The 141,629-nt window shown below is 47.4% G+C and overlaps 5 protein-coding genes and 1 pseudogene across 15 annotated transcripts in view; 1 reads left to right on the forward strand and 5 right to left on the reverse strand.

Annotated features, from left to right (window-relative positions):
- Positions 1-1,357: 1,357 nt before the first annotated feature.
- On the reverse strand, positions 1,358-29,664 carry IFFO1 (intermediate filament family orphan 1). Of its 5 annotated transcripts, none has more exons than XM_080987161.1 (9): positions 28,783-29,664; positions 13,376-13,436; positions 13,189-13,284; positions 11,265-11,405; positions 10,175-10,335; positions 7,772-7,892; positions 4,474-4,566; positions 2,843-2,973; positions 1,358-2,161 (listed from the first exon to the last, which is right to left on the reverse strand). In XM_080987161.1, exons 1-9 carry the CDS (start codon positions 29,610-29,612, stop codon positions 2,059-2,061), a joined length of 1,737 nt encoding a protein of 578 aa, XP_080843287.1. In that variant the 5' UTR covers positions 29,613-29,664; the 3' UTR covers positions 1,358-2,058. The 5 variants fall into 5 exon arrangements, with proteins under 5 accessions (XP_080843287.1, XP_080843286.1, XP_080843285.1 ...); XM_080987160.1 differs by having other exon boundaries at positions 4,474-4,569; XM_080987159.1 differs by having other exon boundaries at positions 10,175-10,359.
- Positions 29,665-32,324: 2,660 nt separating this feature from the next.
- NOP2 (NOP2 nucleolar protein) lies at positions 32,325-55,087 on the reverse strand. Its single transcript, XM_080987128.1, has 16 exons — positions 54,914-55,087; positions 51,086-51,131; positions 49,490-49,557; positions 47,160-47,398; positions 45,494-45,537; positions 43,939-44,096; positions 42,284-42,483; positions 39,669-39,758; positions 39,495-39,582; positions 39,230-39,370; positions 37,615-37,754; positions 37,119-37,208; positions 35,393-35,515; positions 34,812-34,909; positions 34,577-34,707; positions 32,325-32,875 (listed from the first exon to the last, which is right to left on the reverse strand). Exons 1-16 carry the CDS (start codon positions 55,017-55,019, stop codon positions 32,550-32,552), a joined length of 2,088 nt encoding a protein of 695 aa, XP_080843254.1. The 5' UTR covers positions 55,020-55,087; the 3' UTR covers positions 32,325-32,549.
- Positions 55,088-58,069: 2,982 nt separating this feature from the next.
- CHD4 (chromodomain helicase DNA binding protein 4) lies at positions 58,070-85,584 on the reverse strand. 4 transcript variants are annotated; one of them, XM_080987376.1, is made up of 40 exons: positions 85,439-85,584; positions 83,935-84,114; positions 81,131-81,258; positions 80,780-80,974; positions 80,295-80,413; positions 79,382-79,623; positions 79,032-79,159; positions 78,730-78,865; positions 78,243-78,304; positions 77,776-78,015; positions 76,725-76,928; positions 76,426-76,631; positions 75,893-76,024; positions 75,561-75,657; positions 73,985-74,176; positions 73,689-73,889; positions 73,359-73,496; positions 72,651-72,772; positions 72,365-72,538; positions 71,931-72,072; positions 71,248-71,379; positions 71,017-71,134; positions 70,117-70,241; positions 68,827-69,091; positions 68,545-68,717; positions 68,139-68,322; positions 67,956-68,042; positions 67,483-67,571; positions 67,156-67,289; positions 66,736-66,880; positions 66,380-66,545; positions 65,970-66,094; positions 65,438-65,564; positions 65,176-65,253; positions 64,938-65,075; positions 64,733-64,841; positions 63,350-63,482; positions 62,211-62,406; positions 58,741-58,916; positions 58,070-58,583 (listed from the first exon to the last, which is right to left on the reverse strand). In XM_080987376.1, exons 2-40 carry the CDS (start codon positions 84,029-84,031, stop codon positions 58,566-58,568), a joined length of 5,673 nt encoding a protein of 1,890 aa, XP_080843502.1. In that variant the 5' UTR covers positions 84,032-84,114; positions 85,439-85,584; the 3' UTR covers positions 58,070-58,565. The 4 variants fall into 4 exon arrangements, with proteins under 4 accessions (XP_080843502.1, XP_080843500.1, XP_080843501.1 ...); XM_080987374.1 differs by having other exon boundaries at positions 68,142-68,322; positions 78,123-78,304; XM_080987375.1 differs by having other exon boundaries at positions 65,438-65,561; positions 78,123-78,304.
- A 12,000-nt stretch (positions 85,585-97,584) lies between these two features.
- LOC308467063 (large ribosomal subunit protein mL49 pseudogene) lies at positions 97,585-98,170 on the reverse strand (annotated as a pseudogene). The gene has a single exon. The product of its transcript is annotated as a large ribosomal subunit protein mL49 pseudogene (transcript).
- A 12,655-nt stretch (positions 98,171-110,825) lies between these two features.
- On the reverse strand, positions 110,826-135,943 carry LPAR5 (lysophosphatidic acid receptor 5). Of its 3 annotated transcripts, none has more exons than XM_080987216.1 (2): positions 135,782-135,943; positions 110,826-113,320 (listed from the first exon to the last, which is right to left on the reverse strand). In XM_080987216.1, the coding sequence occupies exon 2, from the start codon at positions 113,073-113,075 to the stop codon at positions 111,963-111,965; it is 1,113 nt and encodes a 370-aa protein (XP_080843342.1). In that variant the 5' UTR covers positions 113,076-113,320; positions 135,782-135,943; the 3' UTR covers positions 110,826-111,962. The 3 variants fall into 3 exon arrangements, with proteins under 3 accessions (XP_080843342.1, XP_080843344.1, XP_080843343.1); XM_080987218.1 differs by lacking the exon at positions 135,782-135,943 and adding an exon at positions 123,065-123,364; XM_080987217.1 differs by lacking the exon at positions 135,782-135,943 and adding an exon at positions 122,979-123,364.
- Positions 135,944-138,255: 2,312 nt separating this feature from the next.
- LOC308466561 (protein Wnt-4-like) overlaps positions 138,256-141,629 on the forward strand; it is a 9,905-nt gene continuing 6,531 nt past the window's right edge. Inside the window, exons 1-2 of the mRNA XM_080987381.1 lie at positions 138,256-138,785; positions 139,497-139,735. Of these exons, the coding sequence (XP_080843507.1) occupies positions 138,721-138,785; positions 139,497-139,735 (304 nt within the window). The 5' untranslated portion in view covers positions 138,256-138,720. The remainder of the gene's footprint in view (positions 138,786-139,496; positions 139,736-141,629) is intronic.

Here is a 141,629-nt window from a genome sequence, read left to right on the forward strand (position 1 = left end):
AGTTATAAAGGAGATGTGGGGGGGAAATGATAACATAAGGATCCACAAAAGGGGAAGGGAGGGAAATCAAAGGGGATATGTGTATTGCTTTTTTGTTTTTATTTGATGTATGTAAAACTGAATAATTCAAAAATGAAATTCTATATAAAGAAAGTACCACCCGCTCCCGCTGCAACCTGACCTAAATGCACATAGCGCTCGCCATAAATTCACATCATTGAGCAGCAACAAACATACATTATTTTAATATGAGAGGTCTTACACAAAGCTGTTTTTAAGAGGAGCAAATGGGGGCGGGGGGTGTGGCAGTAGAGACGACCCCCTCAAATGACACCACACATGTAAAAAACATGTTTCCAATGGGCTCATCCACACTTGCCCTGTGCCTGAGTCCAAGCAGTTTCCTACATGTCCTAGGCTTCCTAAGCACAGCTCCAAGAGGTTTAGCTTTTGTCCTGCTGTTTTTGCCTGGAAAATGCACTCTTTAGCTCTAAACGGGAACAAACAGCCATCTGCGGAAAACTTGATGGCTCTTTGTTCTGATTCAGAGCTAAACCATGGGTTTCCCCCAAGGAAAACAGTGGGGCAAACAAAGATGTGGGCAATCCCTTAGTTACATTGATCTGCAGTTACCATTTTTTTGCCTATTCACCCAGGGAGGAGCAATCCTTCAGGAGCGCTCCAAATCCCTCTTTGATTTTCGCCACTGAATAAATTTGGGGTGCTCTGAAAACTTGGCCATTCACTTAGCAGATGGGAGAAAGCTGCACACCATCTACAGCTGGGAGTTATTCTGGAGTACTTATGCCAAATATTGGAAATAACTGTATTCTATACAATGGGACGATGGAAGAGTGGAAGTACGTCTCTCTCTTTCTTTCTTATTTAGTTTTGGATCATTCTTTATTAATATTAAAATTACTTATAAATATATGAAGATACATACAGAGAAAAGATGGCTAGAAAACTATGTGAGAGACAGCATAGTGGTTCTTCTCAGAGCCTGAGAAAGATGGGAGCTGCCCCAGGTGGGAACTGGGAAGATGTGGATCACTGTTTGTGAATTGAAGATTAGGAGAGAAAATTGATAGAATATAAAAATTTGTGTTTGTGTAGGTTTCTTTCTTTTTTTCTTTCTTTCCCCCCTCTCTTTTCTTTTCCTTTTTATTATTATTTAGCTTTCTCTAGATATTAACTTTGTTATGTTTTTATTGCATTATATGTTGAAAACCTTTAATAAAATTGTTTGTTTTTTTAAAAGAACAGCTCGTGGCTTCCCATAATACCTGCACCAAGAGCTCCCGCGTCCGCAGCACCCGCCGCGCGGCTCACAAAATCTCACGCGCACAACAGCCCGTAGAAAAGGACGTCAAATCCATTTAATGTTCCTCGTTTCCAGACATAGCACATCGCAGACATTGTTTGCGCCGCGGAAGCGCGACTAAGCAGAACGCAAGGGCGGAGAGGTGGGGGCGAAGGAGACCGCGGCTCGTTCTTCATCCGCGCACGAGGAGAGGCTCTTGCTGTCGGGGGGCAACGTGGCCTTGGGGGGGGGGGCGCTGCCCAAATGCACTTCTGCCTGTTCAGAGAACAGAGTCCAGCCTTTAAGCCCACTTGGCACTGAGATGAGGTTCAAGTTTTGCAGAGAGGAACGGATCCAGTTCGGCTTGTGTGTGTGTATGTGTAGCATGGGGAGGCAAATCACATATACTAGGTGGCGAAGTGGGGGGGGGGGCCTTCCTGAGGCAGAACCCAGGAGTAGAGGATGCAATAAGGCGGGTGCTGCCCCACTAAAGCCCACATAAGTACAGAGGGGCAGAAGAGGAGAGGAGGAGGAGGAGGAGGAAGGAACAGGCTCTCCCGATGACCATCTTATCTAGCTGCACCTCCAGATTGCGGAGGCAGGATTGTGTGGCAGGACTCTAGCGGGGTGGGGCTCCTGGTTCCCTTCCGTCCGGCACAGCCACAGCGAGGGCATGGCTTTCCCCCCCCCCCCAACGGCACGCTCACAACTCCTGGGCCAGGAGAGAGATGCAGAGGGGGCAGATTCCCCCCTCATTATCTTATGGAGGCATCGCTTGGGAGGTCACGATCGGACTCCTCCTTTTCCTCGCTTGGAGCCAATTCACTTTTCGAGACCGGAGTGAAAGCAGGAGATTTTCTGAAAGAAAAAAAGGGCGGGGGTCACATGCGCACTAGGGCTGTGGGGGGGGGGACACACACGGCGGGAGGGTCCAGTGGGCGCCTGTAACAAAGGCTCGCGGCGGGCAGAGAAGGAAGCACAGGAGAGCGCTCTGGAACGGAGAGGGAGTCAGTTTCTGGCTACAGTGGATGCAATTGCAGGGCACAGAGAGAGGAGGGAATGGGGGGCATGGGGGGGGGCATGAGGGAGCTTCCTTAGGAATCTTGCCAAGCCCAGGGTTGAGAAGGAATGGGGGCACAGCACGGACATCCTCCCCAAGCCCAGCGCTGCACTGAATTTATTGTCCCATGAACCAGTGCCAAAAAAGCCCAGCACGTCGGCGATGCTTCTCTTTGTCCGGCCGAAGCTCTCTTTCGACGGCGACTGCGCCTGTCGGAACTGCGTCACCTTCTAGAGACACATGGCACGAAACACAACTCCTGTAAGTCTGCAAGGGGGGGTTACAGCCAATCACTCAGAATCCAGCCCAAATTTGCCTCCGCCGCCCGCTCGCCCCCCACGGACACACACACACTCCCCTCCCCTCCCACAACAGGGAAGACAACCGACAAGGCCCTGCAGACGCCCCCCCTCCCACCAGTGTACCCTTCCCACAGCAAGGACTAGGGTCTGGCCTAGATCCCCGCTAGAGGAGCTCACCTGTCTCCCGACTGGGTGATGAGGCGGCGGCAAGTCTCCATTTGCACGTCCAGGCCTCGCTTCATGCTACACATCTCCATGTACTCGTGCAGGTGCCGGTTCATGTCGTTCTTTGCTGTGGCCAACTCCAGCTGAGGAAGAGAGGAGTTTCAGGGGCACTCATCCTGCCAAAAGCAATCCAGATCCACCCCATCTCAAAAAAAAACAAAACCCCTTTCCCATGTCTGCTGGATGCAACTCTTACCTTTATGTGATAGGTAAAAGGTAAAGGTAAACATAAGGGTGGCGCTGTGGGTTAAACCACTGAGCCTAGGACTTGCCGATCAGAAGGTCGGCGGTTCGAATCCTCGCGACAGGGTGAGCTCCCATTGCTCGGTCCCTGCTCCTGCCAACCTAGCAGTTCAAAAGCACGTCAAAGTGGAAGTAGATAAATAGGTACCACTCCGGCGGGAAGGTAAACGGCGTTTCCGTGCGCTGCTCTGGTTCACCAGAAGTGGCTTAGTCATGCTGGCCACATGACCCGGAAGCTGTACGCCGGCTCCCTCGGCCAATAAAGCGAGATAAGCGCCGCAACCCCAGAGTCGGTCATGACTGGACCTAATGGTCAGGGGTCCCTTTACCTTTTTAAAGGTAAACATAGCTGTCAACTTTTCCCTTTTATTGCGAGGAATCCTATTCGGAATAAGGGAATTTCCATTTAAAAAAGGAAAATGTTGACAGCTATGAAGGTAAAGGACCCCTGGACTGTTAAGTCCAGTAGAAGGTGACTATGGGGTTGCAGCGCTCATCTCGCTTTCAGGCCGAGGGAGCCGGCGTTTGCCCACAGACAGCTTTCCGGGTCATGAGGCCAGCAAGACTAAACCACTTCTGGCACAACTACAGCGGTACCTATTTATCTACTTGCACTGGCGTGCTTTGAACTGCTAGGTTGGCAGGAGCTGGGAAGGAGCAACGGGAGCTCACCCCATCGCAGACTTGAACTGCCGACCTTCTTATTGGCAAGAACAAAACAATTCCAAACTACAATTTAGAGCTGAATTGAGAAGCAGGAAGCCTTTTGGGAGGGAGACCTGTCTGCTCCTCACTGTATAATCCCTGAGATATAGAAGCCCTTTCTTCCATTCTGTACTATCAAATGCAGTGAGGAGAAGGGGTGTTAAATGGGAAAAACATTTAAAGACCCGAGTAGATACACAGAACAAAGCTGCCCCTTTCCTTGGACTCTATTATTCACCCAAGAACTTGTGAGGGAGGCAATGGGATTCCCTCTGCCCAATGATCTTTGCAATTTGCCAGATGTTGGGATGGGCTTTGGTATAATATTTCACAATATAGCCCCCTGTGTGAGGCCAAAATTTGGCTCCCCCAAATGGATCTTTTCAATTGCGAATCTTCTCAATTTTGTACACCTTCGGCTTGGTGCCCTGTGAGGGTGAACCACCCTAAATTCGGTGCCGCAAGATGCCACTGATGCCCCACCTTACGTGTCCCCCTGAGCTGAGCCAGCCCCCACCAAGCCATGTGACCATCTAACCCCGATCCCCATGGGTTTCCTTCCTTTTCTGGTGGTGGCAGGGAGCTAATAGTTCATCTCCAGCATTTATTTCCTTGCACACTCTTCTTTCCCCCACCTCAATTTGGTCGATGGTTTCCTGATATTCCTTCTCCCTGCTTTTGAAGAGCGATTCCGTGTCCTTGATCACTTTCTCCAAACTGTCGTCCGGCTGCTGGCAAGGAAGGTGGCAGTGACCCCAAAAAGAAAGAAAGAAAGAGCAGTTGCCGTCCATCAGTGACACAGGTTGCAAAACAACATGGCGTCCATCACCACAGAAGGAGGACAGGCTACAGAGCGCATGATGTTCACAGCCTCATTTACAGTGTGTTGACAGAGTTCAACGCTCCACCTGAGAGACATGGGGGCCATCTGGGAGGGGGGCCAAGGGGCCTCGTCCCCCCTCCAAAATGTTCAAGGAGGGGGCGGGCCCCCTCAATATCCCGCAGTGACATGCGCACACCACACAACATGCTCACGTCATGCGTGCAAGCTGCGCAGTGCGTGTGCATGGCGTGAGCACATCTCACGGCGCGGCCCCCTCCATTGTGGAGGCAAGCCGGCGCATCTGCTGAGAGCACATAGTGGCACAGAGGGCAGGAGCCATACAACCCATGGTATTAGCTGAAGGAAGGGTGCCAGGGAATGGTCTGAATAGGAGGAGTGGGAAGGGTATCCTCAGCCAGATCAGCTTTACTCAGAGGAGGAGGTAGAAGTGAACGATTTGCCCCCCTTCTCCCCAGCAGTTTCAGTAGGAGAGCCTCCCCAGGAGTTGCCGAGCTACGAGATAGTGGAAGAAGAGGGGGAAAGGAGGGAACAGCCAGCAGAGACTTCCCTAGGGAGTCTGGGCCATCCCTGCTCCTCTCTGGCTCGCAGGTCCAGCCGTATTAGAGAACAGAGAATGCAGAGGGGTGGAACTTCGCGTTGGCGCCTGGGATGTTGCTGGGGACAGAAAGGGAAGGGCTCAGAGTAGCCAACACCTCTATTTGTGGAGAGACATGGATTCTTGCTTTGCAACCAGATGACTGAATTCAAAGGACTATAAAATACAAACGGCTTGTGATTCTTGCCTATGAAGCTACCAGGGGAGGAGAGAACTCTCCATGCCTGACACTGGGTTTCTTTTAATCTGGAGGGAATTGCTCCCAATCCAGATCAGGGACATTTCTGGGGAGAGAAATTGCGAGAAGTGAGGTTACAGGGAACCAGACAGAGGGCCTTCTCGGTAGTGGCGCCCGCCCTGTGGAACACCCTCCCATCAGATGTCAAGGAAATAAGCAACTATCCTACTTTTAAAAGACATCTGAAGGCAGCCCAGTTTAGGGAAGTTTTTAATACTTAATGCTGTATTGTTTTTAACACTCTATTGGGAGCTGCCCAGAGTGGCTGGGGAAACTCAGCCAGATGGGCAGGGTTTAAATAATAAATTATTCTTATTCTTATTACACATCCACACAGGCAAATCCCACGCCTGCGGTTTGCAGTGGAAGAAAAAGAGGTCCAATAGGCCTTTTTTTTGCAACGGGCCCAAATTGGATCAGGGTTTTTGACCCTCTCTTCTACTGTGGTCCTGATCCAGAAAGCGTTTCCTGTGCGTGCAACTTGCATTGCAAAATGGGCCTCTTTGCTTTAATGGGAACTTTCCCTAAGGCATGTTGCCCATGAAATAGGCTTGGTCTGGATCAGGACCATAGTTTGAAGCAAAGAGATACCCCCCCCCCCATCTTTCATGGTGAGGTCTCATTCTGGATTGGCTGGCAAGTTGTGAAAAAAAACTACCCCTTACCCATGGCACACCCTCTGCTGCCCCCTTTCTGTGTACCAGCAGTGATGGAGACTGTTCCTTTCTCCTTTTCTTCCTTCATTTTTAGGGCAGCTGGGGCTGCTGGCCTGCTGGAAAACAGAGCCCAGACCTCCGGCAGCCCTGCCCTCTTCCCTTGCTGTGAATGGCCTTAGGCTCGTTTTGGGGGTACAGAGGAATTAAGCAGAAAAGAAGGAAATAGAGGTCGGGCACACTGAAAAAGGGAAAAAAGTGTGAAGGGGGAACTAAATTGGGAGATGCACAAAAGGTAGAGGCTGCCACAGCAGTGTGCATTGCATGAAGCAAATTGTACTCTACAACATAAGAGTGCAGTGCTTTTTTCCTGGACGAAGGATTACTCGTACCCCTAAACATTTTGTGAATCTAACAGAAGAAGAAACTAATTTTTTTTTATAAAAAAATTGTTTCTTTTCTAGCACGGTGAATCGTCAGTTCCATTGCTACCCCCGATGACGGCTTCATTTCCTTTCCCGGTGTTTCCCGAGTCTCAGACGGAAGTGAGCGTTTAATGTGTGAAGCAGTGTGGAATGTGGATGTGTGGTGTTTTACTGATGAAATTTTGGCCTCATTGAGGAGCAGTATTTCAGTATGAGTAGGAAAATTACTATTTTTCATCATCACAGCTAGCAAAGAAGTGTAAAGTTAATGGTGACTCTGTAAAAACAAAAGATGAGACAACGGTGTTGTGTGATACAGCGTCGTTTGTGGACAAAGTGGAGATTTGAACTATAAAATGGTGATTTTTCTTGAGTACACCTCAACATTTTTTTAGAGGGGAAAAATCGTGAGGGCAACCGTTATTCCAGCATGGAGTGCGCTTCTGATATTGTGTACCTTCAGCCTTAGTGGGTCAGATTTCGACAGCACCCGCTTCAAGATCTGTGGGCAAAACCTCTAAACGCAAGGCTTCGCCCTGTGGCCAGGCCTCACACCCTGCTTAGCTCACTGTTTAGGGAAGCTTTTAATATTTAATAGATTCTTGTATTTTAATATTCTGTTGGAAGCCGCCCAGAGTGGCTGGGGAAACCCAGCCAGATGGGCGGGGTATAAATAATAAATAATAAATAATAATTATTGTTATGTACTGAAGTTCTCACCCTGGGCCAGCAGGGGGATACTGTAGATAGTTATGCAAATAAGGGATCGAGACGTTCAGTGATTGGATAGTTTTAGAAAATTGTTACAGTTACGTTGTACTGGAGCTCTATATAAGCAGGCTGACTGAACCCTTCAGTTCACTTCTGTTCTGGCCTCCGAATAAACAAGAGCTGTTTGAAGAATCGCTGTGTCGTCTGATATGTTCACCCACAACTTAACAATTATAATTATTATTATTATTACTGCCCCTTCCTTAAGAAGCAAAACAAGGACACCTTCTTCTGCAAACCAAGGAAACCTATGAATCCCTTGGCCAAGAATTCTGACTGGTTTGGGTTTGGTTTTGTGCCCAACCTTCAAGCACAACTCAAAGCACCCACTCAACAACAATGGAGAAAGTCTTGCGCGGAAATGTACACTGACAAGAGGAGGAGCTCCAAAGAGGCCACTCGCTTACCTCCCCCTGTGCTTCAGCTGCAGCGATAGCATAGCCAGAGAAATCCTCCCACAGCAGCAGCGTTTCCTCAGTCTCCTCCCAGGTGAGGCTGTCGCAGTCATCTTCAAAGTCATACTCCCTCCTGGGGACAAAGGAACCGCATTATCAGCAAAGAGACGGTGGGCAGGCAGGCCCAGAAGCAAGAGGAGGAGAGACTTCGCTACGTTGCTGTACTGGGACTGGCATGCGAGGGACCATCCCAGCAACTTCAGTTCTGGGAGCGGCCGTCTTAGATGTCCTCGATCGGATCTCCAAGAAAGATGTTAAATTTTTTTTGTATGCCACAACTGCTGCTCGTATTTTGTTAGCTAAAAAGTGGAAAACCCAAGAATTACCAGCAACAGAAGAATGGCAGATGAAGATGATGGATTTTTCACAGCTAGCCGACCTAACTGGAAGAGTCTGTGACCAGAAGGAGGAGGAGTATCAGGAAGAGTGGAATAAATTTAATGATTATCTAGTTAAATTTGTTAAGTTAAATTAACTGAAAATAGCTTGCAGATACTTAATTGGCTTAGGATTTTATTTATGTTAAGTGATGAATTAATATGTTTAATTCCATAAGGTGAAGATTTAAGGATGTTAATGTGTAAGTTAAATTTCATAAGAATTGGGATTTGGAAAACCGTTAAAAGGACATGCAATGAAATTCAACCAAGGGGAAGCGAGGAAGCCACTTAACAAAGTTAATAAGTGTAATTTTCAATAAGGCTATGATTTATGTTTGTTTGTCTTGTGTGTTCATTTGTTTGTTTATAATACTGTGAAAACTAATAAAAAAAAATTGGGGGGGGGGGGGGAGATGTTCTCGATCGGATGCTAGGTCCAGCGGCCAGGACAGCTGCTGCACCACCACCACCCTTCCTCCTCCAGACAGTCCTTCATGCGAGAAAGCTGGCTTCATCTAGCAAATGAAGGCTTCATAAATGTGACATTTGGATGGCATTTAGTCACTAATTTAGGGCAGGTGTCCCAAGAATGATTGTGACGATAAGACAGACTGCAAGGAAGTCCTTTGCCTTTCTTGAAAGCACATGAGACAGCTAAATAATAATAATAATAATAATAATAATAATAATAATAATAATTTATACCCTGCCCATCTGGGTGGGTTTCCCCAGCCACTCTGGGTGGCTCCCAACGGAATATTAAAAACACAATAAAACATCAAACGCTAAAAACTTCCCTAAACAGGGCTGCCTTCAGATGTCTTCTAAAAGTCAGACAGTTGTTTATTTCCTTGACGTCTGATGGGAGTACGTTCCACATAGGGTTGCCAATACCAAGAAGGCCCTCTGCCTGGTTCCCTGTAACCTCACTTCCTGCAGTGAGGGAACTGCCAAAAGGCCCTCGGAGCTGGACCTCAGTGTTCGGGCAGAACGATGGGGGTGGAGACGCTCCTTCAGGTATACTGAGCTGAGGCCATTTAGGGTTTTAAAGGTCAGCACCAACACTTTGAATTGTGCTCGGAAATGTACTGGGAGCCAATGTAGGTCTTTCAGGGCCGGTGTAATATGGTCTCGGCAGCCACTCCCAGTCACCAGTCTAGCTGCTGCATTCTGGAGTTTCCGGGTCACCTTCAATGGTAGCCCCATGTAATGCTCTTATAAGACCTATCCCCAGGATTATTCCTGCTTTAAATTAAAAAGAGGGAGCAAAACGTAACCACAAGGGTAGCACAATGTGGTGATGTCTAGATGTTGTCGGACTCCAACTCCCATCAGCCACGGACAGGCCTGATGGGAGTTGTGGTCTGGCAATCTCAGCGTATAGCCACAGAGGATCACGGAATTCTGTTTCGTTCCCCCACACCCCAGGCTGGGTTAGCAATCCCTAACCAGTAACTTAAGGTCCGTATAGTTAAAGCTATGGTTTTCCCAGTAGTGATGTATGGAAGTGAGAGCTGGACCATAAAGAAGGCTGATCGCCGAAGAATGGATGCTTTTGAATTCTGGTGCTGGAGGAGACTCTTGAGAGTCCCATGGACTGCAAGAAGATCAAACCTCTCCGTTCTGAAGGAAATCAGCCCTGAGTGCTCACTGGAAGGGCAGATCCTGAAGCTGAGGCTCCAATACTTTGGCCACCTCATGAGAAGAGAAGACTCCCTGGAAAAGACCCTGATGTTGGGAAAGATGGAGGGCACAAGGAGAAGGGGACGCCAGAGGATGAGATGGTTGGACAGTGTTCTCGAAGCTACCAGCATGAGTTTGATCAAACTGCCGGAGGCGATGGAAGACAGGAGTGCCTGGCGTGCTCTGGTCCATGGGGTCACGAAGAGTCAGACACGGCTAAATGACTAAACAACAACAAACCAGTAACTTGGCCCTACTAGAAGGTAACTCCAGAAGCAAGGGATAAACTCACAGCTGGTTCAGCATCCTCTGCATCTCCTCATTGATGCTCATGGCGGTGGTCTCATCCTCTTCCTCCTCCTCCAGTTTTTTGGAAGTCTCGCTCTCGGAGAGGGAGGTGTCCTCGTCGCTGACCAGCTTCCTCTCCCGCTTCCGCCCCATCGTGGCTGGGACCTTAATGGGAGACAAGTGCAGAGACTACAGAACGAGGTTGGGTTGGAGGTTGGAGGTGGGTGGGTGGAAAGAGATGGGAGAGGGAATGGGGTGGTGTAGGGTGATGTGGAGAAAGAGAGAGAGAAAGAAGGAAGGAAGAGAGCAAAAGAGAGAAACGGAGATATCGAGAGAGAGGAGAGAGAGAGAGACGGGCTTATTATGACCAGGTTAAAGATGGTGCGATGGCTAAAATGCAATTTTTAGAAACCTTTATTTTTTTAAAATTAAAAACTAAGCAATGGAAAGATGGAATCTGATGAGGGTTCACAGTAAAGGGAACTCCAATCACACCCCAAAGATGGCGTTGGGAAGACAAGATTAAGACAGAGGTGTCCAGAAGGAAAAAGAGGAAAATGCCGGGAATTACAGTTAAATTTTTAATTTATTTTTTTACAGAAAAGCTTCTAACTCGCATAGTTTTCCAGCTCAATGAAGAAAAGAAACAAACAACAACTAACCAACTGATTCTATAGGGGAAGCAAGAGAAAGAAGAGTGAGTGAGTGAATAAGACAAAGAAAGAGAGAGAGAAAGGGGGCGGGGAGGAGAGGGGAGAGACGGTGTTAGAGAGACGCACACACAAACACTTCCACCATGTCTCCCTCTCCGGCTGCTTCCCTGACGGAGCCTGCCAAGAGACTGAGGTGGGGGGCCCTGAAGAGATGATGACAGGGACCAGGGGTGGGGTGGGGGTACAGGGTTCCTACCGCACATCCTCACAGAGGGTCTCGTGAAGGCTAGCCTCAAACTGCCTGCCGGTTTTTCCCCGGGGACTGAGGTGAATACATGGAATGAGGTTTGGGTGGCAGGGGGGTTCCGTTCCCCCTGGGAAAGGTGGGGGGGGCGCTGTGGCCCTTCCCCACAGGTGGGAAGTGGGGCCGGTGCCTCTCACCTGAAACATTTTGATCATGTCCTCGCAGTTGCGCTGCTGGGCAACGTCACACAGTTTAGCCGTGATGTCGATGCGCCGGCAGATGTCCATGTCCACTTTCATGGCTTTCTCTTGGATTTTGGTATCAAGCTCGGTAAGATTCTGGCTCAGCGCACAAGAAAAAGAGGAGGGGGGGGAAGAAAGGAAAGTTAGGGATCGTTACGTAAGGTCCTCTGTACCCTTATGAACGGACTGCTTGCAGATGGAGGCTTTCTTTGGATCAATGTGGCAATACAGTGGACTCTCTGGATACGAATTAAATTGATTCTGGGGGTCTGTCCGCAACCCGAAAAGTCCGTAGGCAGAGGCACCGCTTCTGCACATGTGCGTGGTGTAATTGAGCGCTTCTGCGCATGCGTGCATGGCGAAACCCAGAAGTATACATTTCCGGGTTTGCCGTGAACATAACCCGAAAGTTACGTATCCACAGAGGTACGTAACTAGAGGGTCCACTGTATTTGGAATGAGTTTATACAAAAAGTAGTAGGCTATTAATATTTGCATATATATTAGGATAATAATATCACATTCATAAAAGAATGTGTGAAGGTAAAGGTACCCCTGACCATTAGGTCCAGTCGCGGACGACTCTGGGGTTGTGGCGCTCATCTCGCTCTATAGGCTGAGGGAGCCGGCGTTTGTCTGCAGACAGCTTCTGGGTCATGGAAACGCTGTTTACCTTCCCGCCGGAGTGGTACCTATTTATCTACTTGCACTTTGATGTGCTTTCGAACTGCTAGGTTGGTAGGAGCAGGAACCGAACAACGGGAGCTCACCCCGTTGTGGGGATTCGAACTGCCAACCTTCTGATCAGCAAGCCCTGAACTCTGTGGTTTAGACCACAGCGTCACCCGCGTCCCTCCAAAAAGAATGTGTGGGTCAGGGTATTTTTCCCCATGTACATTCATATTTTTTTCCTACACATATTGGTGCCTTTTCATTTTTCATTTCTTTTTCTCCTTTTCTCACTAGAGATAAAGGAAATAAGACTGAAACCTTTTCTTAATTAAAGGAGAAAAGGAAAAGTAAAAGTGGGGGGGGGGGGAGATGGGGATTGCTCAGTATGGTCCTCTGAAGCTTCTGGTGTGAATGATGTTACCTCACGAACTCTCACATTAAGCATGGAGTGGTTGGGCAGCATATTGTATAGACAAGTAGCACAGAAGGTGTGGGGATGTTGTGGGTCTCCAGGACTCCAAATCCCATCCATTCCAGTAGGCACGGCCAATGGTCAGGGAGAAGATGGAAGTTTCCTTCACTCAGCCTTTATTGTCGTAATAGAGGGGAGTTTTCATCCCAGCAACAGAGTATTCTCTGTGGACCAGGGTGGATTACATATATATATATATATATATATATATATATATATATATATATGATTTTTAAAATTTAAATCAGATTTTTTTTAAAACGGGTGTTTGTTAACTGATGTGGTTAAACAATTAAAAAAAAACTTTGAGTTTTAGCACACATTAAAAACTTAAAACAAATCCTTACTTATATATATAGCCTTTGGACTATAATGTAACTATAATGTAACTTTAAGAGAAAACTATCTTTCGAAGGAATTTTCCTCCAAAAGCATTTTATTTTAAAAATCCGATTTAACTCAAAAAAATCCAATTTAAATATTTTTTTAAAATCCGATTTATTTATTTTAAAAAAGCATTGATTTTTATCCACTCTGTCTGGTTCTCAATATTAAGATGATACCAGCAAAAATGAGTCTTTCTGTAAAAAAAATAAAAAATGATTTAAATCGATTTGATTTAAATCAAATCCACCCTGCTGTGGACTATGCCAGTTTACACGTCTTCACTTGCCAGCCGTCTGTGGTCCAAAATAAACCAGGGTGCACATTTGGGGACGCAGTACGTAGACTCACATTGCTCATCAGCCCCTTGAAAACGACCAGCTCTGCTTTAAGCTGCTCCACCTTCATCGCCAGCTCTTCCTGACACGCTTCTGCTTCTTGGGCCTCCTAGGGGAGAGGTAGACATATAGACAGGTCAGCGCTTAGAGAGACCCCGGCCCAGGATGCAGGGAGTCGGAGGGGAAGGGGTGATCCTCACCTCGTGCAGCTCAGTCACTCGGTCTTGCAGTTGAACGCGCAACGTATACTCCTCTTCCCACCTGGCGAGACAAACAGACCAAAGACATGGCAATTTGTTTTTGCACCAGGCTCTGCTGGGAGGAGGGACGCGGGTGGCGCTGTGGGTTAAACCACAGAGCCTAGGACTTGCCGATTGGAAGGTCGGCGGTTCGAATCCCTGCGATGGGGTGAACTCCCGTTGCTCGGTCCCTGCTCCTGCCAACCTAGCAGTTCGAAAGCACATCAAAGTGCAAGTAGATAAATAGTTACCGCTCCGGCGGGAAGGTAAACAGCGTTTCCATGCGCTGCTCTGGTTCGCCAGAAGCAGCTTAGTCATGCTGGCCACATGACCCGGAAGCTGTACGCCGGCTCCCTCGGCCAATAAAGCGAGTTGAGCGCCGCAACCCCAGAGTCGGCCACGACTGGACCTAATGGTCAGGGGTCCCTTTACCTTTAGTATTCCTACACTGGGGATGTGGGCGGCGCTGTGGGTTAAACCACAGAGCCTAGAACTTGCCAATCAGAAGGTCGGTGGTTCAAATCCCAGCGACAGGGGCCCCATTGCTCGGCCCCTGCTCCTGCCAACCTAGCAGTTCGAAAGCACGTCAAAGTGCAAGTAGATAAATAGGTACCACTCCAGTGGGAAGGTAAGCGGTGTTTCCGTGCGCTGCTCTGGACCCAACGGTCAGGGGTCCCTTTACCTTTACTGCTGGGACGACAGGTGCAACCCTCCCTCTGGCGAAACCGGTGCTGGCACAGGAAGTTTTGCATGGGATTTGTGCTACGCGGGAGGGACTGGCACGGAAGCAGAGGCACCCCCTGGAATGTGCCGCAGTGACAGCTGGCAGGCTTTGCCACACAGGCTTTTAACCCTGCTGCTCTGAATTCACATCCCACCGGCCGAAAACCGAAGAGAGCGACCACAAACTATGTTTAGCAACTGCAAGAGACTCGCTACCCCAGAATAAACCACATCGACAGATGAGCCCTGCCTCTCCTTCCTTTGCTCTGCAGGATCAGGCCGCTGGGTATGTCTAACCTCATCAGTTTTTGGGCAGCCCAAGGCTTGCATTCCCTCATCCTTCCTTCACAACTATAGCTGGCACTCAGCTGTCCCCCGGTCTACCGAGTGGCATTTTACTGCTGCCAGATGCATGGACGTGCGCTACACAGGGATTCATATAGCTATGGGGATATATTTGAACAGGTAATGACAGAAGATACATGGAAAAACAAATGTCAAAAGATTTTGAATAAATGGACAAGTTATAGGAATTGGATAGCACGGGGGGAAGCCAACCCAAGCATCCAAATTAGAATGAATACCGTATTTTTCACTCTATAAGACGCACCGGACCACAAGACGCACCTAGTTTTTGGAGGAGAAAAACAAGAAAAAAAATATTCTGAATCTCAGAAGCCAGAACAGCAAGAGGGATCGCTGCGCAGTGAAAGCAGCGATCCCTCTTGCTGTTCTGGCTTCTGTGATAGCTGCGCAGCCTGCATTCACTCCATAAGACGCACACACATTTCCCCTTACTTTTTAGGAGGGAAAAAGTGAGTCTTATAGAGCAAAAAATACTGTAATCTGTGCACATGGTTAAAGATCTGAAGAGAGAATAAGTTTTGGGGAAAGGGGTTAAAGGGGAGGGAGGAAGGGGAAGAAAAAAATTAGGATAAATGAGTAGGGACAAAAGTATATACTGTTATTTATAACTAATAGGAGGATGATTTTGCTGCATGCTATTGTTACGATTTTCGACTGAATGATATTTTTTTTGCTAAGTTATTCAACATCCCTGGATGAAAGTGTGATCATAAAGAATGGTGAGAGGGATGGATAAATAAATAAATAAATAAATAATACATAGCTATGGGTTCAAGTTCTAGGCCGCCCAAGACTCAACCAACTTGGGCAGCAGCGGGGGTGGGAGGTGGGAATCCAACTAACACGCAGTCCTACTGGGAGAAAAGCCCAGCGCCCTGTTGGTGATGCAAACTGTCCTCCGCAGTCACAATATCAAACATTTGAGGAGCAAAGAGGGTGTGTGTTTGTGTGTGTGCTGGTAACTCCCTGATCAGCGCATCCGCATGGATCAACTGTGGGAAGTGTGTGTCTGCAAGCATATTTGAAAGAGAGGATGTATGTGGGCTGGGCGATATATCGTCCAAAACCGGTTTGAAGTCCGTACCTGTCATTTAAATTTGACTCAGTATTGATCCAAAGTAGATTCCAATGTATAGTTAGCGGAGTAAAGACTTAAACACATTGCAGGATTTCCCCCAAAATAGACCAGATAAATAAATGTATAAAGGTGGTATCTTTGCATTGCAAGTAACAGAACCTTGCTTTTCTTGTTGCAGAATGTGGCTTACCTGGGCCAAAATTTTAAGAAAACAGGAGCTTGGATGCTGTTGCAATATTTTGAAAATAAAATTGGGGCGGCGATGGGATGGAGAGAAATTAACATCAAACATATTTCTATAGTAAAAATGAATCATTTCAGCATAAAATGGCCCAGTTTGCACAAAATGCCAAACCAAACTATGGCTTAGCACAAATGAAACAGGTTCCAAAAATATTGCTGTTGCTTTGCTAGTCCAGCCGCTGCCGCATTACTGTTTCTTAAGCTATTATTATTATTATTATTATTATTATTATTATTACTATTACTATTAGCATTGCACCCAAACTGAGCTCATGACTTATCTCATTCCAGATAAATCAAGAGCTGTAGCCCAGGTTTGTTCTATGGCTTACTGTTCCTGGGGAACATAAACCAGGAATCTGGGTTGACACAAAGCAGTGCAACAGCAGGACAAGAGAAGGAGCAACGTGGCCACAATCCTCCCTCCAGAGGCCCATATCTCATGTGCAATAAGAAAGAGCAGTAGAAGTATTACATTTCTGGATCATTTCGTTTGAGGGAAGTAGGTTGGTTTAAAAGCAGGAGGAACACAAAATGTTAAGATTTCCACAAAAACATTCTGGTTGTAAATCTTTGGCTGCTGCTATAGAAACCATCTGTCCACAGCTGCACTGGCCTGGACCGCTCTAGCAAGCCTACTGAGGTTTATCATTGCAAGAGGTTTTGCAATATTGCAGTTGAGTGGGACAGCTCACGTTGCTGTCATGCTAAAGAGCTGCTCTGGGGTTTCACTGCAAACTGAACTGCAGGGCATACCTTAAATAAACACCCTTATGCTTTGCTAACTCGAGCCGCTCCGGCAAAGATATGCTAGTTCATTCTATGCCCTTCAGATCTACTCAGCCACTGATGCTCAACATGTTGCATGCGGTTGGTGAAAAGAAGGTTGCACTTAGGGCATGGATAGCTCAGTTGGTTAGAGCGTGGTGCTGATAACGCCAAGGTTGCAGGTTCGATCCTTGTGTGGGACAGCTGCATATTCCTGCCTTGCCGGGGGTTGGACTAGATGACCCTCAGGTCCCTTTCCAACTCTACATTTCCATGATCCCTTATGCACAATACCACAAAATATCTGTGAGGAAGCATCTGAATCATAAAGTCCAGAGTGGAAAGGAAACTGATAGGTCATCTAGACTGAGATGCCCTCAAAGGCCTTAGAAGCACAGAACAGGATTGTCAACATTTTTTCTTCAAACAGCAGGCACAGCTACACCCAGTGCCCTCTATCACAAACCACTTTTGGAATTCCTTGGTTCTTTGTATCGAAAGCATACCTGGCCAGTGTCTTACGGTCTAGGCAAGCAGCTTAAAGGTCTAGCTCAGGGGTCAGCAAACTTTTTCAGCAAGGGGCCGGTCCACTGTCCCTCGGACCTTGTGGGGGGCCAGACTATATTTTGAAAAAATAAAATAAAATGAACGAATTCCTATGCTCCACAAATCACCCAGAGATGCATTTTAAATACAGTGGTACCTCGGCTTACAGACGCTTCAGGTTACAGACGCTTCAGGTTACAGACTCCGCTAACCCAGAAATAGTACCCTGGGTTAAGAACTTTGCTTCAGGATGAGAACAGAAATTGCACGGCGGCGGCGGCGGCGGCGTGGTGGCAGCGGGAGGCCCCATTAGCTAAAGTGGTACCTCAGGTTAAGAACAGTTTCAGGTTAAGAACGGACCGCCAGAACGAATTAAGTTCTTAACCCGAGGTACCACTGTAAAAGCATACATTCTACTCATGTAAAAACACCAGACAGGCCCCACAAATATCCCAGAGATGCATTTTAAATAAAAGGACACATTCTACTCGTGTAAAAACACGCTGATTCCCGGACCGTCCGCGGGCTGGATTGAGAAGGCAATTGGGCCGGATCTGGCCCCTGGGTCTTAGTTTGCCTACCCATGGTCTAGCTGATATGAAGGGAATTTCTTGATAAAGGTTTGCAGATGTGGAATTGACTCCAGTACCTTTGCATTTTTACTAAGGGGTGAGCTAAAAATATTTAAAATAATAATAATTCCTTCCTCCAGCCCATTAATAAATGGTTTCAGAGGCAAAGGTTTTCCTGCCTTCCAAATCAGCTTTTCTCTTGCAAGATTCCCATATAAAAGCAGGTTATTACACACACACAGCCAGGGAAGGTACAAATGCATCTCATATATCTCATAACTAGATCAGCATCTGTGTTGTAATGCTTTGTGGTGCCCCACTAAACTGGCTGGAGAGATAGTCTTCTATCTGTGGAAACTGGGAGGAGAAAGAATCTGCTCAGACGTCGATTTGATCTTTATCTCCAGGGGCTTTCGTGAAAGCTTGTTCTTCCCCTCTCCCAGAAACCTTTTAGTACTTCCCAGAACCAGCTTGAAAAGTCTCCTTCCTTCCAGAAGCAACAGGCTGCGCTGGCATCTCTCATTGCCTAAAATAAGTGGAATTCTTTTCTGGCAAACCTCTAGCCAAATGCTTCATATGCCATAAGAGTTTGCCTGCTCACCCACCCATTTAGGACAAAAACAAACAGGCGATTACTCATGGTTTGGGGAGGAACACAGAAAATGAGGCAGAATATGAGAAAGGAAGGGTGACTCAGCGAGGCGAAATGTGGAAGAAGAGACAGGCAGAGAGCTTGCGTCTCCAGAGAAGAAAACATGTCGTTTCTGCAAAATTTGTTTAAGGATACTTCATTCTCCTGTCCTAGGAAAAATAAACCTGAATCCATGGCCTGCTATCTATAGCATGCTATCAAAAGAAATGGCAGCGCAAAAGATATCTAGGTACAGGCTGCCTTTCTATGTTTAAAAAAGCATGAGAGAGCTGCTTTTTGAGATTATGTGTTATAAATAAAGCTTAATAATAACTATAGCACATGCTTGTTATTAGAGGGTGGGGACTAGTAATCTTGAGATATTCCAATTCAGGTTGCAATCCTGCTTTCAGACATGTGGCTCCTATTACCTAATAATCATTGCTATTTGGCCGTAAGCTATAATTGACCGTCCACATTATCAGGAGTATTGCATTTTTTTCTGCTTGCACATCTTGCTATGTTCCATCTATGTGGTGAGTACAACATAGCTGCCATAGGTAGAGGAAGATCCAGGCCCATACCCTCCAATATTTCTCCAATGAAAATAGGGATGTCCTATTTAATAATAATAATAATAATAATAATAATAATAATAATAATAATATTTATACCCCACACATCTGACTGGGTTGCCCCTGCCACTTTGGGCAGCTTCCAACATATACAGAAACATAATATAACATTAAAAATTAAAAAAAAAACCTTTCCTATACAGGACTGTCTTCAGATGCCTTCTAAAGGTTGCATCTCCTTGGCTTGGGGGGTTGCATAACTCCATACCCTCCAACATTTCTCTGAAGAAAAGAGGGATGTCCTAAGGGACATTCTGGGATCAAATCAGAAACCGGAGCGGCTCCTGTAAATCTGGGACAGTCCCTGGAAAATAGGGGTACTTGGGAGGGTCTATACTCTTGTCCTCCCTCTTGATATTATGTTTTTATATATGTTGGAAGCCCCCTCCCCAGGGTGGAAGGGGCATCCCAGTCCAGTGGGTGGGGTATTATTATTACCATCGTTAGTATCATGGAATAGAATGCCCCTATTTCATTGGAGGATATGAGCAACCCAGAATGTGCTGCTTTACTCCCCCACTTCCTCTTTAAAAAGGGGTCTAGCAGTCATTTGTACAGTCAAAACACTCAAAAAGTAGACATAGTCAGAGATACCAGCAGAGTCTGTACCCATTTCCTGCCCACAAAGAGCAACACCGGCCTTTGAGAGTGGAGTCTCTCTCCACATCCTGAGTTCTGTTGGTTGGCCCCAGCACTGAGCAGCAGAATGCTAGGAATTGGTTTCAGTATTGAAAACTATTATTTCAGTTCTTTTATCTCGGCTATTTCCACCCTGGCCCTTCTGAAATGATCTCCTGTTCGCTCTCTACTGGTTCTTCGGATCTGGGATGAGAGGACACACTTCCTGTCCTGCCTTAACCCAACGTTAGGAATGGTACCTTAAGCTTCCTTTGCTGAAAATGGGAGTAAACGCTTCCTAGGTAGCAACACTGATCTGAGGGTGGCCCACTGGAATCAGAAGGCGACTCTTAAGCCTCCTTCACATCCGGCCTCGTCTCCTGATCCCCATCCCGCACCACCCGCCTCCACCTCACACTCTCATCTGCAATGCACCATTTCCTAATAATAGTCTCGACTGCAATGCTCCCTCCTCCCCCTCAGCCCAGCCCAGGCGAAGCAGAGCAGCCCAGGAAAGCAGACTTTTCCTTGAGTGACCCCACATCTCCCTCCTTCCCAGGAAGATGCTTTTGAAGCTGCAAGACGAAAGGGAGGGGTGAAAGAGGTGCAGGGAACCGGTCCCCAAAGAGACCAAGCCGCTGAAACAACAGGAGGCCTTTCTGCCAACGAACCTTCATTCCCTCAAGACATGATCAACTCAGAGCAACAAGGGAAAGGATGGAACAGGAACCCTAATAGAAAACAGCTGACTCCAGTCCGGGGCGTTGAGTCTGAACAGCGTTCAGCTCTTAGCTAGCTCCAGATTTAGAGTTTATCTACTCAGAATCATAGAATTGGAAGGGGCGACGAGGGCCGTCTAGTCCAACGCCCTGCAATGCAGGATTCTTTTTGCCCAACGTGGGGCTCATCATCCTGAGATTAAGACTCTCGTCTCCCATGAGCTATCCTATGGGTGAAGGATGCAAGGTACTTGTAATGTAACTCTGGGAGCAGCAAATTGCAGAGGGCTAGTTTGGAGGCAACAGCTATCATGTAATATGTCTACAGGGACACGGGTGGCGCTGTGGGTTAAACCACAGAGCCTAGGACTTGCCGATCAGAAGGTCGGCGGTTCGAATCCCCATGACGAGGTGAGCTCCCATTGCTCAGTCCCAGCTCCTGCCAACCTAGCAGTTCGAAAGCATGTCAAAGTGCAAGTAGATAAATAGGTACCGCTCCAGTGGGAAGGTAAACGGCGTTTCTGTGCGCTGCTCTGGTTCGCCAGAAGCGGCTTAGTCATGCTGGCCACATGACCCGGAAGCTGTACGCCGGCTCCCTCGGCCAATAAAGTGAGATGAGCGCCGCAACCCCAGAGTTGGCCACGACTGGACCTAATGGTCAGGGGTCCCTTCACCTTTAAGATGTCTACAGGGCAGCTTAAAGTCTCCTATAAAGCTTTCATCTGGGGCGTTTCCCAGATACCTCTGATGTTCCTCACTCACATGCCTGTGGTAGACTATAAGAATCCCCCTGGTGCATCATATTCGGGGCCAATTCTCTGTTTCCAGCCGTGGCTGGTGGCTCAGAGAAGCTCACCAGCAAAGCATGGAAGTATCAGCTCTTTCTCCTTTGTCTCCAGTCCCTGGTATTTCCGATGCACACACAGATCTACAAGTGGGTGGGTGGGGCAACAGATCTCCCTAGGGACTCCTGAGAATACTATTACTATGAGAGGCAGGGGCTGTTAAAGATCTCCCACAGATTTTCAGTGAATACTAAAGCTGCAATTATGGTGCAATTTTGAATTCTGGTGCTGGAGGAGACTCTTGAGAGTCCCATGGACTGCAAGAAGATCAAACCTATCCATTCGGAAGGAAATCAGCCCTGAGTGCTCACTGGAAGGACAGATCCTGAAGCTGAGGCTCCAAGACTTTGGCCACCTCATGAGAAGAGAAGACTCCCTGGAAAAGACCCTGATGTTGGGAAAGATGGAGGGCACAAGGAGAAGGGGACGACAGAGGACAAGATGGTGGGACAGTGTTCTGGAAGCTACCAGCATGAGTTTGACTAAACTGCGGGAGGCAGTGGAAGACAGGAGTGCCTGGCGTGCTCTGGTCCAGGGGGTCACGAAGAGGCAGACACAACTAAACGACTCTACAACAACAAACAACAAAGCTGCAGTTCTCAGGATCCTCTGGAAGAATCTGTGGTAGTTAAAAATTGTATAAATCAATACAAGTTAGTGGTTCAGAGGTGTCCTCCTTTCTGTCAAAAAAAGGCAGGGGGGTGAACTGCTCCTCTTCACCATTGCTATTCTCAGGCTGAATGAAATACAAAGGAATTAAGTTACAAAAGAGTGGTCAAGTTTAAGGGAGTGGGGAATCACACATCTAATAAGTCTTAATTTTGTAATGAACTTTAATGAAGTTAGGGAGACTGAGCAGATGGCCTTTTAAAATCCCTCCCTGTTCCAAAAATGTTTATTCTGCTGGCATCGATAGTGCTCAGCCATTCTGCACAGTCATCTCGGTTCTCTGCATTGGACCCTTTGCCAGCTTTGCAGCTTTGCAAATTCCAACGCACACACAGAGAGAAATCTCCAAACACCAGGGCATTTAGTGAATTCACTTTTCCCTTAGGATATCACAAGTGAGGGGAAGGAAGGGAAGGAGGGAGTAGTTCAATTATTAGGCCGCTCTTTCAGTAACTGGTTGGCTCCTGGATGATGCCGCATGTCAGCATATTTTCCTAGTGTTTATTTAGTGCTTTCCCTAATTGCACAAAGCTCTTTGCAATTATCATCTCGCTATGAGAGACGCGAGCATCGTACAGCTCCGCACAGACATTCTCTCTCACGTGCACAGCCCATGTGTCCGAATTCCCCATGTACCCAGTGCAGTTCAGTGTTTCCAGCTGCTGTTCTCACTGGTCCTTCCCCTCTGTTTTTAACAACAGCATGGCTGAGATCGTTTAAGCAGGTGAACGGTTTGCCATCACTTCCTCTCTGTTACCAGGACAGCTGCCCTCAGCAGATCACCTTGCGTCAGGCTGCCGCTAAGGACACAGGAAATGGGCAGAATATGTGCGTGCAGAGATATTGCAACCCTCTCTGTAGCTCCTCCTCTCTGGAGCAGAAAAAGACATCCTGGTAAATTGTACTGTGCATTAGTTAATGGAAAGAAGATGCCGTTTTGGTTTTCTGCATCAGGCCCGTGTGTCGTAGGCTGGGCCCGTCGTCTCCAGGAATTTACCCCCAAAGCATCACAGGCACCTAGGCTAAGTACACATCACAGACTCACAGAAGAGTTGGAAGGGACCACGAGGGTCATCTAGTCCAACCCCATGCAATGCAGGAATCTTTTGCCTAACGTGGGGCTCGAACCCACAATCCTTGTATTAAGAGTCTCGTGCTCTACGAACATGAACATATGAAACACAAACCTGACATGAGCCAACAGTGTGACGCGGCAGCTAAAAAAGCCAATGCAATTCTGGGCTGCATCAATAGGAGTATAGCATCTAGATCAAGGGAAGTAATAGTGCCACTGTATTCTGCTCTGGTCAGACCTCACCTGGAGTACTGTGTCCAGTTCTGGGCACCACAGTTCAAGGAGGACACTGACAAACTGGAACGTGTCCAGAGGAGGGCAACCAAAATGGTCAAAGGCCTGGAAACGATGCCTTATGAGGAACGGCTAAGGGAGCTGGGCATGTTTAGCCTGGAGGAGGTTAAGGGGTGATCTGATAGCCATGTTCAAATATATAAAAGGATGTCACATAGAGGAGGGAGAAAGGTTGTTTTCTGCTGCTCCAGAGAAGCGGACACGGAGCAATGGATCCAAACTACAAGAAAGAAGTTTCCACCTAAACATTAGGAAGAACTTCCTGACAGTAAGAGCTGTTCGACAGTGGAATTTGCTGCCAAGGAGTGTGGTGGAGTCTCCTTCTTTGGAGGTCTTTAAGCAGAGGCTTGACAACCATATGTCAGGAGTGCTCTGATGGTGTTTCCTGCTTGGCAGGGGGTTGGACTCGATGGCCCTTGTGGTCTCTTCCAACTCTATGATTCTATGAAATGAGTGGGGAATCTGTAATGGAAGCAGGGCCACGATGCTTTCCTCTTCTCACCTGCCACATTCACACACATAAACAGAACAGGATCCCAAACAATACGTTTGCAAGGGTGAACGTGCATTTGGAGCAGAGAAGGAGACGAGGAAATGGCTAAGGACCAGAATCTGCTGCTTCTGAAATGGCCCGTCCCAAAGCTGTTTTTTTCTTAACACATGTACGCATATTTAACTCCTGCCTTTCCACCAGAAACAGCTCTCAAAGGTTGGTCATGTAAATCCTAACAAGGATGACCTTCGGAAAAGCGATCCGGGCTTTATGTGGGGGGAAATATGGGGGTGAGGGAAGCTCAGTGAGCGGCAATTGGCTCCATCTCATCAAAGCACTCGCTTCTGATCCAGCTATGCCAGAATTATCATCAGCTTGCCTCTAATCTTGTCTGGATAAGAAAGGAGGCCGTGCAAGGAGTTTCACAGCCTTTCCGGCAAGAGAGGCAAACTATATATTGCAAGGAGTAATGTCCAGTTCTGGGAAGGAAGAAGATGAATCAGAGCCTGGCCAAAGGTGGGCATGAACAACGCTGATGAGCGCAGAGATGGAGTCCTTTGCGGAGAGGATGCCTAGGCCTGGCAAAGAGTTGATTGAGCAGTGCCATGACAGCCAACTATATGAAGGGCTGTAGCACAAGCATTGGAGCTAACTTGTTTTCTATTGCTCCAGAGGGTCAGGACCCTGAACAATGCATTCAATTTTCAAGACAATGGATTTGGACGAAATGTTAGGAAGAACTTGCTAGTGGTACAAGCTGTTTGACAACAGAATGGACTGCCTCAAAAGGAGGTGGACTCTTTTTTAAAAAGTACGGCCAGGATGGGCACCTATCAGGGATGTTGTAGTCTGAAGTAGCTTTCCTGTATTGGACAGGGGGGTTAGCCTATATGATCTCTGAGATGCCTTCCAACTTGATGATTCTGTGATTGTGCAGCTGTAACAATTAGACACAGGGATTGTTAAATAGCAACACTATCAATGAAGACCAGGCAGGGATATTTCACAAAAAAGGCTCTCATTTAGCACTATGTATGCTCAGCACTTTAAAAATAATAATAATTACAAAACCTGTCCTAAACTGACCTCTGCATTGTGGAGAAGAATAATTCCTCTGTTAACTTTCTCTACACTACTCATAACTCTTCTTTGCTCTCCCTCCCCAAACACAGTAAACAAAAAAGGTATGATATGGGAGCTTCAAGGCTGAACTATTTAAAAGAAAAAGTGGGACAGGAAGAGAAGGGCGTTACTTGACCCTTTCTGCCCTTGTTATTTATCCAAATGAATGTGATGCGGGTGGTGCTGTGGTCTAAACCACTGAGCCTCTTGGGCTTGCTGATCAGAGGGTTGGCGGTTTGAATCCCCGTGACAGGGTGAACTCCCGTTGCTCTGTCCCAGCTCCTGTCAACCTAGCAATTTGAAAGCACACCAGTGCAAGTAGATAAACAGGTACCGCTGCGGCGGGAAGGTAAACAGTGTTTCTGTGCGCTCTGGTTTCCATCCAAAAGCAGTTTAGTCATGGTGGCCACATGACCCGGAAAGCTGTCTGTGGACAAACACCAGCTCCCTCAGTCTGAAAGCGAGATGAGTGCCGCAACCCCACAGTCGCCTTCGACTGGACTTAACCATCCAGGGGTCCTTGACCTTCACCTTATTTATCCAAGTTAAATCATCCTCTGCATCCTGTCAAAACTGCATTTAGTCCCATTGGGGGAGTGGGCAAAGGTTTTTCCCCCTCCTAAGTTTAAAAGCCACAAGGCAAGGGATGATTTCAGCTGCAAATGTAGCACAATGAAAAGAGTTAAAACAACCTTTCCTCTCGTGCTTTAACATTTTCCCCCCATGTTCTCCCATGGATTAGCTACTACAGTTTAGGAACAAAGGTTGCATCCTGCAAAGAAGTGGAGATGGTAGAAACGTGCACGACTTGTGCATCTTCCGCCTCACACTTCTTGTGAAACGTGCGAAGTGGGACCTGACACTTTTCCCTTACAGCAGCATGTGGGAGCATCGCCACATCCACAGGGAAATTCCACTACTGGTCACAATACGGAGATATGAGGCAGACGCACAAATACTTCCTGGCCAATTATAATGCAGCCATCCTGGTATCTTTCATGCTTAAAGCCAACAAAAGTAGCAGCAGCCCCATTGAAAGAAAGAAAAATACTGTTTCTGAGCAGCTGCTCCTATGTTGTCCCTCTTACTCTTCTAAAGGATGCTTTGACAGGGATCCCTCTATCTCTCCCATGATCACAGATTTTCACCAGCCTTTAGGATGTACCTTCCCTAGTGTACAAAAGTGCATTGCAATTCATCAGTCCTCTTCCCGGCAACCCAATTGCCTGAAAAACTGCTGCAGGCACAGATTTTTAACCTGGTTCCCCTCACTGAAGCCCAGTTAGACGCACCTGCAGTTCTGGCTTATTTAAACATCCTGGAACTTAGCCAACCCTGCAAATCTTTCTACCTCTTCAAAGGTACCTATGTTTTCTTTTAAGCATCCAATGCTCTGCTTTACTAGCTCAAAGGACTCTCAAGGCAGCTTACAAGTTTGTTTGTTTTTTTAAAAAGGGGTTTAATAAATAAAATGGAACAGAATATAACATCACTACAGCACAAAACAGAAATGTCGTATCGGAAAGAGTCTTCTTAGCAGGCTGGGCAAAATAAGGAGGTCTTCTTTGCCTGGTGCCAAAGGGGCAACAGAGTTGGCCCCAGGCAAGCCTCCCTTGGGAGTGAGCATTCAATGGCTGGGCACCGCGAGATCCTTGATTCTGGTCACTGATGGTGGCCTTCCTTGGAGAGTGTCTGAGAATGATCTTAGTAGCTGGCAGGTTTGAGTGAGACAAGCTTAACTCAAAACTCCCCACATTTACAAAAAGAGAAGTTGCTTACCTCTTGCTTGTGTGTCTGAGCGCACGCGCACGCGCACACACACACACACGCTCAAAACATCACAACTCAGGAAAAAGTTATGGGTACCTGCCAGGAGCTGGGAGAGCAGGGTTCGAATCCCACTCAGCCATGAAGCTCACTGGGTGACCTTGGGCCAGCCACCATCTATTAGCCTTGCCTAGCTGAGACTCCAAGACTTTGGCCACCTCATGAGAAGAGAAGACTCCCTGGAAAAGACCCTGATGTTGGGAAAGATGGAGGGTGCAAGGAGAAGGGGACGACAGAGGACGAGATGGTTGGATAGTGTTCTCGAAGCTACCAGCATGAGTTTGACCAGACTGCAGGAGGCAGTGGAAGACAGGAGTGCCTGGTGTGCTCTGGTCCAGGGGGTCACGAAGAGTCGGACACGACTAAACGACTAAACAACAACAACCTCACAGGATTGTTGTGGGGATGAAAAGGGGAAGAGGAGAACCATGCGCACCATCTTGAGATCCTTGGAAGATAAAGGTGGCATATAAATGTGGTAAATAAACAATAAATAAATAAGAAAAGTGCTGAGGGTTGAGCAAACTTTTCGGCATTTACGGAAGACATTCCTCTTTTTCAATGAGCCTTTTCAAGTTGTGTGCTCTTTCCCAATCTGCACCTGCGCTGGAATAGTTTTAAATGTGTTTGTATGGTTTTTCCCTTGTTATTTGCCACCCTGGGTTCCTTTGGGAGGAGCAGGAGGAGGAGAAGAAGAGAGAAATAAAACCTCTCTGATCCATTTGCCATAGCTTTCTCTGCCTTGGATGCTGCTTTCAGTAAAAGGGAATAAAGTTTTCAGAGAAAGGATATACCGGCATGTCGTGAGTAGCGTGGGCCCTTCAGTCTTCGCCACCAAGCAAAATGAAGCATCAGGACGTATAAAAATGCATTTGTTCACATCCATCCCTTGTCACTCCCAGCCAGCGTCTAAATGCAGACCGCAAGTTCCTCCGGCCGCGAAGCCGACATCTGCCGTTTACATTTGCAGAGTGCTATGTGCACTGATGGCACTATATAAATAATATGTGGCTACTGCAAATAATAATAATAATTCTGCACACACAGAAGATCTTTAAAGGCTTGGGTTTCTGTGCCTTCTCTCCGCAGCAAGTCAGCTGAGTGAGCATCTGTGACACAGAACTCGCCCAACATTGGCTTTCTATACAAGATGGGGATGTTTAGGTACCAACTGGTAAAAAGGGGGTGGTGAGCTTTGAAGGGTTAGACTGGCGTCACACCTCAGTTATAGAAATCTGAAGTAGACGGGACTCACAAAATGCTTCAGTGTGGCAGGGAAGAGTTGGGCATAGCTCTTGGCCTAACTTCACTTTTCTCTTCCTTCTTCTAAAAAGGAAAAAAGAAGGGCAGTGGCAACCGGGACAGATCATTTAACTGCTTTATAACTCTGTCCTGCCACACACAGGAACCAATTGCTGGGGGCCGAGGTCCTTTCTGCCCACCCCCCTAAAATATTTGAGGGGGCTGCTGGGCCCCCCCTAAAGTTGATGGGCATTGCCATTCCAATAGTGTGCATGCAAATTTGAAAGAAAGAAAGATGTTAAGTGATTAAGTTAATTTTATAAGACTATTGGTTTGGGAAAACTGTTAGCATGATATACATGGAAATTCAACCAGGGGGTTACAAGGAAGTCACTTAACAATGTTACTAAGATTGGTTCAAATAAGGTTGAGATGTTTGTTTGTTTGTTTGTCTGTCTAAATTTTTGGGGGGGAAATTAAAAAAAAAATTGGGAAAAAATCAAATGGTGTGCCTGCTCTGCATCTTGTGATGGATTATGTGGGGTGGAGCTTACCTCTCTCTCCCCCCCCCCCAATATTTTATTCAAGTTGGCATGTTTGCTGACATGTGTGGAAAAAGTGGATCACGATGACTTGCACTGCATCACAATGTCGGGAAGTGAGGAATTGAGCAAAACTGAAAAGGAGAAGGAAGTCGTCCAACAAAAGCTGGCCTGGCCCCGGAACAAAAACAAAAACAGTGGCAAAATAAGAGGCTCCTGCGACGGCAGCCCTCCTTCGTCGCCTCTTTTCCTAGTGCTCCCACCAGCCCGTCTCTCTCCCCCTCCCTGGCACTGGCCTCCTTGCCGGCTGGCGCCCACCCACCGCGACGATGCCTTTGCCCGCCCCGTCGAGCCCCTCACCTGCGCTTGTACTCATCGCGTTCCCTCTTCACCTTGGCCAGGACGTTGTAGAGCGCCCGGATCTCGGGGGTGATGGTGTCGATCTGCACCCCGACGCCGTCAGGGTGCACCCAGGAGACGCCGGGCCCCTGCACCAAGGTGGTCTCCAGGCCGGGCCCCAGCCGTCGAGCCTGCGAGAAGGACCAGATGGTGCCCGGCAAGAAGCGAGAGGAGGACGAGAAGGTGCCGCCCGGCAGCGAGGGCGACTGCGAGGAGGTGGGCGTGAGCGGGGCCCCCGGGTGGTGGCAGCTGGGCGAGCTCAGCACCCTCGACGGCGTGCCCAGCCCCACCGAGCGGGGGCTGCTGCAGCTGCTGCCGCCGCCGCCGCCGCCGACGCCGCTTCCGACGCCCCCGGCCAGCGGGAGCCCCAGCGGGCGGATGGGGCCCACGAAGCCCGTCTGCACGGCTTGGTCCCGGCGCTGCAAGCTGCCCCGACGGGCGCCGCCTTCCTCGAGGGCCTGCTGCAGCTGCTTCTCCAGCTGCCGGTTGCGGCGCTCCAGCTCGTGCACCTTGGCCAGGAAGCATCGGAAGCGCAGGTTGAGGGTCTTGAGGACGTGGATGTTGGAGCCCAGGTCGTTGCGGAGCGCCATGGCGGCCGGCGGGGCCGGGAAGGCAGAGCCGGCGGCGAGGGAGGCCGGCGGGGCCAGCTCCCCGTCGAAGAAGTCCCGCGGGGGCTCGCCGGGAAGGAAGAAAAGCTCCGGGAACTGATGCTGCTGTTCGGGCTCCGACGCCGCCAAGCCCTGCTGCTCTTGCTGCAGGAGGAAGAGGTTGGGGCCGAATAACGGGTTCATGGCTGCGGCGGCCGTCCAGGGGGCTGCGGCGGCGCCGGGGGAAGCGCGGGCTGGGCGGGCACACGCGCCCGCCACGGCCAATCGCGGCCGGAGGCGCCCGCCGGGCTGGCACAGAAGGGGCGGGATCCGGCCGCCCGCCCGCCTCCCGCCGCTGCAGAAGGGAGGCGCCTGGACGGGGAGGGAGGGAAGGAGGGAGGGATGCTGCAGCGCGGCGATGCGGCGCCCTCCAGACGGGCCGGGGGATGGAGGCGCGCCGCACGTCCAGGGGGGAGCTGAGGACGCACAGCCGCGCGCCTGGCTGCGCCCCCGACGCCGGGAGACCGCGGCGCGCGGGAGGAGCGAGGCGCTCCTTTGCCAAACGGAGCTGCGTTCGTCTGCTGGCCGGAAACGGCCCTTTGCCTGCCAGCGGCGATGCAGATCAGAACAAGACTGGATGTTGGACAAGCTGCCTCTGTGTGCCCTTAGAACCACAGAATTGTAGAGTTGGAAGGGACCACGAGGATCATCTATTCCAACCCCCTGCAGTGACCAGTGTGGGGCTCAAACCCACAACCCTGAGATTATAAGGGCTTCATGCTCTACCAAGTTACCCCAGCCTTAGGGGTGCAAAGTAGGGGTGCAAGACCTTTAACATAGCTGTAGCACTGTGTGTGTGTGTGTGTGTGTGTGTTTTGCAGGCAGACTTTGGTAATCTGGCGCAAAGGACAAAATTGGGTGCCCCAATATTGTTTTCCACAATAATTTCTTTTGGTACAGTTGCCTTTTAATGGCTCTTCTCAGTAAAGGTAAAGGGACCCCTAACCATTAGGTCCAGTCATGACCGACTCTGGGGTTGCGGCGCTCATCTCGCTTTATTGGCCGAGGGAGCCGGAGTACAGCTTCCGGGTCATGTGCCCAGCAGGACTAAGCCGCTTCTGGCGAACCAGAGCAGCGCACGGAAACACCGTTTACCTTCCCGCCAGAGCGGTACCTATTTATCTACTTGCACTTGACGTGCTTTCGAACTGCTAGGTTGGCAGGAGCAGGGACCGAGCAACGGGAGCTCACCCTGTCGTTGGGATTCGAATTGCCAACCTTCTGATCGGCAAGTCCTAGGCTCTGTGGTGTAGACCACAGCGCCACCCGGATCTTCTCAGTAGATGTCCATATAAATACAGCTTTTATTATAGTTATCATTTTGCACCTCCTCAGGAGTAAACCCTACACAAATCTGGAGTGGAGTCCCTAAGACGGTTGGATGGTGCCTTGTCCGCCTCCTTCCAGCAACTCCTGCAGCCAAGCTGGTGCGAAACACATTGCTCTGCTTTCCTTTGGACCCCATCAGCGAGGGGTCTTGTCGTTGGAGCAGCCCACAACTTTGATACACACTCTGTGCAGCTAGCAGTGGTTTGACTTCACCCCCCACCCCCCAGAGTCACCTACCATCATCTCGTTGAGACAGACGGATGCCAACAAGAAGTGTCGGCTGATCTAAATCAGAATTTGTGCTTCTTGATGATGTGCTGCCCATCCATTTTCATTCTAAGAATTTCCATTTGTGTCCCACTGAACTAACTTATCTGGGAATTCTCGTTCCCAAGGATACTGGTAGCACTGGACAACTGGACCCTTACACATATTATCAAGAAAACGCAGTCCAACCTGGAACAGTGGACACTCCTCCGAGTCCGTGGGGCAAGGTTCATGTGATGAAAATGAATGGGCTACCCAGATTGAGCTAGGTGGTGTGGGGTGCCCCCCTCTACATCACCCATCTCTACTTCCAAGCAAGCCCCTCTGGAACCCAGTGCGGGAGGACCTGATGGCCTTGGTGAACTATACAAAACCCACCCTCTACAAGACCCCATTGGGCAATGGCAAATCTCAAGTGAATGACCCATGGGAGGTCTAGATCAGAGAGCTGGACTTCCCTATATACTTGAAGCAATGGCAAACTGCTTTGGTCTCTGTAAGGTTTGGCTCGGATCTTCAATTACGGAGCTACTTAGTGACGGACAAGTGGGGGGCAGACTGAAAATTCTCAGGTGCTCCATTACAACACAACTCTGTGAGCCTTGAAGAAGGGGCAATGTACCGTATTTTTTGCTCTATAAGACTCACTTTTTCCCTCCTAAAAAGTAAGGGGAAATGTGTGTGCGTCTTATGGAGCGAATGCAGGCTGCGCAGCTATCCCAGAAGCCAGAACAGCAAGAGGGATTGCTGCTTTCACTGTACAGTGATCCCTCTTGCTGTTCTGAGATTCAGAATATTTTTTTTCTTGTTTTCCTCCTCCAAAAACTAGGTGCGTCTTGTGGTCTGGTGCGTCTTTTAGAGTGAAAAATACGTAACTGGACTTTTGTTTGCCCTATTGGTCAAAAGACAGGTGTTGCAACACTGGAAGGGGAGCATCCCTCCCCATAACAGCTCAGTAGTTAGAAGACGTGCCTATTCTTACAACATACGAAAAGGCTACCTTCACCAGGAAGCACAAAAAGAACAAGCACTCCGAGATTTGGGATCCGTGCTTGTTTGCATGAAGTACATGCCCAGTGGGCTCTGCCAGAGCCTATTCCTTGCCACTCTCTGTTTCTCCCCACTGTCTCCTTCCCCCACCAAATTCCTTTCCCCCTTTTAGTTTAGATCCAACTGTATTTACTTTCAGCTGTGGAAAAAAATGAAAATAAAAACCATACTGAGACTTGAAATAAAATCCTACACCCGACATGCCACACGGCCAGGTAGAAAATCTTTTAATGACTGACAAATTCAGACAGTTTCTGCCCTTCTAAGAGGGCTAAAAGAAAATTAAATATTTTACGTAAGCCCAGAGGAGAGTGCCCGAATGCCAACCAGGCACAGGTCTTGCCAGGGCAAAGTGCCTTGGGGAGGATCTCCCGCCAGTCTTACTAGCGTTGTCTGGCAGCTGTCAGAAAAGCACCAAGCAATGCAATTTCCTCCCTATTGATGGTTTCGGTGCACCTTGCGCTTCTTGCTGGGGGTTGGCCGAGCTTTCGCACCTCCCGGAGAGGGCCGAGCAGCCTTCAAGGGCCTGGACCGCTTCTGGAAGGAGCCTTGCCGTGAGACCAAAAGCTTCTTCTTCTGCTCATCCCCTTTCAACTCTCCTTTTGCAGGCTGCGCCTTGGCAGAAAGTCCCTGTTTTGCAGGCTGCTTCTTAACGGCCTTCGACTCGATGCGTTTCCCCGCTTTAGCCGGCGGCTCAGCTGGTGCTACAACAGATCCCTCTTTTGCTGTCTGCGCGGTTGGCTCCCCGCTCGGCTCTTCGTCTGGAAACAGAAGCAAGCGTTAGACCAGAACAATGGCAGCAACACTGGAGCAAGCAGGGAAAGAGAGAGCAGGGTGGGAACAAGGAAAGGACCACAAAGAGGAGGGAGAGCATTGTGTTGAACCCAGGGTTCTGGAAGCTCCGCAAATGCCATCTTGGTAGGCAAGATAACCCCCCAATTAATTGTTAGGAGTTGTAGCAATGAGCTCATCATGTTTATATTCACTTCCTTTGCTATAAGCTAATAGGCTTGCTTTGACATTATCCTTATCTGTGGGCTTGGGGTAATGGGCTCTGAGCCCAGAAAGGGGAACTATCTGTAAGATTTGAGTGTTTGCCACTTATGCCCTCATCGGTCCTGTATACCTGAAGGAGCATCTCCACCACCATCGTTCTGGCCCAGACACTGAGGTCCAGCACCGAGGGCCTCCTGGCGGTTCCCTCACTGCGAGAAGTGAGGTTACAGGGAACCAGGCGGAGGGCCTTCTTGGTGGTGGCGCCTGCCCTGTGGAACGCCCTCCCATCAGATGTCAAGGCAATAAGCAACTATCTTACGTTTAAAAGACACCTGAAGGCAGCCCTGCTTAGGGAAGTTTTTAATGTTTAATGCTGTATTGTGTTTTTAATATTCGGTTGGGAGCTGCCTAGAGTGGCTAGGGAAACCCAACCAGATGGGCGGGGTATACCGGTAAGTAATAAATGATGATAATGATGATCTGGTCAGGTGAAGCAATGGGAAGTTCTAGCCCAAGTGACGTATGCTGCTTGGTGTATACAAAATGTATCAGGGCTGGGCAATATCGGGTTCTCAACATTGTGATATATCAGCAGCTAAATACTGCAAAACACTGATAGAGCACAAAGTCTGGAATGTATTTTGGCTCTTCCTTGCTTCCTTCCTGAGAAACAAGCCTATGATACCAAACTAAAACACATAAAAAACCATTATTAACTAAAAATGCTCATCCTGCAATAACCTAAAAAAGGATACATCCTACCCAACCAAAAGACGCAGACCAATTAAGAGCAAAAACAGGCTGCTGGGAAAATAAGAACGTCTTCCGCAAGCACCATCACTCACTGTTCACATTTTTTTCTCTCTGTTCCAGGTTATATTTAAAGCAGAACCAAAAACCTAAAAATATATGCTAGATGCCACAACCCCACCGCTTCAAAACAAAAGTATTACCGCTTGACTAAAGCTCAACAGGATCAGAGTGTTGCAGTGAACAGTTCAGCAAAATTCCATAACTGGCAGCCAAGAAACTGTTTCCAGGAAACAGAATTGTGGGATAGAATAATAACAATAACAATAATAATTAAAAAAATAATTTATACCATGCCCTCCCCAGCCAAGACCGGGCTCAGGGTGGCTAACACCAGATATAAAACAATTGATTAAAATACAACTTGAAAACAAGATTAAAATACAACATTAAAATGCAGCCTCATTTCAGTAGAAACTCAAATAAAAAACTTTTTGGGGATGAAAACGTCAAATCTTCACCAAGGCCAACTATCCAGACTGGTCCTACGTGGGCCAGAAAAAAAAAAGCCAGGGAAGTCCCCAAATAGGGGTTCCATCACAGAAGGAGAAAGGAAAAAGGAGAGAGGGGGAGGGGATCAAGTTGATTCCAAGCCGAAGCGTTTGTTTGGCAAGAAAACAAAGGTTGCTGATGAGGCAAACCCTCCAGCCCGTTACCTTTTGGAGGCTTGGGAATGGCATTGGAGAACTTCTTCAGCTTGGCGACAAAGAAGCCGTCCATGTTGTGGGTGTGAGGGTAGAAGCGGCGAGTGGATTTCAAGGTAGGGTGGAAACGGCGCTCCCTAAACCTGAGTGTCAAGGGGAACACAAAGATTGCACGTTGTGAGTTGCCGAGAGCAATGAGAATCATGAGCTGCTCTTGCATTCCAGCTTTAGGATTAGAGAGACACACCTGGTAAATCCTTCCTTGCCAAAGTCCAGGCCTGTCGGCACCAGGCGGACATTGCGTTTCTTCAGGGCATAATCAACCACCCACTCGTTTTCCTCCACCTGTCAAACACAGACAATGGACGGTCAGATTCCTTAAAAACGTAAAGGACCCCTGGACAGTTAAGTCCAGTCAAAGGCGACTATGGGGTTGCGGCGCTCATCTCGCTTTCAGGTTGAGGGAGCTGGCATTTGTCCACAGACAGCTTTCCGGGTCATGTGGCCAGCATGACTAAACTGCTTCTGGCACAACAGGACACCGTGACAGAAACCAGTGTGCACAGAAACGCCATTTACCTTCCCGCCAAAGTGGTACCTATTTATCTACTTGCACTGGCGTGCTTTTGAACTGCTAGGCTGGCAGGAGCTGGGACAGAGCAACGGGAGCTCAGTTGCGGGGATTCGAACATTCAACTTTCTGATTAGCAAGCCCAAGAGGCTCAGGGGTTTAGACGACAGCGCCACCCGCGTCCTTAAAGCTTCCTACTGGGAAGCGTGCTCCACTGCCTGGGGCAGCGAAGACTAAACAGGGGGAAGAAGACTCACCATGACTGAGCACGTACAATACACGATGTAGCCCCCGGTTTCTGAGGCGGCATTAACGGAGTCAATAGCGCTGAGCAGCAGTTCCTTCTGCAGGTGGGCACAGCGCAAAATGTCCTTCTCATCCTGAAAGAACAAGGCAGACGCACATTGGTAATAGTGAGATGAAATGTTCGTGTAGCAGCACATTGTTTATACCAGGGATGGGGCACCTGAGGCTCTGCAGATGGTGCTGAACTCAAGATTCCCATCAGTCCCAATTGTCAAGGTGGGAATTGGACTCTCCAATGCACCTAGAGGGACACCCACTTCCCACCATTGGTTTACATTTCCCAACAGCCCTTGAAGAAACCTCCTACCGCTGTGATTCCCATTTGTAGGTGGCGCTGAGGTGCTAAGGATGAGACACGACTTGCTGAATGCAACCCAGCAAATTCATGGCAGAGGTGAGATTAGACGGCACTTTCTGTCACTACTTAATCCAGAGTTTGGGGAGGAGCCTCAAGTGCCAGAACTCTTGCTTGGCTTGCAGAATGCTTCAGAGGGTTCAGGCGCTAGAAGAATCTTAGTCAGCAGGCCTCAGGCCTAGGAGAGCCTTTGGCAAAGACCACACCAACGCTGTGATTGGGTATCAGCGCCTTCTTGTGTCATTACGATGTACATCTTGAGTTCTTTCAAAAACTATTAGGTTTAAGCCACCTGGATCCTGGCAATTGGTTAAGTTTTAAGAATATGCCCATTAGCCCTAAAACTGCATTCTGTTTGACTTCTTTCTTCAGGTTCCCTCCCCACAAAACTGGTTCAGGTGTGGCAACTGCCAAGCATCTTTTGAAGTGTAGGCAGGCAGAAATAAACAATTCAGCTTCTCTGTAAGCTCCCTCATCTCGTGCTATAATCCTTTCACTTAGCTATACAATGGTCAAACTGTTCGCTGCCTGCCTGCCTGTCGCCATAACATTTGTTTTGCCAGAGCTTGTGCTTAATTTCATTCTCGTTTGGGCGACACTGCCACCCTTTTAAAAATGAAGGCCTTCTTGCCTCGTTTTTGCTTCCTTGACGTTATTCACCAAGCACGCTGGCATCCTCTTGCACTTCTTGTACCTTTAGTAATCTGTGGTATAATTGTTGCCATCAACACACCTCTCTCACTTCCCCCCCAATATCCTCAAAGAGGTTTTGGTAAAAAATAAAATGAAGCAGATGTGCAGCTCCAAGTCCCTCTTTTTCTGCACACAGATGAAGACCCTGTTAGAATTCCTGCTCCATGATTGCAGTCATGGGATTGTTGTCTATCACATGACGGTGTATGTTTTGACTCCACAAAGTGGGAAGTGACGGGGACAGGATGTTTGTATTACTGTGTGCTGTGAAGTGGCACTATTGTCCTTTGTCCTTTCTTTGCTGTCTGATGCTAGAGAGAGAGGGAGCCATGTTGCAGTGCTCCGTGTGTGTTGATATGTAAATAATGTAGATTAGCCAAAATGCTGAGTTGCTGAGGTCTGTCACGCAAGCTGCAAGGACTCTGCGGATCCCAAAGTGTGCCATGTCTGTTGGCATCGGTCGCTGTGATGTTCGGGCAGAAGGCTTTTGAAGCTCCCAAATGATCGACCAGGAGGGAGGGAACATGCCAGTCGGGCATGTGTCTCTGCCAGGGTCCTATTCGAGTGTAGGACGAGCTCCTGACAGACCCCTCCCAATGCCCCACTGCAGCGATTAAGGCCCAACTCACCTTATTGGTTTTAACTGTGGGGTCTTTTGCAATAACACCCGTTCCACTGCATGGAGCATCAAGCAGGACCCTGTCAAAGCCACCTAGTACCTTGGGAAAGAAAAATGCATTCAGGAGAACGTTTCTGCCTCAGTTCTACACGGTCTCTCCCTCTCTTGGGCTGGCCGCCTGGAGACCAAGTGGGTATCTTAAAACCTTCCAGGTCAGCAGAAGAAACAACAGCGGCAACTGTCCCTGCCCATCCCCATCACTCGGGGATTCCTTCTCCGCCCAGCACAGAAAGGAGGTGGCAGACAACTCAACTTGAGGGACTGTCACTCTTGCTTTGTCTCTGTCTGCACCGGTGGAATCCTGCCCCAAGACAGCATCTGTACCCGCTTCCTCACAAAGTGGACCCTCCCCGCCAGGGATCCACTGGGTCAAGAAAGGTCAGAGCCATCAAAAAACAAAACAAATCCCAATGCCCTCAACCCACCTCCTGCGCAACCAGATATACCTTGGGGAACTGGCGCCCGTCACAGTTGCTCACAACAGCGTTTGTGACGCCCAAGCGGTGAAGATTGCCAACCACACTGCGCAGACGCTCGGCATTGCTGTCATTGGCCAGGATCACACCCGTGTTCTTCATCAGCTGGGCTGCCAAAGCAGAACACAAATGGGTTAGCGCTTGCAAAGAAATAACAGGTCTCCCTCCAGCCCAGATCATTAGAGACTTAAAATTTCTCCCAGACATCTTGTCCTTGAGCCCCTCTCTCCTTAGGCAGCTCTGTACCTATCAAAGTTTGGGCTTACATGTGGATTTTCTGGGCGCCCCTCCACTAGGAGGAGAGACAAGGTCTTTGGAGAATGACTCCCTTGAGCGCTGAGAATGGGAGGCAATTTCCACGCCCTCCCTTATTTCAATCTCTTACCCTAAGCTAGATGGCCAGCTGAAAAAGGAATATGAATTGCACCCCACAAGCAGCTAAATTCCCAAATCGACAACACAGGAAAACAAGAAGCAGGGCAAATTGCGGGCCCCTGTAGAAGAGTCCACAGATAAGCTCAAAATCCTCAAATGAGCCATACTTGTCAGCTCCCAGTGACCCAAAAACACAGCAAAGGTGAGCAGGTGGGATTAGTTTCTCCAAAAACACAGGTCAGCTTGCAGCAGGTTTCTCTTGGGACACAGCCATGGCATCAGACATCAGCACAAGAAGAAGGAGAGTTTGGATTTGACATCCTGCTTTATCACTACCCTAAGGAGTCTCAAAGCGGCTAACATTCTCCTTTCCCTCCCTCCCCCACAACAAACACTGTGTGAGGTGAGTGAGGCTGAGAGACTTCAGAGAAGTGTGACTGGCCCAAGGTCACCCAGCAGCTGCAGGTGGAGGAGCGGAGATGCGAACCCGGTTCACCAGATTACGAGTCTACCGCTCTTAACTACTACACCACACTGGCTCTCTTAGGACTTAGTATTTATTTATTTATTAAATTTGTATACCGCCCCTCTTTCATAGAGCTCAAGGTGGTTCACAACAACAAAAATACAATACAAAAAAAAGACAAAAATATGTAATAAAAAATAAGAACAAAACCAAAACCAATAGTCCCCCCTTCCCACAACACATTTAAAAGGACATCGGATGCCAGTCAGCCCAAGGCCTGGTTGAAAAGGAACGTTTTTGTCCGGTGCCTAAAGATGTATGAAGGCACCAGGCGAGACTTCCTGGGGAAAGCATGTCACAGATGGGAGCACTGCTGAAAAGGCCCATCCTTGTGTTGCCACCATCAGGACCTCTCGTGGAGGAAGCAAATGAAGAAGAGTCTCAGAGGATGATCTCAGGGTCCGATTTAGCCCTGGTGCATCTAAGCAGAAATAGATTACCTCTCCCCTCAGTGGAAAAATGTGGGTGGGGGGCTCCCAAAGAGCCCAGCTGAGGTTCTGCTGTGTTGTGGCCTAGTTTCCCCCAAGCCCAGGCTCCAGCTGAAGTTTCCTTCAGCGAGACGGCCTCTTAGCCGGCAGAGAAGAGCAGCGCTCTTGTGCTTTGTGGTCCACTGGGAGGCAACAAGATGGCAGAACAGACCCCTCTTTCCCCCCACCCCGTCCGGTCCCAATCCTCCACCAGTACCTATATAGCTGGTCTTGCCTCCTGGGGCACAGCACATGTCCAAGACGCGCTCGTTCTCCTGGGGGGCCAGAGCCATGACGGGGAGAAGGCTGCATGCTCCTTGCAGCATGTACTGGCCGGCCAAGTATTCTGGGGTGGCGCCTGGGAGAGAAGGGAGAAGAAGCAAAGCCATGAGAAACCAGCTACTGAGAAATGTGGCGGTGTTACTGTTTTTTTGGAGGGGTGTGTGCGTGTGAAGAGAAAGGTAACCCAGCCTTCTACTCACCTATAGGCACAGAGGAGTCGTACACAACAAGTCCAGTTTTGGACCACTTTCCTAAGGGGTCAAGATTCACCCCACGGTTTATCAGAGCCTGTGGGATGAAGTGGAAAGAAGCAAAGTGAGGTTTTGTCAACCAGGGTTCACCTGAGGGTGGGGAGCTCTCCGCCAGCTACACACCTGAGCCAGGTCGCGTCGTCGTGTCTTCAGCGTGTTGGTGCGAAGGGTCACGGGCCGAGGAACCTCGTTGGACTCCAAGAAATCAACCAGCTGAATGTGGGGGGGGGGGGTGAAGAGAGAAAGACCAAAATAAGGCATGAGAGCTACCTATGAGCAGTCGTATTCTGTGAGTGGCTAACCAGGGGCCTGCGAGAAAAATCACACAAGCAGGACAGGCGTGAAACACCATTCTCTCCGCCGTGCTCCCCAGTGATTGGTACTGCTGCCACTGGCTTTGGAAGTTCTATCAAACCATTGTGACTAGCAGCCACCAATAATAATTATAACACTTTTTATTTATACCCCACCCTCCCCAGCCAAGGCCAGGCTCAGGGCAGCTAATAAGCAATAATAAAAACAAGTTGAATGAATGCAACTTCAAAACAAGATTAAAATACAACATTAAAATATTGAAAGATTAAAATACTAAAATGCAGCCTCATCACAGGAGGAGAAAGAAAATAGACTTATTTATTCTCCATAAATCGGTATTAAAAAAGAAAGTTAAGAGAGTGGCTGTCACCACATCTTTAGGCAATGAATGCCATAGAGTTGTGTGTGGGAAAATATTTCTTTTTAAAAAAATAATAATTTTTATTTCTTTGCTCTGTCTTACATCACCTGCCAACTAAGCCCTATTGCCTGAGAAGGCAGGTCAATAAAAGTGAAAAGATGTACAGTGTTCTGTTTTAGTGGTCAGGGTGTTGGAGACCAGGGTTCAAATCTCTTACTTAGCCATGAAGCTCACGAAGCTCACTGGGTGATTTGGGACTAGTCACTGCCTCTCGGCCCGACCTTCTCCTCGCAGGTCTGTTGTGAGGATGAAATGGGATGAACCTTGAGCTCCTTCGAGGGAAGGTAGGCTATACAGTGGTACCTCTGGTTACAAACTTAATTCGTTCCGAAGGTCTGTCCTTAAACTGAAACTGTTCTTAACCTGAGGTACCACTTTAGGTAATAGGGCCTCCCGCTGCCGGTGTCACACAATTTCTGTTCTCATCCTGGGGCAAAGTTCTTAACCCGAGGTCCTATTTCCGGGTTAGCAGAGTCTGTAACCCGAAGTGTTTGTAACCTGAGGTACCACTGTAAATGTAACAGCACCACCTCATTCTCAAACATATTGTTCCAAGGGCTCAAATAATGCTTCTGAAAATTTTTGGCCCACCAGTAGCAAAACGATGGTGCAAGAACACAAGATGATGGCTGCTGAAGAGAGTGTTTGGCATAATCACTTGGCAGTTACTGACATAATTTTCTAATCCATCTTTGGAAATGGCTGAATTATTTGTCACAGCTTTTCCCTTGAGGTAATGAGTTCTACAGCTCATCTTTTTTCAAGCTACAGCGGTACCTCTGGTTAAGTACTTAATTTGTTCCAGAGGTCCGTTCTTAACCTGAAACTGTTCTTAACCCAAGGTACCACTTTAGCTAATGGGGCCTCCTGCTGCCGCTGCGCCGCCGCTGCATGATTTGTGTTCTTAACCTGAAGCACTATTTCTGGGTTAGCGGAGTTTGTAACCTGAAGCATCTGTAACCTGAAGTGTATGTAACCCGAGGTACCACTGTACATTATTTACTCTAGAGGTATTGTGATTCAGCCTCCCCCCTCCCCACTTTCAGGCAAATCCTGATGCCTCTAAGTGAAGGGGGCTTTTACTTTTATATTTGCTCCTCCCCACTCCCACAGGCCTCTCAAAAGTTGTTTTAGCCATCTCCTGTAGTTTCTTCTCCTTTCACGCTCTCAAAATTATTTTTACTCATCTCCTGTAGTTTCTTCTCCCATTCTCCTTTCACATTCAACTTGTATCTTATTCGCCTACCCACAAACTGCCAGTCAGTGGACCTTGGAGGTTTTAGTTAGTTAGTTTGGGGGGGGGGGGAGGGAAAGATCCCGCAAGCTTTAAGTCTTCTCAGCAGTGAATACAGCCTTCAGACAGTGGAACAGCCATGAGAATGTTTCGAAGCTACTTGCCTAAACAATTCAGCCTTGCCATCAAGGATCAAATTCAGGTGTTGTGCTAATTAACCACAGTTCAGTGCAACCTTCCCTGACCTGACACCCCATCACTCTGACCATTGGACCATGCTGCCTTGGGTCTGGAAGAAGCTGGAACCCAACAACATGTGGGCTCCAAAACTGGGTTACCCCCAGAAAGAAATTAAAGGTAAAGGTAAAGGGACCCCTGACCACTAGGTCCAGTCGTGACCGACTCTGGGGTTGCAGCGCTCATCTCGCTTTATTGGCCGAGGGAGCTGGCGTACAGCTTCTGGGTCATGTGGCCAGCATGATTAAGCCGCTTCTGGCGAACCAGAGCAGCGCACGGAAACGCAGTTTACCTTCCCGCCAGAGTGGTACCTATTTATCTACTTGAACTTTGACGTGCTTTCGAACTGCTAGGTTGGCAGGAGCAGGGACCGAGCAACGGGAGCTCACCAGGTTGCAGGGATTCGAACTGCCAACCTTCTGATCGGCAAGTCCTAGGCTCAGTGGTTTAACCCACAGCAGCGCCACCCGCATCCCTAGAAAGAAATTATCCAGGCAGAAAACTGGTTAGGATAACAATAATGGAAAGTACCTCCGAGAGTGGGAAAAGCTCCATCAATTTCTCGATCAGGAAGTCGCTGTAAGAGTAGTAAGCAGCAAGGTCCCGGCGCAGAAGGGCGAGATATTCCTGCCGCGAGTGCCCCTCCTCTCGCTTCGCACCGAAATCCTGAAGCACCTCTATGTTGTCCTTGATGCGCTGATGAATGAGCTGCAGGTCAGGGGGCTGCGCAGGTGATTAGGATGTTAAGGAGCAACAGCAAAGGCAGGGATTGAGGCCTGATCCCACGTCAGACCACCCAGGGGGCCCACCTGACTTTTGATTTGATGATTTAATTTCTAGATTGCTTAATATATTAAAAACATCTCCAAGCAGTGTACCGTAAAGAAGCAGAAACAGACAACTTAAGCCAAGATATTACAAAAACACGCTGTTACATACAGAAATGCTACATTTACACAGTACTGATCCCATACTGTCTACTCTGGAGTGTAAAAGTGGATCCTCGCAACACTTTGGAGCAGCTAAGAATTCAAGGACCTGCACACATGCTGGCATTCCTTGAAACAGCCCTGTAAAAGCAAGCCGGAATTACCGTATTTTTTGCTCTATGACTCACTTTTTCCCTCCTAAAAAGTAAGGGGAAATGTGTGTGCGTCTTATGGAGCGAATGCAGGCTGCGCAGCTATCCCAGAAGCCAGAACAGCAAGAGGGATTGCTGCTTTCACTGCGCAGCGATCCCTCTTGTGGTTCTGGCTTCTGAGATTCAGAATATGTTTTTTCTTGTTTTCCTCCTCCAAAAACTAGGTGCGTCTTGTGGTCTGGTGCATCTTCTAGAGCGAAAAATACGGTACCACTCCGTTACTGCGAACGAAAAGTTTCAAACCAAAGGGAAGGCGCTAGATATCTGAATCAGGAGATCCCTCAGACACTCGCAGACACTCATTCCCATTACAATGTGGGTGCTTAGCTTGCATGTGGGGCCAGTCATTTTAAAAACCCCCAAAAACTTGCTGCTCTCAAAGGTTTCCTGCTGTGATACCAAATGGTTTTCTGGGGGGCTATTCTCCAAGCCTCCCACCATTCTTAATTGATCACAAAAATAAGGATTTTTTTCTTTTACTGACTTCTCCTCACTGTGAGATTTTGATGCCATTTTTAAAATTATTATATAGTTTGTGGTTTTATATTTTGATGTTGTTCTGTGAACCGCCCTGAGACCTCTGGGAACAGGGCGGTAAATAAATTCAATAATAATAATAAAATAATAATAATAATAATAATAATAATTTAGGATGCCAAGGTCCCCCACAATTTCTCTGTTTAAAAAAATGTAACCGTGTTTTAATTGAGCACTCCCAAAGGGCTCCTGCTGTGGTGCCAAAAGATTTTTGCAACACAACCCTACAAGACCCCCAAAATCTGTCCTTATTTTTTTAAAAAAGATTGGCCATGCCCACTTTGACATGTGACAACCGCTGGGCCAACGTGGTCTTTGGCCTGAGAAAGGTAAGCTCCCGTGCCACATCGCAACCACACGCTGCCATGCCAAGAAGAGGCCCAAGGGGTCACAGAGGAAAAGGCGTGCAAGGAAACCTAAGGCGGCCGGCCCAGGGCAACACGGCACATCTCCCCCCTCGCCCCAAAGACATGTAGGCGCCCCCATCTCCAACCAAGAGGAAGGATATCTTCTTTCTCTATCTCCTGCCCGCTGGGAAGCACAAAGTTCTCCTCTGTGTCCACGTTGAGCTGCAGGTCTGTGTCCTTGCTTTGATCCTGCGCTGCCTCCCGTTTCCGTGGCGACGTCTCATCCTCACTGCCACTGTCATCGTCGCTGAAGGCCGGGCTGCATCCAAGAAAGGGAAGCATTTCAGCAGGAGATATTTACCGCTCATCAGAGTGCATTCCCCTATACAGGGGTGGCCAATGTTGTTCAGTCTTTTATTTTACACCCCACATTTTCGCAAAGGATCTCCCCCTCCTCATTTAATCCCCACAACAACCCTGTGAGGTAGATTAGGCTGAGAGGCACCGAGAATATTCCGAGTGGTGATTCGTACCCTGGCCTGCCAGACCCTAGTCCGACACTTTCACCCAGGGGTCGGCAACCTAAGGCCCAGGGGCCACAAGTGGCCCAAAGGGGTCGTTTTACCGGCCGCCACGCTGCCCCCAAAGCGAGCCGCCCGCTTGGTGAGTCCCTGCGCTGCGCTAAACCAGTGTGGCATGGCGACTCACTTCCGTGGCGCTGTAAATCGTCCCTGCGCAGGGGCAGACACCGGAAATCACGCGCACCTGCAGTTTGGCCTATGGAGGGGGCTCCGCGGCAGTGAACCGGCCCAGGCAAGGTAGGCCTTGCCAACTCCTGCTCTAACCACTACCAGTGTTGAAAATTAGCCAGGCGCCAGTCCAATTGCGACCACGTGGAGATCTCTGGATCCCGTGCTGGTGACTGACATCTCCATCCAAGCTGGTCCCTTTCTTAAGCAAGTATGCAGAAGAGGTTACTTATTGCACTTATATCCCACTGTCTTCTCCAAGGAGTACATGGTTCTCCCCGCTCCTCAGTTAATCTCTACAACGACCCTGTCAGGTGGGTTATGAGGCTGTGACTGGCTCCAAGGTCACCCAACCAAAGCACGTCAAAGTGCAAGTAGATAAATAGGTACCACTCTGGTGGGAAGGTAAACGGTGTTTCTGTGCACTGCTCTGGTTCGCCAGAAGCGGCTTAGTCATGCTGGCCACATGACCCAGAAGCTGTACGCCGGCTCCCTCGGCCAATAAAGCGAGATGAGCGCCGCAACCCCAGAGTTGGCCATGACTGGACCTAATGGTCAGGGGTCCCTTTACCTTTTACCTAATGTGTTGTAAACGGTTTTGAGATTTGTTTTTGAAAATATAAAGCGATATAAAAATGGAATGAATCATCATCGTAAGTCCAATGGGGTGTGTGGGGGGTGTGGGAACGGTGCCTAGACATTCCATTGTGGTGACTGCAGCCTAGGTTTAAGGTGCCAATTGGCATTTATAGATTATACATCTGAGTTTCTAACACTGACCACTGCACCATACTGGCCTCCATTTTGTGCCTTCCAGATATTGCTAGACTATACCTCCCATCGCCCCTGAGAATTAGTCACATTGGCTGAGGGCTGATGCGAGTCCAATGACATGCTGGCAAATTCCTGCTCTAAAAGGGTGAAGGGTTCGTCGGCCCACAAAATCTAAATCTCTTGGTTTACTCACCCCTCCAGCTTCTCTTTCTGGGCAGCTTGTTCTATAGGCAAGAGCTGAATTTAAATTTTAAAAAAAGACACACACACGAGAAGGAGAGAGAGAGAGAGAGAGAGAGAGAGAGAGAGAGAGAGAGAGAAGCAGCTTAATCAGATGTCAGATATACACCTCACACATCAGTAACACAGATCCACAACAGGAATTGCAGAGTGGAGAAGTCGACACTGTTCATTGTAAGTAGACACACGGATTGTTATCTTCCAGATTCACACATCTGTTTATGCTGGTTTGTATTCATATTTCATTTCCAATTATTTTTATTGATATTCCATCATTTTAAACAAATTGCCACCAAATTAACACAAATTTAAAAGTGGACTTCCCACCCACCCCAGGTGTCCCCTCTATTTTCCTCCCTCATTTTGCTGCTCCCAAATAAACAACTTTTCCAACTATCCTTTTGAAATATATTTACCCCTTCTCCCTACACATCACCTGTTCAATTACCAATTTCAAGATGGTTTTTATACATTGTTATAACCTGTCTTCAAAATAGCCGAGTAGAGTAAATCCTTTTCTACCTATCGATAATTGTCCTTCATTGGTTTTCAAACATTTCCTTCTGGTACCTCTTGAGTAACACTTTGCCTGAGAAAAGCAGATCTTGCTTCCTCCCAGGCAAGATACACACATTCCTCCTTAACATGGCCTTGAACATTGCTGCCTGACATCTGGCCCCAGGAATCAACAACTCAGCCTCACTGGTGCAATGTGCAGAGGGTGAAAATGAAACCCCTAGAATTTTTATATATATAAATATATAGCATTTATATAAATATTTTAAGAACGATGAAGTACTGAAGATTTTCGGAGGAGTATGCTAACAAGAGATTTTCATAAGCAGAAAGGTTTTCCACTGCCTGCACTGGCAATTCTTTTCAGTCCATTATTTTACAGAAGGTAACCTTGTCTGAATTCTAGGGGGTGGGAAACACATTCACTGGCAGAGCCAGAAGCATCAACAGCTGCAGGCGATGCAAATCTATTTGCAGCAGAGAAGCAGCAGGTTAAGAGCCAAATGACTCATTCACCTACTCGCAATACCACAAACATCCCTGTAGTTGCAAGGGTGAGGGAAGTGGCACAATATGCACACTTCTTACTGAAATATCCCCCCCCCTTTTTAAAGACATTCTCTCTCTCAATGTCTGTTTTACAATTTAGAATATTCACTTATGCAACCTTAAAGTATCAATGACTTTCCTCCTTCTCTTTCCGTGGTTCATTTTACATATCATAAATCCCTGCCTATTTTATATAAACCATTCAGCACTCCATTATTACTGCCATCAAAACTTATTTACACTGTTGAATTTGTCTTAATGCTGCCAACGTTTCCAAGTGTACACAATTCCCCCCATATATTCAGTAAACATTTTCCAGTCTTCTTTAAAGAAATGTTCTTCTCGTTCTCTTATTCTATATGTTAGATCCGCAAGCTGCGCATATTCCATGAGTTTAAGTTACTTACCATTTATTTTTAATACCTCACGGTAGACTGAAGATTCAGGTGGAAGATTTACCAAGTCACAGCTGAGTTATACAACGCAAACTCTTTCCCACCCAACAGTAAGAATTATTTTCACCCATTTATAATGGAAGGTCGAGGAATCCTTACCTCCTCTTCATCGTCAGAAGACAGATCTCCGTAGTCGTCCACCATCTCCTCCTCGCTTCCATCATCTCCGCCGCTCTCATCAAGTGCTTCACTGTCCTCTTCATCACTCTCTTCGGGTCTCAGTCTCTTTTTTCCTGAGGCCGAAGGAGTCAGCCAAGAAGCGTTGCCATCGCTGAAGCCACGCTGGCGGCCATCTTGTGCGGCCGCTCGTCCATTTGCGTCCTTCAACAAAGGCGTCTCTGCAAAGCAGGACCAGAAGGAACTATTTAGAACAAGTCTTGAAGAAGAAATGTTCTGAAGCAGCGGTAGTTGTACCTGTTCTAAAGAGTGCTTCGTACTTCGGTTTCCCGAGAAAAATCCAAGTATTCAAGGCATCTAGCTCAAACCAAGTATGGAGGCACTTTAGAGGAAGGCCATCAGGTATTGGAAAATATGAAATGCAAGGTTAAAACGGCGAAGAATCAAAGACATGTGAGAACCCGAAGTCCTTAGAAATAATAATAATAATTTATTATTTATACCCCACCCATCTGGCTGGGTTTCCTCAGCCACTCTGGGCGGCTTCCAACAAAACACTAAAATACAATAACCTATTAAACATTAAAAGCTTCCCTAAACAGGGCTGCCTTTAGATGTCTTCTAAAAGTTTGGTAGTTATTTTTCTCTGACATCTGGTGGGAGGGCGTTCCACAGGGTGGGCGCCACTACCGAGAAGGCCCTCTGCCTGGTTCCCTGTAACTTGGCTTTTCGCAGGGAGGGAACCGCCAGAAGGCCCTCGGCGCTGGACCTCAGCGTCCGGGCTGAACGATGGGGGTGGAGACGCTCCTTCAGGTATACTGGGCCGAGACTGTTTAGGGCTTTATTATTATTTTTTGCAGAATAATTTTTATTATTTTTTAGTAAACATACATACATTCATATATTACACATATAAGTTACATATTTAAACTAGGCTCTGCCGAGCCTCAGACTTCCCCCCATTCCTTTGGTAAGTATCAAATAAATTCTAGAATCTCGTATTTTACATATCAGAGGCTGTTTAGGGCTTTAAAGGTCAGCACCAACACTTTGAATTGTGCTCGGAAACGTACTGGGAGCACAAAAATATGGCGCCATGTCTTTAAAGGAATTAAAAAAACCCCCAATGTTTACAAAAACAACATTTTTGCAGAATAATAATAATAATTTATTATTTGTACCTCGCCCATCTGGCTGTGTTTCCCCAGCCACTCCGGGTGGCTTCCAAGAAAGATTAAAAATACATTAAAATGTCGCACATTAAAAACGAATGGAAGCAAAAGACGATGTGGGCAGGTCGGTCGTATGCCACAGCAAGCAATCCTGCCACAAGAATAAACAGCTGAGCTCAAAGATCAGGTCCACCTCCCAGAGCACAAGTTGCCATGGATCTGGTGTAAGTACTTTAAATTTGTACTTCTATCAACTAGGACTTTTGTCAGTTAATAGATGGGAGGAAGAGCAAGCTTCAACCTGTGGTTGAGAGTTTAGGGCATAAGTGCTTCTTTTTTGGGTTGAAAACAGAGCAAGATACATAAATAATATTTTTTGGGGGGGGGGAGAGGTGCATAATTGTGAGGGGGTTTTGTTTGTAATCTCCTGACTGTTACAGCACGTGGAATCAAGAAGGAATCCTGTCTTCTTCCTTCCTTTGAGACATCAGAAACAGACAAAAAGACAGGAGGCTGCCCTGAACTCAAAATCTTCCAGCATCTGACGAACGTTTGCTATTATCTATGACAGCTCGTGACACAATACATCTGCTGATTTTTAAGGTGCCTGAATTCTAGGGTTACTGCCAAATACGGACCAACACTGTTACCTTTTTGGATTATAAGAGAGAGCATCCCCAAATCCCAGCAGAGGCAGAACAGATGAAGATGGAGTCTATTGCACACCTTGGAAAGTTGTTCCTGAGGCTCAAGAGACCACCCATAAAAGAACAGGGTGTGGGGAGGCAGCACAGCTGGAGGTTGTGGGGAGTACAGAAATCCTGCTGGAATCGACACCAATGTCTGCAGGGAATCACCCCCCGCCGGTTTTCACAAGGAAGGAAACACTCAACTACCAACCTGTAGCTCAGGCTCCCTCAACCTCGGCCCTCCAGATGTTTTTGGCCCACAACTCCCATGATCCCTAGCTAGCAGGACCAGTGGTCAGGGATGATGGGAATTGTAGTCTCAAAACATCTGGAGGGCCGAGGTTGAGGAAGCCTGCTGTAGCTCCTCTTTATATCCATCTGCACTAGGCACTGAAGAGCAACAACAGCCTCTTCAAAGTGATGAACAAAAATGAATTTGATGCCTCCTCACCTGTCTGGAGATCAGGGCCTTCTGCATCTGCCTGGGGCTTTGTGGATTTGATTCGTCTCTTTGCAGCTCTAAAATAAGACGAGAATGAGCTAAAAGCAAGCATGGCTAAGAGACCAAAATAAATCAATGTACACTAAGGAAAGTTTTAGCCAAGAATTCAGTAAGAGGACACATTTACTTTTTTCAGAATTTAAGGACACATTTATTTTTTTCCAAGTCATTTTGGTATCATGTTTTCTAGAGGAAAAGAAAAATATATACGATAAGATGAATGTGCCTATATTTTAAAAAAAGGCAGCAAGTATAATTTAGAAGATTTTTTTTTTAATCCTGTTGCAATAGCAGGACTCTGTGCTGGTTCCTGCTAGCACAACTATTTAGTTCCCAAGAATATCAAATATAAAAGTAGAGTTAACCATAGCCAGACGCACTACAATCAACATTAAAACACAAGGCTTGGCAATCTGTTGCCAATTATGTTTCTCCATTTCTAATTCTAATCTGGACTGCTTGAGTATAAGAATCAAATCCTTAGGATTCAACCCACATAGCCTTGTGGAAGCAAATCTACCATGAGAGCCATGCCTAAAACAAACCACACAATTACTGGCAAATCTCAAAGATGGCTTAGTAATGAGTGGCAAGCACACTAGTTTACAAAGTGCATTCTAACATCATTTTCTTCAGAAAGCAGATAACATTAATAAAATCCAGGTCGATAGATATTGTTCATGCAATCAGTTAACACCGGATGTCATTAATGAATCAATTAACACAGGAAAAAACAAAGAATTAAAGTCTCTCTCCTTGGTGGGCAGTCATTAAACTGGGGAACATTCCCCCCCCCTTTTCTGTTGCATGAGATTTTTCAACTGTTCTTATATGTTCTTTCAATGCTGATTTCAAATCTGAAATCGATTTTCGTGTACATGCTATAGTTATCTTGCCATTTCCGACTTTTGCCGATATGTCATATTTACACTGGGGATAAGTGGACACTGACACGTTGATCTACCCTAACCACATGATAATTATTGTTTTGCAAACTTAATTTTTATTTATTTTTATAGTTTTGTAACCTAAGTATTTATATTTTTCAGATCGGACCGTGGCTTCTTCAAGTAGACAAAAATGTGTAAATAAGTCGGAAATTGAAAGATAACTATAGCATGTACATGAAAATCGATTTCAGATTTTAAATCAGCATTGAAAGAACATATAAGAACAGTGGAAAAAATCTCATGCAAAATGAAAAAAAATTCCTCCCCATTTTTTTGCGTACCTCCAACTGTACATAGATATAATGCTATATAAGTCACTTACATTTATACTCATATTGTACTACTTTGGCTATGTGTTTAATAAAATATTGAATTCTTGCATTGTAAAAACAAAGATTATGGTGAAAAGTGAAAAACATAAATTGCAAAAAAAACTAGAGCTTACAGAACAAAACCAACTTCAGATATGAAATCAGCATGTCGAAATTGGGTTAGAACAACTGCGGGTGTCAATGCAGCAAAAATTTTGTTCTCCTGAGTTGTTTAAAAATAAGAGCAAAGCATCATTCTGAATAAAACCGCTTTCACTACCAACCTTCGTCGAGCATGACTGGAAAGCTTCTTTGCACTGTCAGAGGAATCTGGAGGTTGCGCAGGAGAAAAAGAACAATTAAGATTATTAGAAGGCTGATATAGCAATATAGCAAGCAAGACCAAGAAACCATCAAGGCCTCCCGACTCCATTTAATGTGATTTCAAATAGGACAAAATCTCAACCGGGAAGGCAGAGCTGCCGGGCCGCAATGCCATTACCCCCAGGGAGAGATCTCTGCCTGTTGAGAGTTTTGAAACTGCCACCAACATCCAGAGAAAAGAGAAGGGGACAGGAATCTCAAAGGGCAAAGGAAGAGTCAAAGCTGCTTTTCTGCACTGATCTTCTCTCTTTACCCATTTCTCCTTGGGAGAGGGCAAGAAAGGACAGCTAGCTGCTACGGTTTTCCCAGATGCAATGCCAATCCAGATTCGTGAAATAAGCTCTCAAGCGGGGATGTCTGGTAACCCTAGATCTTTCCATAATACCCAAACCATGGTTTGGGACAGCCTTGTATGTAAGCCCTTGCCTGGTAGCCATGGACGACAAGGAATTGTGTGCAGCTGAGTGGGTGAACTGATGGAGAACTGCTGTGCCCCAGTGCAGAAACGTGTCACGCAGCTGTTGTAGGAGAGATGGAGCTCTCTGTCCCTCTCCCACCAATCCCTAGCTGGCTACTAAAAATACGTGCGGTCTGCAAATCGGGTTGCAAACCAGGGTTTGATTCTGCTTGGTAAGCAAATGTAAACTATGGTTCGTCTGTCTGAACAAAATAGGGAATGGTGGTTTGCTGCAAACCCTGGTTTGCAACCCACATTTGCAGACAAATGCAAACCATGGTTTGCCTGTGTGAACAAAACGAGAAGGAAATAGTGGACAACGCACAAGGGGAAGAGAGCAAGGGAGCCAAGGCTCGTTCTCAGAAGACCAAACCATCGTTGGGCACAAGCAGGAATAAAGAAGGGTTGGAGAAATGTCAGCCAGTATGTAAAGTATGTGTGTCAGTGGCTAGCTATGGAAGCTGTAGTCCAACCACATACAGAGGGACCACATTGGCTACCCAGCCCTATAACACTATGTCAGAAAAGCCATGGAGGGAACATTTCAACGGAAGAGGCAAGATGAATCCAGCCATCCCCCAACAAGTCGTCTTGTGAACAAAGCCTACACAAAGTCCTTTTCCAGAAGCAAAACAGGTTATAGGCTTATACATACTAAAAACAAGAGCTGCAGCTCAGAAGACACTGAACTCAACATGAAACACCAGTTTCAATCCAAGAGTGCAAAGACCCACGGAATACCCTACAGAAACCATGCAAGTTTCAAAAATTAAAAGCATGCCTCTTATGCTACCTTTGCCTCTTACCCTGGCCTCTGACATCTGAGACGCGTGTTTTCAGGACCCACCCTATCCCTGTGAACTGGTTTAGCTGATTTTAATTCTGAATTTTACATCGCTGGGCCCTGTTTGTGAAGGGCAGGTAGCAATAACAATAACACCTTCAGATCCCTAACAACAACCCTGTTAAGTAAAACTACTATCATCCCTACTGCAGATGCGGGGATGGAGGCAGAGTGGATTGCCAGTGGCCACCAGTGATCTTGTGAGAAAGAACAGAGTTGAACTAGCACGTGTGGAGCAATCCTAAACACTGCAACTAAGAGGCAAATTCAGAGCAAATCCAACAGGACTTGCTTGTTTTTGGTTAAGCATACATAGGGCTGCACCTTTAGCACACTAGAGGTGGGCAGAAAACAGACTACAGTGGACACTCGGGTTGCAAACGTGATCCGTGCAGGAGGCACGTTTGCAACCTGCGCGTCTGTGCATGCGCGGGTCGTGATTCGCCGCTTCTGCGCATGCACAAAGTGTGATTTAGTGCTTCTGCGCATGCGCCGAAACCCGGAAGTAGCCCATTCCGGTACTTCCAGCTTCAGCGCAGTGCGCAACCCAAAATCACACAACCCAAAGGGTCTGTAACCCGAGGTATAACTCTACATCCACTGCAGCAGCAAACGGAATTCCATTGCAGTGCCCTAAGGGACATCCTCATGCGCTTAAGCAATGATAATAATAATAATAATAATTTATTATTTATACCCCGCCCATCTGACTGAGTCTCCCCAGCCACTCTGGGCGGCTCCCAATCAAGTGTTAAAAACAATACAGCGTTAAATATTAAAAACTTCCCTGAACAGGGCTGCCTTCAGAAGTCTTTTAAAGATAGGATAGCTGCTTATTTCCTTCACATCTGAAGGGAGGGCGTTCCACAGGGCAGGCGCCACCACCGAGAAGGCCCTCTGTCTGGTTCCCTGTAACCTCACTTCTCGCAATGAGGGAACCGCCAGAAGGCCCTCGGCGCTGGACCTCAGTGTCCGGGCTGAACGATGGAGATGGAGACGCCCCTTTAGGTATACAGGACCGAGGCGGTTTAGCGCTTTAAAGCAAGGCAGAACCATAAGGATTGCTCAGCTCAATTGGTTGGTGTGTGGTGCTAATAATGCTGTTAGTTTGAGCCCCGTGCGGGTGCACATTCCCACACTAAGGAGGGTTGGTTGGGCAAGATCAGTATTTATCAAACGTGGGTCGCCAGCTGTAGTTGGACTACAACTCCCGCCATCCCTGACCGCTGGTCCTGCTAGCTAAGGATGATGGGAGTTGTAGTCCAACAAAGCTGGTGACTCATGTTTGAGAAACGCTGGATGATCCTCGCGGTCCCTACCAACTCTGAAAGTCTATGATTCTATATCATAGAACTGACGGCCCGTCAATGCGTGGCATCCTGGATGGATGGCGGCTAACAGATTGAGGTTGAATCCTGACAAGACAGAAGTACAGGGGGGACAGGGGGAGGGCGGGTGAGGGGGATTCCCTGGTCCTGAATGGGGTAACTGTGCCCCTGAAAGACCAGGTGCACAGCCTGGGCGTCATTTTGGACTCACAGCTGTCCATGGAGGTGCAGGTTAATTCTGTGTCCAGCTCCATCTGGTATGCAGGCTGAGTCCCTACCTGCCCTCCCCAGACTGTCTTGCCAGAGTGGTGCATGCTCTGGTTATCTCCCGCTTGGACTACTGCAACACGCTCCACGTGGGGGTACCTTTGAAGGTGACTCGGAAACTGCAATTAAACCAGAATGCGGCAGCTAGACTGGTGACTGGGAGTGGTCCCTGAGACCACATAACACCGGTCCTGAGAGATCTGCATTGGCACCCAGTACGTTTCCAGCACAATTCAAAGTGTTGGTGCTGACCTTTAAAGCCCTAAACGGCCTCAAAGGCCCAGTATACCTGAAGGAGCGTCTCCACCCCCATCGTCCAGCGCCGAGGGCCTTCTGGCGGTTCCCTCATTGCCAGAAGTGAGGATACAGGGAACCAGACAGAGGGCCTTCTTGGTAGTGGCGCCCACTTTGTGGAACACCCTCCCTTCAGATGTGAAGGAAATAAGCAGCTATCCTATCTTTAAAAGACACCTGAAGGCAGCCCAGTTCAGGGAAGTTTTTAATATTTAACGCTGTACTGTTTTTAACACTTGATTGGGAAGCAGCCCAGAGTGGCTGGGGAAACTCAGCCACATGGGCGGAGTATAAATAATATTATATTATTATTATCCTGCTTTCGCAGGGGCCGACCAGGCAGCTTAATCCCAGATCACACGCTATACAGACAACAAATGCACGCTTTCTACGCGCGATCCAAAATGCACGCGGACTGAGGTTTCTACAGCACGTGCACTCTCCGGCGTCGATCCACCCGCGCCGATACTCTGCCCACGATCCACCCCGCAGGGCCGAACCCAAAGTGTGTGGGGAGGGGGGGGTGTCGCAATTTTACCAGGCGGCAGGAAACGAGCGATCTCCTCCTCGGCTCCGCGCTGCTTGCGCGCCTTGCGCCCCGGGCCTCGCTTCACCTTGCGGGTCGGGTCCAGCTTGCGCCCCATGGCTTCCCTCTTCCTCGGCTGGGCGAGCTGGGCTTCCTCCACGTGGGCTGCCCCCTTTTCCCAGGCTCAGCCGCGCGCACTTCCTTCCTTCCGCCCCGTCGGCGGGCGCTGATTGGCCAGCCTCGCCAGCCGGCTGAGCCTTTGTTTCATTCAGCATTCGCGGCCACGTGGGTGGGCTTTCGGGAGGCGGACTTTCCCTTTCCTTCCCTCCGGCGAGGCGGAAGTGAGGGCTACCCGTGGAACCCAGGGGAGAATAAACCCAGGATTTTATTTCGTTTCATTTCATGACCTTGATTTGTTACTGGGGGCAGCAGCGCGTAACTATTATTATTATTATTATTATTATTATATTTATACCCCGCCCATCTGGCTGAGTTTTCCCAGCCACTCTGGGCGGCTCCCAATCAAGTGTTAAAAACAATACAGCGTTAAATATTAAAAACTTCCCTAAGCAGGGCTGCCTTCAGCTGCTTATTTCCTTCACATCTGAAGGGAGGGTGTTCCACAGGGCAGGCGCCACTACCGAGAAGGCCCTCTGCCTGGTTCCCTGTAACCTCACTTCTCACAATGAGGGAACCACCAGAAGGCCCTCGGCGCTGGATCTCAGTGTCCGGGCTGAACGATGGGGGTGGAGACGCTCCTTCAGGTATACTGGGCCAAGGCCGTTTAGGGCTTTAAAGGTCAGCACCAACACTTTTAATTGTGCTCGGAAACGTACTGGGATAATAATAATAAATTTTATTTATACCCCAGCGCTCACAGGCCAGTGTTTCCCAGTTGTCAGTGTTTATACTACATTTTTTTTTAGATTTGCTTTGAGACAGTCTTTAAACCTCTTTTGTTGACCACTAGCATTACGCTTTCCATTTTTAAGTTCGGAATAGAGTAGTTGCTTTGGAAGACGATCATCAGAAATTAATAAGGTGTTGGCCCACAAGGCAATATGAGAATGAGGGTTTGTGCTGAGTCTGGGCCTGGAGTGGACCTGAGGCAGCAGTTTAAGCCCTCAGTTTACGCAGGTGTTGCATTCTGGGGGCTGCGCCTAAAGCCACAATTGCATATAGTCAAAACACATTGCTTCCCCCCCGGACACCTGCCCCCTTTTTAATTTTTATATATTTTTTGCCAAGTGCCTAAAACTGAATGCGCAAGTTAAATGTGTATCAGTTGCGGGCTTACTGTACTTTGACTTCTGTCGCAAACTGAAAGGTGTTAAGTATAAGGGATTTTTAGTGGTAAATCAAACCTTATTACTGCATCAGATATGCAATCTTATTCGCTGGCCATATTGGAAGACTGTCCTAAGTCACTCTCTTCTCCACTGGGCTGCATTGGCTTGCAGGCAAATTTGAAAGCTCCATATTAAAAATTAAGCAAAACCACTTTTTGACACGAATTTAAGACCTACTGGGTTGGAAAGTGTGGGAACCTTTGCCACTCACTTTTCTTGCTGGGTTGTAAGTTACTACACAATCACAGCTCCAGTAAAATCCTGGCTTTTTCCAGCTGATGTCAGTAGGCAGCCCTTGCTGTCCCTTCATCCCATAAGAAAGTTTGTGACTGAAACTGGCAGTTCTATAAATGCACTTGTGTCCCCCTTGATCTACAATCTAGGCAGCTGAGCAGCTTGCTGTTGTCCCCATAGATCATGGGTAGGCAAACTAAGGCCCAGGTGCCGGATCCGGCCCAATCGCCTTCTAAATCCCGTGGACGGTCCCAGAATCGACGTGTTTTTACATGAGTAGAATGTGTGTTCTTATTTAAAATGCATCTCTGGGTTATTTGTGGGACATAGGAATTCATCCCCCCCCCCCAAATATAGTCCAGCCCCCAAGGTCTGAGGGACAGTGGACCAGGCCCCTGCCGAAAAGGTTTGCTGACCCCTGCCATAGATGGAGGGAACTCAGAATAGGGGATTTTGTTTGGAAAATGGCCACTAGTCCTGACTTTCGTTTCCTCAAAAGCAGGACCGGCCCAGGACATTTTGGCAATGGAGGTGAACCACAAAATAGTGCCACCCTCCCTGCCAGGGAAGAAGGGTGAGAGAAGAGCTACATGGAACAAGGGGGAAATAGAATATCTACATCAGGATCTGCTGCCCCTGTGGATCCTGCCACCTGAGGTGGTCACCTTACCTTGGCTCATGGGTGAGCTGTTCCTGCTCAGAAGTGTGTCCAGTCCCTGTATGCATTCAGATTTTGGTGCAAAATGTGTATCCTTAATGAAGGATCTAGTTAGGTTTGCCAACTTCATCATTTACTGGTGTGCCATATTAGCCCCTGCTGATACTGGAATGCTTTCTAGTGCAAGCAGATGGCCTTGAACTGTGGGAGGGGGCTGTTCTACTGGCCCCCCTTGTTTGATATGTGTAGAGGCAGACCTCCACATTCCAGGAGCATCAGTTCGTTTTGGGCTTCTTCCTTATTTTATTTTCTTGCAAGTTGCAGGTTTGCATTTAACTTGCAGCCCATACCAGGCATTATATGTGCATGACAACAAACTAGGTCGTAGGCAGTTCAACAACTTAATATATGTTTGGTAACGTAGACTGAATTTGTAGGGGGTAATCCAGTTTGTAATTTACTTGGAACTCAGCCATAACATCAAGTTCAGATTTGATAGATGTCAGTTGCAGGCTGCCTCAATGTCACTGGTCCACCTAGGAATATTCAGATATTAAACATTCCGCTAAATTTATCTTTAATTTGTTACTACTATAACATCTTATGTAGGCTATGCTTTAGGTTATGAAGTAGGCATATCTTAACATTCTGATTTCCATTTCTGATTAGTCTTTCATGCTATGTTGGGATAGGGCAAGACCATGTATCAAAATATTTTGATGAGACCTTTTGGGAGGGTTCAACACCAGTCAAACTGCACGGTCATCTGTAAGTACTTGGACCAGTCTGGGATTTGCTTTGCTCACTTTTAAAGCTATAAAAATTACATTGCCCCTGGCTGCTTGTATGAGTAGGCTCTCCTGGCAGAAAGTGAATTGAAATGTAGAGGAAAACCCCATAGCTCCCAAATACTTTGACAGAGCCAAATAAAATACAAGGAAACCTTTATTTTCAACTTTTATCAAGATTTTTTTGTCTTTTTTCCAGCTGTTTCAGAGGACAAGTCCAGTCAGTTTTTGTATTAAAAGGATCTTGATGGAGGTAGCTGTGTCTGTCCTGACTTTTGCTTGCACTCGTCTTGGTAAACAAACTCAAAATAAAATTAAAATCAAGGAAGTGTGGGCCAAGGTGATGCGCGTCGCAGCCAGGTCTGTGTAACAGATGTGGCGCTGCAGCCTCCAGCAGTCACTATGTACAGAGTCCGTCCAATGTCCCCTTATCACACCCAAGCGCAATCCAAGTGCAACTGGCAGCTTATGGAGAATTGCACTTCTTCCTCTCTCCAGCCACATCCCCCATGCAGGGAGGACATCATCTGATCAGGAATGCCAGGCAGAGGGGGGGAAGGGGGTCAGAATTCAAACAAGGGTGTGTGTATGTCACTTCAGCTGAATCACTGGGTTGTCAGCACTGGGCAAGCGTTTCACTGCTGCTGAGCCACCTAGGGCAGAAAAAAGAGAGAGGAACAAGAGCTTCTTCAGTGCTGTGTATTTCCTGCAGAACCCACCCAACCTGGGGCAGTCGCCAAGGGCCCCCTCCCCCCGGTTCGTGGCCAGGGTTAGGGTGGAAAGGGAAAGGGAGCAGGTCCGGATGCTTACCTGCTGGGGCGGCGGTGGCGGAGGAGGCTCACTGCTACGGTTTGCCAAGCGGCTGAGGATGTTGCGCTCCGACATCTGGAGGCGCACAGCCACTGGAGGAATGCGGGCAATTGTGGCGGGCAGCCGCGTCACATCGGCCTTCATGTCGCTCAGCAACTCCTCCAGCTGCTTCAGCACTGGAAGAAAAAAGGAACTTCTAGACTTACCTGTGAATTTGGTCTCCGTAAGGGGAGGGGGGCAGCTAGTCTTTGGGGAAAGCCTCTCCTCTGGGGACAGGAAGGCAGGCTCCAATTTTGGATTCAAGGAGGCAGGACAAACCCCACCCCACCCCCACTACTCCCCAAACTGAGAAGGCACCTAGGCCCAGCTAGAAACTAGCTATATAACCAACGGCTGAAATGTGAAACAGTTCTCTACATCTATATGGAGAGAGCACGACATAAAGGGTGGCTCCAGTCATCTCAGAAGCATGTTGCATTTGGGAGTCTACAAGGTGGAATAGCACCGCAGAATGGACCTAGCTGCCCTCTTTTCCTTGAGGAGCACAGAAATTCACAGGGAAGTACAGAATTTCCTCTTCTCAACCTTGGGGTGGGGAGGAGAGGGCAGGTAGCATTAGGTTGCTAAAAAGAGAGGTACCTGTCTGGAAACTGGCAACTACTGTACCCTGTCACTTCCAGAGGGTTTGCAGCCACATATGGAAATCTATCACCCAAAGACCATCTCAACTTAGGCAAAATGCGTCTTAACAGTGTTTGGTAAAGTCAGGCAACGAAACCCATGTGGTAATCGTTCATCTTTCTTAAGAGGAGAGCTCTCCCTGAAGGAGAAATAGTACCCCTTTACAGAAGAAGCAAAAACAGTCTTGCAAACCTGCAAGTTGCTGAAGAGTTCACTAGGTTGAAACTTTCCAGTATGCCAAGGAAGCTGTAGGCACTTTCTTGCCCTAAGAAGTATTCTTGGTTGAGATAGGTAAGACCTCTACTGCTTAATGGACAGCGTGTTGTCTACAGAGTACTCAAAAGTCCTGCAGGCATCACATGTATTCCATGACGAACAAAGGTCTGTAGCAAAACCCTACCCACAGGAGTTAAGAGGTGTATGAAATTGGTCCCCGAGGGCTTGGGCAGATAGTGGAGATGTGATTTTGGACAGTAGTGGAGGAGTGTTACTAGCATGCTTGCAGAAGTCTGCCTACTGGGAGAGAATCTATGAGGATATTCACATTCCCTAGTGGAGAAGCAAAAGATCAATCTAATGAGATTTTCACGCAGCTGATTAAGAATCAACGTCTTTGTAGTGTTGAGATGGTCGTTGCCACACCTTGGGGATAATGCCAGAGAGATGGAGAACAGATAAGTAGGTCATCCTTCCACTTTAAGACCACTGGGATCCTGGTGAAGACCAAAGAGTTTGGCATAAAATTTGTTATTATTGGTTCCTGCAGCTGAAACGAAAGCACCTGCATGTCTGCTCTTAAGGATGTGAAGGTAGGCAAGGATGTCACTGAGCAGGGATACACGGCCTCAGACAAAGAAAGGAGCAGATGAAACTTGTCCAGGAACTGCTTGCCATGCTTTAGTATCCAGCATAGTCAGTGTGTTTCACCATTTTTCTACAGGACTATAAAAAAAGAAAACCATTTCCCCTTTCCGAGACAGAAACAGGTTTTTGGCCTTGGATTTCCAGCACTTTGGAAATCCAGTGATGTTTTGAAGGTACTATTGGATATATAGGAGATCCTCCCTAAAATCTGTGTCTCAGCATCTTGGTGAATCTTAAAGCATAGCTTCTGGAGATTAATTTCATTATCCATTGGTGATGGTTGTTCAGATGTCCATGAATTCCTTCAGGTGGCTTCCAACCATCAGGCTCTTGCAGAAAAAGGGGTGGGGCACAATAGATAGCCTAAGTTTGGACTTCCTTCCAGAGCTGCAACCCGTTTTGGATTTCTTTAGATCTGCTATTGTGCCCATTTTAAGACATAAAAATAACAACGTGGTTTGGAAGATCGATTTGTGCACTATGAAGCTTTACTTTCTACTAAAGACTGCCTCCAGAGGCCTTAGACTTTGAATTTACACCTTAGCAAGAGTTCTTCAAGGCAGCCCTTTTGGAGGCCATGAATCTGTTACCTAGTTATGTAAGGGTCCAAAGATGAATCACCAAGAGACACTTCCACTGAAGGCAGCATTTATCTCTCCAAGCCATCCTTATCTAGAATCACAGAGACTCTTGAAAAGGTGGTTCTATAATGAACTCCGTGCAAGATTATCTTAGCACCATAGCTGAGGAACCCCACATTTCTGACAGGGGAGATCCAGACTTGTGCTTCTGCTCATCTATCAATCTGCTTCAGAAGAGCACTGCCTTGGAAGCAAGATCATTGTAGGGGGGTCCAACCTGGGAAAGAGTCTACTCTTGTGGGATGTCTTCAGCAGCTGACAGAAGCTCTCTCCTTTCTGGCCATATAAATAGTGCCTATCCCCATGGGCAATAATAAAAGAATGACCTGGAGCAGATGTGCTCCCAAGATGTACTGCACCTTCTACCTCTTCAGGGAGTGGCACTTCTGCCCCTGGAGCAGGTATGAGAAAAATGAGTACTATCACTTCTACCATGGAATGAGGGATTCCTGCTCCTAAACACTCTCTCAAGAGTGCATTTCTTTTTAGTAAGAGGCAGAAGAAACACTTTGATCCACTGCATAAAGGTGTGTGTGTCGGGGGGGAATGGTCTCCCCTTTAATGGGGAGGAGGGAAGAAATCAGGACCCCCCCCCTCCTGACACACCTTCCCTCAAAAGGATGGCTGCCCCAGGCAATGGAAGCATCTTTCCCAGAGTGGGCTCTGCAGTAGGGGGCCTTCCTTGGGGGTTGTTACCTGGCCTTCCTGTATTTCCACAACTGTTTTTGTGCCCTTTTGTTGAAGGGAGGCTATACTGCCTCCCATTGCATCCTCTCCATCAGGTAATGGATGTGAAGGAGGGAGGCCTGTGCTGCAGCAATGTTCGGCTGCAATCATATGATGGCACCAGTCCAAACATGTTCTCATTGGCCAGGCCAAAACATTCCCCTTCAGAACCAGTGGGATCTGACCTATAAACCCTGACCCATCTTTTCTTCCTGCAGCAAAGTTAAGTCATCTTGCTTTTCGTTGCTTTGTGACTGCAAGACAACCAGGTTCTGCTGGAGCCTCCCCAAACCCAAAATCATTTGGGGATGTAAGGGAATTAAAGCCCCTCTTCCTCATTTTAAAATTGGAGTTTGCCTTCTGAACCTGGAGGAGGGTTTCCCCCGCAACACTAGCTGCCCTCCTCCCCTAGAAGAGAAAGAGAAGTTGCACATTTAGAAAGACACAAGCACTGGGAGGGGTGGAGGGAGGCGGGATGAGGTGGGGCGGGGGGAAGGGGCCAGTGGCACACAACAGAAGTCTGCCCTCACTCCATGTGATCTCCTGCCGACTCCTCACCTTTGTGAAGCACCGCGTTGGCTGGTTTGTTTCCAGCCATAGACTCCTTGGATAGATGCTGGTGGCTCTCAGCTAGGCACTCCACCTCAGCAAAACGGGTGTTCAGGGCCATGGAGGGATGGGATGGATCTTCTGACATGTTCAGGTAGGCAGCTCTCCTTAGCTGTTCTTCGATCACAAGTGCCTGCTCCAACAGCTGCAAAAGAATGAAAAAAACACAGGATCCTGAGTCCAACTCTTCAAACTGCTGCAAGGCTCTCTCCCAGAATAAGGGAGGCCTTTTCTCACTTGAGCCACGCAGCTTCCTCTGCAGGGTCTATGCCAATTGCTGACTCTTGTCTCGACATGCTTACGCACGGTACTAGAAAGATCAATAGTGTTGCCATAAGGAGAAATCTATCCATACTCTAAACTCCCTCAGAAATGGTGTACCACCACAAAGTTTATTGCAAGCCTATGAGGAATGGTTGCATAGCTTATGCAATCTTGTACTGCCACACAATTTATTCTTTAAACCAAAACAAAACCATGGGTTCAGTAGCTAATACTGCATGCAAAGAACCAACCCCTAGTGCCTATGCCAGCTATAGTACAGACTTGTACTGGTACAATTAGGTCAAGAAGATAAGAGCAGATTCACCCCTTTGACATCTGCAACAAAACCTGAAACAGAATACACAAGTTTGGAGAGACTTGTAGCTAAAGGCTAGCTGCAGAATTACCACTGTGCTACTGGGATCTATAGTTCAGTGTGTTGCTCCAGTTGTACCAGGTGCATATAGCATGAAGCCACTCAGCCTCTCAACAGGTATTTTGTTTGTTTGTTTAAGAAAGGTGCGATGGCAAACAGGCCTGCATATTTTAAAAAGCTTACTTATCTTGTGTAAAATATATATTGGTGTGAGTTTGTGGGAGAGACTGTCTCCATAAGAGCAGCTCAGGAGGATCTCCATTCAGTTTTGCTTCATGTTTAAATGCCATGACTTTCACAATGTTTAATTCAAATCCACAGAGATAATTCAGTATCTACAGAGTACTCTTTTCTTAATTAGAAAGCCTAGAGGAAAACACGCTACTTTGCTCATTGGAGAAAACTCAAGCCACCACTGATATATAGCATTTAATTCATAGCTTCTCACCTTAAACCTCCTGGCCAAAAATTTGTTCTTTATCTCCAGGAAGTTGCCCCTGTTCATTTCACCCTTGAAAGGCTCATTGAGGATGGCGTAACGAGGATCGTTCTGGATATCTTGCCAGCGAGCGTAACCGTGGCTGAAGTTGGCCAAGCTCAGAAAAAATAATTTTGGAAATGCACTGTTCCAGCAATTGGCATTGCTTTTAACACTCATCGAGTGTCTTAGTGGTGATATTATTATTTATTACATCTCTGAAGACCATAGGGCAGTGTACAATATAAAAACACAAAAATACATACCATACAAACAACCCCCCCTGGAGTTTATAGGGCCTGAGTCTTTAATTAGCCAAAGGCCTGGGAGAAGAGGAAGGTTTTTGCCTGATGCCTAAAGATATGTAACGAAGGTACCAAGCGAGCTTCCCTAGAGAGATTATTCCACAAGCAGGTGAAGCCACCACAGAAAAGGCCATTCTCGTATTGCTGCCCTCCAGACCTCTCTTGGAGGAGGCACACAAAGAGCCTCAGATAATAATCACAGGGGCTGGGTTATTTCATTTGGGGAGAGGCGGTTCTTGAGGCATTAAGATTCAGTATTGAGAAAGTGTTCTTTTTTAAATAGGAAGAAGTCCCCTAGATTTTTCAAAAGATGCAAGTCATGTACCAGGCTCCCATAGCCCCAGATTTACAAAGCAGGTGCTAATGCAATCACCCTCCTAGCTGCTCACCTCCTTAGGTCAGCTTTCTTCCTCCTACTGCTCCTCCTGCCAAACCACTGCTGCAAAATTTGCTGGAGCATAGCCTGCCTGCACCAGAGAGCAGTTCTCTGTTTGGATGAAGCTACTAGACAATGGCAAAGTGGAGCTTGCCAGACAGAGCAGGCAGATTGCCTTAATAGATGATGAGAATGACACAGGAACAGCAGCAATTGCAGCAGGGCTAAGCAGGAAACCTGAACATCCTTCAGAAGCCAAGTGGCAAACAGTACAGTATCCTAATGCAAGCAACTGAGTGCACATACATACGTTGGTATGTATTACTGCAACGTGCAGAATGCATTCATTCTGGGAGAGCCGGGTTCAGATATGTGAAAACCTGGGTTCAAATCCTGTTCAGTCAAACAACCACAGCATGCAAAATGTGGGGAGGTTGCTCCCATCTTAACCTACCGAGTAAAAATGTTGCAAGGCTAAAGTGAGGTAACTCAATGTACTGTGCTCCTTATCTTCTTGAAAGAAGGATGGAATATGAATAGTAAGCGGCAGATGCAGTGGACGAACGCAGGCAAAGCTGCAATGGCAGCTTAGGACCCACTGAAGCCCTTTGCATGGGGCCACACTCAAAGTCTAGGGCTGGGCTAATCCTGAAGATGCTGGAGAAAGGATACTTTATGATTCCTGCCAGGAGCCAGTAGTCGTGGCGCCGGTGCCAGATCTCATAGGTCTTCTTGGTAACGGTAGCTGCCCGCTCTTCATTTTGCCACAGGGAGTGCAACTCTGCAAGAGGAAACAATGTCAGAAAATTATTTTCTCGTAACCGAGTGAGACCTCGCTTCCCCACAGTCCACAGCTGCACCCTCGGCCTGCCAGTACCAGTGAAGCCTCCGTCTGCAATGTTGAACATGAACCGCTGCTTCATGGCTTTCTTGTGCCGGTCTTCAGAAGGCTCTTTAAGTGTCTCCCCGTTCTGCAGCATCACGACATCCTTCTTGTCGTCTTCTTTCTTTTCCTCTGTTTAGGGGGGGGGAAAGAACTTGCTGGTTAGTCCCCGGATCTCCGCAGCGACAGTATGCACAGCCAAGGCGATACCAGCCATGCCTAGAATGCTCACCCTTCTCCTCAAGGTTAATTGTTGGAGGCTCAGGGTTTGACTCCGCAGGCGTCTTCTCTTCCACCTTCTCTATGTCAGCTGCAGGAGAGGAAGGTTTTAAGAATTGAATGCATCCATCCTGATTTAAGCAGTGGCTAATTCAGTCCCAACCAGGTTAATCTTGGTAGCCCTGTGAACTCTCCTTGACATCAACACCAGAGAGCCCCCCATGCTCTGGAATGCCATATGTCTTGCACATGCATCTATGAATTAACAGCCATACCTTTGCTTTCCGTTTCCATTGGCTCCTCTTTCACTTCTACTTCTTCTGGTTTCTTCTCTTCGGTTTCCACAGCATTCACAGGGGATTTAGCCTCCTGTGCGGGGGTCTCTGTTGCAGGAGGAGCCTGCTGAGTGGGCAAGAGAAAGAAAGAAAGAGGGGTGAGAATCTTACTCAGTGGAGTGTAAGAAAATATACCAACCCCTGTGGTCAGGTTCCACAGCACATTCAGCCACAAGAACAAACGACTCTCTCCCAGCCATGGACACTGTTCACTGCTTTACAAAGTTTTGCATTTTTAAAAACAAAGCATTTATCTTTCAAAATAGATGTCTCTCTTCAGAATCCTGAAGTAGGGGCGGAGGAGTAACTGATTAAAAGCCACATTTCCCTCCCTGTCTCCCAAAGACAATATGGCCAAGGAATAACAGCACTTGAAAGCTGAAGAACCTCAGTCATCAGCAGAGTATGCCAAAGATCAGAAGAAGAAATGCATTTATTTAGCAGCAACATGAAGAAAACCCTTGAAGCTCACCTCAGCCGGGGCTTCATTCTCAGCAGTGGAAGCAGCAGCAACAGTGGGACTAGTCTCCTTCTCAGGTTCTGTGGGCTCCCCTTGATCCTTGGTAGTGACCCCCTCTTCTGCTTTCACTACCTCCTCTATAAATCAGTAGGGGAGAAAGCAGAAGCAGCTTTCAGCACACACCACTTGGGACTCAGAAAGTCTTTGTACTCTGATCCCCTGGAATGGCCCTCCTCCCATGCAGACAATCCACATGTCCTCTTGCGCCTTTGAGGGCTAGGCTTAGCTCCAGGAAGCCCTCCTAAATTAAGAGTTGGTTTGATCTACGTCCACCCCAAGTCCTCTGTCACAACTGGAAAGAGGAGCAGCATTGAAGGCTGGACGGGGCTCTTTTAACAAAAACACAAACGCAGGGCTCTCACCAGGTGGAGGAACAGGGGCAGGGGTATTAGGCTGTGTGTCTCCTGGCGTAGAGGGAGTTGGGGTCTTGGGGGAAGGTGAGCTGGGCTGCAAAAGCTTCTTGTTCTCCTCTATCTCTGCTAGCTCTGGCATACTCCAGCGTCCATTCACATGCTCAAACTCTTGCACCTAATGGGATGGGGACATGGAAAACACATTTTAGTCGTTCCAAGTCAAAACCAATGAAGTGCATCAGTGTCCTTCTGAACTCCGAAAATAGAAACTGGGAGGCAAAAGGGATCACCGATTAGTCCATCCAATGCATATAAGAGGCTAGGTGCCATCTAGAGGTCTCTAAAAATTTTGTTTTAATATCCACCTTCTTGCGTATGAGAGACATGACCCCTATTCGTGTGAGGACGTGCTGTCGGGACAGGCCCTCGCGTGGGACACCATCAGCAAACGTTTCTGCACCGTCCGCTCCTGGCTCACACAAGTGGCGCATGAAGAGAGAGACGTAGGCCCTGAAGGAGGGAAGGGAGCATTAAAAAGACTGGTAGCCTCATGACAGCATAAACCCTCGATGCAAGTAATTCCCCAGCAAGACTCACAAGTAAAGTGTGTGCAAGTTCTCGACCAGCAATCTCCCTTATTCCACTCAAACTAGCTTGGTTTCCAGAGACTGTCAAATTCCATCATTCCCCAGACCAGACATGGCTAAGCAAAGTTTGTTCCCCTAATTCCACTCTTTCTTGGGCATTGAAAGTTATGCCTCCTCCAACCAGCACGCCAGACTCACTTAAACTCCTTTTCTGACTTCCCACGGAGGTCCCGCACCAGCCACTGGGTAGTAAAGGCATCCTGAGGTGGCATCCCGTAGCGCATGATGGCATTGAGGAAGGCCTTCCGCTGGCGAGCATTGAAGCCCAGAACCTGAACAGGAGAAAGAGAGGGAAAAAGCTTAAATGCAGCAGCAGCAGCAGCAGCAGCAGCCCCCCCCCCCCCCAAGCATAGAGGCTCAAGTCTTCCACAAAGGATCTGATTTTGTTAATTTGGAAGATTTCTATGCCAAACCCTCAGTATAAAACTCTCAGAATTTTGGGAGTATAAAACTCTTAAGAATTACCTCAATGTTGCCTCCTACACGAGCAAGGAGTGGGGGTAGGGGCTTGTCTTTGTCATTCCTCAGGCCTTTCCGACTAGGCCGGCGAGCAGCTGGCAAGACAGAAAAAGGGAGAAGTAGCAGTTTAAGACAGTATATTGAATCAGATGGAGTTTGATATGCAAGGAAAAGCATAGCAATCATATAAAGAGCTTTCAATCTGTTTCGCTTATTCAATTTATACCTGGCCTTTGCTCCAAGGAGCTCAAGGCAGGATGTTTCTCAATGAACCCTAACAATTATTAAATCCCAGCAGCCCTCTAAAGTTTGTGAGGCTGAGAGGTCACAATTGGTCAAAGGTCACCCAGAGAGCTTCATGGCCGAGTGGGTGGTCTCTCTAGTTCTGCCCTGACACTCTACCCCACTCTAGCTCAGAGCATCTCCTTATTGCGCTTTCCCAGAATCAAGGAGTCCAAATGCACAACACCTCAACATACCTTCCGACCTCTCATCAAAATCTTCATCACCTTCCTCAGAGGCTACAGAGTAATCAGACTGATTATCTGACTGGTCATCCTGCCAATCTGGAAAAAGAACAGAATGCCCAAAGTAAGTTGCCTGGGAAAAACCCAACCATTGTTTTTATAAAGCCGCTTCCTCCTATCTCACGCACGCACAACTACCTCGGTCTTCCTGCGAGCCATCGTTGTAGTTGACCTGCTTGCGGATGCGTTTGCCCTTGCCCAGATTCCTGGCCAGGTCTTCCTGCTGCTGCTCATAATGGTGACGAAGCAGCTTTTCCCAATAGTCTGGATCCACAGACTCCTCTTGTTTGATAATCTCCCGTTCAACCTCCTCTTCCTCCTAACATAGGAAAATTAGAAAAATGAAGAGGCAATCCTCAGCATACTTACTCAGAAATCCCAATGCCTTCAAGTAATGCTTTCACCTTCCTAGTAAGGAGGTTTAGGATTGAAGCTTCAAACCCATGCTTGCTCCAGAATTCCATCCTCTAGCCACCAGCAGTGAATACCTTTGCACCAAGAATCCAATGAATCAGAAAGCAGGTGGTCAATTCTCACTTACCCCCATTTCCTCTTCACGCACCACATACTGGGCCACCTTGAAGGAGCTCAGGTACTCATTCATGCCCTGAAGCTCAGCATCCTCCGTCTCATCCTGGTTCCGGTCCAGTAGGCGTTCAATTGCCTTATCGTCATAATGGATGACACTGCCATCCTCGTTTTCCTTGATATCACCTGGAGGAGGGGGGGAGGGCAGTCTTGCTGTAATCAAGGAGTTGTTGGGATAGCTGAAAGGGGACAGAGCAAAAGCTCTAACTAAAGGAAAGTTAATCACTTCACTCACATTGTGTCACATTACGTAGATTCTTGCCACTTTCAGTGGCTTCGTCTTTGAACAGCTCTTCAGTACCAAACTTGAGGATGTCATCCAGTTCCTGTTTAGACATAGAACCAGTCTTGGAGCCTAAACCTGGCCTCACAACCAAATGGGTCAACATCATTTTCTTCTTGGCCACTTGTGTGATCCGTTCTTCCACAGAAGCTCGTGTGACAAAGCGATATATCATCACCTTCCTGTTTTGTCCAATTCTGTGAGCACGGCTGAAGGCCTGAGAGAAAAAGGTACTCTTTCAGTCTTCATTCATTAAACTCCCCCCTTTTGCTGTCTTTGGGTCCTTCCATTTCCTTGCCTTCCTAAAGCAGTCCTATCCCATTGCCCACTGCCACATTAGTATGCCTTCCAAGCCATTTCAAACCACAGCTTAGCATTACAAGAATGATCCTAGGCAAGTTTTGGGCTTTCACACCTCCTGTAGAATAGCAGGAGTCTGAAAGGTTTTACTTTCACTTTATACTAAACGCAGATGGTATCGCCATCCAACCCCCTTGTAACTTTTTCTTCTTTTTAATGGGGACCAATAGTGTGCTTTTACTTCAGAATACTTTCAAAAAAGCTCAGGATTCTATTCATCACATAAGGTTTCCCAGTTGACTCTTTTAACAGCATTAAAGTCAATCCCAAGCTATATACAGCATATTCTGCTCAGCTTTCCCGCTTCCTAGCCTTTGTATAACTTCAGTTCCTTCTGATTCCTCCCTGTTCTTTAGCCATATCCAAAAAATATCCCCTTGCATTCTTTTTATCCCTTATTTGAACCTGGATAGCTCAGTTGGTTAGAGCGTTGAAAACGCTGAGATTGCAGGTTCAATCCCCATATGGGACAGTTGCATATTCCTACATTGCAGAGAGTTGGACTAGATGATCCTCAGGGTCCCTTCCAACTCTACAATTCTATGAAACACCAAGTCCTGTCACACTCCTGGGCAATAACCATGGAACGTACCAGAATACATCCCTTGATTTACCTTCAACTTGGGTGTTCTGGAAGGAGAAGGCCATGTTTACAATCAAGAGCAGGTGGCCTTGCTGCTGACAAACTGCGGTAACTCTTAAGTATGGTTAGTTGAAACAAACCAGTTTCAAATCAGTTTATGAACTAGCTGTTTTCGCTAGCATAGCTGAGATTAACCACAGTAAGCTATAGTTACTCTAAAATGCAAGTGGCTGCTTCCAGATTCCTCCTCACTGTTGCAGTGGGGGGGGGGAGATTTTTATTTTGCTGCTCAAACTCACCTGAATATCATTGTGTGGATTCCAGTCAGAGTCATAGATTATCACTGTGTCAGCAGTGGCGAGGTTGATGCCAAGCCCCCCAGCTCTGGTGGAAAGCAGAAAACAGAACTGTGGAGCACCAGGAGCTAGAGATAAATGAGACGAGATACTGTCAGATATCATATACTTGGATCATCCAGACCTTCATTTTCACCATTCTCCAAATAGAGCAGGGATACTATAAAGCGTAATCACAAAGAATCCTGTGTCACCTTAAAGGTTAATCTATTTGTTATGGTGTAAGCTTTCATGGACTACAGTCCGCTTTATCAGGTGGTGGTGGACTGTAGTCCATGAACGCTTATATGCTAACAAATGTGTTAGCCTGTTACAGCAAAGAGGTCTTGTGACAGCTCAAAGAGTAACACAGCTGCCCTGCTAGTAGTTGTAAAGGGTGAATTGACATTTTTAGCAAAGTATGAAAGGGGAACCTTGGTTCCTGCCAAGGCTAACTGTGCCTGCCATTATGTAAAAAGGTAAAGGTACCCCTGCCCGTACGGGCCAGTCGTGTCCGACTCTAGGGTTGTGCGCTCATCTCACTTAAGAGGCCGGGAGCCAGCGCTGTCCGCAGACACTTCCGGGTCACGTGGCCAGCGTGACGAAGCTGTTCTGGTGAGCCAGCACCAGCACAGCACACGGAAACACCCTTTACATTCCCGCTCTAAAGCATTACCTATTTATCTACTTGCACTTAGGGGTGCTTTCGAACTGCTAGGTGGGCAGGAGCTGGGACCGAAAGACGGGAGCTCACCTCGCCGCGGGGATTCGAACCGCCGATCATACGATCGGCAAGTCCTAGGCACTGAGGTTTTACCCACAGCGCCACCCGCGTCCCATTATGTACTCTGTCTCATAACATACCGTTGAAGCGATCAATGGCTTCCTGACGCATATTTCCTGTGATCCCACCATCAATTCTCTCATACTTGTATCCTTCGTGTTCCAAGAAGTCTTCCAACAGATCCAACATTTTAGTCATCTTTAGGGGGGGAAAGACAAAGAAAAGAGTTGGAGTAAAAATGCACAAAATGCAATCAGCTAACCCATCACCATCTGGAAAATTTTCCCCAATACACAATAGCTCTTGGTTACCTGAGAGAAGATCAGCACCCTGTGACCTCCCTCCTTGAGGTTCTTCAACATCTTCTGGAGCAGAAGCAGCTTCCCAGAGGCCCGGATTAGGGCACTACCATCATACATGCCGTTGGGCATCTTTGGTGCTTCCTGCATGAAAAATTGAAAAGGGGGGTGAAGAAGGGAGGGAAAGTATTCTTCAAATTGTTGGTCCTGGCCATTAATGATTCACAAGTGTCAAACAGCTTAGCTTACCCTGTAGGGACTCCAGCAGTCTTATCATGTATTCCTTCCACTTCATTTTTCTTACCTATGTCTCTCTAGCAATTCTCCCTATTTTTTTGCAGCTGCCCTATTATTTCCATACAAAAGGCAGCATAGCAAGAAACAGATGGCCTATTACTTAATAAATTTCCTGCTCTGTGCCAATTCTCATTCTTTTGAGATGATCATCAAGTTATAAACTTCCCTCCAATTACTACATTCAAAAGCTAATGATGTGGCAACTGCTGCTCACAACCATGCCCTCAAATGATAGTTGTGCTTCATAAAACCAATACCATATGACAATATTTAAGATCAGGATGAAGGTTTAAGCAGGAAAGGGAGATAAAACAACAGGGCCATTCCCCAGTGCTTAGACAATTAAGAGCGAAGTGTATAGAGCACTTGAAAGGGACATTCTGGGAGACAGAACCTACCATGGCAGCTACAGGAAAGAGATAGGGATGATTGCAACATTTCTTCAGATCCATAACCACATTGAGTAGAGAAACTTGGTTGCCACCACCCCGGGCATTCAGTGCTTCAAAGTTCCTTGTCAGGATATATTTGTAGTACTTTCTGTAAAAATATGAATATTCACATTGCTGATTACTTATTTCTTAGGTCTGCTGCAAACACTTCGCTTCTACCTCAGAACTATCTGTTGAAGCACAGGTCCCCTCCCATTCTCCCACCTTGTACTCAGAAGCAGTCAGTACAAGTCTACTTTATGCAGCTGATCAGCATGAGAGACAAACCAAGAACAGGAAAGTGAGCATATTAGAATTCCAGCACCCTGAAGCATAGGCTAAACCATGCTAATGTCAAGATACTCAGCTAAAGGAGTAAAGGACTATCCTCCCACACTCACTTCTGCATAGGACTTAATTCCACTCTGACAATAAGCTCTGTCTTAGAAGGCATGTTCTTGAAGACATCGGCCTTGAGGCGCCTCAGCATGTGTGGGCCCAGCATATCGTGAAGTTTTTTGATCTGATCCTCCTTGGCAATGTCTGCAAACTCTTCCAGGAAGCCTTCTAGGTTGCTATGAGGGAAGTCAGAAAGACAGTCAGGAGAAATTAAAAAGCCACAACAAGAAACATGGGAACAGCAACCCAACAGGGAAGCTGTGCTTGAGTGCACACTGCAGGACTTACTGAAATCTTTCTGGCGTCAAGAAATTAAGCAGGTGAAAAAGCTCCTCCAAATTGTTCTGCAGGGGTGTCCCTGTGAGTAGCAGCTTGTGCTGAAGAGAGTAGCCATTCAACACCCGGAAAAACTGAAGGAAGTGTGAAGGGCACAGCAAGAAAAGGAAAGATAGAAAGTCAACCAAATTCACAACACATTTCCAAACATACAGAGATCTGCACAGAAGGAGACTAGACACCGATCGTGTAATCTCTAAGCAAGTTCTCAGCTTTTGTAAAACTACAATAACCTATCAACAATTAAAGGACTATGCAGGCCAGCCTGAGGAGCATCAGACTGTTCCAATACAACACAGAAAATAACAAATATGAGACTAACATGAAGTTTTAAAAAAAACAAAAACAAAACAAGCATGTTCAAATAAGGCACTGTTCATCCCTCTTTTAAAACAAGAACAATCCTTAATCATAGTGCACAAAATTAGGAGCTGCTTCACAGCAAACACAAAAGCAGTTCTTGAGGGTTAATAGCTTCCTCATACAGGGGTGCACACACCTATATACATACAGTGTAAAAATGCTGCTTGTGTCAAGTCTTCTGAAAAGTTTGTTAACATTGAGAGAGCAGTGTCTAATCTTGGCAAGCCCCTCTAATCAGTCATAAAACATGGGAGAAGGAATAAAGAGTTTACAGATCCAAGATAAATTTCTCCCTACCTTTGACTGGTTATTCTTCAGTCTGTGCGCTTCATCCACTACAAGGCAGGCCCAGTCAATGGAGCCTAGAATGGCCATATCAATAGTGATCAACTCATAAGAAGTGAGCAATACATGGAATTTCACAGATGCCTCTTTCTGCAAGGATCAGAAGTTGCACATTAGGGAAACAAATAGCAGGAAAGGTATAACGACAGGCCAGACCCACACTCACAAAAACCTAGCTTTCCATCATTTGAGATTACTTGGCATTCAATGCTTCACTCAGGAACCTGCAACATTACAAAGTTCTCAAGAGAGGCACTAACTCCGATTAGTTTGCTGTAATACCTTCATCTTGAAGGCCTTCTTTCCCCCACGAATAGCATTATCTTCAAAGGAAAATTCATTTTCACGGATAATGGCCCGGCTGTCTTTGTCCCCCACGTAAGTCACCACATACATGTCTGGGGCCCACATCTCAAATTCTCTCTCCCAGTTGATGATGGTGGACAATGGAGCGCTCACCAAGAAAGGTCCTTTAGAGTGTCCCTATAATCAGATAAATCTGATGTTAAGACACCAGGAAACAGACTTCTGGAATAAAGATATATATGTGCGCATGTCAAGTTCTTCTGGAACCTCACCTCTTTGTAAAGAGAATACAGAAACACAGCTGTCTGGACAGTCTTTCCCAGACCCATTTCATCTGCCAGAATGGTGTCTGTGCCCTGAGCCCACGAGAAACGCAGCCAGTTCAGACCCTCAAGCTGATAAGGATGCAGGGTTCCTCCAGTCACATCCAAGTAATCAGGCTGTCTATCATACTTCACGGTTGGCTTCAGAGATGGAGAAAAGCAATTGAAAATGTTCAGTTTCTGCTACTGCTGCTATTAGAGAAAGCTGAGTCTTGCCCAGTTGGATAACATGTACTATCTCAGCCTAGGGCTCAACACTAAGTTTTAAACTGACTGCATGGCACATGTTTAAAATTTTTTAAAAAACAACAACACCTTATCTAAGCAGGGATCTACGTGCTCAATGTATGTATAAACATTAAAACAGGCCATTTGCACACCAGCTTTGTGCAGCTTTAAAGCTACATACCTCATACACACATAGCGTTTCATGCGGAGGTGCAAAGCATATTAAGACCACATCAAAGGTAACCTATATTTTATTTAAACCTCTACTAGTGAAAATTGTTTGGGAAGAACAGGATATGGGCAAAGCAGGCAAGAACTAAGGGAGGAACACAATGCAAAAAGGAAGCTTGTTGCTTCCTTTGAAAAGTCAAGAGTAATTTCCTCAGGCAGGAATGGTGTGAGTTCTGTATAGCATAGGACTGCTGTACGTCCTGGTTTTCCCAGACATATCCGGGATCCCGCTCCTGAAAATGGGTGTGCAGGGGGAATTTTCAGAACTCGGCAAAATTTCTTTCTGAGTGCAGGGCTGGCTCACGCCAGCTGCCTCCCTCCCCAGTGCCCTCCAACAATGCACCCTCTCTCTCCCTCCCTTCCATCCAGTCTCTCTCTCTCTGCGTCTGATGGAGATGTGCCCCGATGGTGGTTGGTGAGTGTCCAGGTTTTTGCTCTTTGGAATATGGAGACTCTAGTATAGCACCTAGTGGACTTCTGATACTACACAAAAAAATTAGTAGCCGCAGAGGATGGTAGCTCAGTAGACAAGATTCTTTGCTCTGGTGAGTATTACTTTATCTTTGTACAGCAGTATATTCCTCTTTACAGAATGTTGGTGAACTAGATTGTGCGCCTGCATTTATCCCTCTTCCACCCATGGCAAAAAAAGGCAAACTGCTCCACCTCACTGTCTTCGGCCTGAGCTACTCTTGGGGTGCCAACTTGAATAAAATAATCGATCACAAGACACAGCACACACTATTTGAGTGGCACTGTCATCAACTTGGGAGGGGGGGGCTCAAATATTGTATTTGGGGAGGGGCGAAGAGACCTCATTCCCTAGCAGTTGGCTCCTAGGCTTCTGCAACTTAACACCATCAAAACTGGTCCAGGACAAAGATTCCACAGAATGCATAAAAATTACAAAGGATTGCTTTGGTGATCAAAAGCATTATAGATACGTAGTTTTCGCTCCAGCTACAGAACATAATGTCTCCGCCCTTGAACATACAAACTGCAGGACCATCATGTCCTTTCCCCTTCTTGCGTCTCCCTCCCACACCCCTCAAAGCCATTAACTCACATCCACTGTTGGTGTTTCTGGGGGCCTCTCTAATTTCCGCAACTTCACTTTCTTTATCTTTTTGCCAGGTCTTCCTTCTTCACCCCTCATCAATTCCCTGTGCAAGAAAAGAGGCACACAGGTTGTATAGACTCTGTACTTCCAACACAGCAGATGCAAAGAAGAAGAAACTCTTCCAGATGAAGCACCCCAGGGCTGAGTAGAGTATCCTTCTCCTTTCAGAGAGAAAGCTACAAAGATCTTAGGATAACTATGCTTCAATTCACATTACCAACTCAGCTGGGCTTTTCTCTCATCTGACCCATTTATCAAAGAATGAAATCCATGCTCACCTGTGGTTCCAGTATGCCGCCTTGTAGATATCGTAATCCTGTACCTCTGCCTCCTCATTCTCCCAAGAAGCCTGGTCATATGGTAGATCCCTCCATTTGATAAGGTAGTGAACATTCCCCTTCTTATCAATGCTAAAGGAAAGAGAGATTAAATGAATATCACAGTCTATGTAAAGTAGTAAAGGATGAAAACTGCATATATTGTTCCTGTCCCCCCCCCCCCCAAATACAGTTAATGAAGGGAACCAGAGGAGGCACAGAAAAGGAGGCTGAATTGTGTGTTTGAATTTCTTGGTTCTTACTGATTTTATCTTGGTTGGTGTTGCTGCTTTTATATTATTCTTTACATGTTTGTGTGAGTGTGGAAAGACAATATATAAGGTAAGGTGTGTCTTTACATTCATTTGGCTAGAGACAAATGGAATTATTTCTCCTTTTTGAGTGTTTCAGGACCTTTTAGAGTCACTTTCAACTCAGGAATGTTCAATCATTCATGTTTCAGAGACTGAGACAATCTCAACCTCTTTCCTCACCTGTGGTTGAGAATCCGATGGATCATCATCCATTCTGGCTTGATTCCATAACGGTAAAAACGCTCCTCCATCTCTGCAAACTTTGGGTCCTTGTTCTTACGTTTACGGCTCTTCTCTTCTTCTCCCATAAAATCTCCTGCAGGAGGTTCATCCATATCATTTTTACGCTGGTAATTGCGAAACAGGACCTGGCAATGCAGCTCCAGCTGAGGTACAAACAGATGCAGTTACACACCATCCTGACGCGGGGTTAGCCAATTTCTTTTGCTCTGCTTCTAGTAAAGATGCCTTTTGCTTACCTGTAGTTCAGACACCCAAGAACAATGCCAGTAGGACATGCCCTGCCACTTGACAAAGAACTGTCGCTCGGGTCTTCCCTCCAGGGGCTTCGGAGAAGGTGCATTTGGGTCTGCATCAGCGGGTCGTGGCACCGGCGTGGCTGGTGGGGGCTGTCCCCACTTCCAAGTCAAGATCTTCTGCACCTTACCCTTCAAAGATGGACACTGGAGAAGATGGACCATGGGATTAGAAATCAGTCCCCACCACAGCTTTTGAACAGCATTGTATCCAATCTGCTTCATATTTAGAATCATAGAGTCATCATAGAGTTGTAAGGGACCACAAGGGTCATCTAGTTTCCCCAGACATATGCAGTGCAGGAATACTTTGCCCAACATGGGGCTTGAACCCATGACTGTGACAATAAGAGTCTCCTGTCCTACTGACTGAACTACAAAGGTTCCAATTATTTTCTTTATAAATTGTAGATTGGCTGCAAGATGGGAAATGCAGGTGGATTGCACCAGGCGTGGGAATACAACCTAGACATAACAGATGAAGATGCCTGGGCTAAAAGACACATGAGGCTTCCTATAAAGAACATTTTGGCCAGAGTCCAGGAGGCAATGCTGAAGGTAGTGTTTTGCTGGTACTGAACTCTACAGTTCTATGATTCTGTAAGAGAAAGACCCTCATACATTTATGGAGGGAGTATGACAAGCTTACTGGATTTTATGTTGTTTCTAATATTTATGGGTCAACCATTGAACCCAGACCCTGGACCTATCACAAGATGCTAATCTAGACTCTCCCTTTACACACAAGGACCTAACTTTGTTTTTAAATACTTGGCAAAAACGGATTCCTATTGCAGAAGATGAACATAGTGCTAGCTCACTTTTTAACCACAAAAAATTAATCTGCCTGGAGAGTAGGATCCAAAAATGTACTCAAATGCTTTTCAGAGCAGGATTTCAGCGTGAGCTATCTTGATTCAAATGCTATCTCACTCAGGGGACTCCCACAAACTCAGCTTGTATTTCCCATTTGTGGAAGAGCACAGGAACTCACAGTACAACGCGGGCAAAGCCATTCTCCGTTCGGAATCTCTGGCAAAGGTGGATTCAAACAGTGGATGTGGTAAGAAGAAGGACAGGCATCGCAGCAGAGCAGCTCTCCTCCATCTTTGCAGACACGGCAGAACTCCATGTGGTGATCATCCTCCTCCTCTGCATCTCCCACAGCATCCTCCATGGTCTCTTCACCCTCAGAATTATCTTCTTTAGCCTCCCATTGGATACCCTCTTTCTCCTATAGGGGAGGGAATCTGTTAGACCAAGATGCTTGAAGTCCCTCAAGCTGTCTTCCTAACCCTGCATTCCCAGGCCTCTAGCTGCGTCATAGAACCCAAAACTCACACAGTGCGGGCAACTCCACTTGCCCTCTGGCGCTTTCTCCATATCTGGATCCAGACAAACCATGTGATAGGCACGAGGGCAAGTGTCACACAGGATGATCTCTCCCCCCTGTTGGCACACCTCACAGTAGTCTTGGTGGTCCGTTTCGTAGCCATCAACAGTTGCAGCAGAATCCTCTTCTCCTAGCAGAGCAAGGTAGTGGAGAAAGCTTTTAAACAATTAAGCAAGCAGCAGGTTCAAGCAACAAGGAGGATACTCCAATCTCATGCCACAGAGCAGTATCTAGATAGCAAAAAATTATTATTTAGAGAGCACAGCCTGGATATCACTATTGTATCCCAAGGGTCAGAGCAGGAAAATGGCTATGGGTGTACCATAAAAAGACGTAACACAAACTTTAAGTTTTCCTCACAGCGTGTCTTGTCCCGTCGGAAATCCCTCAATCTTTTAAGTCTGCAGAGTTTGACTTCTTCCCTAGGTACGCAATAGCAAATATTTTATACCAATGGTCCCCAACCACCCTCCAGACACTTGCAATCATGAAATCCCTGCCCCTGAGCACACACTTTCCACACAGCTCCCGTATGAGCCAAGCAGAGCTCAGTACCTTTCTTTTTCCTCTTTCCTGCTTTTAGTTTCTTGCGGCTGCGGCTGCTGCGACTGGTAGAGCCATCTGACACAGAGTAGCTGTTGATGCTTGCATCATCAAAGTCTGACTCAACATCCAGGTCGTCATCCTCACTCTGGAGGTACAAAAATAAATAAATACTGTAAAGGAATATGAAAACTTGACTTTGTGACCCAGTGCTATTGAGGCTGCCCCACACAAACCCACACCCCCATATCCTGCAAGAGACAATGTGGCTAAGAGAAAATTCCCACCCTCTTACCAGAAAAAGAAAAACTCACAGATGATCTTTTACGCTTGGAGCCAAATCCTCCCAGCTTGATTTTCAAGGGTGCCACCTTCTTGGTTTTGGGTTTTTTGATCTCAGGAACACGAGGACTAGCCTTGGGTTTTTTTCGGGCATTGGGACCTAGGAAACAGACCATCATCACCCCATTATTAAATGGTACCTAGATCCCAGCTGAGCTGTGCTTTAAAGGGAAATGTAAAATCTTGTGAGAGATTTCCAGAAGTGAATTAATGGGTGCCCTGCAGTACAGTTGATCAAAGTTGCTAGAAGAAGGTACAGAGCTTATGAACCCCTACCTCCCCCCCACTCATCATCACAACAGTGCCCATATGATCACCTCACCTTTGCCTTCCTTGGTCTTAGCCTTCCGAAGCGGGACTTCAACTGGGGGCTGAGGAACAACTGTATCCACGTTAGCCACCATGCTCTCCACCACAGCCACAGCAGCAGCTGCCGCAGCTGCCACAGAGGCCCCAGAGCTCCCTTTAAAGGGGTTGTTTGTGCTAAACTCTCTCCACTTGGCCCCAAGCACCATCATCATTTTTGAGACAGCAATTTTGGGATTCTTAGCAGCAATAAGTGGCCTACATGGGGGAAGAAAAAGAAAAGAGCACTGCTGGATGGTCTGGACTTTGGGAAGCTCAAACTTTACAACCTATTCTTAAGACTGTTAGCCCCTCCCATCGCCCCTGAAGCCAACTAACACATGGGAGAAGAACATTTTCTAGTATTCCTAGAAAAGCTAGGTATGTTCCTAAGTCCCCAACTCTGCCACAAACCGAAGATTTTTGAGGCTAATTACTTAGGCTCTCCATTTATGTCTTCCATCCTTCTATGGGTAATAGTTAACATGCAAAGCTATACATGCCTATTCAGAAGTAAGCCATTTTGAATCCAGTGAGGGTTAGGATTGCAGCCTAACCCATTTCCTACAGTAATCCAACAATTCTGTAACACCAAGTGCCCAAGCCTGGAACACTGTGATAATTTATATAGCATTTTCGATATAAAAACATTCATGGAAATTCACATAAGTTATCTCAATAATTCTTACAACTGCCTTGTAAGCCAAGTAGTATTATCCCCTGCTTTAGATGAGGCGTCAAGGCAAAGAAAAAGTAGCATGCCTATTTGCCATTCAACAAAAAACTAAACCAGACTTACAGATAATACACTTCAATATCTCATCGTCTGCTAGATTATTAAGTCTTTCTTGCCCTGCATTCCCAAGATATGAAAAGACTGAACGACGCACCTGACAAATTGGCTAAAAGCCTTGTAATTGGTAAGAGTGCGATAATCCTCCTCTGTGAAAACATGATCAATATCCTCCATGCCCCAATCCTCTAGAAGCTGGGCAGAAGACTTAGGTTCCTGGAGAAAGGGACAGGGAAAAGTTGCTAGTTAAAAAGATACTAGTTTCAACAAGGAGACACTTTCCTGCCATGAGCAGGAAGCTTGTCAAAGAAAGGCAGGATCAGCAGGAAATTATAGAGGACTGGGCCAAAAGGAAGACGAACCCAAGACACACACACCTACCCTACAAAAGGAGGACAGGGAATTCCCTTAGACCCCCAAGAAGGAAAACATCACCCTCTTTTAGCAGCACCTTGTGTTGTGCCCACCCTTCCCTCCCAAACCTAAAGTACAAAAACAAGTAAGATAAGCAGGGGTAACCACTTTAGCAGCAGTGGAATTATGTGTTCATGTGATTTAATGAGCCATTCTGGATCTTCTCACCTTGGAGTCATCATCTTCATCCTCCTCTTCTTCCTCCTCCTTGCGCTTGGCTTTGCTCTTCTTTTCCTTCTTAGCCCCAAGTTTCTTCTTCTTCTTCTTCCCAGGGGTATAGTCACTTCCCTCACTGTCGGAGCGCAGCAGCACCTCCTCCTCCTCCTCCACAAATTCATTTCCTTCACCAGAACTGTCTCCAAGCTGGAGGGGGAGGGAAGAATTAAAGCACATAAATCAGCACCCAAAAAATGTTCTTTCTAAAGGGAAGCAAGACTGTAATATAATCAACATGCAGACCCATCTGTACATTAAGCTGCTTTTCTCTCCCTCATCCCCAAGTCCTACTCTATTTCTTACCTCTTTTTTCTGGCGCTTACTAAGCTTGGGCACTTTAGGTTCCTTCAGCTTCTTGGGTTTCTTCTTCTTCTTGATTTTTGGCAGTTCTGCCTCTGATAACAGCTCTTCCTCTGGCTCTTCTTCCGGCTCTGAGGGAAATTATGAAGGCAGCAGGGGTAACTAATCATTTTCCAATGCCTAGGTACTTCTTCACAATCCCATTGACACAGACTACAACTCCACTTGTACTTAGTCCATTGTTGCTTTGCCACACTCCCAAGTTAGACCATATGCAATAGGGTCACTCCTCACCTTCTTTTTTTTTTTTTTAACTGGGCCCATTTCTACCCCCATTGTCTTTCCCATGGGTGTGATTCCAGTGTTCCAACCTCCTGCTATTGCACTGAAGTAACTGCAGACTGGAGTACTAGTCCAAAACTGGCGTTAACAGATTAAAGAGAACAAGGCATCTCTGATCTCCTCCCAAAAATCATATACAGGGAGGCTTCATTGAAAGAAATTGGAAGCTCTTCCTATACCAGCTTTCTCCTGTATCCTCACAAACCTAATGCAACTCAAAGAGAGGGAGGGGGTCCTTTGCCCAGGGGCATTCAACCCATCTTAGGTCTCACCTAGTGAATGAGGATGGTGCCACCTGCTTCAAGATTTTTCCAATGCACCAACAAAGACTAAGTGTCTTCATGCATCTCCCTCTACCTCTTGCTTAGTGAAGTTATTCCATATGGAAGACATTTGTTTAGTCCAGCACCAGAGCAAAATACAGACTAGGAACAGTACTGGCTTTTAATGCAACTGAATAGCAAAGCACTACCCCCTTCATCCCTTAGCATGTTGTTTCAAATGAAAAATCTGAATCTGCAAGCAAGAACTTCTGAAGATACACCTGCTAGATAATGATCAGGGTACAACAAACATTCTCTCCCACTTTCCTCAAAATCCCCCTGAAGAAACCTTCATAGCTAACAGCAAACTCAACAGGATGCTGCTTCAACTCTCCCATCCTACCTAGACTGAAATGGAGGTTCTGAGTACTAACAATCACCAGGTGCTAACTCAGGTGCCAGCCCTCTCACAACTCACAAATCACCTCCTCGCTATGCAAATGCAAGCTTTAACTCATTCCCTCTCCCCCTCTCATGTGGGTGCACGCGCATGCATGCACAAGCACGAGCATGCGTACACACACACACAGAAACATGTCACTCCTTAACCCGACAGACCACACTCCCATCTGTTCTCCAACCCCCAACAGCCCAGAGGGGCACAGCCAGCCGGCAGCTTCCTTTGTGACAAGATCCACAGTAACCAGCCATTCTCCCTCCCCTCCCCCCTCAGCAGCCACCCCCGCCCATTACACGCAGCCAGAGTCACAAGCTCTCCCTCCAAGGGAAAATGGCCTCCTAACCACAGGCACTGGGCAGGATGGGGGAAGCTACAGGTCACAGCAGTTGCTGCAACCAAAGGACAAGGAGCAGAGGGGAAACGGCACAGGGTGGAGCCCTGCTTTCCCAAACCAGCAAATGTATCCTGTGCCAGAAGTATTTTCCTTCAGCAAGACTTTCTCATGTTTCTCCCTCCCCATGCACTTCAGGCAGCCTCCACTCCTCAAGCATCATCTGCACCTCTTCTCTAGGCCTTCTAGCATCCAGCAATGGTAAAAGAGAGCTGACTCCTTCTTTGGCCTGTGAGCTCAAAAACACACAATCCATGTCTGCCCCCCTGAACTCCCAGCTGGGCCAAGCGCTAAAAGCACCTCAGAGCCCAGGAGACTTTCACCCTGTTCCTAGGGATATTCTTGCACTCAACCCAAATCCACTCCGTACAACTGAGCTCAACTACAATTCTTCTGAAAGGTACCAAGGCCAAAAGACACACAGCAAAATGCACTGCTCCCATGTCCCTGCCACATGGTGCAGGCCACATTCAACCCAAAATGCAGGTGAGCAGCTGTGAAGTTAAGCTCCACAGGGTGTGGCTAGGGAGGAAAGTGGGTCATGCAACAGCCCAGGGCACAGATCATTTTGGACACAAGACATAGTTGAGCTCTCAAGTGGGCAAGAGAAAGAAAGCCTTCCACTTCGTATTTCCCTTCAAAGCAGCTTGAAATGTGCATAAGAACCTGTCATCCACCCTCACTTCAGTCAATCCACTTGAAAGGTTCCCCCCTCCCCCACAAGCCCTCCCCACAATGAAGTCCATCACACCTTTAGGAAAAGGGACGCAATAACAAGGAATGAGATACTTTCTATCACACACACAGAAGTTCCTAGTAAACAGAACTTTCATCTTTTCGCAGCCACCATTCATGTTCATTCAAAAGCAAAGCTAGCATGACAAGCTACGCATTCAGAGTATTCAGAATGATTGAGCGGGATCTACAGGAAGCCCTCTCCAGGCAGCAGGAGGAGGACTCAGCAGGAAGCCATGGAAAGAGGCAACCAAATGAGACATCTAAGACATTAGCAGCTATAGCAGTCAATGATTAATCTTGCAGCCCCGGTGAAAAGAAGTTCAGAACAAATTTTTTTAAATTTCCCTCAGCCTCCGATCCAAACTATCAAGTTCTCCCATCGTGTCTGTAGCAGAGTTATCAGAAACACAGGGCAAGATGCCCCCCCCCTTCCCCCTGCCAAAACCCATTAAGTAAGGGCATGGATTAAGCAGGAAGAACGTGACCTTGTCATTACTGGTCTAAAGCATGCAAAACAGGAGAAAACTCTTTTTGTTCCTTAGTTCACGAAAAAGCCACCATAGCACCCCCAAAATGAAGGAGTCAACGCTCTTCTGCTAGCTGATATGTGTACCTTGGTGTTGATGGATGCTGTTGTTCAGAAGGATCTCCATCTCCTCCTCGTCGCTGCCCGCAGAGCATGGCGATGGGGATCCTATACCCGACGCCATGTCCTCTGTTTCGGAGGACAATCCGAGGGCTCAAGAAGCTTCTGCTATCTCGGCGCCTCCTTGCTGCTAAGGCCAGCAACGGGCTATAGGGAGAGAGAAGTAAAGAAAGCTTAAAAGTCACAGCCTTTTTATAAGAAACAGCCAAAAACCAGCCTCTGGATCTCTGGAGAAAGGTGGCAGCGGCAGGGAGGGCCAGACAACTAGGTAGCAGCTTGGTCCAAGCCCTCATCTCAGAAGGCCTTCAGGCCAACGCCAAATTAATCCGAGTCACCGTCTCATTATTATGAGGATCTTGACAGGCACCACCGACTTGGGGTTTCCCAGTTTGGTTCCACCTGTATTTTGGACAGACAAAACCTGGGGGTGGGAAACAAAAGCCTGGAGCAACCCACCTCCCATGGGTCAAGAAATGCCTCTTGGTGGCGCCTCTGTGGTCAAAGCTACCATAATTCAAAGCCACCACCACCACCCAGAGAGTTTGTTTCAGCTCCTGGACAAAAAAAAAGAAGGGGAAAAAACGCCCACTCACTAGAAGACGCGCAATGGAAATGCTATAAGAAATGAGGGGCTGATTTTTAATTTATTTTTTACAAAGCCCACTCATTCTTCTCTGGCCGAGAATGGACGTCCTGGCGTCCCTTGATGGGCAGTTGGGATTGAAAAAAATAAAATAAAAAGCTCAACTCCCCGTTTTCCTTCTGACATAAACAGGTTAAGGAAATTAAAGTTCTGGACCAGGCTGTAAAACAAAAAGGCGGCTTCGAAGGAAGCTGAGAAACTTGTCGGACCCGTCCCACTCCTCCTAGCTATGGGAAAGAGGGGGGAGAGGGAAAGACCCAAACTGGGGGGGGGACGGGGGGGGGAAATAAAATAAAATAAAAGACCCAAACCAGAACATTTCTTTCGGGACTGGCTGAGAAGAGCAGTTATTGAAGGTTGAGGTTTGGGGGGGGGGGGCGCTATGGCAAGGAAGGTCGAGGTTTGGGACGGGGGGGGGGGTTTCCTCTTGCCACGGGTTGGGGGGAAACTGAAGAGATAATATCCCCACATACAAGGCACCCCCCTAACACGTGTCGGGGGGGGCTAATATTCTCCAGCCCGCCCCCAAGAAGAAAGACGAGGGCACCCCACCCCCTTCTTCCCCCCCACCGTGAGAGGCTGTGGGGAGTTGTGTGGGGGGGGGAGGAGAGAAAGGGGGCGTTTGGCGAGGGGGGGTCGCTCCGCTTCCCTCAGGCGGCGGCGGGTCGCCCGGGTTGCAGGGCGGCGGTGCAGCCGGGAAACCCGGCGGCTCTCCTGCCTCGTCGTCCCCCCCCCAATATCTAGGGCGCTTTCCCCTCCTTCTCCCCCCCCCCACAAAAAGCCCCCCCCCGCCCCCTCTCTGGGCTTCTGCCCCTCTCCCGCCCTCACCCGACTCCGGGCGCCCCGGCTTCTTATTTCTCGACGCCGCTGAAGGGAAAATGGCTCCGGCTCCAGCGCCGCCTCTTAAAGGGGAAAAAAAAAGCCCCGGCCAAGCCCCTCCCCTCCTCAGCGCTCCCGCCTCCATCCCATAATAATCCCGCTCCCTTGCCCGGCTCCCCCCCCCCCACCACGGCCGCCACCACACGGCGCCTTGGCGACGGGTCCCACCCCCGTCACCTCAGTAACACACACACACACACACACACACACAGGCCACCCCTCGACCGAGCCATCCCATAATACTCCCCTGTCCACAAAACTCGGGAGCCCAGCCCTGCATCCCATAATAATCGCCCTCCCCCACCCCCACCACCAAAGCATCCCATAATAGTCCTTGCGGGGCACCGTCCAGTAATCCACTCCCCCCACCACACACACACCATGCGGAAACATCCCATAATACTCGCCCTTACTCATACATACCACAGTAGCCACCCTTCCCCCCACCGAGGTATCCCATAATAATCGCATTCTCTCCTTGCTCACCCCCCCTCCTCCTCCCTCCACTTTCCTCCCACAGGCACTGTGTCCCTGCCCTGAGCATCCCATAATAGTCACTACCTTACCCTCATCTCCTTCCCTGGCTCTTCCAGCCAACCCACAACAATCTCTCCCCCCCCCCCATCACTCACTCACTCACTCCCTGACATATCCCATAATAATCACACACACTCCACTGTTGCCAAGTCTGGCATCCCAGAGCAGGCGCACTCCTCCCTGAAATATTCCACCAGAAGCCCCCCTGGCATCCCATAATAGTCCGCACCAGAGACATCCCATAATACCAGCCGCTTCCACCTCTTTCCCCCCTCCCCCTCCTCAGGCAAGCATCCCATAATAGTCCTCGTCCAGCCAGACATCCCATAATACTGTCAGCAACTCTTAGCCACAGCCGACAATGCTTGCACTTACTGCATCTTCTCTCTCTCTCTTTCCACTCCCTCCCGCCCCCCCCGCCTGCCTTCACACAGCCCATAATAATCACCGGCGCACTATTCCTCCCCAAACAGAATGGAAGAAGGAACCCTGCTAAAAGAGTGCGCAGCGCCCAACGCCCCCTCCAGGGGTCTCCTTCCAGCTGCCCCCTAAGAAAGCATTTGGCACGCCTGTTCCCAATGCGCCCCACTTCCCCCCCAACACCCCCGCCTTCAAAGTGCACAGACCATAATAACCACTGGGGGCACAGGGCCAATGGCACATCCCATAATACTCTGGCAAAGCCTGCCAGGGTTCTCTGTTCTTCCTTCAGATGATGCAGACGCTGCACATCCCATAATCTTTCATGCACAGGCGTTGGGAAGTCAGACCCTTACAGGTCTGGCTGCAAGGCCTCTAAGGCAGGCTTCCCCTCTCTGCCATTCGCACAGCACCAGGGTTATTGAGGTGACCTGGCATTCCCAGACAGGCAAAAGAAGGTAACCTTCTGATGCGCAAACCGGCTCACCAATGCAAACTTTGGTGATCGATTCATGCGCAAACTTCTCCTAGCAAATATTCTTGCCTCTTTTTCGACCGCCCTCTGAAAATTCAGAGCACTTCAGTTTGGGAATGCGGGTCATGATGTTAAAAGTTGCGACGGGTCTATCTCATAATGCTACTGTAGCATCCTTTTTACACATGATACCATCTCACTTGTTCTCAGTTACCAGTAAAAATCTCATAGATTCATAGAACTGGAAGGGACCTCCACGGTCATCTAGTCCAACCACCTGATGATGCAGGAAAAGCCGCGTCTGAACCCACATTCCATAAAGGGATCTTCCCTGCAATTGTGCAGTTCTGCGATTTAAAAAAGGTCTGGCGGATGCTCTGTAATGCTATCAGCATACTGACCATTCGCCATAATATTCCTTATCCTAATGTGGTCCTTAATATGCATAGGGAGCAAGCGACTCGCCAATGTTTCCTCTATTGCTGTGCAAGCTGCATTGAAATAAATGGAGACTGTTTAGCAGCAGAGCTTAGTGAATTGCATCTATGACGATTGCATCCGTCCATCCCCTAATTTAATGGTGCACGTTTTTCTTCCTCCGTTATTATGATTGACAATGTTTTTCTTTTTGAATACACAAACTACCGGCAATATACACATCTCATAAGATGCGTATTTATTATTTTATTTATTTATTAAAAAGCATTTCCAAACTGCTTAACGCTTTAAAATTTCTAAGCGGTATACAGAAATGCAACATAAAAAACAGAGATATGGCAGTGAAAACAGAAAAAAACTGTATTATTTTTTTTTAAAAAAACCCCAACAACAACAGACAATTCAGTAGTAACTGTGGGTGTCTCTTAGAAAAATCGTTGTGAAAATCTCTTAGAAAAAGGGAATTTCCATTCATTACATTTGTCATAGCTCACAGACATAAGAATCAATGTAAGCAGCATGCTACATTTAAACACAACGTACACAGAGGGCAAGGGAAGGAAAGGGAGAGGAAAGCCAAGTATCAGAGACAAGGTCGCCCTCCTGTAACAAACTTTACAAGCGCAGATCAAAACATCTATATAAATAAGGCCATAATCTTGATATCACTTGGAGCTTGAGAATTCCATTAATACCAAAGGTGTTTATGAGATCAGAGACAGCTTCACTATTACGGCTATGTATTTACTATAACAGACTACCCGTTATATATGCACACTATTGCCTGTGTAAAAATGACAAAAAACTCTGTTTTCTCCTGAGATCTCCAGAGTTTTGGACTGCATGTTTTCAAGCTGCTATCCTAACTGCAAATTTGCACATCTAATTTTATTTGTACGCTTAAATTATGCTGATGGGAGAGGTTTAGGATTTGTTTAGGTTTCCTAGGATTTGTTTAGATCTTGCCAACACGATTGATGGAAGTCAAAAATTTGAATAAGATGTAAAAGTATGTTTAATTACTGTTGAAAATGATATGTTAAAAAAACTAATAAAAAATTATATACAAAAAAAAAAGATCTTGCCGACACACCTCCCGCTAGGGACCCAACATCAGTGTGATGTGTGGGTCCTGCTGGTGTATCCCTGTCACTGATGGAACGACAACGTTAGAAGGATAGGGAAAGTGTGGCATGGGGGATATGTCAGGGAGCAGCAGATATTGTCTAGGGCAGGGGTCAGCAGACTTTTTCAGCAGGGGGCCGGTCTACCATCCCTCAGACCTTGTGGGGGCCGGGACTATATTTTGAAATGAGAAAAAAAAAGAATGAATTCCTATGCCCCACGAATAACCCAGAGATGCATTTTAAATAAAAGCACACATTCTACTCATGTAAAAACACGCTGATTCCCGGACCATCCGCGGGCCGGATTGAGAAGGCTATTGGGCCAGATCCAGCCCCTGGGCCTTAGTTAGCCTACGCATGGTCTAGGCTGTGTACACACTCACGGGTTTATAGCACAAAAAGATAGTTTTTCTCAAACGTAATTGTTCGTGCTCATTCTCAACATGCTGCTTTCAGTCTCTATTGATTCTAGCTTCTGGCATGCACAAAGGTGGGTGTGCTCACTTGATACGTGTTCTAAAAGCGCCCTCTTTGATTAGGTTATCCGTGCCTTTTCCTCCCTGTGCATGCCCCAGGTGAAGGAAGAAGGAAGTAGTCACTGTATTTGTTATGTACTGAGTTGAATAGGATCCAAAAGGCAGCAGTCTGATTGGTCCTAGAACAATAGGATTCAGAATGCAGCAATATGATTGGTCCGCAGGAGCCACCCAATCCAGCTCCAGGTGGAAGTGAATCCGCAACCTGATTGGCCTGCAGAAGAATCCCAGAATTAGCCAATCACATGCGGCCCGTTGTGTAAATAATGTATATAAATCAGATATTTTGGGGGAACTTTCATTCCTCACTACTACTGTATGAGCTGAATAAAGAGCATGAAATCCACGCTTGAAATCCACCCCTCATTGGATACAACTCCCATTGCCAGGTCCCTATACATCAGTTTTCACACAGACACTCTGTATACACAATGTATACACAATGTTTTATTCTGGACTCAATCAAGGCTGAGTACTTGCTTCTCCCCGCCCCCCATGTAGCTTACACACTATTTATTTAGCATAACATTTATGTCCTGCCCTTCCTCTAAAAGGAGCCCTGTTTGATTGCCTACTTTTGCTCCTGAAAAGCACTTACTGAGGAACTCGATTCATTCAAAAAATAAAAGCTGTGTACGCATGACATTTTATCCTAGCATGAAAGGAAAGTGACTACTTGGTGGTTGTTTTTTTGCTAAATGGTACATATACATACCACATCTATTGCATATTTTCTGCCCCTGAAAGCCAGTTCTTGAGAAACTGGTTTCATTATAAAAATAGCAGCTTGTTGCAGATTTTACTCCACACCATAAAAGAGCATCTGAATCTCATTTGTTCACTCAGAGATTTCTGGGAACTGTAGTTTATCCCTCACAGAATTACAATTGGGCGGCATGTCCCATTTCACTGCTCAAGGTGAAACAGGAAGTGCCGCCCTGCCGCTGCCACACCACCTGTGCTGCCCACCACATTGCCTTCGCCACCAGCAGAGAAGCAGTGGTGGCACCTGTGCCAATTTCAGTCAAGAAATGATTTCAGGACAGCTCTCTTGCGCTCCACAATCTCTCAGGTGATTCTGGCAAGATCTTGCCTGAAATCATTTCTGATGCTGGCACTGCTTCTCCACCAGTGGAGGTGATTGATTGATTGATTGATTGATTGATTGATTAGGGCTTCTGCCACTTGAGGTGGCAGCCTCACACCACTTAATGGCTGCACCAGCCCTGGTATAATGGCTTTATACAGTCTTATTTTAATTTGAGGGACGCAGGTAGCGCTGTGGTCTAAACCACAGAGCCTAGGGCTTGCCGATCAGAAGGTTGGAGGTTCGAATCCCCACGACGGGGTGAGCTCCTGTTGCTCGGTCCCTGCTCCTGCCAACCTAGCAGTTCGAAAGCATGTCAAAGTGCAAGTAGATAAATAGGTACCACTCCGGCGGGAAGGTAAACGGTGTTTCCGTGCGCTGCTCTGGTTCGCCAGAAGCGGCTTAGTCATGCTGGCCACATGACTCGGAAGCTGTCTGCGGACAAATGCTGGCTCCCTTGGCCTATAGAGCAAGATGAGCGTGCAACTTCAGAGTCATCTGCGACTGGACTAAACAGTCAGGGGTACCTTTACTATTTTAACTTGTGCTGTGTCGACCTCTCTGAATTGCTGTCCTGTGCCCCTGCACTCACGGTGCCTAGTTTAACATGTCCCCCATTTAAATTTTCTTCAATTTTATCATCTTCATCAAAGGAGGCGGGAATTTTGTTCCGAACTGGATTCTCCTTAGCTGCTGCCAGTGTTCTTCCCGCCCCCGGCTCAGTTTAAAAGCTGTTCTGCCCCCTTTCCAAGGGTCTACAACAGGCACCCCCGAACTCAGCCCTCCAGCTGTTTTGGGACTACAATTCCCATCATCCCTGACCACTGGTCCTGTTAGCTAGGGATGATGGGAGTTGTAGTCCCAAAACATCTGGAGGGCCAAGTTTGGGGATGCCTGGTCCACAATCTGGTTCCATCCTAGTTCGATTGGCGCCTATCCCTTTTCTACGGGCCTGGCTTACCCCAGATTGTGCTCTAGCACCTAACAAATCCAAACCTTACCTCTCAATACCACTGTCTCATCCGCATATTGAGACCACAAAGCTGCTCCTGGCTGACCAACCCAGTGCCTGGAACCAGTAGCATTTCAGAGGAAGCTACCTTGGATGTCCCAGCTTTCAGCAGCCTAAATCTGGCTTTCGGGACCTCACAACCACATTTTCCCATATCTTTGGTGCCAATGTGCACCACAGCTACTGGGTCCTCCCCAGCACTGTCTAGCACGCTATCTAAACAAAGAGCAACAGTCCCAATCTGTACACCAAGCAGGCAATTCATCCTAATAATTTTAATTGTTTACAATGATTTTTAAGGTAAATTAAATATTTTCCCCATTCCTTATTAAAGTTTTGGTCTTCCTGATTTCTGATTCTTCCGGTCATTTTTGCCATTTTGGCATAGTCCGTCAACTTAACCTGCCATTCTTTTTCAAGCTTTAATGAAAACAGCTTTCTTTTTTTAAAAAAATAAATAAATAAACAAGTACATGCAGCCTTCACGTCTCTCTGACCATGCTCTCTTGCCATCGCGCTAGCAGAAAAAAAGGTGATGTAAGCCAAAGCAGTCCTGCTGAACCAAATGGGAAGCAAAAATAAGCTGCCCCCTCACATCTTCCTGCTTTGCAATGAAATGAAATGCAGGATTCATCCTAACGCAACACATCAGCATATAAAACCCTGCCAGGGAGCTCATTAGTTAAATGAAAGAGTGTGCTTGATGGGGCTACATCTGACCTCATGTTTTGCACACCTAGAGTACACCAGGGGGAAATTTGGGTGATGGGAACTAATGGAGAAAGGGCCCTTTCCACAAGAAAAGAGCACTTTGCACAAAGCCCCAGGACAATTATAGGAAGAGCAAATAGCTAACCGTTGCTCTCTCAGAAGCCTTACAAGTTATCTGCTTTGGGACTCTGTACAAAAGCACTCACGAACAACTCCCCACTCGCCTCCCAGAGCAGAGGGTGCTCTAGAATAAAGCAACCTCTGCAAATGAGCAAAGGAGTAGGAGTGCTGTGTATGATAGCTCCCGTACCACGCCTTCCTTCTACAGCTAGTAGCTGTGTCCTGCACGCAGAAAAGAGGACTAGGGGCCACCTTCACATGCAGGCACCATTTCTGTTGCCAAATGCCAGGCAATTTACTCCAACCATTGCTACTGTTCCCATAAGCTCATGATCCCTTTTGCTTTGCAGGAGCACAGTCCGGCTCCAAGGAGCAGACAGGTCGCGGCACACAAACAAGTCCCCTGTAACACCCTGCTAGGAAAGGGTTCAGCAATCCTCCCTATATTCTCTTGCCTAACAGGAGGAGGGAGGTTGATTGAGAAAGGGCATGGGGACCACATCTAGGGGACAGGCAACTCTTCGGCAAACCTGTTAATCTGTCCTGCTTTCAGAGCTATCTCCCTCTCTGTTCAATAAAAGCTTCTACTTTCTTATCTGGTATTGTTCTTTGCCTATTGTTCTTTGTTATCTAGGGATTTCTCCCCACCCCACTGGGCCACAGCTAGCGGGACATGGGACTCTTGGTTCTGGGAGATAGGGCTGGGTCTGGCAGCTGGTGGAGAACAAATGCCCCACGAGATACCCTTGGGGTTCAAAGCTGCCTTCTATGTTTCCCATTGGGATGCGGGTGGCGCTGTGGTCTAAACCACTGAGCCTAGGGCTTGAAGATCGGAAGGTCGGCGGTTCGAGTCCCGCGACGGAGTGAGCTCCCATTGCTTGGTCCCTGCTCCTGCCAACCTAGCAGTCTGAAAGCACGTCAAAGTGCAAGTAGATAAATAGGTACCGCTCCGGTGGGAAGGTAAGCTGTGTTTCTGTGCGCTGCTCTGGTTTTGCCAGAAGCAGCTTAGTCATGCTGGCCACATGACCTGGAAAAACTGTCTGCGGACAAACGCCAGCTCCCTCGGCCTGTAAATTGAGCACCGCAACCCCAGAGTCGTTCACGACTGGACTTAATTGTCAGGGGTCCTTTACTTTTACGTTTCCCATACTTGTGCTACGAACTCCAACACTTGGGATCCCCTCCATAACTTTTGTAGGGTTTTGTAGTCATTTTGTAGGGTTTTGTAGGGCTTCCCAAACTGAGTAACTGATGCATCAAATCAGGATTTGTAATTAACACCCAGAAATCCAGTTTTGTCCAATTCACGCCAAACTTGTGCCAATGTTTCCTAGTCGTTTTGTAGGCTTTTGTAGCGTATAAATACAATACCCCACGATTTGTAGTGCCCCCTCCAGCTGAGTAATTGATACTCAAACCGGGGGTCCTCGGTATCTTCTAGAAACCCAACATAAAGCTAAAAGAGTTAATGGAGCTGGTTGCGCTAAGACTGCAATTGAGGCTTCCCTTACTGCTTAACTAAATGCATCTCTTTCTCTGCCTTGCAAAGGGCTCCTTCGGTTCCTCAGATGTGTTTTGCTGTCAGAGGGGCTTGAATCCTTGTCCCAAGGAGGCATGGGTGCGCAGCTCTCCTCCCACAGGAACTACCTGTGTAGAATCATAGAGCTGGAAGGGACCACGAGGATCATCTAGTCCAACCCCCCGCAATGCAAGAATCTTTCTCCCAACGCGGGGTTCAAACCCACGACCCTGAGATTAAGAGCCTCACACTCTACCAACCGAGCTATTCCTGAATGTTCTGCTACAGCAGCTGACCTTCCTTTCCTCCGTGCTGTACAGTTAAAAGCATGATTCTTAGCAGTATGTGAGTTGTATAAGGGGAATCCCAATTTCTGCGTGCAGGGAGGAAATCTGATTCTGCAAAGGTCTCGTGCAAGATGAATGAAAGCTTCCTGTTTGCAGGAAAGCCAGAAAGCAGGAACAGAGCACCAGAACATCTCCCCAATTGTGATTCCCAATTGTGATGGCTAGTGGCCATCAATAGCCTAATCCTCCATGGTTTGATCAGTGGTGAGCTGGTCAGCTTGGAAGTGCAGGAGCACTTAATAATGGTGGTTATGCTTGGAAGAAGCACCCCATTAGCTACTCCAAAGGAGAGTCCAAAAATCCAGGCAGCTGTGTAAAGAAATTTTAATACAAAAATGAAGGAAGAATGACTGTCTTTAGAAAGTCTAAACAGGCCATCTTGGTGATCTCTTATGGTGTTTCTTTGCAAAGAACACATACATAATAATGGTCTGAACATAAGGAGATCAAGTTCCCAGCATCCCCTTATATCCTTTACTTGTCATACTGTTGGCTGCACTTTTGCACACATCATCTGTAATCACTGCCCAGTTCTCAGACCAGCAGAAATAGACTCCTGCCTATGGAAGTCCCTGCCACAATTAATGAATCAGTCTTTGAACTACTACAAGACAGTTTGTTGTTTTCACGTGCAGTAGAGTTCTTGAGGTTTCACAGCCCTCTCTCATAGTCTAGATCTCTGAGGGTGCACTCCTATGCATATTCCCCTAAGAATGACTCCTACTTCTACCTAATAAAGGTAAAGGTAAAGGGACCCCTGACCATTAGGTCCAGTTGTGGCCACCTCTGGGGTTGCGGCGCTCATCTCGCTTTATTGGCCGAGGGAGCCGGCATTCAGCTTCTGGGTCATGTGGCCAGCATGACTAAGCCGCTTCTGGCGAACCAGAGCAATGCACGGAAATGCCATTTACCTTCCCGCCGGAGTGGTACCTATTTATCTACTTGCACTTGATGTGCTTTCGAACTGCTAGGTTGGCAGGAGTTGGGACTGAGCAACGGGAGCTCACCCCGTCACGGGGATTCGAACCGCCGACCTTCTGATCGGCAAGCCCTAAGCTCTATGGTTTAACCCACAGCGCCACCCGCGTCCTACTTCTACCTAATAATAAGTCCTAAATAGTTTGAATAGACCTACATAGGATTGATCTGTGAGAGGGATATAGCACAACTATTTACCAAAGATAGTCTCTATTTTCTAGTGCCTGTGCCTGGTAAATCACTGTCCACTGTTCTTTTGGAGAAATTGGGTTTTTTTTGTGTGAGGGGGAAGTACACAGTGTATTTTTTTCAGGGCTGAATCTCTGGTTTAACTCTGTGGGGCTGCATCTTAGTTCTTCCTATGCATGCATTTAAATGTGCACCCACATCCACAAATAAACAGAGCATTGCTTTCCCTCTGCCGTCACCCATAACTGCCTATCCAGACAGTAGGTATGTCTTAAAGCACATTTATGCAAATTCACAGGAACAGAATGGACTGCTCCCCCATAACACCCTGGTCTTGACAAATCCGACTTTGCTTGTTATGAAATGCAGTGCAGATAAATTGTGGGATGTAAACATTCTATTGCATATTTTTATCTTTAGGTGTTATGATCAACTGTTTATGATTGGTCGATTAACTGATTAGCAAACCTTTTAAAGGACTAAGAAAGTGCCCCTGATTAATCTCACTGCAATACACACATTTATGAAAACTGCAGGTGGCAAGCCCCATCTTAACAGAGGAAATGGATCTTCAAGGACTATTTCTGCTACACCACTTGTGTTGCGAAAATAAAAAGGTGCTTCAGAAATATTGGTTTTAGCCCCTGTGCAAATTTAATCAATAGATTAATTATCATTATAATGATAATTGATTAATTATATGAGTTTTAGTTGATTAACTAATTAATCATTCATTGATTAATTGACTTCCCAAAATTAATAATCTATTACACTGTATGTTCTCTTACACAATATCTCAAAACAGGCACCTGTATCCAAGTATTTTTAATATGCAAATTAAGTTTTAATCAATTAGTTGGTTTAAAAATGCAGATGATTAACCAATCATTGACTGGCAGCCCCAATGCAACATCTGTTTATCATATATGTGTGTGTGTGCGTGCGTGTGTGTGTTCTTGGAGTTACCTTATAATGCAAGATTATATGTACATTCCTCAACAAAGATTTCTTATGGGGTGGGATGGAATCACAGAATGGTAAAGATGTGTAGAAAGTTGCATCATTCATCACTACTTTTTAAATAAAGCATATATCCTTCTTTTTTACCCAGACAGAGAGACTCTTGTCACAGACAATATCCAACCGTTGTCTATGACACTTGCCACAACTGTATCCCATACATCAGTCATGATCAAATTGAATGTGTGAACTCACAGAAGGACATTTCCCAGGTGCACAATATATGAGTTTTCGTATTGATCATTTTATAGCATGAGAAATGTGTCATAGTTATTCTGTTGCTGCAAGGTGGTCCAAATGTCTTTGCCTTCGTTGTTATGCAAAAAATATATTTTCCTTTCAGCATTCTGTTGCTGGAAAAGTGCAACCCGCCCCCCCCCCCCATTCTGCTAACCTTCCCACCCACCTCAGTGCACCTGTTGGGATGGTGGATTGTCCAATGTGGTTGTAAAACTGTAATTGTGTACACATTACTGTTTGCTCCAGCTCTGGGCACACTCTCATCACTGGTGCTTGAAGCTTCTTTCCTCTTTGGCGATCACTCGTAGCCAAGTAAGATTGTCTTCCATAAACACAGTTTTAACAATGAGTCCGTAAGTGACTGTGGAGGCCAATTCTGGATCCACATGTCCTTCCAGAGTGGGGACATAGGTTTCCGGGCGGGAGTTGATCACAGTGTGGATTTGCCAAGCATGCCTTCCTCTTAGCACGTTTCTCCCTTGCATCCTGAGTTCAAGTGTCTTCAAAGCCCATGACACCTTTGGTAAAGGCTGCTCTCCAACTGGAGTGCTCGGAGGCCTGTGTTTCCCAGTTGTCAGTGTTTATACTACATTTTTTTAGATTTGCCTTGAGACAGTCTTTAAACCTCTTTTGTTGACCACCAGCATTACGCTTTCCATTTTTAAGTTCGGAATAGCTATGTACCGCACACATGGCATTGGCCCCAATCCATCTGCACCCTTTAGCTTCTGGAGAAACGCTCCCGTTGGATGCACTTTCCCTTATGCCAGCTTCCCCCCTGATTAGAAAACAGAATCTGTGGTTAAGCTGAGATGTATTCTTTGGAGACAGAGGTTGAGCATGTACAGATGACAGCTTCAATGAATGGGAGTCCAGAGCAGGGAAACAAATCGGATAATGCGCCTTGGGTGAAGACATGATCTTCCTTTCTCTGGGGCATACAGGAATGTAAGAAAGCAACTGGGAATGCAGCAGGGGGAAATTCTGACCTTGCTGCTGTTTCAAACCATTAATGTGTCTATGTCCCCAGTGGCACAACAGGTCAGTGCATCTGGCTGTTAACCAGAAGGTCAGTGGTTTGAGGCTACCCAGGGACAGCTGTAAGCAGGATTGCAGCATTGCAGAGGGTTGGACTAGATGACTCTCAGGGTCCCTCCCCACTCTACAATTCTATAATATAGCCTATGTTATAAGAATTTTAAGGTCTTATATATATAAAGTAAATGTTCATAAATGTACCAAGCAAGCACATACATAAATGTATAAACCACATGTTTGAAACCTCACAGAAAAAGTCCTGAAACCATTTGTCTCTTCCATTTTTTTTTTGTGAGTATATCTCTCATTTATTTAAAAGCCTTTGTCCAACAGCCACTTTTTAAATTCCTGCTCAAAAAAATCCCTTGACACGAATCATGCAGGCAACTTCATTCACTTGGGTGACTGCTGTCCGCCCAGAGAGCTGTGTGATGAGTTCCTTCACTTCATTTTCAAGGGCCCAAATATTGCCTTCAATCTTTCTGATGACCGTCATCTTCCTGTACCCTCTGAAGGTAGTATCTGTGTAAACTGGGATATTGTGCATTCGAGACCTCCTTACAAAATAAGAAAGGTCAGGAAGTGGGTCTTGAGGTGGGCTCCATCCAGAAGGGGTGGGATGACTGTCATGTTTTAGGGGTACTGGTGCTCGGGAGGGAGGTATAAGTCTCTCCACAAACCTATATTCATTAGTAGATTCAATAATCCCTGGATATTTCTGTTCTGCAGAGCTGGTTTCTGCTGAAGCTTGCCTCGTATGAGCTGCCGCCAAGAGTCGCTGCCGCCATCCTCCCAGCAACGGCCCCTTCCGCAGCCCAACTCTGGCCAAGGCGAAAGCCAAAGTCGCCATCTTGGGAGGAGATTGACCTCAAATATTTCTCTGCAAGGTCGAAGGAAATGGGGATCCTCCCCATTGTCTCTTTGCTCACAAATCCTGTCTCAAGGGCACAGTTAAGATATGAATAGGGTGAGCCTGTGACCTGGATTCAGGAATTGAGTAGTTATAATAACAAGAGTGGCCAGGATGCCCAGGTAATCCAATCAAGTAACCTGGCAGACAGGATAAAAACAATGCACTCAGATTTCTGTTGTAGTCCGTCCCTTCTCTGATGTACGTATGATGTATTGGGGGTGGTCTTGGGCAACACCGCTTCCGTGATGTATGTATGATGTACGGAGGGGTGGTCTTGGGCTCCAGGGTGGGCAGTTCAAAAGTCTATATAAGGGCTTGCGCGCATGGTTTGGTGTCCTCCTCCTCTGTCTTGCATGTGGGGGGAGACCCTGTTGCAACAGCTTTAATAAAGATCAGGCTTATAGCCACTTTGCTTTCGTATATCCTGGTCTGGTCTCTGTTCATTTCCTGACCGGTTTGAGCCTTAAAAGGTCCGCTCTCTCCGAATGTCCAGTCTGCCTTTAGAAGCTGAACCCCTTGAAGGGACCTCTCAATATTCTTGTTTCACCTTTGTCACAAGAACCTATTGGACAGGACTTCATTAGCTGCGATCAATGTATTCCTTTCAATATGGGAGGGAGGGGAATTCTACACAATTGTTTTCCTTCCTATTAATACTGGAAAATATTAATGATGAGTCTTCTCTGTTATGTTAACTCTCCCTTCTCTGTAGTTTTCGGTTTCTTTTCCGGTCTTGGAGCACATCGTCTACTGTTTATAAAAAGGGGGGGGGGTGAAGGAAAATAATAATAATAATACCCCCCTGGGTAAAACTCTCTTCTGCTCTATCTATTGCATGCTAGATCCACCCAGCCCCAATATTTGAGAATTTAAAGTGGTGATGAAATGGGGGGCAGGGGGAGAGGTGGAAGCTGAGAGCACCTCAATACTTGCTAAGTATAATAATAATAATAATAATAATAATAATAATAATAAAATTTTATTTATATCCCGCCCTCCCCAGCCGAAGCCAGGCTCAGGGCGGCTAACAACAATAAAATAGTACAACATTCTAAAATCATAAATTGCATTTGTGTGTGTGTGTGTGGAAAAGCCCCAGGAGAGTATGTTTTGCTTGAAAGCGTTAGTCAGGAAGTGGAGATTATTTTTTTGGCAAATCCAAATTCATTCTGACTTGAACGTAGGCATTTCTGAGCTCCTCTGTGGGGTCCGGATGTGGTTTTCTGGAACCGTCCTCCTGAACATGACCTTGCCTCAACCTTCACTGAAGCACCGGAACTGGCTAACCATTTTAAAAAGTTTTCATTATTATTTTTTTATCCCTGAACATTACTGACAAAAGCCAAGAAGTCTGAAACCTACAGACGTTTTTCAACAGGGTCTTGCTTATTTCTACAGCTCACTTTCGCCTCTCCCCACCAAGGCAGCATATATGGGGGTCCCCTCTTCCCACAACCCTTTTTATCATCACAACAATCCCATGAGACAGATAAAGCAGAGAGAGAATATGAGGGAAAAGTTGGTGGTCCAAGGTCATCCCGTGACCTTCATGGCTGTGTGGGGAGGATTGGGGCCTGGCGCTCCCCAGTCACTTGACGCCATAACCACCAAACCACACTGGAAATGGCACGATTCTGAACTGCGGGAAGGAATAATTCAATAATTTTACCACCCCTCTTCCCGTGCCTTTAAATAAGTGCCTCTAATTGCAAGAAGTCCCCCCGCCCCATGCTTATTTGTTTCTTTTGTACATAAAAGCTGAGAGCAGGGCTGGGGGGGAAACGGGTGGCACTGCCAGCACCTCTTGCCCCCTGACTCTGTGTGATAGATAGATATATGTGTGTGTGTGCACATATATCTTTAATTCACAGGGTTTCCATGCAATCTGCCTTCTTTCTTCACACGGCTGTGAAGGCCCCTGAATAAACCTCCTGGGCAGCCCCACCCTGCAAAACTGGTCACATCCCATAATATCTCCGACAGGAGACATTCCCTAGCAACCATCCCCACCCCCACCTACGGAGTAGCCATCCCATAATAGCATGCCTGCTTTACAGGTTCTGACAGTTGAAACAGAGGAGATTACAGAGCAGGGGGGGAGGCTGGGCTGGTGGTGGCAAAAAAAGGAGGTGAGGAAGGAAAAGGGGAGCATATTAGAGAGAAAGAAAGAGAGAGAGAGAGAGAGAGAGAGAGAGAGGAAGAAGGCAGGGCAGCCACTTGGACACAGTCCCAACAGACCCAGCCAGACACACCGTCTGCGCTGACATCCCATAATAACCCGCTCTCCTCCCTCTTGTCCACAACACCCCGTAGTAACTGAGAGAGAGAGGGGCCGACCCGCATCCCATAATGTTCTCCCCACCACCCACCCACCCCCAGTCACGTGTGTGGCGTGCTGGCTGGCTGGCTGAAATGCCGAGGCATCCCATAATACTCCCCCCCCCCAGCACACTCTCAGATTTGCAGCACCCCACCCCCCCTCCACTCGCCTTGCCATCCTCTCCACATCCCATAATAGTCCTGGCCTCTCGTGGGGCACCATCCCATAATACTCTCGCCAGCTGCAGCAGCAGTCGCCACACATCCCACAGCGCTCTCTCTCTCTCTCTCTCCACCACCCATCATTTCGCCTCCTCAACAACACCCCCACCCCACCCTCACGGATACCGCACCGCCGCACCATCTCTGGTCACATAAGCCCTTGCTGCCGTTCCAGCCCATAATATTTCCTTGGCTTCCTCTCCCCCCCCCGCCTACCCCGTCGCATAAAGCCTCGCCATCCCATAATAGTGCCAGAGGCCTGACCCCGTGGGCCAAACCCCAGCCGGCTAAGCCAGCTCGGTTGTAGAGATTTCCTGTGGCTGGGCCTGTGCGCTCTCTGCTTCCAGTGAGCATGGAAACCGGCCTGGACCCTTTGCAGTTTGTGACATTCATCTCTTTCCCCCTTTTAACAACTTAATATAATATAATAAATAAAATAGCCCTCTGGTCTGTAATATTTAAGCCCCATCCATCTCTTATCTGCTCCAGATACTGAGTCCCAGTTTTAGGGGTTTTTTTTATGGACATTAGAGTGTAAACATTGAGGAAGAAGCTCAAATTTTGATCTCGCTTTGCCTTTTTGTACCTGTGTGCAATTCCAGAAAAGGGTGGGCATGTGTCCTTCTTTACAGAGGACAATCCTCTGTTGGAAGGACAGTCCTTTATTTGAAATAATGATGCATTTGAAGGCTTGCCCAGTTCAATTCTGGTTAAAAAACAAAGAACAGCCAGCAGTTGCCCATCAGTCTGCATCGCACTGGCACACAGGCCACAGTCTTCCCTGCTGTGGAAAGAAACAGCATTCGTTTCCCCCCTCCCTCTTTTCCCTTTCCTGTCAAATATTTTGTTTTTCCACAAAAGCAAAGATCCATCCCTTAAAAGATGCAGCAATAGAATGAGTCAGGCATCTCGCTACACATCCATAGCAGAGGCATATACAGTCAAGACTGGTAAGGAAACAAATCCCTCAAAACGATGAAAACAAAGATGGAGGCCTGATGTCTCGGCCACTTTCAGTGAGGGGCTATCAGAGATTAACAAAAGTGTCGGAAAAGGAGTCACCTCGAGCCTTTTCTACACAGTTTCGCAAAGTTCAGTGGTCAGCCCTTTCCAGTTTTCCAATTACGATCTGATTCTGCATCATAGCTTTCGTTTCTAGATTTGCATCCCTGCATCGTGAGGCACCACAGTCACATTTATGCAGATCGGAGTCTCCTTTCTCCTCTTTTTCTGGTGCTGCAGACCGTCGTTATTTCAGACTTTGCAGCCGTCCTTCAAGTCTTCATAGCCGAGGGTTGTATAATGCGCTGCGCAAGGAGCTACCTTGTACAGCGATGAAGCTGAAGAGGACGAGTGATGGAGAGCACGTTCCCTCTGCTGGCCACTCCAAGTCCTGGAACCTGCAAAAGCCACCTTCATTTCCAGAGACTTTGGCAGGAAAGGAAGGGCAAAAATTGAAGGGCTAGTGACCCTTAATACTCTTTGCCAGAGGCTTGCCTGGGGCCCCATCTGCACTACAGTGGTAAAAAGGTAAAGGGACCCCTGACCATTAGGTCCAGTCGTGGCCGACTCGGGTTGTGGCGCTCATCTCACTTTATTGGCCGAGGCAGCCAGCGTACAGCTTCCGGGTCATGTGGCCAGCATGACTAAGCCGCATCTGGCGAACCAGAGCAGCGCACGCAAACGCCGTTTACCTTCCCGCTGGAGCGGTACCTATTTATCTACTTGCACTTTCACGTGCTTTCGAACTGCTGGGTGGGCAGGAGCAGGGACCGAGCAACGGGAGCTCACCCTGTTGCGGGGATTCGAACTGCCAACCTTCTGATCGGCAAGTTCTAGGCTCTGTGGTTTAACCCACAGCGCCACCCGCGTCCCGCACTACAGTGGTACCTCGGGTTAAGAACTTAATTCGTTCCAGAGGTCCGTTCTTAACCTGAAACTGTTCTTAACCTGAGGTACCACTTTAGCTAATGGGACCTCCAGCTGCCGCCGCGCTGCTGCCCCCCTGATTTCTGTTCTCATCCTGAAGCAAAGTTCTTAATCCGAGGTACTATTTCTGGGTTGTCGGAGTCTCTAACCTGAAGCGTATGTAACCTGAAGTGTCTCTAACCTGAGGTACCACTGTATTCATTTAAAGCAGGGGTCAGCAAACGTTTTTAGGAGGGGGCCGGTTCACTGCCCCTCATTCCTTGTGGCAGGCCGGACTGCACACACACATGCACGAGGCGGAGGGTGGCTTTTTTCTCTCCCCCTCTCTCCCCCAGCCCCTCCATTCCCCATGCTTTCCAGCCTCCTCTGCCGCTCTGCCTGCGGTTGGGATCCGGCGGTGGTGCCGCCGCCTCTCCTTTCTGGGCCGGCTTTCCCGGGCGCCAGGCGTGGGGCCAGCAGGCACGCCAAGCTCCAGCCGAAGGCCTGCGACGTGTCCGCCACGATGCCCACAGTGTGGCCACGAACGGAGAGGCCAGTGGGCGGGAGGCAATCTGGGCTGCGCCTCAGCACACGGGTAGTGAGGCTTTGGATTGGCTGGCACCAATCAAAGTCCAGCTCCCTTCCTTCGCAGGGTGGGGAGAAGCCAGGAGGAGGGAGGAGGCACCGCCGTGGTGTGTCTAAGGGGGGGGGGGGGGAATGGTGCCTGAAAAAATTGCAAAAAAATGGCGCAGCCCGAACAATCACAATCCAAGCAGTGATTCCAGGACCGTCCGCAGGCCAGATCCAGAGGGCAATTGGGCCTGATCCGGCCCGCAGCCCTTAGTTTGCCGACCCATGATTTAAAGCACTCTTGAACTACAGTGGTACCTCAGTTACAGATAGGTAGCCGTGTTGGTCTGCCATAGTCAAAACAAAAAAATTCCTTCCAGTAGCACCTTAAAGACCAACTAAGTTAGTTCTTGGTATGAGCTTTCGTGTGCAAGCACACTTCTTCAGATACACTGAAACAGAAGTTGCCAGACCCTTCTATATAGTGAGAAGGTGGGGAGGGGTATTACTCAGAAGGGTCTTTAAGGTGCTACTGGAAGGAATTTTTTAGTGGTACCTCAGGTTACAGACGCTTCGGGTTACAGATGCTTCAGGTTACAGACTCCGCTAACCCAGAAATAGTACCTTGGATTAAGAACTTTGCTTCAGGATGAGAACAGAAATCGTGCAGTGGCGGCGCAGTGGCAGCAGGAGGCCCCATTAGCTAAAGTGGTGCTTCAGGTTAAGAACAGTTTCAGGTAAAGAACGGACCTCCAGAACGAATTACATACGTAACCAGAGGTACCACTGTACTTTAAACAGTCATGCCTTCCTGAAATCACCGGAACTGTAGTTTGTTAAGAGTTCTGAGTTGGTAAAAAGGTAAAGGTCAAGGGATCCCTGACCTTTAGGTCCAGTCATGGCCAACTCAGGGGTTGCGGCGCTCATCTCGTTTTACTGGCTGAGGGAGCCGGCGTACAGCTTCCAGGTCATGTGGCCAGCATAACTAAGCCACTTCTGGCGAACCAGAGCAGCGCACAGAAACGCCGTTTACCTTCCCGCCGGAGCAGTACCTATTTATCTACTTGCATTTTGACGTGCTTTCGAACTGCTAGGTTGGCAGGAGCAGGGACCGAACAATAGGAGCTCATCCCGTCGCAGGGATTCGAACTGCCGACCTTCTGATCGGCAAGCCCTAGGCTCTGTGGTTTAGACCACAGCGCCACCTGCGTCCCTTCCTCTGAGTTGGTAGGTGACCTCTATTCACCTCACTGCCCTATTCTGGGAACTGGAACTCTGTGGGGGGAACTGGGGTCCCCAAACAACATCCCGCACGCTTAACAAACTACAGTTACTATGGCTGTAAGTTTGGAGGGCCTGTTCTGGTAAGGGCACCAGCTTCCTGTGAATTCTTTCAGGAGGAAAGAAAGATGGCTTTTGCCATCATTGGGATAGATAGAGGCTGGATCTACACATGTCAAAGAAGCGATTCAGTGAAACGTGCTGTAAACTCATGCAGCGGAATCCAGTAGAGAAATGCGGGATTCCACAGCGCCACCTGATGTCACAGTTTTATATCACATATACAACGCCTATAAAACGCTTTTTCTTTACCAGTCTTGCCAGGTCCGGATAGTGTTGCCTGCTGCTTGAGGCCATTCACTGTAAGTAGCAGAGAGGTGTTTTGAGAGGGAGCAAGGAGCTGCATCAGATTTAAGGCAGTGTGGGCAGTTCCCCTGCACATGGCGCAAAATTGAGGAGATCCATAATTGAGAAGACCCACTTGGGAGCGCCAAATGTTGCCCTCGCTCAGGATGCCACGTTACTGAACATTACCAAAGTTCCCCCTTGGCAGGGAGATGAAGGGAATTAGGGAGGGCTATTTTAGCAATTAGTGATGTATGGAAGTGAGAAGTGAGAGCTGGACCATCAAGAAGGCTGATCGCCGAAGAATTGATGCTTTTGAATTATGGTGCTGGAGGAGACTCTTGAGAGTCCCATGGACTGCAAGAAGATCAAACCTATCCATTCTGAAGGAAATCAGCCCTGAGTGCTCACTGGAAGGACAGATCCTTAAGCTGAGACTTCAATACTTTGACCACCTCATGAGAAGAGAAGACTCCCTGGAAAAGACCCTGACGTTGGGAAAGATGGAGGGCACAAGGAGAAGGGGACGACAGAGGACGAGATGGTGGGACAGTGTTCTCGAAGCTACCAGCATGAGTTTGACTAAACTGCGGGAGGCAGTGGAAGACAGGAGTGCCTGGCATGCTCTGGTCCAGGGGGTCACGGAGTCGGACACGACTAAACAACAACAACAACATAATGCAGCCACTGTAGTGCACCCACTGGCTTTTAACTAAAGAAAAATCTGAACTGATCAGTTTCTGAAAGATAAATGAAAGTCTTGCTTCAGCTTCAGCTTCTGAGCAAAGGGGAGATCCCAGTGTCAGACTAGGACCAGGGTTTCAAATCCCTGTTCTGCCACGAAGCCTGCTGGGTGACGTTGGGCCAGCTACTCTTGGCCCCAACCTACCTCACAGGGTTGTTGAGCATTCAGTGAGGAGGTGGAGAACCAACTTAAGCTCCTCGGACGAAAAAGGTGGGTTTATAATTTAAGTCGATCCATCACAGACTATTAGGCTCCACTGAAGGGGACGACAGAGGACGAGATGGTGGGACAGTGTTCTCGAAGCTACCAGCATGAGTTTGACCAAACTGTGGGAGGCAGTGGAAGACAGAAGTGCCTGGCGTGATCTGGTCCATGGGGTCACGAAGAGTCGGACACGACTAAACGACTCAACAACAACAACATTTTAGCAATGGGAGGCAGAAGGAGATACTCCAGTGGGAGACAGCTTGGTCACTGCTGCAGAGAAAGGGACTTCTGTCATGTCTTGGCTCCTCCCTCGGCTGGGTTGTCCCTGAAGTCAGTGAGCCTGGTCAGTGAGCCTCTGCGTTGAAGGATACTGCTGCTGAACGCTGCTGAGTCGGTGAATGGAAAAACAACAGCCCCTCAGGTTTTTATCCAGAGTGAGCCTGCTGACTAGGCCTGTATTATGGAGGCTGAGTACTCTTGATCTGCAGGAACTGCTCACCTCCCAGGGTTTGTAAGAGTGAAGTATATGCATGAGGAAAGGAGAGAAAGAGAGGGTGCTGTCTGCCTCCATGTATGTATGTGGAGTGTGTTGTGCTGCTGCTGTAAACAAAATCTGCCCCTTTTCCCTTATGGGGTATCCAAGAGCCCGTATAGAGTCCTTACGTGGGTTCCCTATTGGTAGGAGAAAATAACAGAGGCCAACCAGAGAATAGGTAAAGGGTAAAGGGACCCCTGACCAATAGGTCCAGTCGTGGCCGACTCTGGGGTTGTGAGGCCCATCTCGCTTTATTGGCTGAGGGAGCCGGCATACAGCTTCCGGGTCATGTGGCCAGCATGACTAAGCCACTTCTGGCGAAACAGAGCAGCGCACGGAAACGCCGTTTACCTTCCCGCCGGAGCGGTACCTATTTATCTACTTGCACTTTGACGTGCTTTCGAACTGCTAGGTTGGCAGGAGCAGGGACCGAGGAACGGGAACTCACCCCGTCATGGGGATTCGAACCGCCGACCTTCTGATTGGCAAGTCCTAGGCTCTGTGGTTTAACCCACAGCGCCACTCTGTCTCCCTTAGCCTGGCACTTGATGGTGGGCAACAGAGTCCTGAGTGAGGTTCTTTGAAGGCTACTCCAACAACCAGAATAAGTTTTCATCATCCTCACCACTCACCACTTGGTTTTTCGCCTACCTCGTAGCAAATCATCACAACTTTCTTGGTACTGGCGGTTAGGCATTGGTATTGTTATGTAGATGGAAGAGGGGAGGAAGCGCCATCACCTGCCCCACATATTGAAGGGTAGTCTGATAAAGGATTCCGGGGGGCGTGGCCCTGTCCAAAGCCTATGGAGGTGATGGCATAAGGCACTCCCCCTAGCAGTGACCCCCGGGGGAGTTCCTAGTTGATGTGCATCAGCAGAACTCCCCCTACTGGTGGTTAACGCTTCCCGGACTTCAAGTGGACGGCTGAAGCCAGATAGTCGGTTAGGACCAATGCCTAAGCCAATACCATTCATCACCTGTAACCAATAAAGTTGTGGCCTTATTTAGCCCATTAACCTTAAATAATTGTGTCATGTGTGTTTTTTCCCCACGGGGGGCGGGGCAGGAACTCACCATGCAAGTGTGGGAGTGTGGGAAATAGCTTGCTGAGTTATTGGGGTGCTGGAGTGATGTTATTTCTTGGGGATAAATCCTGATTGTGGAAGAGAGGATGTGCGTGCTTGCTCAGGCTACACTTGCAAATAATCAGTTTATTGAAAATGGCACCACAAGTCTCCATGACTCCCTTCTCGCAAGGAAACTGGAGGTATAAAAGACGTGATGTTCTCTTACCCACATACCTGCATCCCGTTGCCTTTAGACATTTTCATTCCTGAAGTCAAAAAGAGAAAGTGGCACCTGTCCCCTTGCCATTTGGTTGATGGCTTTCAAACATGGAAGGCAAGAAAATGAGGACACTTTCTGAAAGTTGCTTGAGACAGCTCATCTAGACTAGTCACATTTTCTGTGTTGGCAAACTCTCCTTCATCTTGCCGCTGTTCCTCAATAACAGGTCAAAAAGACAAAAGTAAACCATGGCAAAAATAGAGTGGTGGCATATTTTTTTTAAAGCATACTAAAACAACAACACTTTTATAGAGCTATATGGGCAATAACAGAGAGAAATGGAGATGAACCCCCCTATTTTTAGAGTAACTGAGCTGTCAACATTGCTATTTTCAGCAGATATCGAAGACACCAGGTGGCAGCAGAGGAACAGGCCAAGACTACTACTTTAGCTGGACTAGAGACATAGTGATATTGTTTGCAGGAACCATGGTGAATTTATGAGGGAATTTGGTTTTGTAGTGGAAATAGGAGGAGGATCCTAAGACAATTTCAGCTCACGGATTAACAGGGGGCTGTGAAAATGTAAACATGCAGATTTTATTGGAACTGAGCTCCTCCTACCCCTTTTGCCTTTGTATTTTTGAACATCTATCAATGGCAGTGGAACAACTGATGTGTTATCTGAAGCCACCCAGAGTGGATGGGGTAACCCAGTCAGATGGGCAGCATATAAATAATAAATTGTTATTGTTATTATTGGCACAGTTTAAAGATACGATGCATTCATTTTATTACAAGTAAAATGCTAGCGACAGTTCAGTTTAATACTGTCTTTTTATATAAAATAACCTATTTAGTTCCTGGAATAACTGAACAGAAAGGTAGAAATCAAATTACCACATTTCCCCCCTCTTAACCCACAACTTTTGCTTGTTGAATTGTTGCACGCCACCCCAATCTCCCAGTGATGCAAAGTTTGAGGGGTTCCAGGCACTTACCCGGAGTTTGTGTTTCCTTTTTGAAATGAGGCACAGGGGAGAATGTGGTGTCTTTAGGATATATAGCTTATTCACACATAAATAGAATCTGAGTCTGTGATGGAGGAACTCACAGCATTCAGACCTCAAAAAGTCTTGTTTCTCCCATAGTCGCTGCCTTGGATTCCAGCAGAAATCAGGCTCGGCTTTCTCTCTCTGCCTTTCCAGCCTGCCGCTTTTGCCTCCAACTTCTAGCTCACATCACTCAACTCTTGTCTTTTGTCTTTCTGAGTGTAGGTACTAAGAGGGTAGGGCGGTGGCAGCACTAATGGATAATTTGAACTGCAACTGGCCAACTTTGCAAGGCAGTTGCACAAGCAGGCATTCCTATAGCCTTCCCCTTTGGTTACATCCTTCCCCTGTAACCTCCTGGAGGGTACAGCTTTTTCCTGCTGTATCTCTTCCAACTCTGCTTTTGATCTCCTCCAAATTGCCTTTATTCCCTGTAGTCAACTGAAACTGCCCTCTGGAAACTACTGGACCCTTCCATGGGCTTCTATTTGATCCTCATCCACTTTGACCCTTCTGCTGCCTTCAGTACAGTCTGGGATTGGTTGGTAAGGGGCAGGTGATGGTTGCAGAAGCAGGGGGAAAGCAAAGCAATCTTTGTGAGGAAAATGGACTGGGGAGCTCCCCGCTCCCCTCTCCAAAAACCGCAACTAGCAATGTTTCCTTAGTAGACAATTCCTTGGGACCACACACAGTAGTCTGTTGGTGGCAACATCATTGTTCATTTTATCACAAATCAACTGGAGGATTGCAAATTGGAATGAAGAACATGCACTTCTACCTTGTGTTTTCAGATGGGATTCATTCACATATCAACAAGTTCAGGTTGTGCAATTTAAGTTGATTTGGAGCTCTTGCATAACACTTCTGCTCTCTGCCCGCCAAGGAATTTTTCCAATAGGGAAAGTGACAGGAGAATGCACCAGGAAATGTGGGATAATGCTTGCTTGATACATGGGAAGGGTGTGGAATAGCTCAGAGGGTACAGCATGAGACGCTTAACCTCAGGGTCTTGAGTTTGAGCCCCGTGTTGGGCAAAAGATTCCTGCATTGCAGCGGGTTGGACTAGATGACCCTTGTGGCCCCGTCCAACTCCGCAATATTCTACGAGAAGGTTGTATAACCTCCCTGCAAACAGATGAATGGATGAATGCTCAGTAAATACCGCATTTCAAGTCCTGAGTTTTTAATCTATGTTCACACAATGTTATCCAAGATGCACTTCGTTGTGGGATCGGTGCACCAAATGTAGTGTCTAAATGATGTAAGGTAAAGGGTAAAGGGACCCCTGACCATTAGGTCCAGTCGCTGACGACTCTGGGGTTGCGGCGCTCATCTCACTTTATTGGCCGAGGGAGCCGGCATACAGCTTCCAGGTCATGTGGCCAGCATGACTAAGCCGCTTCTAGCGAACCAGAGCAGCACATGGAAACGCCGTTTACCTTCCCGCCGGAGCGGTACCTATTTATCTACTTGCACTTTGATGTGCTTTCGAACTGCTAGGTTGGCAGGAGCAGGGACCGAGCAACGGGAGCTCACCCCGTCGCGGGGATTCGAACCGCCGACCTTCTGATCGGCAAGTCCTAGGCTCTGTGGTTTAACCCACAGTGCCACCCGCGTCCCCTAAATTATGTAAGCAGTTTCAAAATGCCAGTCTCCGTGCCCCTCTGCTCCATTTCTTCTACATCAACCCTTTTCACCAATACATTGGTGGTGGGGAACCTGCTGGTTACCATCCATTTGCAAAACCCGAATGACCTGCTTGCAATGCTAAACTCTGTCCGAGAGCACCTTTAGTCTCCCATCAAGCCCCACTTCAGCCCCCCTTTTCCCCATGGAGTCTGGCTTAAGCCCTTAGTCTTTATCCTTCAATTAAAACTAAGCCAAAGGAATCACAAATGCTTTTAATCACATCGATCCCTTGTGACATAGGCTTTCCTGGTTGTTGTCGCTGCAATTGCTGAAATTTGGCTTGTAAAATCCTCAAAGCAGGGACCTGTGTTTTTTCCCTTTCCGTTTTGCTCATCATGTACAGTGGTGCAATAAAAGTACCATCATAGTCATCACTGCCACCATCACCAGAAGCCTGCATTGCAAATACATGCACATATCTCACCACACGAGTAAAAACAAAATGAAACGCCATCCACACAATGCGCTTCAGTAGTCGGCAGCTGGGTAACATGCAATTTTATTTCCTTACCGCATTATGGATTGGGAAAATCCAAGTGAGAATGGGGGATAGTGTGGGATGCCATGTGGGTGAGAACAACACAAGTTACATGTGAGATGCATCCAGTCCACTTTAAGTTGCTGTGTGTTTACAGCCTTAGTTCACCACAGGGCCTGTTTCTTGGGTTGTACATGATGTACAATGCCTAGGTCAGCATCGCCTGAGCTCTGCGAGTGCAGCTTTCTCCCAATTGAAGTGCAGAGTGTTTGAGGACTGGGACTTTCGCAGGGAAACCAAAATGCTTGTTTACAAAGCTATTATACTACCAAGCTTACTGTATGCTTGGGGACTACTTATAAATGCCATCTCCAACTCCTTGAAATATTCCAGCAACAGTGTCTCCGAAAATTTTTACACATCACTTGGGAAGACAAGTGAACTAATGCCAGTGTACTGGAAGAAGCAAAGATCACCGTGTTGAAGCGAAGATTCTTCAACATCAACTTCTTTGGACTGGTCGTGTTGTACGGATACCTGATTATCGTCTTCCAAAGCAACTACTCTATTCTGAAGTTAAAAATGGAAAGCGTAATGATGGTGGTCAACAAAAGAGGTTTAAAGACTGCCTCAAGGCAAATCTAAAAAATGTCGTATAAACACCAACAACTGGGAAACACTGGCCTGCGAGCACTCCAGTTGGAGAACAGCCTTTATCAAAGGTGTCATGAGCTTTGAAGATGCTCGAACTCAGGATGAAAGGGAGAAATGTACCAAGAGGAAGGCACAATGATCAACTCCTGCCTGGACATGTGGATCCAGAATTGGCCTCCCCAGTCAGTTACGGACCCACGGTTAAAACCATGTTTATGGAAGACAATCTTACTCAGCTACGAGTGATCGCTAAAGAAGAAGACAATGCCTAGGGTGTAGAAACAGATTACGGTGGTCATGTAAACATACTCCCTACAGGTCCGAAACTGTCTCCAAACATCCATGTTCTAAGAGGCTTTACCCCCTTTACAGTTTTGTTTCATCGCATCCCCCGCCCCTCTGTTTATCATTCAGAAATTCCTAGCAAGCACTTCTTGCAGTAATCACCAGTCGGAGAGCCACCCCCCTGTGCTTATATTTCCGAATCTTCAATGGGGCTGTTCAAAAATATCTTAGGGGGAACAAATGGCAAGCCCTCGTATGGGAGGAGTAAGGTTTGGACTGGGAATCCTCGCTTGGCGCTTGTTGCCTGGTAGGACTTACTTTCCGCTACCCGATGCTCAAGTGTCCCCATTTCAGCGTCCCAAGCTTGCGCCCTCCTCAGTTTATTTAAAGTGTTTCGGAAGCCCTCTGTGTTGAAGTAATAGATCAGGGGGTCCAGAGTGCAGTTCATGCTGGCCAATATCACCGTGATGACCAGGGCCTGCCGTACCGAATCCTTCATTTGCACGTCGGTCTTGATCAGCTGGGCTTTTATCAGCCCATACGCTGCCAGAACGACATTGTAGGGCACAAAGCAGATAATGAAGATGACCAGGTTGACCACTAGCATGCGAAGCGTCTTCCGTTGGCGCAGGCTCTGCATCCCACCAGCCTGGCACAGTTTCTGGAAAATTCGGACCGAGCAGTAGGAAACGGAGGTCAGGGGCAGAAGAAAGCCAAGGATCTCCGCCAGGATGATCAAGGGCAGGAGCTCTTTCTGCCACAGGCCCTCGCTGAAGTTCTCGAAGCAAAGAGTGATGGTTGTCCTGTCTTTGACACAGGAAGTGGATTTGTGGACATAAGCCACAGGAATAGAGCCTACCAGGATAAGCACCCAGACCACAAGGCAGACAATCCGAGCCAGTCTGGGGCGCCGAAGGTGGCGCCAGCGAAGGGGGTGGACAATTGCCACATAGCGGTCCAAGTTGATGCACATCAGGAAGAGGCAGCTACCGTACATGTTGATTTGGAAGACAGAGCCCGAGACCTGGCAGAGGAATTCTTTAAAGGGCCACTGCTCCATGGAATAGTAGTAGATACGGAAGGGCAAAGAAATGGTGAACAGGAGGTCGCTCGCGGCCAAGTTAAGCATGTAGATGCTCACCACCGACTTGAGTTTCAGGTAGTTCAAGAAGATCCAGATAGCGGCCACATTGAGCAGCAAACCTGCGGTGAAGATCAGGCTGTAGCCGATCAGGTGCAGCCGGTGGTTGGCACTGTGGTCCTTGCAAATCACGATCGGGGTGACATTGGCCGATGACATGCCTGTGAAGCATCTAAGGGCCTCAGTCCTGCCGTTCAGGGTGCTTGGAGACAATCTCCTTCAAAGGAAAGGGCACCAGAAAGGGTGCGCAATTCTCAAGTTGGGGATCATTTCTTTATTTCATTTCGAGCAGTTGTTGCTGCTAGATGGTTCTCTTCCCAGCATTCCTACTTAAGCCTCCAGGCCCCAGGAACTGTCAGAGACGGGAAGGTTGGCACCATTCATGATCATACAGAATGATGAGTCTGGAAGAGAACGAAAAATATAGTTACAGTGGTACCTCAGGTTACATACGCTTCAGGTTACAGACTCCACTAACCCAGAAATAGTACCTCAGGTTAAGAACTTTGCTTCAGGATGAGAACAGAAATCGTGCTCCGGCGGTGCAGCGGCAGCGGGAGGCCCCATTAGCTAAAGTGGTGCTTCAGGTTAAGAACAGTTTCAGGTTAAGTACAGACCTCCGGAACAAATTAAGTACTTAACCCGAGGTACCACTGTATTAACTGTAGCATACTCACATCAAGATAAGTGAGGAATTCAGTCACAGGGAAGGGGAGAAAAATGCACATAAGGAGAAAGGAAAAGGCAACAGGTAGATAGATACAGCATGTTGTTATGAAAATATTCAGAAAGTGCACAAGGTTTCTCCAGATTTTCCTCTCTGCTATTTATCAGCTAATTTAACAGCTAACTACACAGAGGAGGGAGTACTTAACCCTGTCCCTACCTCTCTTTACCCATCAGGAAAAACTCATGGCAGGGGTGGGTCCTCTTTCTGCTTCTCCAGGTTCTGATAATAGGGTGTTGCCATCACCAAGAATACCACATAACATCCTCAAGAGTCTTTGGGTGGGGTTGAACTATCAGATAATGAATTCCTTTGACTTTTTTTCATAAATCTTGGATCAATTCAGAGAGCATGTCAACACTGCATGCACAAACCACAGCCTGCAGTTTCACTTCAAACTATGACTTCCGATTCTGTTCTCTCTTGACAGAAAGAGGTAAGATTCTGGGTGTCTGGGTGTCTGAGTTAAGCTTTCGTTGAAGTAGGAGAAAATAGCAAGTAAACTATTAATGAAGTATAGGTGAGTTCCCACGAGGCAAGACACAGCAATAACAGCAAGAACCTTGACTGAACTACATAACTGGGAAACAGGGGCAAAGCAACTGCTTATATACATTCCTGAGAGCCTGGGCCACTCCCACTCCCAACGTGATTGGCTGTCTAAACATCACGACTCAGAGTTCAAGGGCCAATGGCAGAGGCCCAAATCCTGAAATGTTCTGTGATTGGACATCATGTATCGAATCAGAACACAGGAGCTCAGAATCCTTAGTCCAGACTCAAGCTCAGGCAAACACAGACCACTGAATACATAACAATGAAAATACTAGGTTTTTAAAAAAGAAACGGCGCACTTCATTGTGGAAATCCAAGTTTGGGGAAGCTGCCCTAGCCTGAGATCAAGCATTATTATGGTTTTTGACCTCTTATCTTACTGGATAGACTTCCCCTACTTGACCGTGCACTTAGATTTGTAGATTTCCTTTTCCTTTTCATATTATTCTCCACCAGGTGTTGATTTGGCAGGCCCTTCCTTGAGGCAGTGAGGAAGTTACAATCACAGGGTACAAATACATTGTCTCCAAAACACAGGAGCCCTTTGAAACACTCCTCGCATGTTGTGTTCAAACAAATCTCTGTTAATCACAAAACATTAATTAAAAACTAGAAACATGGGAATCTGTGTCATACCCTAAATCAATTATGGGGAAAAGATCTAGGCGAAAAATCAATACTGCTTAATGGGCTACAATTTGGTGCAAACCCCCCCCCCCCCAACCCAACAACATTCAAACTGATTTCTGCGCGTATCGGAGAAAAATAATTGAAAATCCTACGCAGATGCCACCCCACAGCCTAAGTCAAATAGCTTCATCTAACTCTGTCGTGTGCTGGAGGGGATGTGGGGAGACGGGAAAGTATGTCCACATGTGGAATCAAGCTCCTCAATTCTTCCGATCATTCTGGAAGGAAGTCTTTGAAGAGCTAGCATGATGACAGCCCAACAAATTCCTATGAAACCTCAAATGGCTCTTCTTTCCCTATATAGAAGAAGAAGAAGAGTTTGGATTTGATATCCCGCCTTTCACTCCCTTTAAGGAGTCTCAAAGCGGCTAACAATCTCCTTTCCCTTCCTCCCCCACAACAAACACTCTGTGAGGTGAGTGGGGCTGAGAGACTTCAGAGAAGTGTGACTGGCCCAAGGTCACCCAGCAGCTGCGTGTGGAGGAGCGGAGACGCGAACCCAGTTCCCCAGATTACGAGTCTACCACTCCTAACCACTACACCACACTGGCTCTCTTTAGAGAAGAACTTGGATTACTTCATAGGAAATTGCTCTTATTCATAGTTAGTGCTGCAGGACTGACAACTGCAAAGTTCTGGAAAGCCCCTGCCTCCAGTAAATTAGAAACCAGGTGTGGTACCAACAGCTTTAGCTTTTAGCATTCATGGAACAACTGACTGCATGTATAAATACTTAGACTGCCCACTCAGAAGTGGTTTCATACAGTTTTACTGCATATGCAACCACAAAAGAACACAACCACCCTCCACACATGAATGCCAATGGAGAGACACCTTGAGATAACAGATATTTTCCAGATATGGAAAACATGGACAATTGAAAGATGGACTTTGCCTTGGCTGGGGTTGGGGGCTACGATTTCTTTCTTGTACAGTGAACGCTCGGGTTGCAATTGTGATCTGTGTGGGATACACGTTCGCAACCCACAGCGTTCGCAACCCGCAGCGGCGCATCTGCACACACGCAGGTTGCGATTCGGCGCTTCTGCGCATGCGCAAAGCGATTTAGTGCTTCTGCGCATGAGTGACCACCGAAACCCAGAAGTAACCCGTTCTAGTACTTCCGGGTTTCGTTGGGTCCGTAACCCGAAAAAACGCAACCTGAAGCATCTGCAACCCGAGGTATGATTGTATTTGTTTTGTTCTGTTATGTACAGAAATCAATAAAACATTTTTAAAAACAACAACCCTAAGCAGGCTCATATGGGAGAATGCGGTCCGTCTGATCATTTGCTCCCAAGCTGTGTAAGGCTTTGCAGGTCAGAACCAGAACTCTGAATTGTGTCCAATAACAGACTGGTAGCCAGTGAAGCTGTGGTAACAAAGAGGTAACAAGGGAGTCACATCCCCTTTATAATCAGCCCTGGTCAATTGGCTGCTAGCTGAAGTTTCCAAACACTATTCAAAGCTAGGCCTGCGGAGCTGTTGTTGCTATTGTGGTTGGCACCAGTGCTGGATTTATAATAATAATAATATAATAATTTATTATTTATACCCCACCCATCTAGCTGGGTTTTCCCAGCCACTCTGGGTGGCTTCCGACAAAACACCAAAATACAATAACCTATTAAGCATTAAAAGCTTCCCTAAACAGGGCTGCCTTTAGATGTCTTCTAAAAGTTTGGTAGTTATTTTTCTCTTTGACATCTGGTGGGAGAGCGTTCCACAGGGCGGGCGCCACTACCGAGAAGGCCCTCTGCCTGGTTCCCTGTAACTTGGCTTCTCGCAGCAAGGGAACCGCCAGAAGGCCCTCGATGCTGGACCTCAGTGTCCGGGCAGAACGATGGAGGTGGAGACGCTCCTTCAGGTATACTGGACCGAGGCCGTTTGGGCTTTAAAGGTTAGCACCAACACTTTGAAATGTGCTTGGAAACGTACTGGGAGCCAGTGTAGGTCTTTCAAGACCGGTGTTATGTGGTCTCAGCAGCCGCCCCCCGTCACCAGTCTAGCTGCCGCATTCTGGATTAGTTGTAGTTTCCAGGTCACCTTCAAAGGTAGCACCACATAGAGCGCATTGCAGTAGTCAGAGCGCATTGCAGTAGATTTACATATAAGCTAAACAAGCTATAGCTTAGGGCCCCACTCTCTTGGGGGCCCCAAAAAAATTTAAAGGAAAAAACAACTGGATGTACATTTCCAAAATGTAAGATAAAAAACAAATAAAATAAAGACTACATACAGCAACAGTATTTTGTTTTGTGTCGTGTATGGACCTATTAGGAACATAAATTACCATATAGCATATATTCAACAGAAAAAACAGCAACAATTTGTTGTTGACAAAGGACAGCTGGACATATAAAGGGCCCCATTACCTTCAGTAGCTTAGGGCCTCATCAAACCTAAATCCAGCCCTGGACTTGACATCCATCTATCTCAAGAGGAAATGGAGTGCACCTCCAGGGGTGAAGGTAACCCGCTTAGTGACCTCCCTGGGGGCAAGCCTGGGCAGTGTGTCTCAAAGTCCTGGGCTGCCCAGACAACAAGACCCTCTTCGCAGCTGATGGGGTCCAAAGGAAAGCAAAGCAATTACATCTTAGCCTTTTCTTCTCCAGAAGATGTCCTGCAAGGTAGCATGTACCGACATTTCCTCAGGGTTTAACTCCCGGAGACTTTCTCCATATTACAAATAAGATGTAACTAAAGCATGCGTCACTTTCAGAAAGGAGTGCAGCTGATGCACTACCTTCAGCTGTGCAAAAGCGCTCCTGGCTACTGATGAGACTGATGAAACAAGCACACCCATTCGGTGAGGCTGAGTCATTTCCCCATTCCAGAGGTCCACCATGGCTTTGACAGTATCCCAGGTGAGACGAAAATTCCCAGGAGTCATCCAGAAACCATCTGGATCCTTTAGCTTCCTGGGACGGCCTATTTTAATTGGTACCCCGACTCCTGCAGAGGTTCAGCGTCCCAGCAAGCCTCTACAGGGCTGAACTTCTGAACCAACTTTTGTCAGCCAACACCTCTGCATCCTTTATTTTTGCTGATGGTCGTGGGGAAAAGAAGCCTCCGTGTGATCTCACAGCTCTGTGGGCACATTTTCATGCCCCTGTTCTAGGGTGGTCAGGTGGAAGAGAGGCCAGGGCTACTGTACTTTTATTCGTAGCACAGAATTTGGGAAGGCACAGGTTTTTCTCAGTTTGTCTGCCCTGACAAACTGCAGCTGGAGGAATCCCCTCTTACTTGCAACTATTAATGGAACAGGATTCGCCTCATTTTCTCCACTGCTTGTCACTGCAAGGAACTGCATTCTAGGCGTGTCACCAAAATTTTTGAGAAATGCAAAGAGTGCGCAGGGTGGCAGAGGATGAAGCAATAAAGAACATCCAGAACCTAAATGGAGGTAATCCAATATGCTTAAAGTTACTATTTTTGCCATCAATTTCACCACCTCCATATAGTCCAATAGTTTTAAAATAGGAGACCAAAAAGACTAAATGTTTGTGGAAGAGTGGAGAGCCCTTTTGGATTATCTGAGAAAATGCACAGGTGGTAGAGAGGGCAGATTGCAATCCTCTGCCCATCTACCTAGGAGAATGCCGCATTGAACTCAGTGAAACCAATTTCTCTGAGTAGATATGTATAGGATTGTGCTGCATGAAAGATTCTGTGCAAATGTTAACTGACTACTGTGGAGTGTGGAACGGCTCTATAAACTTCCTGTCTGTTGGGCCTTCCTAGAGAATATGATCTGGAGAGAGGCTGCTTAAAATGGCAGCCGTTCAAGCGCTGCTGTTGCTGCTGGCACCAACAAAGCCCAGCCCCCTTCCTCCTCTAGGCAGGGCAGGGAGAAGCCAGGAGGAGGGAGGGAGGAGGCGCCGCTGCCGTGTGTGGGAGGGAGAGGGAAAGAATGTGTGTGCTGGCGATCCACGCGGTGATTCCCGGACCGCCCATGGGCCGGATCCAGAAGGCAATTGGGCCTGATCCGGCCAGCGGACCTTAGTTTGCCAACCCATGCTCTTCGGGGAGCTGGCTTCAGGCACCAGGCCTGTTGGCAGGCCAACTCTGTATTATAAAAATGTCTGCAAATGTGACATGAAGACTGGGAACATTAACCCCACCCAGTAGGAATCCCTTGCAGATGACTGCAAAGCCTGAAGACAGTCAGATTGCGTATCCACAGCAGTGACCAGAGGAGGAATGATGGCTGGGAGGAGCGCAGAGAGAAGAAATGCCATGGTACATCTGCAACAGCCCAACTGGACACCTTCCTCTGCCCCAGTTGCAACAAAACATGTCTCTCCTGTATCGGTCTCTACAGGTACAGCAGGCGCTGTAACTCTCCAATGGTTTGACTTCACCCTACAAAGATGCACTCCTCAATTGTCTCCTGAGACAAACGGATGTCAACAACAACATAGGAAGGTAGCAGAGAGCAGTCGGTCTGCTCTAAGTGCTTGTCATTCTTCCTGTTCTACTTATGCTTTTACCCTTTGGTCCCCAAATAAAATTAGCTGACATCTTTCTTAAACTTTACAAGTAAATCCCTGTAATTAATTGCTCACAGCTGTAACGGGGGCACATCAAAAATGGCAGCGGCTACTTCTGTGACTAGAAAAACTACTCCCCTATCCAGTTAGGAAAGTAGTTTCTGTGGTTTTCTGCCCACCGACACACTTCAGACATTAATTTATGTGTGGGAAAACAGAGAGAATCTTTCAAAGCATAACAGAAGCAGCAGTAGATCTTAGGGCTCGTCCACACCAATTTTCCGCTGCAATTTCTAGGCACAGATCCATATTTTTCTGGTCTGTGTCCAAGTGTGTGTGTGTGTGTGTATGTGTGTGTGTAGTTTAGGGATTTGCATTTTAAAAAATTAAATTAAATTTTTTTTGCACTGCCACTCTCCCCACAAAAACCCGCTCTTTAAAGCGCCTTGCAATCCACAGAAAACACAAATTGCAATTTGTTCTGATTCAGCATTAAAGAGCAGGTTTTCCTGGGGAAAGTGGGGACACAAAATAATGATGATGATGATGATGATGATGATGATGATATGCTTGGAAAAGGGAGGACCTGTAAGTAGAAAGCAGAAGGCAAAAGGTAAATGTGGACGAGCTCTTAGGGGAGGTGAGAGAGAATACCCCCAAATCAGCCTGGTTATGTTGCTTTTGTTTTCCGGTGAGCATAGCCTCAACACTAATTATAATAACTATCCCCTCTTATGAGGGAATGCTGGGAGCTGGAATTATGGGTGCTTAGGGTTCCAGACCGACGGTAGTCCTGGTGGATACATCCAGTTTGAAATTAAATTAGGCTGTCAGTCAAAGTGCCAATGGCCAGGCAACTAGGACTTGCACCTTTACCGGAAGGGCTCAGTGGAAGAGCATCTGTTCTGCCTACAGAATGTCCTTTAATCCCTGGCACCTCCAGGTAGGACCCTTGCCTGACCCTGAAGAACCATTGCATGTCCATATCAACAATACTGAGATAGATGGACCAAACGTCAGTATAAGGCAGTTTCCTATGACAGTGGTTAGACTTGTGCCGCAAGGTGTCATTGGTCTACGACTCCCATGCTATCTGACCAGTGACCAGACTGGATGAGAACTGGAGTCCATCGCAATCTGTAGATCCCATCCCTGTTCTTAGCCTTTTTCTTAGGGCAAAATCAGGTGCTATATTTGGGAGCACCTCCTGGCAAACAGAAGGGGAAGAAATGGAGGCAGTGAGAGATCTTACTTTTTTGGGCTCCATGATCACTGCAGATGGTGACAGCAGCCACGAAATTAAAAGACGCCTGCTTCTTGGGAGAAAAGCAATGACAAACCTAGACAGCATCTTAAAAAGCAAAGACATCACCTTGCCAACAAAGGCCTGTATAGTTAAAGCTATGGTTTTCCCAGTAGTGATGTATGGAAGTGAGAGCTGGATCATAAAGAAGGCTGATCGCCGAAGAATGGATGCTTTTGAATTCTGGTGCTGGAGGAGACTCTTGAGAGTCCCATAGACTGCAAGAAGATCAAACCTCTCCATTCCGAAGGAAATCAGCCCTGAGTGCTCACTGGACGGACAGATCCTGAAGCTGAGGCTCCAATACTTTGGCCACCTCATGAGAAGAGAAGACTCCTTGGAAAAGACCCTGATGTTGGAAAGATTGAGGGCACAAGGAGAAGGGGACGACAGAGGACGAGATGGGGGGACAGTGTTTTCAAAGCTACCAGCATGAGTTTGACCAAACTGAGGGAGGCAGTGGAAGACAGGAGTGCCTGGCGTGCTCTGGTCCACCGGGTCACGGAGAGTCGGACACAACTAAACGACTAAACAACAACAACAACAATATTTGGGACATGTGAACAGTCTCCCAACATTTTTTCAAAAATGAAAAGCAGCTACAGAAGGCAGCCAATTTCAGTGGAGGAACATGGGCTTTGAAACCATTTTGAGATTGTCCTGTAGATAGGGTAAAGGTAAAGGTACCCCTGCCCGTATGGGCCAGTCGTGTCTGACTCTGGGGTTGCGTGCTCATCTCGCTTAAGAGGCCGGGAGCCAGCGCTGTCCGCAGACACTTCTGGGTCACGTGGCCAGCGTGACGAAGCTGCTCTGGCGAGCCAGCACCAGCGCAGCGCACGGAAATGCCATTACCTTCCCGCTATAAAGCGGTACCTATTTATCTACTTGCACTTAGGGGTGCTTTCAAACTGCTAGGTGGGCAGGAGCTGGGACCGAAAGATGGGAGCTCACCCCGCCGCGGGGATTCGAACCGCCGACCATGCGATCCACAAGTCCTAGGCACTGAGATTTTACCCACAGTGCCACCCGCGTCCCCTGTCCTGTAGATAGATCTGCCCAAAGTGTCACAGCAAATTTGGAAGGGACCCTTTTCAGTTTTACCTTGTGTTTCTATGGAAGGTGCCCAGAGACTTTGCTAGATAGGGTACCAAACTGAAGCCGAAAACAACCTGGCCACTTTCATTTCCAGTTTTTGAGGGAATTGGTAAAATTCCATTTAGATCAAGAAATGAAAGTTACACATACCACCCCCTCCAATGGCTTTTCAAAGGCATCATAGCAACACACCTCTCCTTAGCAAGTATTTCTTCATACTAAAAACCACCCAGCTCATTTATATACAAGTGGAATTTGATATAGTATTATAAATTATTATAGCATTATTATTCACATGGCCAAGATCCTTCAGCAATGCCTACCCACAACTAAGTCCCATTCAACAAAAGTTCTTTCTCTAATAAAGTAGTCTTAATAAATAAATACAAAGTCTAAAACCTTTTTTTTCTGCCATTTAAAAAAATGCTGGCACTGGTTCTTTCTGCTTTAACATGACTGTTTTGTGGATTCTTAATTATATTTATTTTGTTGTGATGTTCTTAATCTTAACTCTTATATTGTAGCTGTCTTGCAAGGGGTTTGCTTTTAAAAGCAGAATAAAAATAACTCAGCAAATAACTGACTGTCTAAATTGCCAAGGAAGGAATAGGGAAGCATTGCTATATTTTGTTCTGTCTGATTTCTTGTGCCTTTAATAGTTGCATGACAGGCAGAAATTCAGCGGATGCGAATTTCCTAGAATGGAAATGCAGTGATGAAGAAGCTGTACCTGTTGAATTTCTGTTTATCCTTCTTCTTTTAGAAGCACAGAAGAAGATCTTCCAAAAGTAAATGTAGAAACACTGTCTGAGGACACCATTTCAGGCTGTCATAACCATATCTCAGTTTAATCTCTTTTCAATGCTTCTGAGTATGCTTTCCCCACCACTGAGTAAGCATAGCTCATGCCCCAACCCTGGCCTTCAACAAATGCTTGATGTGCAGAAATTAACAGGGGGAGATTTTCAGATCGTGGCATTGAACTTTGCCATAGGGCTAACGTCAGCCTATTCCTATGAGCCACCCTGTATTTTTTCTGAGCAGTTATTCTTTTGGGGGGGGGGGGGGAAGCAGGCCAGACGGAGGAGGTTTTTCAGTCAGCCGGCTAACCGACAAATAACAAAACACTTTTATGGCTACCACCACAATCACCAGCATTTAACCTCATCTCCCTACTCTACTCTCCCAGTGTCTTTTACCTCTCTTTATCTGGAGGTATTACAGGCTTGAGGTTTCTGACATCTTCGGCTGAATGTCCGCAGCAACTGCAGGAATTTTAGCTCACCAGCGGAAGTCAAAGGCAGATCAGAAGCGAGCGAGGACCTCAGGTTAGGTGGGAAATCTAGCTCCATAGACTTCACCGTCCGGACTTTCTCTCACTTTCATTCCTTCTTTTATGGAAATTGCTCTTGTTCTTGCTTCAATCCCATTTCCCGGCCATCATGTGTCTGTGGCACAACTTGCCATTGATAACAACATATGAACTTTGGTTCCAACAGCTGATAAGCCATGACAGGCTCCTCAGACAAGCAAGAAGAAAACGTATCGTCCTCTGCCCGCCGCAGTAGTTTTGTGGTGAGAAGAACGCGACAAATAAGGAAGTGGGCTAGTGGTGCTTTTGCTAGCTTTTTACTTTTCTTCTCTTGCACTTCCTCAGACGTCTACCCTAGCCTGTGCAGAAAGTGCAGAGCAAGGCAAGGAAATTAATCATTAGCCAGTAGCTATCACATCGGAGTTTGCAGGGCTGAAAGGAAGTTGAGCATTTGTCAGATGGGTGTGTCATGCAGAGCACATCACACCAGTCCTCCAGCATTTGCGTTGCCTTTTCCGGCTAGAAAAGGTGCTGATTTTTGTGTTAAAACCACGGTTGTCCTGGGTCTAAAACATCCAGAGATTGCCTTCTCTCCTTCGTAGTGAGAGCCAGAGAATCCCAAGACATTTTGACGCCTGAGGCAGAAAAAGTGTGGATAGGGGCCAATGGGGCTCGTCAACCTGGGAAGGTAGACCATCTAGAAGAAGGGAAACTCTGATCCTAAAACTTGTGGAAAGTTTTGGGAGAAGAAATCCGGAGTGGAGCTTCTTAGGTGGTTGGATGGTGCCTTCTATGCCTCCTTCCAGCAACTCCTGCAGCCAAGCTGGTGTCAAATGCTTTTCTCTGCTTTCCTTTGGACCCCCATCAGCAAGGGACGTCTGGGCAGCCCAGGACCTCCATGCACACTGTCCAGGTTTGCGTGCTGGGGAGGTCAATTTGGTGCTGCTAACACAGCTGTTTGACTTCGACCCCAAAGGCGCTTTCCGTTGTCTCTAGAGAATGATAGAGGCCCCAAATGGTGCAGTGGTTAGGCTTTGAGCATTCCATAGGGGGAGGGCTGGTGTGGAGGACTCCCCGGTCCTGAATGGGGTAACTGTGCCCCTGAAGGACCAGGTGCTCAGCCTGGGAGTCATTTTGGACTCACAGCTGTCCATGGAGGTGCAGGTCAATTCTGTGTCCAGGGCAGCTGTTGTTGGAATTCTGCCTGGGTCAGAGGAATGTGCCACAAGCAGGCACCGGCAGATATTCCTGTCGACCTCCCCGCGTCTCCCAACCTCTGCTGATAAGCAGGCGAGGTCCGGCAATTCTTCTCAGATGTATGAGAGGAACACACCGTTCCTCCTCTCTCCCCTTTGGTGTCCCCAGGGAGGGGAAAGAAGCAGACAGAAAACTATTTACATCATTTATTTCTGCCTCTTACATCAGTACAGAGAATCATGTCTGCACTCAACAACAGCAAGAAGAAAACTCCTCCCAAGTACATCCAGTACGGGTCATATGACACACACACACTGAGCTAACATCCGGTGCTCAGTACAGAATGGACTGCCCTTGGTCGTTAGCAACATATGCAAGGTTAGCGAACTCCTTTGAATACCTCTTGGGTGGTACACCCTTCGTTGCTCTCTCAGACCTACGTATGAGGTTCTGATCCTCTGTGCTCACTGGTTCAACCTTTAGACTCTGTTGAGAACCAGTAGCTATCAGTGGTTCTTCCTTCACCTGTGAAGGTCTATCCATTGTGTGAGATTTCCTCTCAATGACTGTTACAACTGAACTCTCTGAGCTATCAGTGTCATCGTCAGTACCACTGAACTCAATAAGATCAAACTCATCATCATCATCAGAATCGTTTCCTGTGGGAAATGTCTGTACTATCCGCTCTTGCTTTGGAGCACTCTCTAGAAACTTTGTGAGAATCACCTGACCAGATTCAGACAAAATTACTCTGTAGAGACCTTTTTCATAACCCACAAAAATGCCTCTGGCATTCTTTACTCCACCTGGAGCTTCTGTTCTCACATGAGACCCGAAAACCTTATAATAGGCAACAGAAGGTTTTCTATTGAACAGCTTCTCAAAAGGAGAACATCCCAACTCTGTTGAGACCTTTCTCAACCACACATGAAGATAGGACGCTAGCGATTCGGCCCAATATTCATGTGGCAAATGTGAACTCAGCAATTGCGCATTCATTCCCTTTTGCAATTCTTTGTTCACTTTTACACAGACCCCCCTGTTCCACGCTTCTTGCGAAACTGCCACTTTGTGGTCTATCCCTTTTCCATCCAGGAACTTCTGAAACTTCTGCAACAGAAAAATTTGCTTCTCATCTGTGAAAAGACAATCAATGTTAGCATCATGCATACTTTTAACCTTGTCACAAAACTCCTGAAACTTTTCTAAAGTTTCTTGCGGTTTCTCTATCATATAAACCCAAGAATAATTAGTGAAACAATCCACACACACAAGGTAATATTTTGCATTGCCTCTAGATGGTTCTAGAGGACCAATCACATCAGCATACACCCGCTGAAATGCTCTGTTGACCTTCTTCGTCACCTTCCTGGTGCTCACACTGGTCACAGCTGCAAGAGAGATTTCGTTAGAAACAGAAGAATTACATTTCATGTAATCACTTTGATCAAAAGTCAACAAATACAGTCCATCTTTCTCTTTGGCAGTAAGAAACAGTTCTCCATCTTTGTAGATCTTGCAGCTTTTAGCATCATAGGACAGTTTCAGTCCTTTCTTTGCAATCTGCGACACGCTCAGCAGATTAAATCTCAGTTCTGGAACCAGGTAAACATCGTTTATAGTCAAGTTCAGACTCTCAAGATACACAGTCCCAATTCCAGTTGCTTCCAGCTCTTGACCGTTGGCCTGTTTCACAGTGAAGCTTTGCTTCTTCAACGTCGAAAACAGTCCTCTGTGCGGGCACATGTGAACCGTTGCGCCCGTGTCAATTATGAACGAGTTCCCAACATCTGGTGTGGTTCCTTTCGCCATCATAGCCTTTGCAGGTTTCACCTGGCACTTGGTACGGCTTTTGCCTGACGCCTGAGGCTTTGTAGAGCTGCTCTTTGCTCCTCTTGACTGGCGCGGCTTCTTACAGTTTCGCTGTAGATGCCCAGTCTGTCCACAATTGTAGCATCGGACAGCACTCAATGCTACACCATGCTCCCTAGTAGCATCAGCAGTGGGGGAATTAGAACTCTGTTCTTCCCTCCCCCTGTCTTTTTCTTCCAGTGCAGCAAGTCTGTCGTGTTCATTCAGGACCACAGCACAAACTCTCTCCGCGGTCAGCTGCGCGGCCGGTAGGGAACCAAGCTGACTGGCAACAACCTTGTAGGTGCGGCTAAGGCTGTTTATCATCATGAAGCAAAACACTTCCTCCTGAAGACGGAAATTGCGTTCCACCATCTGTTGACGCAGAAACTTCATTTCTGTCAGGTGCGCTTGAACATCTCCATCAGGCGCAAGTCTCAGATTGGTCAATTTCTCAAAATACAGCAACGCTGAAGAACCAGCATCTCTCTGATGCGTTGTACGCAGCGTGTCCCAAACCTCTTTCGCATTTTCTAAATGCTGAACATGCACCAACTGATCATCTGAGACACACAGAATTATAGCAGTCCTGGCCCTTACATTTTGTGATTCCCAACCTCTGGTTGGTGCTGCAGGGATGGGGTTTTCAATTACATCAAAAAGCCTCTGATTCTGCAGCAGGGCCTTCATCTTTACAGACCAAGATGAATAATTGTCATTGGTCAGGGGAGGTGGGCAAGGCAAAGCTCCCCCTTTCTTGGCATCCATCTTGAAGCCAAGCCTCCAGCTGACACTGTCAAACAAACTGTAAAATCCAACAGTTGTTTTTTTCCTTTCTCACGCAGCAAACTGCAAATTGTTTACGCTCTTTGCACCTGGCAGCTAAACTCAGGCTGCTTTGGAAAGTCCCTTCCAAGGGCACGTGAACCTTGTAGCCAAAACATTCTCTGATTTTGTTTCGCTTTCCCAGGCTCACAGTCCAGCCCCTCTGCCAGTAACTTTCCGTTACCTAGCAACAATGCATTTCAATAAGACATCTTATCTACCACAAAAATTTGTGGAATGCAGGCTTCAGCCTTCAAGCTGCAGGCCTCTTCTCCCGGAGCTCTTGTTTTCTTTGAAACGCAGCTCCGTGAACCAGGGAATTAATCTTCCTGCGTTCACACTTTTAGCCCGAAATGCAGCATACCTTGAACTTTGTTGCTCTGGAAAACACCTCTTCTTTCCACCAGCTGTCTGTGGAGCCTCTGGCATCTTTCAGACGCTTTTCTTCCTCCTTGGAGCAGAGGAGGACAATCCACCAGCCTCTCATGCAGATGTCCGATGAATCGCAACCATCCTCTGCTACCACTGTTGGAATTCTGCCTGGGTCAGAGGAATGTGCCACAAGCAGGCACCGGCAGATATTCCTGTCGACCTCCCCGCGTCTCCCAACCTCTGCTGATAAGCAGGCGAGGTCCGGCGATTCTTCTCAGATGTATGAGAGGAACACACCGTTCTTCCTCTCTCCCCTTTGGTGTCCCCAGGGAGGGGAAAGAAGCAGACAGAAAACTATTTACATCATTTATTTCTGCCTCTTACATCAGTACAGAGAATCATGTCTGCACTCAACAACAGCAAGAAGAAAACTCCTCCCAAGTACATCCAGTACGGGTCATATGACACACACACACTGAGCTAACATCCGGTGCTCAGTACAGAATGGACTGCCCCTTTGTTCCCATGGCAACAGTCACAAACATCCTGTCTGGCTTTCTAGCCACAAGCAGCTGGCTGAGCTGCTAGAGCCTTTGCTTGCTGCAGCATTGGTGCTTTATGGTAACAGCTGTTTACCAGCTCCATCTGGTACGCAGGCTGAGACCCTACCTGCCCACAGACTGCCTCTCCAGAGTGGTGCATGCTCTGGTTATCTCCCGCTTGGACTACTGCAACGCGCTCTACGTGGGGCTACCTTTAAAAGTGACCCGAAAACTACAACTAATCCAGAATGCGGCAGTCAGACTGGTGACTGGGGGCAGCCGCTAAGACCACATAACACCGGTCTTGAAAGACCTACATTGGCTCCCAGTACGTTTCTGAGCATAATTCAAAGTGTTGGTGCTGACCTTTAAAGCCCTAAATGGCCTCAGCCCAGTATATCTGAAGGAGCGTCTCCACCCCCATTGTTCAGCCCAGACACTGAGGTCCAGCACTGAGGGCCTTTTGGCGGTTCCCTCACTGCAAGAAGCAAAGCTACAGGGAACCAGGCAGAGGGCCTTCTCCGTGGTGGCACCCGCCCTGTGGAACGCCCTCCCACCAGATGTCAAAGAGATAAACAACTACCTGATATTTAGAAGACATCTGAAGGCAGCCCTGTTTAGGGAAGTTTTTAATGTGTGACATTTTAATGTATTTTTAATCTTTGTTGGAGTCCGCCCAGAGTGGCTGGGGAAACCCAGCCAGATGGGCGGGGTACAAATAATAAATTATTAATAATAATAATAATAATAGAACACAAGATACTTAATCTCAGGTATGTGGGTTCGAGACCCACGTTGGGCAGAAAGATCCCTGCATTGCAGGGGGTTGGACTAGATGACCCTTGTGGTCCCTTCCAGTTCTATGATCCTACAAAAATACCTCTATAAACTTCACAACCACCAACAATACTAACTGCAGGGGTGGGGAACTTGTGGCCCTTCAGATTCTGTTGGACTCTGCAGCCAGCATGGCAAATGACCAGGGCTGATGAGGCTTCTGGTTCCCCACCCCAGATTACTGGGTGACTTTGGGCTGGCTACCGTCTCTGAGGCTAACCTCCCCTGGGCTGTTGTGAGGATAAAACAGTGCGTATGTGAGCACGTACGCTGCCTTGCACTGTTTGGAAGAGGGGATATTATAAATAAACTGAAGAAGCAAGTCACCTCTACCTAATGGTCTGGCCTTGCCAAGATTGCCTTATTGGCCATACAATCCATGCACCAAGTTCAAACAGCAAGGACACATGGAGAGATGCTTTTCACGCTGGCCCGTGGGCAGACATTTTGCAGAGAGGCAGTGCACTGGAGAGGGGGCAGAATTAATGAGGAACAGTCCGTACCCAAACAAAAGTAGCCTTGTAGATTTGAAGTTATATAATTGCAACAGATTAGAATGGAACAAAATGCTGGTGCAGACCGCCACAACATCCTTCCTTCCTTCTCATTTTTAAAATGATTTTATCATCACAGGGTTGCCGTCTGGGCTTGTCTGTGATGACAAAGATGCTTACTTTATTACTTTTTGCTTTAAATATATGTCATCCATTTCTGCAACAAAATTGGTGCTTATTCCTAAGTAAATGTGCTAAGCATTGGGGCGGCCGAAGCAAACCCCATTTCATTTCTGTCGGTTAGATGGCGTGAAGATTTAAGTGCCTTTAAAGTGAGAAACTGCACATGCTCTGAGTGCTGTGTGCATACGTGATTATTATCATCACCATCATTAAGTTTTCAAGGAAAGTAATAGTAGAGAATAATAGCAAGGCAATATTATATATACAACTGATGTATAGAATCAATTGGTGGGATACAGGGGTACGCATACCCCTAAACATTTTGTAAATCTTTGTACTTTTGTCCATTTACTGTATTTATTTTCCCCATTTGAACTATAAAATAGTGATTTTCTTGAGTCGAAATGAGAGTACCCCTAAACATTTTAAAAGCACTGTATAGAATAATAAAGGTAAAGGTACCCCTGACTGTTAGGTCCAGTCGTGGACGACTCTGGGGTTGTGGCGCTCATCTCGCTCTATAGGCCGAGGGAGCCGGTGTTTGTCCACAGCTTCCAGGTCATGTGGCCAGCATGACTAAGCCGCTTCTGGAGAACCAGAGCAGTGCACGGAAACGCCGTTTACCTTCCCGCCGGAGTGGTACCTATTTATCTACTTGCACTTTGACGTGCTTTCGAACTGCTAGGTTGGCAGGAGCAGGGACCGAGCAACGGGAGCTCACCCTGTTGCGGGGATTCGAACCGTTGACCTTCTGATCGGCAAGCCCTAGGCTCTGTGGTTTAGACCACAGCACCACCCACGTCCCTGTATAGAATAATACTTATCTCCAAATAGCTTAATTAATGACTGATGTGGGAGGATTTCAACAAAGCGCTAAGCAGTATTTCTGCTTGCCTGGTGGAATGATCTGCCTCCCCCCTGCTGTTCTGGGGGTTCTCCCAACTCCCCAGAGCCAATTTGGGGTACACATGAGGAGAGGGTGAGAAGCTCCCCATTACACTAGTGAAATTTGTTTTTCGATCTTTGGATGATTTGGATGGAAAACAACCAAGGAGAGGAGCAATAATATGCCTTAATCTCTGATAATACTGGGAATTGAGCTTCCAGTTAGGTATTGTCCACACCAGTTCTTGCGTTCATATTGTTAAGTTGTGGGTGAACATATCAGACGACACAGTGATTCTTCAGACAGCTCTTGTTTATTCACAGGCCAGAACAGAACTGAACTGAAGGGTTCAGCCAGCCTGCTTATATAGAGCTCCATTACAACGGAACAGTAACAACTTTCTGTAACTATCCAATCACTGAACGTCACTTTCAATTCCTTATTTGCATATGTGAACCTGAGTGAAAACTATGTACAGTATCCCCCTGTTGGCCCAGGGTGAGAACTTCAGTACATAACACATATCACACATTATATGCACAGGAGCAGTAGGGCATTTGATTAATGCAGAGGATAGACAGCTTTGTAATTTGTGCCAGGAGCTTTCAATCTGTGCTTTAACTTTATAGGGCGGAATATAAACTGAGACAAAAATAACAGATTTAGTCCCAAAATTCAAAATGCTTCCCAGGGCTTAGGTGCTCAGGGTCTTTGAAGACCGTGATCTGAGAAGAGAGGGATGAAGAGACCATTGTAGCAAGACCCCCTCCTGGTCGCCCCTTCCTTGTCCTTTTAGAAGCCTTGGTTTAAAGCACATGATAGTCATCAAGGGAGATGCTTTCAGTTAGCCAAGTTCCTTGCAGCGCTGTCACATCATAACCCTTTATATACTTGCAGAAAGACTCATCCCCGAACTCGTTGGCCCAGCTGCAATGTTCCATGAGATTATTACACTAGCAGAAGTCCTTGCAAAGACTTCCACGACATTAGTTAAAGCCCATCCATAGGGTGGCAGTCAACTAAGCTTTGCTCTGAGAAGACCCACTGAAATCAACAAACAGGACATTAACTTCAGTTTTTCTACTCTGAGAAAAAGTTGGTTAAATATCACTCGAAATGTATATAAATACAAACATTTCTGTCTTATTTTAAACGACACAAGAAAGGGCTTAGTCTGTAATTAAAGAGTACAAAGATTTTCATCATTTCTATATCTCTTCTAACAGAAATTGTCTCCTGTGGCGAAATGGGCCGGTGCATCCGGCTGTTAACCCAGAAGGTTGGTGGTTCGAGTCCAGCCAGGGTTGGCTGTAATAATAATAATAATAATAATAATAATAATAATAATAATAATTTATTATTTGTACCCCGCCCATCTGGCTGGGTTTCCCCAGCCACTCTGGGCGGCTTCCAACAAAGATGAAAGATACACTAAAATGTCACATATTAAAAACTTCCCTGAACAGATGTCTTCTGAATGTCAGGTAGATGTTTATCGCTTTGACATCTGAAGGGAGGGCGTTCCACAGGGCGGGTGCCACTACCAAGAAGGCCCTCTGCCTGGTTCCCTGTAACTTGGCCTCTCGCAGTGAGGGAACCGCCAGAAGGCCCTTGGAGCTGGACCTCAGTGTCCGGGCAGAACGATGGGGGAGGAGACGCTCCTTCAGGTATACTGGGCCGAGGCCGTTTAGGGCTTTAAAGGTCAGCACCAACACTTTGAATTGTGCTCGGAAACGTACTGGGAAACGGCTGTGTGCAGGATTCCTGCGTTTTAATGGATTTGTGACCCTCGGGATTCCTTCTAACTCTACGATCCTATGATTTCTTCTTGCACCTTATTGTTCCAGTGTAGTATAAGCATAGCTGTCAACTTACAGATTTGAAAATAAAGGACCAGCAGCCAAAATAAGGGATTTTCCAGGCACAGGTATGTTCAGCTTCTGAGCCCCTCCGAGCCAAAGGCAGAAAGCCCAGCCAGCAGCCAAACGAAGCCTCAAGTGGTGGTTCCCACAGTGCAGCAACACAGCAAAGGGGATGCAGCAAGGAAAACCACCGTCACCTCTCCGCTGGGAAGCGCTGAGCAAAGGCGAGTCCCCAGGCAACGCGGCCGATTTGATTGGCACAAGGCATGCAAGCTCCACCCCCCAGTCATTCTTAGACTCCTTATTGGGTGAGCAACGCAGCCAAGCAACACAGTTGGAGCCTCCCTCCTCCCTGGCCGGCAGGGAGGAAGGGAGAGGAGCTGCTTCCTTTGAAACCCGGGAAATTTAAGGGACATCATCAATAAGGGACAGCAGCGGGACATGGTGCTGGGATAAGGGAGTTTCCCGCCAAATAAGGCACGGTTGACAGCTATGAGTATAAGCGATCTGTTATTACTATTTTAAAAATCAGGGTTGGCAACCTGTGTCATTGTGCCTTTAACATGGGGTGGTGGTGAGGGAGAAGAGAAATGTTCGTTGAGGTCCAGCTCCGATGGCCTTCTGGCGGTTCCCTCACTGTGAGAAGTGAGGCTACAGGGAACCAGGCAGAGGGCCTTCTCGGTAGTGGCACCCGCCCTGTGGAACGCCCTCCTTTCAGATGTCAAGGAAATAAACAACTATCTGACTTTTAGAAGAGACCTGAAGACAGCCCTGTTTAGGGAAGTTTTTAATATTTGATGTTTTATCGTGTTTTTAATATTCTGTTGGGAGCTGCCCAGAGTGGCTGGGGAAATCCAGCCAGATGGGCGGGGTATAAATAATAAATTTTTACTATTATTATTATTATGAACAACACGCAACGGCTGTTTTAAAGAGGAGCTCTCCATAAGGACATGTGTACATCCAGGGTCTACAACTGCTTAATCAAACCGTTGCTCAGAGTCTTCACAGCACGGAAAGCTACCCTGAGGGGTCACATTTAGGACTTCCCATAACTGAGATTTATCGGGGATGGGCTGGGAGCTCCTTGTTCCCTTTTGTCTTCCTCTCCGCAGCCTCGGCCTGTAGGACCTTCCTTCTCTGCCCTTGTTTGTCTTTCTCAGTCTCCGTATGTTTCTTTTTCTGCTGACACTGGCTCCTCATTCAGAGGGTGACACCCCAGGGGATATATATGTGGCCCTGCCACCCATAAATCCTGAGGGGATAACAAAGGCCTCCCAGCCAGTGATCTCATCCAATTTCGTTTTAGTGCCTTTGCTTTCAGAGCCGTGCCCCTTTTCTCCCGATCCCTCGTTGCTGGGATCTTTGTTCTTCCGAATTTCAGGCCCTTTTCAAGAAGCGTGGAAGGGGAGAAGCTGGTAGGTGCATGGCTAAAAACAGCTAGAAAAACTGCCATGGACACTCACAAGGAAGCAGGAACAGTCAGACACAGGGGTGTTGGCGGCACAGGTGATATAAGGAAGGTGTAGCAATAGTAGTAGTAGGAACAGTAATAATGATTCCACATTTCAAGTGTTCTGAACCCTTAGGAATGTCCCTGTTGAATCAGACCAAGGTGTCCTATAAGGTAAAGGTAAAGGGGACCCCTGACCATTAGGTCCAGTCGTGACCGACTCTGGGGTTTCGGCGCTCATCTCACCCAGCTCCTGGTGTTTGGAGGTACACTACACGGGTGGTGCTGTGGGTTAAACCACTGAGCCTAGGACTTGCTGATCAGAAGGTCAGTGGTTCGAATCTCCGCGATGGGGTGAGCTCCCGTTGCTCGGTCCCTGCTCCTGCCAACCTAGCAGTTTGAATGGGGACACCATGAAATAAACTTAACTAAGAGATTCAAACGAATCTGCAAATTAGCTTCCAGCTATATTGAGGGGAATCAGCTCTGCTACATCACTTCACTAGTGTGAGTGAAGGAAGGATAATGCTTATTCAATATATGCTTTGCTACTATCCTAAACAGGGGACGTGGGTGGCGTCTAAACCACAGAGCCTAGGGCTTGCCGATCAGAAGGTCAGCAGTTCGAATCCCCATGATGGGGTGAGCTCCCGTTGCTCGGTCCCTGCTCCTGCCAACCTAGCAGTTCGAAAGCACGTCAAAGTGCAAATAGATAAATAGGTACCACTCCGGAGGGAAGGTAAACGGCGTTTCTGTGCGCTGCTCTGGTTCGCCAGAAGCGGCTTAGTCATGCTGGCCACATGACCCGGAAGCTGTACGCCGGCTCCCTCGGCCAATAAAGCGAGATGAGTGCCGCAACCCCAGAGTCGGTCACGACTGGACCTAATAGTCAGGGGTCCCTTTACCTTTACTTTTACTTCTGATCCCAGCATTTCCATTTAGTTATCATTTCTACTGGTCCTTGTCAGCCCTGCGCAGCATTAATATGTGGCACAATTTCTCAAGCCATGTTTCTCAAACTTGAGTCCCCACATGTTGTTGGACTACGACTCCCATCATCCCTGACCAGTGGTCCTGCTAGCTAGGGACGTAGACCAACATCATCTGGAGACCCAGGTTTGAAAACACTGGAAGAAAGCAGCGACTAAGGGCACACCCCACTTCCGTGTGTCCTGTGCCTAGAAAAAATGGGTCTGACCGCTTTTCTTCATTCCTTTCCTAGGGAAAACCACTCCTTAGCTTTAAATAGGGGCAAACATCAACTCAGAGGAATCCTGAGGGACATTTGCTCCAATTGAGCACTAAAGATCGGGTTTCCCTGGGTGGGGAGAAGCGGCGTTGCAAGTGGAAGTCTGCTAGCAGCCAGCATCACATCTTGTGGCAGTGAATTCAATAAGCTAATAATAAAACTGTGAACAGTGTGAATAAATTCTTTCTTTTTTCTCTGGCCTGGGCTGAGGCTACTGCCAACACATTTCACACCATTCTAGTATTACGGGGGGGGGGGGAATATCTCCATATCCCTCATGATTTTAAAAACTCTTACTGGCTCCTTTACAACTTCCCTGAAAGGCTGGCTAAGATTTGTCGGAGAAGAGATGCTAGAGAACAGTGGGTTTCCTTAGGCCACTTTGTGGATTCATTGCTGAGGCAAGTTTTGTACTTCTGGTGTCCCGTTATACCTCTTTAAGAGCCATGGCTTCCCTCAGAGATTTCTGGGAGCTGTAGTTTGCTAAGGGTGCTGAGAGTCTTTGAGGGCGCCCTTAACAAACTACAGCTCCCAGGATTCTTTGGGAGAATCCCGTGCCTCTTAAATCTTTTAATGTACCGTGTGGATGTGACCTACTTACGCAGCCGCTTCATTGCAGCACTTGCGAAGAAACCACAGCGGCAGAACTCCCACCACAAGTCTTCTAGAACAAAATATTTCTAAACACACACACACACTCACAGAAGTGAAGACCTGGCTTTGGGGGATGAAAACATGGCTGCCGGTTAATTTGTGATGCCCCATAATTAGCGGGAGCGACACCCCTCCCCTTCACAACAAGGGAGGCTTCCTCAGAGTCCTGCAAAACCGAGAACCAGCCAAAGTCTGGGAGCTCTGCTAAGGCTGCGATATTAGCTATGGGGCCCTCTGAATACTTCTGCCTCCTTCCCTGTGAAGTCAAAATTCAGATCTACCTACCTCCTACGTTCTCTCAGCCCCTGAGCCAGTCCAGTCGCTGACCAGCGGAGTCCCATGTTGTGTTGGAGAGTTGCATTTTCTGGTCTAAACTCCTTAGGGAAAACAGCAGGAGTGCCCAAATTACTTCATCTCCTTGCGTGAGCTGGCAGCAGGTAAAACCAGACTCCTGGGGCGTGTTTCGGGGTGTGTCGGGAGCTGCAGATCCAAACATGTTCCTGGGACTAGGCGTTTATGATATCTGGAAATAATAAGAGCACCACCTGCTACAAAAACCGTAGGGAGATAGAGCCTCCCAACATTTCGCTGGTGAGAATAGCAGCAGGGCTAGCTAACCTTGTGGCCCTTCCCAGATCTTGTTGGACCCCCATCAGCCCTGGGCCAGCATGGTTAATGGTCAGAGGGAATGGAAACTGGAGTCTGACAAAACATAGACTACAACAGCCCTCCGCCCTGGAACAGGTGCCATTGCCTTACGCACACAGATCTTTCCTTTTCCCTACACACAGGCCAACTACTCATTGCTGAAAGGAAGGCTCTCGTCCGCTGGTGTACACTGGTATTTCTTTATTATTATTTATTAAATTTGTATACCACCCTTGATCTGAAGATCTCAGGGTGGTTCACAGCATAAAAACACAAAATACACAAGAAAAACAAGAAAAAACAAACCCATAACCCTCCTTCCCACAAATGCATTTAAAAGGACATCAGCCAAAGGCCTGGTTGAAGAGGAAGGTTTTCGCCAGGCGCTTAAAGATGTATAATGAAGGCGCCAGGTGAGCCTCCATGGGGAGAGCATTCTGAAAAAGGCTGTCATGTAATAGCATACCTTCCAACATCCCGCTGACACCCGTTTTTTGGTCCAGAACTCTCGCGGGAGCCAGCTGACTCATGCCAGAGTGCTGGACTGAAAAATTGGACGTTCCAGGATCCAAGGGCTTATATCAGGATGTCCAACCGGCTGACCGTGATCGACTGGTCGACAGCTAGCGGTCAATCGTGGTCTCTTTTTCCTCTACAGGTTGGCGGGGGAGAGAACATCTGGCCCCTCCCCCCCATCCTTCACTCATGCACAATTGCAAAAGTGGCAGACGGAGTTATCACTGTGATCTTCTGGTGAGCGACTTTCTCCCCTAAAAAGAGGTCTTGCCTCCCCCAAAAAAGCTCAGCAATCTTGACCTGCCCCCCTAAAGGCCCATGATGCCAATTTGCACGTGCAGATTCATATGTATAGGTACCTCCGGGAAGTTAGGAGAGATGGGAGACTGGAATATGGTTTTATTTCACTTTCCCCTTTCTTACATTGTTCTTGTAACTTCTTGTAGTTGCTAGAACTAAGATAGCTTGCTTTGACACGGGCCTTAGCTGCACTATACATCTAAAGCAGTATCACACCTCTTTAAACACTCATGGCTTCCCCCAAAGAATCCTGGGAAGTGTAGTTTTTTAAGTCTGCTAGGAGAGTGGTTAGAAGACCACTATTCCCTTCACAGGGGTGCAGTTCTCAGAGTCCCCCAAGAAGATGGATTAACACTTAAAGAATTGTAGCTCTTAAGGGAACAGGGGCCTCCTGACAACTGTCAGCACCTTTCACAAACCACATTTCCCAGGATTCTTTAGGAGGAGCCATGGCAGTTTAAAGTTGCATCATACTGCTTTAAACATATAGTGCAGATGGGGGCCAAAGTAAAACCTCCTCATTTTAAAATGAGCCTCGCTCACAACTATTGTATCAGGGATACGGAGGCTCTCTTGCCTCTCACACATTTAGCGACGCCGTTGTGAAGGCACAATCAGTCAAATCCACAAGAAGAAAACAAGAAGTTTTGTCACCCGTATCATGTGCTGGGGTGGCGTGTGGTGGGTGAGGGAGAAGGGAGCATGCACTATCTTTAAAAGGCAGATAATATCTGCCTTGTCTCTTGCGAGTGTCTTCTTGCAACTGACAATACAAGGGTCCAGCTTCCCTCGGATTCCTCAGAAGCACAGCAGCGATTTCTGAAGGGAATTATTTCCATCAAGATTCTCCCTACCCAGCTTAAAGAGTTTAAATTCTACCCAGTTTCCATAGACATCCCAGCCTTTGACTAGGAGGAAAGCAAATTGACCCAGTGCGAAATAAGCTATTCCCATAAACTAGGGTCGGCTTTGGTTGAAGTGTCACCGTTTGTCTCCCACACAGCTGCCTCTGTGTCCAAAGTTTTAGCAGGGGCTGCAAAATCACAAGCAAGGAAAGAGCGAAAGGGCCTGGCGAGCAGCAGGCAGAGCTGTCTGTGTTTGCTGTCACCATGAGGGCCGTAGGATAGAACGGAGGCATCTCCACATCTGCAAGGGAGCCAAGCAGGACAGCCAAGTCTCTCGCCAGCCCAGGCTCCCCTCTGCTCTCCCTTCCTGAGAACCAGCACTGGGGTCTTGCCTGAGTGCTTAATCGGACTGGTGGGTTGAAGGAGGAAGAGCTGGGCAGCTGAGCCAAGCGGAAAGAAGGATTGTGATCCTGAGCGACAACCATCTAATGCCAGCAGGATTTTGAAGTAACAAAGAGCTCGGTTGAGTTGGGAACTCTGCCCTGTAATGATCTTGCATGGTTTGTGGCGTGAACCTCTGGGGTTGAAGAAGGAAGAGTTTGCGAGAAAATATAAGACATCCATCCTCAGAGTGGCCTTAAGAGAACCCAGTTAAAAAATTCATGGCGTTGCGGTCCAGATATGTGAATCAGTGGGTGAACCGATCAGAGCCGCTGGCTGAGAACCCTGCAATGAATGCCTCTCAGTACGTGAGATGTCAGCGTGGATGAAGAGGAGCAGCTAACATGGTTTCCAAGTGGGCCGGAGTATCTGCTTTCTGCCCAGCTGCCAGACTGCTTTTGGAGTAAGCCTTCCCCAGAACTGGGGAAGGAAGGCAAAGAAGAGGGAGAGTTAATTATCTGGCAAAGTAGCAAGATGGAAAGTGTCTACCTGTGCTCAGTGCTGGCTTTGGTGCACCATGCCCTCGCTGTGACTTGGCTGTAAGTAAACCCTAGAATCACAGAATGGCAGAGTAGGAAGGGACCCCGGGGGTCATCTAGCCCAACCCCCTGCAATAGAGAAGTCTTTTGCTCAACGTGGGACTCAGCCCTGAGATTAAGACCCTTGTGCTCTTGCCGACTCAGCTACTTGGCTTGCCACTTGCCAAAACTTCGCAAAGGGAGGAAGGGGTGGGGTTGGTAGACGATACTTCTCACAGGAAAGTGAGAAGGACACGCTCCAAAGGAGAACTGCAGTCAGAGGGCTTGAGGTGGATGACTTCACTTTGCCTCAACTACAGTGGTACCTCTGGTTACAAACTTAATTCATTCTGGAGGTCCGTTCTTAACCTGAAACCGTTCTTAACCTGAGGTACCACTTTAGCTAATGGGGCCTCCCGCTGCCGTCGCACGATTTCTGTTCTCATCCTGAGGTAAAGTTCTCAACCTGAGGTACTACTTCCTGGTTAGCGGAGTCTGTAACCCAAAGTGTTCGTCACCCAATGTGTTTGTAGCCCGAGGTACCACTGTATTCTGTTGAATAGTACGGTAGCTACTTCTGACTATGGGGGGGAATCGCTCAAGAATGCAGAAATGCTGCCACCTGCAGCTGGGTCATAATGACATGGGCGAGGGGATTGATTCCCCTTTCCCCAAACCGTTTAACAATCTTGTCTCCAATGCTTCCCCTTCCCCTCCCTCCCTTTTGCATAGATACCTGGCTAAACAGCCGTCCCTCCGAGGGCTTGTGAGAGACCCCAGCGCCTGCGAAAGCTTGAAGGGTTTGTCACAGGAGCAAGTGAGGATATGCCATCGCCAAGTGGAAGCCATGGACTCGGTAAAGCATGGCGCTGAGGTGGCCCTCAAAGAGTGCCAGCACCAGTTTCGCAACCGCCCCTGGAACTGCTCCACCCTGCAGGGGCTGCAGGTTTTCGGAAAAGTTATTCTGCAAGGTCAGACTTCATTAATAACATGACTAGGGCATACCAGTCAGTCAGTCAGTCAGTCAGTCAACCAACCAATCAATCAATCAATCAATCAATCAATCAATTAATACACTTGTATTCCTTCTTTCCTCCAAGGAGCTCAAGATGGGGCACACTATTCTCCCTGCCCCTCCATTTTTTCCTCACAGCAACCCCAGGAATAAGGTTAGGTTGAGAGACTACGGCTTCGCAAGCACCATACATTTAAAGCACATGTAGGTAAAGGGACCCCTGACCATTAGGTCCAGTTGTGGCCAGCTCTGGGGATGCGGCGCTCATCTCGCTTTATTGGCCAAGGGAGCCGGCGTACAGCTTCCGGGTCATGTGGCCAGCAGGACCAAGCCGCTTCTGGCGAACCAGAGCAGCGCACGGAAACACCATTTACCTTCCCGCCAGAGCAGTACCTATTTATCTACTTGCACTGGTGTGCTTTCAAACTGCTAGGTTGGCAGGAGTTAAAGCACATGACTTCCCCCCAAAGAATTCTGGGAACTGTGGTTGGTTAAGGAAGCTGAGAATTGTGACTCTGTGAGGGGTTAAACTACAGTTCCCAGGATTCTTTGAGGGATGCCATGTGATTTAAATGTACGGTGTGTACGCATCTCCACTGGCCCAAGGTCACACGGCACACTTCATGAATGCATGGGGATTTGAACTCTGATCTAGTTCTAGTCCAACACTCTAACCACTACACCACTCCCATCTAAACCCCATATTCTTAGTATCAGCTTGGGTTTTTATGGTAACAGCAAATGGAACCCTAACCCAATATAGAATCTGAACTAAATTGGCATACAGTGGTACCTCGGTTGTCAAACCTAACCTGTTCCAGAAGACCATTTGACTTCCGAAACATTTGACAACTGAGGCACAAAGGGCGGTCAGCAAAGTCAATGGAGAAAATTGAAAAAAGTGCAGCGGAAGCTGTTTGACTTCCAAGGCACATTCGAAAACAGGAGCATTTATTTGCGTGTCGAGACCCCGCAGCCATCCCCTTGTTGGAAATAACTCACACAAGGACACAGAGATTAGGTTTATGTTATTGGGCAAATTTTGGCCACAACTTTCTTGAAATTACAGAATGTGAGCAGTACTGGCTTAGGCATTGATTGGACCTGACTGTATCTGACTCCTGCCCATTGTGCAGGAAGTCCAGTAAGGGGGAGCCCTGTCGATGCGAACCAACTCAAGCTCCCCCTGGTGTTCCCGTCGGGGTCGTGTCAAGGCCTTAGCTCCCCAGCCGGGCTTCAGACTAGAACAACACCCCCGGGTTCCTTTAACGGAATACCCTTAAGCATGGAGGGGCAGGGGATGGCCACACCTCCCCTCCCCCACACAAGGTCAAACAATGCCTAACCGCAACCCTAACAAAGTTGTGATGATTGCTATGAGGTGGGCGAAAACCAAGTGGCCAGTGCCAATTTGCCAAGTGGAAAAATTCCTACCAGGTCCCTCGGACAACCAAGGCGACCAACCAAAGTCCATAGCAAGGCCATTGCCTAACCTGCAAAATAGGGAGGGAGGGCGGGTGATTGAGGAAGCTAGCCAAAGAGGAAGTCCTCTGGCTCGCTCCTCCGTTTAAACAGCCACGGCCAGTGGATTGGCTGGCCGGGCTCTGATGTGGCCGGGATCCCCCAGGCAACGGGGGACGAAGTCCCCTGCCCCTGGTGGGGAGTGGGTGGCCATGCGGTCCACCGCAACTCCTCCCCACTGGGAAGTGGAGCGGATTTCTGGGTTTTCAGTGTTTGAAAACTGAAACGTTTAGCTTCTGAGATGCTTGAATACCGAGGTACCACAGCAGGACTCCACAGAGTTTCATATTTCTGGCAAGGGAACTTGTTTGCTATGCTGTTATGCAGTA

This window comes from Podarcis pityusensis, assembly GCF_964106645.2.
Source record: "Podarcis pityusensis genome assembly, chromosome: 17".
Lineage (NCBI taxonomy): Eukaryota > Metazoa > Chordata > Lepidosauria > Squamata > Lacertidae > Podarcis > Podarcis pityusensis.

Bases quoted from the DNA above. Each gene is read 5' to 3' on its own strand.
- IFFO1 (XM_080987158.1), bottom strand. From the start codon at position 29,612: ATGAACCCGTTATTCGGCCCCAACCTCTTCCTCCTGCAGCAAGAGCAG. The intron at 13,437-28,782 runs GTGAGGGGCTCG...TTGTCTCGCCAG, and splicing joins CGCGATGAGTACAAGCGCAG to GTGGGAAGAGGAGTATACGT. The intron at 7,893-10,174 runs GTGAGTTTATCC...CTTTGTCCCCAG, and splicing joins CAGAGGATGCTGAACCAGCT to GAGGGAGTATGACTTTGAAG.
- NOP2 (XM_080987128.1), bottom strand. From the start codon at position 55,019: ATGGGGCGCAAGCTGGACCCGACCCGCAAGGTGAAGCGAGGCCCGGGG. The intron at 35,516-37,118 runs GTGAGTTGGGCC...TTGTTCTTTCAG, and splicing joins CCACAGTTAAAACCAATAAG to GATGAGAAGGACATTTTGCG. The intron at 32,876-34,576 runs GTAACGGGCTGG...TTCTGTTTCCAG, and splicing joins CATTCCCAAGCCTCCAAAAG to ACGAAGAGCCGAGCGGGGAG.
- CHD4 (XM_080987373.1), bottom strand. From the start codon at position 84,031: ATGGCGTCGGGTATAGGATCCCCATCGCCATGCTCTGCGGGCAGCGAC. The intron at 78,305-78,729 runs GTACTGAGCTCT...TTGCTCTGCTAG, and splicing joins AGGAAAGAGGAAAAAGAAAG to GAGAAGAGGATTCTGCTGCA. The intron at 67,572-67,955 runs GTATGTTGAGGT...CTGTCTTGCCAG, and splicing joins TTTTGATGAGAGGTCGGAAG to CTGCTCGCCGGCCTAGTCGG.
- LPAR5 (XM_080987216.1), bottom strand. From the start codon at position 113,075: ATGTCATCGGCCAATGTCACCCCGATCGTGATTTGCAAGGACCACAGT.